General features: G+C 40.6%; 3 protein-coding genes and 1 long non-coding RNA gene across 6 annotated transcripts in view; 3 read left to right on the top strand and 1 right to left on the bottom strand.

The window, feature by feature from the left end:
* Nucleotides 1-60,274, top strand: part of Dlic (dynein light intermediate chain) — an 83,512-nt gene extending 23,238 nt beyond the window's left edge. Inside the window, exons 5-11 of one of the 2 annotated variants that reach the window (XM_080278051.1) lie at nt 2,335-2,507; nt 3,990-4,219; nt 5,879-5,993; nt 13,222-13,434; nt 34,452-34,575; nt 48,437-48,476; nt 58,754-58,860. In XM_080278051.1, coding sequence (XP_080134177.1) covers nt 2,335-2,507; nt 3,990-4,219; nt 5,879-5,993; nt 13,222-13,434; nt 34,452-34,575; nt 48,437-48,474 — 893 coding nt within the window. In that variant the 3' untranslated portion in view covers nt 48,475-48,476; nt 58,754-58,860. Of the gene's footprint in view, nt 1-2,334; nt 2,508-3,989; nt 4,220-5,878; nt 5,994-13,221; nt 13,435-34,451; nt 34,576-48,436; nt 48,477-58,753 lie in introns of both variants that reach the window. The other variant, XM_080278050.1, reaches the window with a different exon arrangement.
* Nucleotides 60,275-70,550: 10,276 nt separating this feature from the next.
* On the top strand, nt 70,551-84,982 carry LOC145407031 (uncharacterized). The gene is made up of 4 exons (XR_013898668.1): nt 70,551-70,652; nt 76,978-77,138; nt 77,382-77,584; nt 84,822-84,982. It is a non-coding gene; the product is annotated as an uncharacterized LOC145407031 (long non-coding RNA).
* Nucleotides 82,477-116,859, bottom strand: SdhA (succinate dehydrogenase, subunit A (flavoprotein)). 2 transcript variants are annotated; one of them, XR_013898667.1, is made up of 15 exons: nt 116,728-116,859; nt 113,343-113,435; nt 109,612-109,806; nt 104,540-104,663; nt 102,308-102,401; nt 101,557-101,730; nt 99,037-99,194; nt 97,799-98,004; nt 88,971-89,129; nt 87,290-87,487; nt 86,762-86,953; nt 86,273-86,416; nt 84,995-85,108; nt 83,551-84,510; nt 82,477-83,519 (listed from the first exon to the last, which is right to left on the bottom strand). XR_013898667.1 is itself a non-coding variant. In XM_080278049.1 (14 exons), exons 1-14 carry the CDS (start codon nt 116,785-116,787, stop codon nt 84,424-84,426), a joined length of 1,998 nt encoding a protein of 665 aa, XP_080134175.1. In that variant the 5' UTR covers nt 116,788-116,859; the 3' UTR covers nt 82,477-84,423. The 2 variants fall into 2 exon arrangements, 1 of the variants encoding a protein (XP_080134175.1); XM_080278049.1 differs by having other exon boundaries at nt 82,477-84,510.
* A 15,865-nt stretch (nt 116,860-132,724) lies between these two features.
* The window catches only part of LOC145407243 (uncharacterized), a 30,408-nt gene continuing 28,132 nt past the window's right edge, over nt 132,725-135,000 (top strand). The window contains exons 1-2 of the mRNA XM_080278277.1: nt 132,725-132,913; nt 134,475-134,606. Of these exons, the coding sequence (XP_080134403.1) occupies nt 132,725-132,913; nt 134,475-134,606 (321 nt within the window). The remainder of the gene's footprint in view (nt 132,914-134,474; nt 134,607-135,000) is intronic.

Genomic DNA, 135,000 nt, shown 5'->3' with positions numbered 1-135,000 from the left:
TGCCCCATATAAAGAGACATGAGTTGGAGGAGTACTGGCTCGTGGATGACATTACTACTATCCCAATATTCGGGAAGTATATGTCACGGGATCGGTTCCGACAGCTGCTTGGATACCTGCACTTCGCTGACAATGCAAACCCGTCCCAAACTGACCCTTTGTGGAAAGTGAGGGATTTTCTCAACAGGATTAGGGATCGATTTATGCGATTTTTCCGGCCTATGCAGAAAGTCGTCATAGACGAATCCCTGGTATTGTTCAGAGGACGTCTCAAATTCATGCAGTACATCCCCAGCAAAAGCCACCGCTTTGGGATAAAGTTCTTTGTGCTGTGTGACTGTGAGACGGGGTATATCCTGGATTTTGTCATCTACTCTGCTAGCACAATGGATGTGAACAGGAAAGACCCCCTTGGCTTCTCTGGCTCTGTTGTAAAAGTGCTGATGGAGAGGTATTTTGGTGGTAATCATGTGCTGTACACAGACAATTACTACACAGCACTGAAACTCTCCAAATACCTTGCTGAACACGGCATTGGCACTGTTGGCACTGTACGGAGCTATAGGAAAGAGTGGCCTAGTTTCCCCGAAGCATCATCATCATCCAGGGGAGATGTTCACCTGAAGAAGTCAGACAAGCTTCTTGCGATCAGGTGGCATGACAAGAAGGTCGTGAATATGATCAGCACCATCCACAAGGGGGAATTGCAGAGTACTGGGAAGGTCAGCTACAGGACAGGAGAGCCAATCATGAAGCCTGATGCAGTCATTGATTACAATGTCAATATGAGACTTGTTGATAAGTCTGATATGATGATTGGCGAAATCGACTGTCTCAGGAGAAACACCCGATGGTACAGGAAGGCTTGCCTGCACATGCTCGATATGTGCATGCTCAACGCCTTCATTCTCTACAAGACACAAGTCGGGGGCATAAGGCAACCATCACTGAGACAGTTTTCCAAGACTGTCGTGCAGCAGCTACTTGCACGATTTGGTCAGGTGACAGCATTGATCCCGAGGCGACACTCTGACACACAACCTGACCGTCTTGAGTGCCGCAATTACATGAGCCGGCACCAGCTTTTGAAATTGCCTCTTACAGCAGGCGGCAGGTTGTCACAGGGCCACTGCAGAGTATGTTCTACCACCACACGGAGGCCTAGGACAAGAAAAATGAGCACACACCAGTGCCTGGAATGCCAAGTCGCTCTACTGTATGTGTAACTCCGTGCTTTGCCGAGTACCACTCTCTGAGTAAATACTGAAAGTGACAGTGATATATAGTGATGCGACAGTGACGTGCTTTGCCAATAATTGTATAATGGATAATTTAGTAATAAGGGATATTTTGCAAAAAAAAAAAAAAAGGAAATATTGGCCAGTATAATAAAAAAAAAGGAAATATTGGCCAGTATAATAAAAAAAAAGGAAATATTGGCCAGTATAATAAGTGATATTGTAATAAGAGAATCTGCGGCACTTGTGGAATTCTGCGGCACTTATGTAATTCTGTGATGCGCCAGTGACGCAATATAGTAATAAGTGCAGTGTAAATATAATGTATATTGCCCAGATTATATGTAAAATAATATTAGAAGTTAGAAAGAATGAAAAGATCGCATGAAACGTCAGTGAGCGGGTGCCGCCGCAGTGAAGTGAGGCGCAGCCGCAGTGAAGAGCGGGCGCAGCCGCAGGGAAGTGCCTTTTACCTACCTCAGTGAACACAGAGTGGGTGTTTATCGTATGTACAGTGTTCATATATGTTTATATTACTATTATGAGAGAGTGGTTGGCATTTGGTACTGGTGTGTGGGGCGCAAAATAGTTATTTCACACCCCTCACTTCTAACGGCTCTCCCCGTCCTGTGAAAGTCAACAAAGTCATGAAACCTACATCAATGGAAAGCTGAAGGTTAGTACTTTCTAATGGTACCTTATTTTTTTCTCTAGCTTTATTCTGTGCAGAGTTATTAAGGTTTAAAGGTTTGTTTACATTTGGCTGAAACCCCCACGGGAGAGGACAGTCAGACCAAAACAATACCCGCGGTTAAAGGGTTAATCTGGTAGGCCTGTTCCATATGCCCCACGTTACAGGCAAGAAGTGTCCGGTGGGCCCCGAGTTGTCCTGTAGTCCACGTGGTTTTTCCCATGCAACTTATGGTATCTGACATGTACATTGGTTTGTCTAAGGGTTCTCAGAGTGTTCATTAGATCCAGTATCCGGTCTACCAGGGTATGGTAAAGTGAGGGTTTACTGTATTTTGTTAGTTTCTTTTTTTCACTAATAGTTGTTTATATTTTTGATGTTTCATCTTTCACATATGTTATTCAGTGACACGATGGTGGCAAGACTATGTAGAGCCAGGTGATGAACTTGAAGCAGGGTCACCAATGAAGAGGTCATCTCGGAACCTAGAGGGCGGCGATGATGACCCAGTTTTGCCGCTACCAGAGAATGTACTCACCAGGAACCTTGGCCTCCATGTTATTGTTGTTGTCACTAAGGTAGGCAGTATGTCATTCAGTAGCTTTGGCCATTACACTTTTAGTACTTCTGTGGCAAATCCCAGTACAGGGGTTCTCAAGGGCAAATATGACCATTTGATTCAGTTGACTTGTTACCCATTATACATAGATATGACTGTAGCCTATTGTGCTAAGCATGCTGTTGATAGTTCTTCCACTTTTGTAATTTTTTTTTTCATTCCCTGTTTCAGGATCATACCTTACCCTGTTTTTAGATCTTTAGGTGAGAAAAAGGGTCAGGATGATGAGGACACTGGTGATAAGTGAGTGGATGTGTGACCTACGTCACCGGTTACTCTTTGGGTAGCTTCTGCAAACACCTTTTTTATTTTTATTTTTTTTCCCAACCTTATTAATACCATAGCTCCTTGGTTTCTGTTAATTCACGTAAGAGAAAGCATTGTTGTCATTCATTTAGCAGACTTGTATAAGACTGAGGGCAGGAGGGAGTGAGCACTCACATTTTTTGTCTGTTTATAGAACCTTGTCAGCTCCATCTCAGACCATATATAGTTGGTGTAGCAATATGTTTACTGTATCAAGCATTATCATGGGTGATTTTCACATAATGGACACTTCCTGTTCCTGGGTTATGCAAGGGATGCATTCTGGAAGACTTTGCAAAAGGGAAAAATTGTGAAAGTTGGATATACGGTGGTATATATGCAGACATGGGGTTTCTTATGAAGTGAGTTGGAATTGATTGGGAGGATAGGTAAACTGGAAATGAAAAAAAATTGTAAATTAACCAATTTGGAATTGCCTTGGTGAATTTATGTGTATTAATGTTACATTGAATAAATAACTTTTTTTTTTTTTTTTTAAGTGGTCAGGGACTAAATCCTGTTTTTACAATCTTTGGTCAGCATGCTTAAATTTCATAAAAGTTATCTAATTCTGCTTTGTGATTTTTCCAAAAGTTTTTGTTTATTTGCATTTGTAATATCTTGAATTTGTTCCCTTATTTTGAAATATCCATACTAGATTCAGTGTTGTATATATGGAAGAAATGAGAGCCATGCTTACAGGGTTTGGTGATTAGATGATTTTTGCCTTATTAATATCTCTCTCTCTCTCTCTCATAATTTTCTATCTTACTCTTTACTTTTTGGTAGTGTGTTCCTTCAGTGCCTTAATATACCTTAATTTTGGCACCTGGTGGTTTAGTGCGTAATTGCAGCATTCCAATTGGATTGAGCTGGTGAAGGTTTATATCCAAGGGATGGTTGGGGTTTATTGCTGACGTAATGCCACTCGGATGAGAGAGGCTGGTCACTCTTATGTTAAATGTGAGGACCAACTTGCCTAGCCCCAGGCTTCTACGCTTCTCATGGGGCAGTGTAGGATTGGATGATGGATGGATGGATGGATGATTTTACTTAGTTAAGAGGCTGAGGTTAAGAGATTGATTTTGCTTCTTTCTAGAACTACTTAAACTAATAAACCTCTGTTTCCTTCCAGACTGATTATATGTCAACGTTAGAAAAAGACTTCGATTATAAAGAAGAGCACTTTGACTTCATCCAGCAGTCAATACGAAAGTTCTGCCTCCAGTATGGTGCAGCACTCTTTTACACTTCAGTAAAGGAGGACAAGAACTGTGACCTCTTGTACAAGTACCTAGTCCATAGAATTTACAACTTCCCCTTTAGAACGCCAGCTTTGGTTGTGGAAAAGGATGCTGTCTTTATGTGAGTTACTGTTTAAATTTACTGTAAATATTTCACCACTGCAATAAGATATGTTTTCAGGGATTGAAGAGTGAGAGAGAGAAATTTTCCTGCCATTACTGTTCCACAGTTCGTACAATCAGCAGACGTATAATGCAGGAGTTTAGTTGGCAACATGCTGAGCATTATGGAAAATCTCTTGGAAGTCAGAGGCTGTGGGGAGAAAGGAATTTGTGTGGCATCTTCCTTATTGTCATCGTTAATAACCCCCCTAAGTCTGCCATAACCTTCCCTTTGGTGGCTTTATAGTGCCAAACATTCAAAAGGAAGCATAACAATACATGTGGAGAAGCATGCTTAAGGTAATTAAAGTGAACTGTAATGGAAGATGGGATTGGTGCAGGGGAGTAGGGGGTGTGCAGTGGACCTGTGAGCAGTCACATCCTGCATGTTTGGAAGGATGGACATGTGTAGTGGCTGGAAACGCCTTATTTGGGCATATTTGGGCCCTGTTACATGTTGTGCACCTTGTTAAATTATCTTGAACCTGACATTCGGCTAAATTTCCTGTATGCAGATAGTGCTATGGCAGTGTTTGTTATGAGTGGACTTACTGTGCTTCACACTTAAGGGATGTCTGTCACTTTCCTTCCTGACACGTCATATAAAAGAGGATCACCCATTGCCTGAGGGGTATATCAAATATGCACTTCTCCATACATACTTGTTCCACTGTTTTAATCATTTTGTCAGTTCTGTCATGTCGTTATACCTTCTAGTATATATTTGAGATAGGATCCAAAAGGTAAGGGTTACTCAGTCTGCACCTAATGTGGAGGGAGTAAATGGCCAGTAATAATTCTTCCTCAGTCTCAGATGTAGCTGTTCTTCTTGAAACACATCGAAGAAGTAATGAACTGGTTGGAAGAACTTTGCATGAATGAGTTTATGATAAGGCTTCCCTATTTTTACCCAGTAACATGATGGTTATTGGCTTGACCATAGTAGATAGGCAGTGTGAAGTACAGTACATAAGTATAGATGGTTATGCCTGTAGTATGAGGTGGAGTCAGGATCTGGGGTGCTTGAATGGTGAGGGAAGGAGAGTGTGACCATTGGACAGTTTGTTGATTGTCCTTCCTCAGTCAATTTTTTTTTATGCTCTCTGGACCGTATCTAACCCCGTCTATGGGTGAGAAACGATGTAGCGATGATGGTGATGATGATGATGCTGTAAGCAGTGTAAAAGAGGTATATGTGTTAATCTTAGCTTGGACTTTGATTTAGTGTACATGTGATGGAGTTCTGCATCAGAGTGAAAATTTGTATGGATACAGTAGTTACCAAGGTTAGATCTACGCTTCATTCTTGTGTACTTCCTTCCTGATTGGTGGTAGCTAAGCACCAATGTCTGTATCTGAGCTTTTCTCTCATCACTTCTGATGGCTTGCTCCCTGCTGGACTATGTGATAGGGGATGGCTATGATGGCTTGCTCCCTGCTGGGCTGTGTGATAGGGGATGGCTGTGACAGAATTGCCACCAGGCTACTCTATCATCACATGCCCTTCTTACTCTCTTAGACACATTTATCATTCAGGTTTATACTAATGTCTTTGATGTACTCAGAAATTAGGTTGTGATGATTGATGGTGAAGATTAAGCCATTGTTTATATTGCAGCCCAGCAGGATGGGATAATGACAAGAAGATTGCCATCCTTTATGAGAACATGCACACCATGAGCCCAGATGACTACTACACTGATGTTATCGTCAAACCACCAGTTGCCCGCAAGGTCAGGAATGGTTGCTTGGTCATCAGCTTACTGGGTTCTTTAGCAAACTTGCATGCCTTTAACCCTGTCACTGCTATGTATGCACTTAGAATCAGTCAGGCTCACAGCACACAGTTTTGTTCAGCCAAGGAAAATGGTAATAGTTATCCTAAAAAGTTAAAAACACTCACAATTTACCCTTCAGTTGCTGTGAACATGATCAGACTAACAAGATAGTTTTATTCAGCTGAAAGTAGCTGTTTGTTGGATTGTAGGCCTAGATATTGGCAAGCTGCACTCTTACCCTCTCCCTTCCATGCACCTTTTAGTTAAAGTTGGATTATTTAACTCCAAAATCAGTTCAAAACTTCTCATGTAGTTTGTTTTTTAATGTTTTTGGAAAGGTATGTGGAAGAACTTAGGGAGAAGTTACAACAGATATAAGAATGTGTGGTGTATGTTGGACAGGGTCATTTACTAAGTGTGTAGATCATATTTACAGTAAAGTAAATAGTGGAAAGGTATGTAAAATGGATTAATAGATGCTTATGATATTTGTTGATCTAGAAAATCATATGACAGGGAGAACTGGAGAGGTTATGGAAGTTGTGGTTAGATAACTTGCATGTTATTTTTAAAGTACAGTAAACTCCTGATTATCAGGTGTAATAGAGCCAAAGGCCTGATGGATACTGTCAAAATGCTAGATTATGCAAAAGTCCCCCATAGGGGCCCCTAAATCCCCAGCCCTATAACACTCATCCAGTGTCTAACCCATACAAAACGCTTTAAAACATCAAAAAATAGCTAACTGACGTTCCTAATTATAAAATACAGTAATCCCGCATATTTCGCGGTAGTTACGTTCTTGCAACCCCCGCGAAAAGTCAATTCCGCGAATACTCTATTAACAATTGAAAACTTGCACTTGTGTCCACCATGCTGCCCATCACACAGTCCATGTCCATACTGACTGCGAGACAATTCGCCGTCGGACAATTCCCCGTCAAAACATGGACGATTCCCTTCAGAACAATTCGCACCCTGGACGATTCCCTGCCATTTTATAAATATACTAATCAATACTTTCATCAATATACTTATTATTAATTAATCAATACTTTAATAACTATATTTCAGGGGGATCCAGCAAAGTCTATGTTCAGTAGCGTAGGTTCTGGATATTATTTATTAGTTGCACCTTTAGTCAATAATTAACTTGTTTCTTCCTCGTTGTAGTCGCCTTTGAATTATATTCTAGTGTCACCCATAGCTATCTTCATTAATGAAGGCGAATTGTTTTGTGTTTGTTGTGACTGCGAATTGTCCCGAAACCTCCATACTCATCCCGAAATACCTTCTTACAAGATTGAAAGCACATACTCCATTATGAAGGAAAAACGTAAACACCGTACTGTAATACACAATTATCTACACATTTATTAACAAAACAGTACAAAATAAAAAGATGCATTAACTGGTGATAGCAAACACTCGCACGGTCGTTTCTTAGCTTGTCCAGTAACACAATTTTCTCTGCTAAGGTCATAACTTGATCGTTTTGTCACTCTGGAGTTCTTACTAATTGTATTATTAGCCTTTGGTGAGGCTGGCTTACGTCCTGGGGCCATGTGGAAAGCAAGTGGGAGGCAAGAGGCTCATATCATAGTGTGGTTACAACCACAACAGCCACTTACGGCAGGCAGGCGTTGACTGAAGAATGCGGGGCAGGGAGCAGTGTTGCCATATCCAAACAACGAAATTATGCTAGGGCAATGAAAAAATTATGCTAGATTGAGCATATTTGTTCCAAATAAAAAATGAATTATGCTAACTTGAAGCTAAATGATAAAATTCTATACATATTCGTGCAACATATTAATTATGTATTTTTACTATGAAAATATTAAAATGAACCTACATACAGTAAGAGGATAAATATCGGTATCTACCCATACTGCTTTTTCCCACGAAACTTACGTTTTTCTGATGGATTTTGATGTGATTCGTTCGATTTTGAGCATCATTTCCGTCGGAAATAACCAGATTTTGAGATATGACCCCCCCCCCATCCCCCTGAAATAATGAGGGATCTTTGGGGAATCGGGGGTTATAGGGAGGGGGGGAAACACAGAAAATGGTCATTTCCGACTGAAATGAAGCTGAAAATCGAATGAATCATACCAAAATCCATCGGAAAAACCTAGGTTTCATGGGTAAAGTACAAAGCTCAAACTTATCCTAACCTAACCGAACCTAACCTAAAACCTAACCTAACCTAACCTAATCCAACCTAACCTAACCTAACCTAATCCAACCCAACCAAGCCCAAACTGAAAGTAACCAACTATTCAAACATCTTACCTTATTCGTCTCTCTCTCTCTCTGATTTGTAGCTTTTATAAAATTATTCTAAAAATATTCCATTCCATTCTAAATTATGCTAGAATGATTCTAAAACTTCTAATATGCTAAAAAATATTCCAGACTCGAAAATTTGATCAAAATTATGCTAAAACAATAAAATTATGCTAGATATGGTAACACTGGCAGAGGGGCCACGGGAAAGGGACAGAGGGTGGCGTGAGTTTACCGCGCTACAATTGGAAGCTGCGGGAATTTCAATTTTTTTTTTTTCTGTATATTCAAGGATATTTTTGTTGAACTTATTAATGCTAAGAAAATCCGCGAGAGGGCAAAACCGTAGACAAAAAATCCGCAAAAAATGCGGGATTACTGTACTGTACTGTATTGTTAAGTACACTAATTTTATGTACAAAAGCAATTTTAGGTTGACGATGGGGATAATATCAGAGTCCCCCCAGCCGGGAGACCTGTTTTCTTTCACCCTGCAGTACTGTATAAACACATGCATTGTAAAACCCTTACCAAACACTGTAAATCATCAAGAAACAGCTAAAAGACGTTCCTAATATTGAAATCCTGTAATGTACTATGAAGTACTGTACACTATAATTTTCTGTTCAGAAACATTCTCCTCCTAACGCACCGCCACCACCCTGTGAGCTGCAAGGCCCACCATCTGTCAACCCTCCCTTTCATATTAAAGTACAGTATAACCCCATTCTTTCTGTCTATTTCTTAATTTTATTTCATTGTGATTATGGCTGGATGTTTGATGACAACAGCTGTCTCATGCCAGATAATAATGTACTTTTAGCCAGATGAAAGGGTCCTTCATACCAGATAATGTCAAAGATTTTATGCTTACTGCCGGATATCATTTTAATTCAGCTATTGGTTGAAAGGAGCCTGATTGATTACTTGCCTTTAGAGAGGTCGGTGCTGGGAATGGTTGCTGATCTGAGGGCCTTGAGAGGATGTTGTGGAGATCTGTCAGATCATGTGGTTGTAGTAAGCAAGATCAAGCTGAGAGGAGCAGTCAGGGAGAAAGACTGAAAGTCGAGAAGCTGAGGATCAAAGAAATGGCAGATGAATACAGGACTTAAGTGGGAGAGGAGTTGGAATCAATGAATTACAATGAAATGGATCTGGACAGCCTGTGGAGTGCATGTAGGCATTGCTTAGTTAGGAATGCTAAAGCAGTGTGTGGTGTGGCAAGAGTAACAAAGAAGAAAGGTACAGAATGGTGGGATGAAGAGGTTAAAAGAGGAGTGGAGGAAAAGAGGAAGAAGTGGCTAAAGTGGTTACAGGACAGGGGTTCAGTAGAAATAAGACCTGAATATATTGAGAGCAAGAAGCATGTAAAGAGACTTGAGAGGAGGAAAAAAGAGGAAGTATATGATGATCTAGGAAGAGAAATGAATGCAAATCATAATGAAAATAGGAAGTTATTCTGGAAAGAGGTGTGGAAATGTAGAATTGACAGCAAAAGAAATGTGAAAGTGTGAAGGATGTAAGTGGTAGATTACTGACCCATGAGGATGAAGTACGGTAAGGACTAGATGGAAAGAATATTTTGAAAGCCTGGTGGATGGGAATAGAGAGAGAAGAGCTGCTGTAAACATGATTGGTTTCCGGGGTGTACAGAGAAGGAATGCAGTGCCAGGAGACGTGACACTCGCACAGGTGAAGAGCGCTGTGAAGCGGCTAAAAAATGGGAAAGCAGGTGGGGTTGATGAGATGTTGCCTATGCAGAGATGATTTAAGTGTAGTGGAGAGAGCGGAATGAAGTGCTTGTTGGAGATATGTAATAATGCATGGATGGGTGAAATTGTGCCAGCAGAGTGGAAAAAGGCAGTGACTGTGCCTCTGTACAAAAATAAAGGTTAGGGAATTGAGTGCAAGAATTATCGTGGCATAAATCTGTTGAGTGTTGCAGGGAAGGTATATGGAAGAATTATTATAGAGAAGGTAAGAGAGATACCAGAATTCCTAATGAGTGATGAACAGGGTGGCTTTAGGAGTGGCAGAGGCTGTATGGATCAAATATTTGCAGTGAGACAGATAATGGAAAAGGCGTGTGAAAAGGACCATTAGGTGTTTATGGCATTTATGGATCTGGAAAAAGCTTATGACAAAGTAGACAGAGAAGGATTGTTTAAAGTTTTGCTCATGTGCAGAGTAGAAGGTAATCTGCTAGGTGCTGTCAAGAGATTTTATAATGGTAGTGAGGCATGTGTAAGGGTAAATGGGCATCTAAGTGAATCATTCACAATCAGTGTGGGCATGCCACAAGGTTGTGTGATGTCTCCATGGTTGTTCAATATGTATATGGATGGGGTGATGAGAGAAGTAAAAACGCGAGTAATGGAGAGAGGGATGGCGCTGGTAATGAATGGTGATGGATGGAATATCTCAAATATGTTGTATGCTGATGAAGCAGTGCTACTTGTGAATACCAAACAAGAACTTGGTAGACTCGAGCAATTTTGCTGATATCTTAGTGTCGTGCCTTGAGAGTAAATGTTGAAAAGAGTAAAATAATGGTAATCAAGAGAGAAGGTGACTCCCAGTCTGATGTTAGTGAATGGAGAAAGACTGGAATTGGTGAGAGAGTTCAAATACCTGGGTACAGTGATAGAAAAGAGTGGAAAATGTGCAAAAGAAGTGGAAAGTAGAGTGTCACAAGGAAGGAAAGTAGCTGGTGCTATGAAGGCCTTGATAAGCAACAGAGGCTTGAGTGTTCCAGTTGTGCGATGCTTACATGAAGGAGTGTTAGTGCCAACTTTAATATATGGGTCTGAGACTATGGTGTGGCATGAAAATGAAAAGTCAGGAGTGAGAGCAGTGGAGATGGGATTGCTGAGGAATGTGTGTGGAGTACAGAGGGTGGATAGGATACGAAATAATGTGATTTGTGAAAGATGCGAAGTTAGGAAGTCTGTGGACACCAGAATCGAAGAGCGTATACTGAGATGGTATGGTTATACTGTATGGAAAGAATGGAATACAATAGAGTGGTGAAAAAGGTATCTCTGAGCAAATTTGAAGGAGGGAGATGAGGTAGGCCAAGGAGAAAGTGGAAGGATTTGGTGGAAGAGTGTGAGAGGAAGAGAGTAATGGAAGTTGGTGAGGCCAGGAGACTGACAAGTGTTCGAGTTGGCAGGATGAATGTTTTGAGAAGTGCCTGATCAGGGATTTGGCACCTTTTAAGCATGACAGCGTTTGGATTGACTGTATCGGATACATTTATGTGAAGCTACAGAACATAGTGAACGTGTTTTGGCATATCAGATAGAGCCAGGATTCTGGGTGCTTGAATGATGAGTGAATGGAAGCATGGCCCATTGGATTAGGCTGTTTGGACATTGCTACTCCGCACCCTGTCTTAGAGTGGGAAAGGAGATACGGATGATGATGATGATTTAATTATTTATTTATTTTATTATGTGGTGTCTGAGGAGTATGTGTGGAGTGACGCGTATGGATCGGGTGCGAAATGATGAAGTGCGAAGGAGAACTGGAGTTGTTCGGGAGATGGCTGGTAGAGTTGAGCAGAGGGTGTTGCGACGGTTTGGGCATGTGGAGAGAATGGATAATGAGCGATTGGTGAAAAAGATAACTAGATCTGATGTGAGAGGTGTAAGGCTGAGAGGAAGACCACGAATAGGATGGATGGACAGTGTGAAGAGAGCGCTGGATGTGAGAGGGATGTCTGTTGAGCAAGGAAGAGTGGCTGTGCGTGACAGAAATAAATGGAGAGAAATTGTGAATGAATAAGTGATGACGCAGCCCTGAGGGGATATTCTCCCGCATTTGGTCTGATCAGCTAGTCAGGTCAGGTGCGGGTAAGGGGATGGGTCTGTTATGATGTGGCAGGGGTAAACCAGTTCTGCTGTCGGGCCCTGCTGCAGATGTCACTGATTGCATTGCGCAGTTGACCCTTGTGCGGTGTGGTGCGGTGAAGATCTGTCCGTTCTCCCCTTTGGGGCTAAGATGCGAATGAATGTGTTTGAATGGATGAGTAAATGGGGAGTGGGTCGTCCTGTCTCAGCTACCTTCCTTTCCTTGGGGGAAACAGCCTAGGTATATAGATAGATAGATATTTTTCTTAACATCAGTAATAAAGTATATGTAAGGATATTCATCCATATCAGCATGCTCATTTCTGTGTTCCAGTTTGCATTTATCGTTTTCTCTAATAGGAGACATCTAATTGTCATACAGCATAAAACACTTCCCACTCACGTTCTGTAGAGAGTACATTTGGCATGAGAGTAAAGGCCCTTCATGGGAAGGAGAGACGGCAATTCCTTGAACTTTCTCCATCCACTTCCCATTTTAACAGTGGGGCTAGCCTGTATTTCTCATTCCGCGCTAATGATGTCCTCCAGATAGCAAAAGTCCTTGCATTTTAAGTGACAGTGTTCCCAGTTGACCTTTTCCATTCTGATTTCTACAGCCCCTGATGGAGTCCTACGTTTTGCACACTGAGAATTTTCAACATCCTGCAGTTTACCTCTGACACCAATGAATCTTTTGAGGGCCTAGTTTTTACAGATTGTGCACAGACAAGAATTCTTTCCACTTTTTCATACCACACAGAAACACACACTTTGTTCCGTAACATTTTTTCCTCACATCTACTGACTATGACCTTTGTTTTGCCAGTATTTAAACTTTCAGATCCTTTACTTCAGTCACATTTTCCCACCTCTTAAATTTTCTCTTCATCCTCATGCTGTCGACAGCCAAAATTGGTGTATCTTGACAATAGACAGCATATCCACATTTGGGTATACCGGTAGTTCTTTCATTTGCACTATTCATGACACTGAAATCAGGATGTATACACAAAGTATATTTTATGTGTGTGATTTCCCAGACAGTGGCACGAGAAGCAGAGGTGATAGCAGAGGAGGAGCAGTCATTCCTAGCACGGCATCTGACGCAACTGCAGGCGGGCGGCACTGGTGCTCCCCATACACCTCAGGGCAGGCAAGAATCACCCCTCAGGCAGTCTCCAGCAGTGCAGAAAACAAGTGACCGTCGGGTCTCAACTGGCGGCCAACCTAACCAGATTGGTTCACCGAAGAAAGTAAGTTCCCTTCTTTGTCATATATATATTTAGCACAGCTTTATCCCTTTTGCTATTGTTGACACCATTTGATTTTAGTTTCTTGCAGTAATTTTGGGCAGTCAAAGGATTTTTTAAAATTCTAACTAATCCCTTTTCAGATCTAGATGCACTTAGGAATATTGTTTTGGACTGAAACAGTTATATGCAGTATATACAGTGTACTATATATATATATATATCTATATATATATATATATATATATATATATATATATATATATATATGTATAATTAAAAACAAATTGTTGGAGTCATTGGATGAAAAACTATGGTAACATATGCTTTCTCTGCAGTGGACACATAGCTATATATTTTATTCCAGCTATCAGCTGATGGTACAGACAGTCCTAATCATAAGTATAATGGATGGATTCGAAAATATTATACACATAACTGTTACGGTAGATTGGGGTAACTTGGCAAAATTTCTTTGTTTTACTGACGTCTTAACAGCTAAGGAGAATGTTATACGGATGACTCATAACAAGGACATAGTGTATTGTTCAGCTGAGAAGAGTCGGAGAGGTCATTTGGTTAATATTTCTTGATGCAGTGTTGTTACTTTTTGTGGAAGGAAATGAAGATAAAGGTTATTGGTTCTTTGTACTGAAGTAAAGTAATTAATATTTAACCACATTTTATTATTTTGAAAATTACTGCCCATCAGTTAGAGGACATATTTCAGAATTTTATTTTGCTACCTCAAGAGCATTGTATTCAGCTCAGGTTAGACCTCTTGTCATGAATGGGTTAATAAAGACTATGTCTGATCTCTCTTGTTCAGAAATCTTTACAGTATGGAGTAAAGTCATTTAGAGAAGAAGAAAAAAAAAGAAGATAAAAAGTATGTCACTGAATAGAGAAGGTTGAAATAATTTGTGTAGTGCTCACTAGAAGAAGCAAAATGTGACCCGTACTGTTTGCAGAGTAACATAAGATTGTTTCATTTATTCATTCATTCATCATCAAATCCAGTGTTGCCCCATGAAGAGTGTAGGAGCCCGGGGCTAGGCAAGTTGGTCCTGACATTTAAAATAAGAGTGACCAGCCTTACTCATCCCTGAGTGCAATGCGTGAGCAATAAACTCACCACCCCTTGGATATAAACCTGCACATTCTCAGTCCGATTGGAGTGCCTTAATTGCCCAGTAAACCACCTGGTGCCATAATCTCATTCTTAAGTGGCATTACATGAGCAGTAAACCCCAAGCACCCTTTGGATTTAATCTTGCACAGGCTCAGTCTGATTGGAGTGTCTTAATTGCCCACTAAACCATTAGGTGCCATAATTTGGTTATATGGGAGGAGGCATGGTAGGCCAAGGAGAAGGTGGAGAGATGTGGTGGAAGAGTGTGTAAGGAAGAGAGGTTTGGAAGTCGGTGAGGCCAGGGGACTGACGAGATCGAGCTGGCTGGATGAATATTGTGAGGAGAAGCTCATGATCGGATATGGCACCCCTTTTTAACGTGACAGCGTCCAAATTGACTCCATCGGATACGTTTATGTGAAGCTACAGAACGTGGTGAAGGTTTTGGCATATCAGATACACGTGTGAATGGAAGTATGGCCCGTTGGATTGGGCAATTTTGGGCTGTCTGGATGTTGCTACTCCTCACTCTGCCCTAGGGTGGGAAAGGAGGTCTGGATGATGATGATGATAATGGTTACCAGCCAGCACAGTAAATGGTTTCCCGGTGTACAGGAATCTTTTTGGCTTGTCACTTAGTGTAGAGTCGCCCGTAGACAGAAGGAAGAGGAAAGAATGAAGGAAAGAAAGACAAAAGAGGAAGGAAGGAAGAGAGGAAAGGGCAGACACCCTAGAGCAGCACTACAACTTGAGATTGTACATACGTACATACGTACATTTTAGATTGTACCTCAGTGAAAAATATTGTGAATAGATAGTCATAATATATAAGTAAGAAAGAGAACTTATAGGCAGATCTTATGGTAGTATTGTTTTGGGTGGCAGTGGGTAGTGTTTTTCCACGTAGACAGAGAAGGATTGTGAAAGGTTTCGCTCATATACCGGTATGGTGTTGATGGTAAGCTGCTAGGCGCCGTCAAGTGTTTTTATGATGGCAGTGCGGCATGTGTAAGGGTAAATGGGCATCTAAGTACTGTAAATGGTTCATGATCGGTGTGGGTGTTCGACAAGGTTATGCGATGTGCCCATGGTTGTTCAATATATGTATGGATGGGGTGATGAGAGAAGCAGAAACACGAGTAATGGAGAGAGGAATGATGTTGGTAATGAATGGTGATGGATGAAGTATCTCAAATTTGTTGTATGTTGATTATGCAAATACTGGACAAGAACTTGATAGACTAGTGCAGGGTTTTGCTGATGTCTCTGTGCGTCATGCTTTGAGAGTAAATGTAAAAAAGAGTAAAGTGATGGTTATTGAGAGAAAAGGTGATTCCCAGTGTGATATTACATTGAATGGAGAGAGACTTGAATTGATGAGAGGGATCAAATACCTGGGTACAGTGATAGAAGAGAGAGGAAAATGTGCAAGAGAAGTGGAAAGTGGAGTGACACATGGAAAGGAGCTGGCACTGTGAAGAGCTTGATAAGAAACAGAGGCTTGAATGTTGCAGCTACATGAGACTTACATGAAGGAGTATTAGAGCCAACTTTAACATACAGATGTGAGTCTATGGTGTGGCATGAAAATGAAAAATCAAGAGTGAGAGTGGTGGAGGTGGGACTGCTGAAGAATGTTTGTGAAGTACAGAGAGTGGATATGATACAAAATAATGTGTTTCATGAAAGATGTGGAGTGTGGAAGTCTGTGGACACCAGAATCGAGGAGAGTGTACTGAGATGGTACGGTCATGTGGAATAATGGATAGAGTGGTGAAAAAGGTATATCTGAGCGACTTTGAAAGAGGGAGTAGGTGAGGTAGGCCAAGGAGAAGGTGGAGAGATATGGTGGAAGAGTGTGTGAGGAAGAGAGGTATGGAAGTCGGTGAGGCTAGGGGACTGACAAGAGGTTGAGCTGCCTGGATGATGATGTGAGAAGAAGTGCGTGATCAGGGATTTGGCACCCCTTTTTAACGTGACAGCATTCGGATTGACTCTGTCAGATACGTTTAAGTGAACCTACAGAATGTGGTGAATGCTTTTGGCGTAGCAGGTAGAGCCAGGATTCTGGGGACTTGAATAATGAGTGAATGGAAGCACGGCCCATTGGATTGGGCAAACTTGGGCTGTCTGGTTGTTTGCTACTCCTCATTGTACCCTTGGGTGGGAAAGGAGGTCTGGATAATGATGATGATGATGAAATCTGATAATTTTTTGCACTTATTTCCAATGGTGAGATGCTTCTTTTTTAATATGTCAGCCTAAGAAGCTATCTGGGAGGCATAGTTTTTGTCAGACATAGTGCTTTATTGACTTGGTAAGTTTGAAAATTTGTCAAGTCTCAGGTTTAAACCATGTAATAACCACTTAAGGTGAGTGATGGTTGGCCACCATCGGCTTTGGGAGTGAGAACGGTGTGAGTGAGATGTGGCTACAACCTTGGTTACTAGCAGTGGAATCATTGCTCTTAAGCAGGAAACTCGGCCATATGTAAAGGGTCAGAATCCAATCTGAGACTCACACATAGTAGCAAATCTTATTACACATCTTAATTTTTTTTATATTTCCAAGAGCTTTCAGCAGCTGCTGGGAAGTAATTAGCTAGTTTTAGCATTTGGTGTAGCTCCAAGTCCATAGAAAATGTCATCTGTACCATGATCAACTTCAGTATGGTGATTCCTTTAAAAGGAAGTTTGGCAGTATTTTACTGATTGATCAGTTGATTAACCTTTTCTCTCTGATGAGGTATTTCCTATTTTATTTTTGGCACTTTCATATGATTTTGTCCAGTTAGAAGAGACCTGGAACTTGAGTTGTTATGTACAGTATAGCCCTCAATAAGTCCTTCACTGGTAGTATCCTCTTTTATGGGTAAGTCATATTTGAGATAGCAAGAATGAAATTAAATGTTGCCCTCTTGCTGAAGGAGCTAATAATAAGTTTATAAGGCTGAAAGTTGCAAGGTTAAATACCTGTAATATTCAAATTATGTTACAATTAAATCCACCTTTGTTCACATTTGCTTCTAGTTTTAAATGTTTCAGTTATAAGATGCATACTAATTGGTTTCTTGTTTCTCTATCCCATAATGACATTTATTCCATGTGTACAAAGTCATTGTTAATCATTTATAGTGGAAGTTTGTTCAAACATAGCACTGTACATATCAGTAGAGCAGACCAGAACACTCTATAGCAAGCTGTAGTTTATCTCAAGTCATTTATAACATAGGTAAATCCCTGTATTTACTGAAAATTTAGATTCCAGTAATTTGGCTAGATACTGCACTGAAATTTTTATAATGACCGCTGATTTTTTGGTAAATGAATAATTTTAAGAGTAGATAGATATTTATTGAACCAACCTTATGTTTGTATATATTTATCTTCAAATTGGTAATTCAGTATGTGTTAAAGTTATTGGGTGTTAGGTTATAAGCTCTCAGTACGTTGGTGCCATTTGTGGCCACATTGGTATGGTTTTGAACCATATATTGATCATATAAATGCAAACTGAGCTCTGATTTAATGGAAGGTCAAGTATAGATCATATATTTTTTTACTCCCGCTTTTAAGATATGGAGGCCGCCTTCTGTAAGTGTGCTATTTGTGTTCTGCTATGTCGCTCGGCTCGGCTTTCTGTTTTTTGTCTGTGTTCATCATTTTACCCATTTGTTAACCCTTTCAGTAGTGAGGTATTTCATAATTGCCATAAAGTTGAACATTACAGAACTTTGCTAGGAAGTACTGAACATTGCAAGGTAGTTTATATGTAGTACATGTATACCGGTACTTTATATATCCTGAAATAATCTTGAAATTTCGTATCTGTATCGAAGAAAAATGCATTTAGGTAATACAACAGTTATATGTTGAGAGATATGACAACAGTAATGATAGGTATGCTGTTGTGGTTTCCTTTTCACTTTTCAAGATCGACCCTACCTCATTTAATAGTTGAAAATATGGTTAGCATTGTGGTGATGAAACCAGATGTTCAGTATTACCCTTTAATTCTGTAATAGCCTCATGTTATGTTATGTTCATTGTTTCTGTCTGTCATGTGGCACTATATGTATAGATGTCCATGAGTAGGCATAAATATAAATCTTAATGCACATTGTAATAACATTATATCATTTCCATCTAAAATCACTCCATTACTTCTGGTGAAAATCATTCCCCTTACTTCCTGGTGCAGTGTAATTTTTTATCCAGTAAATTTGTTTTTTGTGTATACTGTAGTGCAGTTTAACCCTTTCATGGTGACCGGCGTTGTACAATGTTTTTCCGTAGCCTGGCTGCCGGCATCGATGCAACGTAACTTGCAGAAAACTGCAAAAAATTTTGGGAAAGGAATGGAGGTTTGGGAGATGTTATCACAGACCTACTGTAGCCCCTAAATCACTCAAACAGCCAGTACTTCTTGTGAATCAGTCATGAGTGGATTTCAGTCTTTTGCTTACCTCAAGTGTTAGTGTAAGTAAGAATAAGAAGCAGGAAAGTCAAGAAAAGAAAGTGCTTTAACCAGTATCTTTCTCCTCTCTTTCCTAAACCACCCAAAGTAAAAAACAACAACAACAACAACTCCATATAGGAATAAACATTATAGACAAAAAAGAGGGAAGACATTCATGATTATGATATTTTTACAAGAGGTACATATTATGCTATGTACTGAATATGTTCATTTTACATATTTCTTGTTTTGCACAAACATTTCAGCAACATATGAGGTGTTCTCATGGTGAAGATCCATCCATCCATCCATCATCCAATCCTACGTTGCCCCACAAGGTGCGTAGGAGCCTGGGGCTAGGCAAGCTGGTCCTGACATTTAAGATGAGAGTGACCAGCCTCACTCATCCCTGAGTAGCATTACATGAGCAATAACCCCAACCATCCCTTGGATATAAACCTTCACTGGGTTAGTCCAATTGGAGCACCATAATTACCCACTAAACCATCAGGCACCAAAATTTGATTATATGGTTTTTTGACAATATTATGTACTGACTTTGTTTGTATTACACTTATTTAGTAATTTCATACCATTTCAGCACCATTGAAATTTTGGGGGGGTTGAAAAAAAATTCTTTGTCACCAGTATCATCTGCGTAAAGTTCCTCAACTTTCATGCTCCATTGCACGGCTCAGGAAGCTCATGGTCTAGGAAGCTCAAAATTACACTGCCAGGTGCGTCTGATGTTCCCTTTCAATTTGGCAAGGAGAAAAAGAAATCAATTTTCGAAACTTGAAAAATCGGCCACATGGTCAGCCTATGGGTCCTGACAAAGTCTGCAGGCACAGCCATGGAAGGGTTAATAATGCAGTAGTGCAAATACTGTATACATGTAAATGGAGAAACATATGCATAACAGTTGCTACTGCAGGTGCCTGAAGTTTGTTATACTGTATTTAGTCTACTGAAATGGTTAAATTGCTCTTTTCTAAATGGCATAGTTAATTGATAATTTTTTTCTCCCCTTTTCCTTCAGCATATCTAAGATTCAGGATGCCTTTTTTTTTTTAGTTTATTTATTTATTTTTTTTAATATATATAGATGTCCAAATAATTTTAGAGGGTAACTTTAATTGAAAACTGGCATGAATTTTAATGTTGCCTCTTGTACTGGACAACCCTGCCTTTTGGTTTGTGATGCACCCAGCTGAGTTTGTGAGTGATTCAGTAGTTTTGTTAAGCAAGATAAGACTTACTTTTAAACTGTATGCAATTTGGCTACTAATTAGCACATTTTGCACTACTATTTGCATAGGATAATGGCAACCCTTGCACTTTTGCCTGTGTTACATGTAGTCTCATACCTCTCATGGCATGGGAGTAGGCAGGGGGGTGTTTTATCTGGGATTTCCCCTCTCTTCTGAGTCATCATATCCTAGTGAAGTCAATGAACCTTGCTCTGGATCTTCCCATCCCATATAGATGTGAGAAATTATGTTGTGATGGTGATGCTGATAATGATTAAGATGATGGGTAATAATGGTTTTCATTATATGGTTGGAGACAGCACCCTCCATTTACTGCAGAAGCCATGTAGCTCCTACAGCACATGAAGAAGGTGATCATTTTCCTCCTCCTATGATTCATATGTTAACCCTTTGAGGTGTAGAGATTTCCATAAGCTAAAGAAAATCACTCACCACTTGGATATTGAGAGAGATCAAAGATACACGATCTAGATTTTTTAACCTATTGCAGAAATAGGAATAAGGTTATAATGACATTTGGCTGCTCGATAATACTGTGTATAAGTATCTTTGAATGACCGACCTTGGTGATACTGTATTTGCTTTACGTGGATGAACGGAAGATCATATTCTCTTAAAATTCCCCAAAATTTATAACACATTTGCATCATTTGTAGTTGACCTCTTTAAGTTATGGTGAGTTTGGTGTATCTACAGCCAAAGTAAAGAAATCCGGTATGTTATTGAACCAAAGCTTTATGTTGACAGTAGTATCATTTCAGCACTTGAAATATCATTAAAGTATCTGTACACAGTTTATTTTGACTGTTTATGCTTCAAGCAGGTAACTTGATACTACTGTTATTACCTTCCTTTGCTGATGGTGTATTCTACCATTCCTTAGTGCATCTTGCTGGCTTTAATAATAATTTCAAATAAACTACAGTAGATCAGTTATTATTGGCAATGCCCCCTCCCTTAAATAGCATTACTTCAACTTCATAATGTCGGCTACTTTACTGCATTAAATGCTTGTTAGTCAGCATAAATAAATCATTTAAGTTATAGATCATATGTAAGCCAATTTTTAGCTCTTAGGCCACAAAATAATTATACGTGCTACTCTTTTACTCTTTCACAGATTTTCGTAGTGACCTGTATACCACTCTCATAGAAGCTCTCTTTTGTGTGACAATTTTGCCCTTTTGAAGAAAAATGTTGTATTTACTGCATTCTTTATCGTTCATATACTGTACATCTGCAGCGTACCTATGCAGACAGGTACATTCTTGAAAGACACATCTTGGTTAACCCTAATTAGTAACTTTTCATATCTTTATCATCATCATCATCATCGTCATATGGACCTCCTTTCCTGCCCTAGGGCAGGGTGAGGAGTAGCAACATCCAGACAGCCTAAGTTTGCCCAGTTCATTGGGGCATGCTTCCATTCGCTCATCATTCAAGCCCACGGAATCCTTGCTCCATCAGATAAGCCAAAAAAATACCTATATGTTAGAGTCAATCAGAATGCTGTCACCTGAAAAAGGGGCGTCAAATCCCTGGTTATGCGCTTCTCTGCACAATATTCATCCAGCCAGCTTGGTCTCTTGTCAGTCCCTTAGCCTCACCAACTTCCATACCTCTCCTCCTCACACATTCACCCACCATATCCCTCCACCTTCTTCTTGGCCTGCCTTGCCTCCTTCCTCCTTCAGATTCACTCAGATATACCTTTTTTCACCTCTCGATTGTTATCCATTCTCTCCGCATGACCAAGCAATCTCAGTACACTCTCTTCGATTCTGGTGTCCACAGATCTCCTCACTCCAAATCACATTATTCTGTATCCTATCCACACTATGTACTCCACATACATTCCTCAGCAGTCCCAACTCTACTGCTCTCACCCTTGACTTCTCATTTTGGTACCACACCGTAGTCTCACATCCGTATGTTAAAGTTGGCACTAACATTCATGTAAACTTCGTGCTGCCGCAACACTCAAGCCTCTCTGTGTTTTATCAAGGCTGTCGTAGCACCAACCACTTTCCTTCCTTGTGCCACTCTACTTTCCACTTCTTTTGCACATTTTCCGCTCTTTTCTAGCACTGTACCCAGGTATTTGAACTCTCACCAATTCCAGTTGTTCTCCATTCACTGTAACATCACACTGGGAGTCACCCTCTTTCTCAATAACCATCATTTTACTCTTTTCTACTTTTACTCGTAAAGCACGATGCTCACAGACATCTACAAAACTCTGCACTAGTCTACCAAGCTCTTGTCTGATGTTTGCAAGTAGCACTGCTTCATCAGCATACAACAATTTTGAGATATTCCATCCATCACCATTCATTACCAATATCATCCCTCTCTCCATTACTCGTGTTTTTACGTCTCTCATTACCCCATCCATATATGTATATTGAACAACCATGGAGACATCACACAACCTTGTGGCATGCCCACACTGATCGTGAATGGTTCACTTAGATTCCTATTTATCCTTACACATGCCTCACTGCCATCATAAAAACTCTTGACGGCACCTGGCAGCTTACCATCTACACCAGGTTTCTGACAGAGATGGAGCTCTTCCTGGATTGTGCGGAAATAATCGCTAAATCAGCGGCAAAAAAGGAGACCAGCCTATTTTGATTATGTAAATGAGTGCATGAGTGGTGGTGCTGTCAGTCAATAGTAAAAAAAAAACGCAGGTTTCGGTCAAAGAGTACAAGATACGGTGGAAATTGAAAGATTCCATGTGGTTGCACAGTGGCGGAGGGCGATGGATCTTGTTTACATATGGTGAAATAGAATTTGAGGGCTTCTCTGAAGACGATGTGGGAATTGGAAGTACTATGTTGACCCAAACAAGAGTAGCTGGAGTAGAGAAAACAGTGGAGAGGAATGTCAAGTGAGTGGATGATGATCGCCATCACCTACCATTAAAGGACTTTCAAAATATTCTTTCCATCTGGTCTGTACTTCATCTCCATGGGATAATAATCTACCACTTGCATCCGTCACGCTTTCACATTTCTTTCCACTGTCACTTCTACATTCCTGCACTTCTTTGCAGAATAACTTCCTATTTTCATTATGATTTGCGTTCATTTTTCTTCCTAGATCATCATTTACCTTCTTTTTCCTCTTCACTAGTCTCTCTACGTGCTTCTTAGATATTCATTTCTTATATCAGCTGAACCCCTGTGCTGTATCCACTCTATCCACTTCTTCCTCTTTTCCTCCACTGCTCTCTTCACCTCTTGTGTGTATCATACGTAGAAACATAAATCCATTCATCCATCATCCAATCCTATGTTGCCTCCTGAGAACCGTAGGAGCCTGGGGCTAGGCAAGTTGGTCCTGACATTTAAGATGAGAGTGACCAGCCTCACTCTTCCCTGAGTGGCATTACGTAAACCCCAGTCACCCCTTGGATATAAACCTACACAGGCTTCATCCGATTGGAGTGCCTCAATTACCCACTAAACTGCCAGGTTACCACCCAGCATATTAAAACCTTTTGGCTTGTCACTCAGTGTAGAGTCACCCGTAGGCAGAAAGAAGTGGAAAGAATGGAGGAAAGAAAGACAGAAGAGGGAGTGTAAAGTCACCCGTAGGCAGAAAGAAGAGGAAAGAATGAAGGAAAGAAAGACAGAAGAGGAAGGAAAGAAAACAGGAAAGGGCAGACACCTAAATCAGCACTACATTGAGTGAGTTGATGGTGAACGCCCCCACATACAAACCGTCAGTAAATGTTTATACAGTAAACCCTCTGTATAGCAAACTAATTAGAGAGAACATTAATCAGAAAGTTTATTATATCCAGTGTTTGAGCCATCTTAATTTACAAGTGCAAGTTCATTGTATACGTACTCTAGTTTGTCAGGCAAATTATGTGCAGTAAAGTTTTGTATTATTCTGCCTTTGAAACCAAGGTCATGTGTCACGGGGTTTTTATAACAACACGGTAATTTTGAAAAATAAATGGTTAAATGTTATTTAAATTGTTATTATTCAATAATATTGAAGAGCAGAGACAATGATTGTCTTGCTACATCAAGCAACGATTACTTTACGCTGACTTGCAAAGATTCTCTAAGAACGAGAATTTATAAACTTTCTCAACAGTACACAGCAGAGATTAATTACTCACAATTGCTGAATTACTGTACTGTTAGCCTCTGGAGAAAGTTACTTCACCCCTGACAATAACTAATACTAATAATAATAATCAGGTCCTTGCTGATGCATTAACTCCTAGGTGGCACAACGGATTTTAAGTTAATACAACAAGACTGGTCTAAGTACCAGTTATGAAAGCAAACGTTTATGCAAGCTAGGAGCTGTATGGGAAATAAGCTTAATTATGGAGAAATGAAACAAGAGTTTACTTACATTAAGCTCAAGAAAGGAACTGTTAAATTTATTAATCACAAAAAATAAATTTAACGTTACAATTCAAATCAATTAAATGAGACGCACTCGCTCACTCACACAGAAGCTAAATACTTACGCCTAGGAAAAACACCTTAACTAAGCTCTTAAAACTAGGAAATACACAAAAGAAATACCAGTCGATGAATGCTATGTATCACTACTAAGGTGGGAGTACTGGGATTACTGTACTAGTGGAGCTTGGGGTGCTAGCTGACCTCTCCAACTTGTTGAGCACAGAACCTTTCTCCGTCACAGCAAACACAAGACTGAATTCAAATAATGCCTAAGCAGGACGCACAGGCCACCGGAAGAAGGCGTGGCTAACGGTTGAATGAGCAGGGGCGAACAATAAAAAAAACAATAGTATCGCTCAGTACAGCACTTAGTGATGTGCATTAAATCGGCCACTCCTGAAAACGGCGACGAATGTTTTGAAAAGTATACTCCGAAATGGAGAGAGAAACGGTTAGCTGAGCGATACACAGTGAGTTTTCCACTAATAGTTCGTGGCTTCTCACAAAACGGAAATGTCGCGAATTGATTTGTGACATCATGTTTGACTTGTATGTATGGGGTGACTGGGATTTACCACTGAAAATTGCTCACGACACTTGTTTATCAACCCTAGTCTGTCTGGCTGAGCAGACCCATCGACCTAAGGCAAGGAACCATCCCTGAAGGGTCATCCCATGCGGCTGACAACACCTTCTGTTACAAGGCATGGGGAAAAGTGTGGGGGTTTGGTTCTTGGATGGATGCGACTTTTGTAGCATTCCACTCAGCGAGGGCACCATAGCTGGCTTCATGCCATCCCGTTATATGGTTACCAACCAGCATTTTAAATGGTTTCCTTGGTTACAAGGAACCATTAGGCTTGTCATTGAGAGTAGTGCTGCCAGAAGTGGAAAAAAAGGTAATAAATAGTAACAGGAAGGAAAGGGAAGAATAGAGAAAGAAGGGCAGACAGTGAGCTAGAATAATTAAGGTGAAGGAAGAAGTAGGCATGCTACATGAAGTGAAGTGGATGATGGTTGCTGCCACCAGCCACCATCACAACACCTGTAAATAGTAAAAGATGTGTATGGTAAATCCTTTTCGGAATTCCAAAGCTTTTAGATAGGGCAGGTGAGCTAAACATGTTACTCTTGCTTTTTTGGGTGGGGGGGGGGGTGAATCCTGTAGAGATAAATTTATTCAGATGAATATTAAAAAGATGTTTCTCTTCACTTGTGAGATTATGTTTCTACTGTGACTGTACTCGTACAGTATGGTGAGTGCCAGTGTATTTATTATACTGTAATACATACACAGTATATTGTATTATAGAGGACATTAGAGGAAAGAAGTAATTAAGAAGAAAGAAGCCAAAAGAGTGAATGGAGGAATCCCATTAACATCTGTGAGGGAAAATTATACTGAGGAGAGTTTTGTCTTGGGCATGCTGAATTCCTGTGCTTTAATGACAGTAAGGTGGTAGTTGTGAGGAAGCAGATGTATTTGCGAGTATGAAGGACCAGAATAGTGGAGGACACAGTAGAAGTGAGAGGGAGAGAGAGAGTAATTTTTGGCTTTAAACAAGAATTTGCATTGTCATTGAGATGAGGTAAGGAGAGTTGTGTGTTTTATTTTCTTTCCATTTTGATATTGGCCTTACGAAATATGCGTACATTTTGTTCTCTCTTTTACTCTTTGCTTTTTCTCCCTTTTTGTTTTTATGGTTTTAGCACATTAGTAAACATTATTTTTGTTCCTTTAATCCTCTGCTTTAATCTTCTCTTTGTTGCCATGGTTTTAGCATAGAGAAATATATTGCTTTTAATTTTTCCATTAATCCACTTAGGGTAGGTGGGGTTTCCCTCACTTAAATAACTTGGCATTAGTCAGAATGGAAGCTCTATCAGTGTATGTAAGTGGGTTAATGTATACTGTACTGCATATACTGTACTGAAACTTTCTGTGGGTTCAGTACACTACTATATAATTCAAGCCAAGACATCACATGGTTGGTTGGTTTGCTGCATCCCATGTATGTATGTATTGAACTGTTTTTGGTATTGTAAGGAGATTGTTAGGTTGGCTCAGAGTTCATAAAGCCAAAATTAGGTTTGTTACAATGAGGATTTACTGTAATTTTTGAGAGAGACTGGAAATGGTGAGAGTTCAAATACCTGGGTTCAGTGATAGAAAAGAGTGGAAAATGTGCAAAAGAAATGGAAAGTAGAGTGACACATGGAAGGAAAGTGGCTGGTGCTATGAAGGCCTTGATAAAAAACAGGCTTGAGTGTTGCAGCTGTACGAGGCTTACATGAAGGTGTGTTAGTACCAACTTTAACATACGGATGTGAGACTGTGGTGAGGCATCAATATGAGAAGTCAGGAGTAAGAGCAGTGGAGATAGGACTGCTGAGGAATGTATGTGGAGTACAGGTTATGGAATACTGTACATGATTCATGAAAGATTCGGAGTGAGGAAGTATATGGACACCAGAATTGAAGAGAGTGTACTGAGATGGTTTGGTTGTGTGGAAAGAATGGATGACAGTAGAGTGATGAAAAAGGTATATCTGAACGAATTTGAAGGAGGGAGGAGGGCAGGTGGGCCAAGAAGAAGGTGGAGGGATATGGTGGATGAGTGTGTAAGGAAGAGAGGTATGGAAGTTGGTGAGGCTAAGGGACTAACAAGAGACCGAGCTGGCTGGATGAATTTTGTGTGGAGAAGCACATAACGTGATATCATTCAGATCAGGGTTGGAAAAAGTCCGATTTTTTTTTAAATAAAAAAATTCATTGCCATTCATTGCCAGACGCCATGTATCCCAAACGGGGTGGCCAAGGGCTTAGAGTTAATTGTTTTACAGGGAGGGGCACTAATCCTCCACCAACCCCACTTGACACGTAGGGAGATATAAAAAAAATAATAATTTTTATTTAAATTGGATGTGTAATGGATGCAAGAGCGTATAGAGGTTGGGGGAGTGGACTTTCTGACCACTACTTGGTGGTGGCCAGAATTAGGATTCAAGTAAGATGGAGGAATAGAAGAAGGGAAAGACGAGGAAAGAGTAGTTGCAAGGAGAGTGGAAAGGTTACAAGAGCATGAGAAAAAGGCAGAGTATAAGAGAGAAGTGGAGGAACGATTGGGCAAATATGAAATGGAGCAGATGGGAGACGTGGAAGGTGTGTGTAGGATATTTACCGAAGAAATATGTGCAGCATGTGATGTGGTGTGTGGAAGGAAGAGAAGACGGAGGGGGGTGCAAGGATCAGCGTGGTAGACTGAAGAGGTGACAGGCTGTGGCACAGAAGAAGAAAGCATACAATGAATGGATGGGAAATAGGGACGTGGAAGAAGTTGAGACGCGGAAGAGAGAGTTATATGTAGAAAGAGAGAGGTGAAAAGATTAGTAAGAGAGAGTAAGAAGAGAGTGGATGAGGAATTTGGAAGGAATTTGAGTGTAAAGTGGAGGGACTGTAAGAAAATATTCTGGAAAGAGGTGAAAAGAGTAAGACAGGGTGGAAGTGAAGTTAGCAGGGGAGTGAAAGATAAGAATGGTAGATTACTAGTGGAGAAGGGAGAAAAAGTGAGCAGATGGAGAGAACACTTTAAGGAATTGTTGAACATAGAGTTTGGAAGTAATGCGAGTATAAGTGGCTGGGGAATGGCTGGGAGAAGGAGGGAGGTGAGATGACAGGAAGAAATCAGTAGGATAGAAGTTGTGGAAGCAATGAAGAAAGTTTAATCGGGGAAAGCCCCAGGAATTGATGGAGTGTGTGGTGAAATGCTGAAGCATGGGGGAGAGATAGTAGTAGAATGGATGTGGAAGATGTGCAGATTGGCCTGGGAGGAAGGTAGAGTCCTGGAGGATTGGAAGTCAGGTATAATTATTCCCTTGTACACATGAAAAGGGGAAAAAGAAGTGTGTGGTAATCATAGGGGCATTTGTCTTCTTAGTATAATAGGAAAAGTGTATGGTAGGATACTTATTGACAGAGTTAGAGAGAGAACAGAGAAATTAGTTGGAGAAGAACAGGGAGGCTTTAGGAAGGGAAGAGGTTGTGTAGATCAGATATTCATTCTTAGATCTTTTGTGGAAAAGTTTCTAGAGAAGGGAAGAAGTTGTATGCGGCTTTCATGGATTTGGAGAAAGCATATGACAGGGTGGATAGACAAGGATTGTGGAAAGTGTTAAGAATATATGGAGTAGATGGGAAGTTGTTGAATGCTGTGAAGAGTATGTACGATGGTGCGAAGGCTGCAGTGCGTGTGGATGGTGAAGTAAGTGAATTTTTCTCTTTGAAAGTTGGGTTGAAACAGGGATGTGTCATGTCTCCATTGTTGTTCAATCTGTACATGGATGGGGTAATAAAAGAGGTACAAGGTAGGGTAGTGGATGTTGGAGTGGCCCTGGTGAGAGAGGATAGTGTTTGGAAACTCCCTGTACTGTTGTTTGCAGATGATACTGTGTTGTTGAGTGAAGACGAAGGGGAGCTGCAAGGCTTGGTGGATGAGTTTGGGAGAGTGTGTAAGAAACAGTATCTAAAGGTGAATGTAGGGAAGAGTAAAGTGATGGTCTTTGAGAGAGGTGAAGTCAGTGAATGTACTGTACAGTGAGGTTGGATGGTGAGGAATTGGAAAATGTGAGTACGTTTAAGTACTTGGGTAGTGTGATGAGTAAGGATGGAGGGTTGGAGGGTGAAGTGCTTGAAAGGGTACAGCAAGGAAGAAAGGTTGCCGGTTCTTTGAAAGCAGTGATAAGAAACAGGGAAGTGAGCATGGAAGTGAAAAAGTTACTACATGACAGTATTGTGATACCAACTCTAACGTATGGAAGTGAAGCTTGAACGTTGTTGGAAGGACACAAGTCAAGAGTGAGAGCAGTGGAAATGAGTTATTTAAGAGGAGCCTGTGGAGTCACATGGAGAGACAGGCTGACGAATGTGGATATAAAGGAGCGTTGTGGTGTGGATGTGGATGCGATAGGAAGCGTTATGAGGAACACACTGAGGTGGTTTGGCCATGTGGAGGGTGAAAGACTGACGAAGAGAGTGTATGTGAGTGAGGTGGAGGGGGGAAGAGGGAGGGGGAGGCCGAGGATGAGATGGAGGGATGGGGTGGAGAGGTATATGAGAGAGGGGGATGTGAGTCGGGAGCAGGGCAGTGAAATGGCGGGGGACAGGGCGACTTGGAGGCGATTTGTTTGTGGCCACCCCAAACGGGATTGAGGCGTCTGGCAATAGATAGATAGATAGATTTTTTTCTATTAAAATCAGATTTATTTTTAATGTGATTTTTTTTTTTTTTTTTTTTTTCTTTTCTTTTTTTTCCCCCAACCCTGTTTGTGCCTTTGGGGATTCTGTCAAAAGAATACTATACTGGGCCCTTTTTGCTCCCACTTGCTGCAGTGCATCCATTAGGCATGATTATATATCACTGTTCAAATAAACAGACTTATAAAATTGAAAATAATAATGTGAATGGGAAGTGGGAGTAAGGCAGTGCACCACAGGCTAGCACTTCTTGATAGGGGGGAGGTTATTCACACTGAGGGTTGGAAAAAAATAGCATATCTATCTATCTATATATCTGTCTATTATATCTGTAGTATTTTATTTAAATCAGATTTTTTATTTTAAATTGTTTTACTTAACTGGATTTTTAAAAATCATTTTTTTTTTTTTCCACCTTTATTACAATTTTTTTTTTTTTTTTTTTTTTTTTTTTTTTTTTTTTTACTAAGTCTTTATCTTTGTTAAATGAAATCATATTTTGGTATCATACATTTATTACCCAGAAGTTGCTATACAACATGAAAAAAACCTGCTGTATTAAAGGCTTTCCCATCCGGAGCATTTATTGTTATTATCAAAGAGCCATCGTTCCTCTGTTTTTTAATATATTCCTTGTAACAAAAGGCAATCACTGGTGCCTGACTTGATGAAGATCAGTAAAGGAAGAGTACAGGCCAAGCAGACTTGATGCATTTGTACAATACACATCCATCAAAGTCACTTCTTCATTTTTACTGTATTTATATAAAAAAATCCATTTTGATTTAAATAATGATTTTTTCACTGATTTAAATTGATTTAAGTCACATGATTTAAATCATTTAATTTAAATCATAACAACCCTGATTCAGATTGACTCTACCAGATAGGTATATGTGAAGCTACAGAATATCGTGAAATTTTTTTGTCCTATCTGATGGGGCCAGGATTTCGTGGGCTTGAAAGATGAATGAATGGAAGCATGGCCCATTGAATTGGGCAAACTTGGCTGTCTGGATGTTGCTACTCCTCACCCTGCCCTAGGGTGGGAAAGGAGGTCCAGATGATGATGATGATGGTATATTCTTGTTACTGTGTAGTAAGAAGTTAGATGTCATTAAAGGTATGGCTGTTAGTATTGGAAATAGAAGAAAAGGTGTTTTAATTTGGGTTTTCTATCCCTGTGTTGATTTTTATTTTCATAATTTTACTGAGCATTAGAAAATTTCACACCACCATACCTCACACTCCCATGCTACACACAGCATCACTACATACACATTACACTGTCACACCACACTCTGCTTCATTGCATGCACACCCCACACTACCACATCGGTGGTAGGAGTTGGCTACCGTCTTCCACTCGTTTGATCTGCTGCCTACCTCATCATTCCCTTTCTCACTCTGTCACTGTGTCTACCTTCTTCTCACTTTCCTTCCTATCACTTTTATATATATATATATATATATATAAATATGTGGGGGGGCTCACCATCCACTCGATGTCATGCTGCTTTGGGTGTCTGCACTTTCCTCTCTTCCATCCTTCCTCATCTGTCTTTCTTTCCTTCATTTGTTCCTCATCCTTCTGCCTATAGGTGACTTTACACTTCCTCTTCAGTCTTTCTTTTCCTTCATTCTTTCCTCTTCCTTCTGCGTATTGGTGACTCTACACTGAGTGACAAGCGAAATGGTTTCCTGTACACCGGGAAACCATTTCCAATGCTGGGTGGTAACGATATAACCAGATTAAGGTGCCTAGTGGTATAGTGGGTAATTAAGGCGCTCCAGTCGGATTGAGCCTGTGTAGGTTTATATCCAAAGGGTGGTTGGGGTTTACTGCTTACATAATGCCACTCATGGATGAGTGAGGTTTGTGTCTCTCATCTTAAATGTCAGAACCAACTTGCCTAGCCTCAGGCTTCTACACTCCTCATGGGGCAACATAGGATTGGATAATCAATGGATGGATGGATTTCTTCATTCCACTTCAGGTGGCTCTGTGCTGAAGTGACAAGCCTATTGGCTTCTTGTAAGCCAGGAAACCATTTACGGTGCTGGGTGGTGGCCATATAACCAAATTATGGGGTAAAGTGGAACCTACCATGATGCCCCTGTTAACTGGGTGGAAAAATGCATATGTGGCATCACCCAGGAACCAAACCCCCATACTTTACCCCTCGCCTTACTGTGGCGATGCATTGTCAGCCACAAGGGAACATTGGTTCACTGTATGAGACTGCCCTGCAGGGGCAGTTGCTTGCTTGTGGTTGGTATGTATGTCTGCACAGCCAGGCAGACTGGAGTTGATCAACAACAAAAACAATTCATAACTCTGCCCCACACTGCCATATCACACACTACTGCACTGCACTCTACATACTATTACATGACAGTTCTTACTGCCGCAACACATACTGCCACAGTTAACCATCCATCCATTCATCCATCATCCAGTCCTACGTTGCCCCATGAGGAACGTAGGAGCCCGGGGCTAGGCAAGTTGGTCCTGACATTTGAGAGTGACCAGCCTCACTCATCCCTGAGTCACATTACGTGAGCAATGAACACAAACTACCCATCCATCCATCATCCAATCCTACTTCGCCCCATGAGGAGCATAGGAGCCCGTGGCTAGGCCAGATGGTCCTGACATTTAAGATGAGAGTGACCAGCCTCACTCATCCCAGAATGACATCACATGAGCAGTAATCCCCAATCATCCCTTGGATATAAATCTTCACCAGCTCAATCCAATTGCAGCGCGTTAATTGCCTATTAAACTAACAGGCGCCATAATTTGGTTATATGGTTACCACCCAGCGTAGTAAATGGTTTCCTGGTGTACAGAAAACCATTTGGCTTGTCACTCAGTGTAGAGTCACCCACAGGCAGAAGGAAGAGGAAAGAATGAAGGAACGAAAGACAGAAGAGGGAGTGTAAAGTCACCCGTAGGCAGAAGGAAGAGGAAAGAATGAAGGAAAGAAAGACAGAAGAGGATGGAAGGAAAGAAGGATGGAGGAGAGGAAAGGGCAGCCTTGGATATAAATCTTCACTGGCCTAATCCAATTGGAGCGCCATAATTACCCACTAGACCATCAGGTGCCAAAATTTGGTTATGTGGTTACCACTGAGCATGGTAAATGGTTTCCTGGTGTACAGGAAACTGTTTGGCTTGTCACTTAGTGTAGAGTCACCCACAGGCAGAATGAAGAGAAATGAATGAAGGAAAGAAAGACAGAAGACACATCATACAGTGCCTCACCACACACTGTCGCATTATGCATTTACCTCAGTCACACTTCATTTCATATCACACATCACCGCATCACACTGCCACATCTTATTATAATACCTTGCACACATACACATCTCACATTGTCGTATTTAACCAAATATTGGGGTGATGTGGAACCTGCAGTAATGCCGCTGTTAACTGGATGGAGAGATGCAAATGTTGTGTCAGTCTGGGAACGAAACTTCCTCACTCATCCCTGTTCCGTGCTTTGACAAGGTGCTATCTACCACAAGGAAACGTTGGTTCACTGCATGGGATGGTCCTTCAAGGGCAGTTTCTTTCATGCCATTGGCAGTCTGTTTGACTATATAGATTGGAGTTATGGAACTTGACAACAACAGTGTCTCACCATATGCTCACCTCAGCACACCTTATGCTTTTCTAACATCCTGTATAATTTTGTAAATCGTTAAGTTTCAGAAGGCTCCAACATGCTTGCATGCGTCGGCCTTGGTCACCTTGTGGCAGCCCTCCATGCTGCTCGATCGCTGGTAGCCTCCCTGTTTAGTTCCTTATCCCTGAGGTCATACTGACCTCGTTCTAGGTCTTTTTCTTTCTACCCAGCCCCCAACATTAACATATCTCACTTTCTGCACCCAGTTATCATCCCCCATCCTTTCCACATGCCAAACCATCTCAGTTTACCTCTTCTTATCACAGCACCAATACACTTCAATCCCATCCTACCTCTCACCTCTTCCATTGTAAACCTAACCTCCCTCAGGCCTTGCACTCAGGGACGCACTGCACATCCATGTAATCATTGCCATTTCTATACGTTTGAGCCTGTGAATATCTTCTTCCTTTACTGCCCAGGTCTCACTACCATACAGCATTACACTCCTAATGCATGCTGCATACAAAGAGCCCTTAGCATGGAGGGAGAGCCCTCAGCTCCCTGAACTTCAAAAATTAAATGAAACAAAATGAAATTATGGGTTTATAAATCAAATGTCTGGGGAGTCTATTGTAATACCACCATCACCCACCACAACTCGAAGTACCTTTGCCAACTTCATCTGTGATTTGTAGTCTACTCCAGCTTCTCCTCTGTTGTAAACCCATTGCTATTTTTTTTCTTAGTTGTAATTTCGTTTGTTAATATCTTAACCTGTTATAAGTCTCCTTTGCTGACCACTTCCTGTACTGCCTTGCTGTGCAGATTGAGAGTGGGAAGGCTGGCGTAACTGCACCCAGTGAAGGAGTGTTGGCCAACTTCTTCAACTCACTACTGAGCAAGAAGACAGGAACCAACTCGCCATCACCTGGGGCCATCAAAACCAACGGTAAGTAAGCACTTCATGAATTTTTCTAAGGTACAGGTATTAAGTGTGACCTTGTTTTACTCTTACAGTGCCCTGAACTTCTCAGATGGAAGAATTATATTCACATATCAGGTGATAGATTTGGCCCAACTTAACCCAGTATGCAACATATCTATTTGTTGGTATGATTCTTCCATTAGTTATTATCCTTTTAGCTGAGTTGATTGTGGGTACCTTGGTTTATATGTGCCCCTATCCTCCCTTGTTTTCATTTAGGCTTTGGTTTGGATATGTGGAGAGGATGGGGGATGATAATTGGGTGAGGAAGGTGAGAAGTGTTAATATTGGGGGTGGGGTTAGGAGGGGTAGACCGAGAAAGACATGGGACGAGGTCATTAACCCTTTAACCGCGGGCTTGATTTGCTTTTTCTTGCGGCACCCGCGGGCATATTCATGCTCCGACAGACTCTCTAAAAATATTTGCCAAAAATCAGTTATTAGTCCTAGAATATTAAAATCACAAATGCTTATGGCACATACCTTCAGCTTTCTCCTGGGGTGTTTGTTGAGCCTTCGTCGAGTACCATAGGACTTGTGGAGACCTCTGAAGTTGGGTAACGAAGTCTCCACTTTACACTTCCCGACAACCCGTAATATGATTACCACAGCGTGATATTATCACTAGAAACACTGTTCTGTGATTCTCAAATAGTTTGGAATCCATATTAAAAAAAAAAAAAAAAACTGTGAGAGCAATGAAAATTACGAGGGCGTATGACCTTCACACTTGCGCTAGTTCGCCACTGGTGTTGTCATTTATTATTCATAAAAACACTCGCAGTTTATATTTCTATTGCTATATAACACTTATATATATCTACAGTCTTTATCCATAAGTTTCCTTCAGTAATAGTAGTTTATTGTCACTGTAGGCATTCGATTTCTTTCCGTAAAAATATGTAGCATTCACTTTCTCATCCTGTATACTAGCATTGAGAGTGAATGTCACTTTCACCTTCACTCTCATAACTCTTATTATTCATACATGCTAGAGTGAATCTTTCACTTTCATTACTCTTAATATATGTACTCGTATTCTTATAATACTACTCATTTACATTTCTATTTATGTTCTCTATTTTATTTACATTATTTACATTTCTATTTTATTTACACTGTGTTATGCACTGTCACTTGAAGTAACTTATAAAACTATTTTCCACTGTTCACTTATATTTACATTCATTGCTTTCACTTGCTGTTTACACATTATTTACACATTATTTACAATTCCACTTGCACTGTTTTACTCAACAGAAAGATCGTAGTCACTCTCTTTCAATTGGCAGCCCTTTACCTCTTTCCACACGAGGTTTAGTAGGAGGTAAAGGTCACAGGGCCCTTTGCATGGGGCTAAAAAGCGGCAGGAAGTTAGCAGGAGCAAACAGACGTACCTTCACCTTGGAAGATGACAGTGAACTGATAGGGGTGGGCCGGGGTGGCCTACCTAGGGAAATGCATTACTGCCAACGTCAGCCTCTTGACAGCTGCTAATATATATAGCAGTGAAATGATTGGCAGGAAATCTAGACAATACATTATAAATTAGGTAGTTCCAGGTGAATGTAAATATCACTTAGGCTTCTCCCTTCCCTCCTTATACAGTACAAGTCCCATTATTCGGCATTTATGGGACCAGGATGATGCCGAGAAATTAGATTTGCCGAATAATCAAAAACCTACCCACTCAGTACATTAAATATATTGGTGAACACTGTCATCACCACTTATGGTACGGTATTACAACTGTGTTTTGAGAGAGTACTGTATACTGTACAATACTGCAATCAATACAGTACTATACCTGAATCTGAAATATATATATATATAAATTAGTGAACATATACAAGGGTAATGACACAGTAGGCCTACAAGTCAGATAACACTTCCTGGATGGCCGAAATGATACGTAATATTACCTACCAGCTTAGAACATCACTTGTATTGGTAAAGTCATCACCACTTATATTATTACAAATATGTTTGGAGTGAGTACTGTATACAGTACTTTTTCCAAGCAAAATAAAATAGTCGGAAAATTGCATAAAATAAAGTAAAGGGATCTGAATTGGTAAGGTCTTTCTGATGAAAGTTATAACTTACATTTAGCACTCACTCTTTTGTTCGTTTTTTTGTTTACATGTGAAAGGAGAGTACTGATGGAAACAGTAATGTATTCCATGAACCCCTTAATAACCTCCGACATTGAACAACCTTGTACAGTACCGATGTCGAGTTAGTGAGCTATGAAAAAACTGTGAACAATTATGGGAATGGAACGAAGGTCACTGGTATGTTTACACGACTCTACACTACGATTCCAAGCAGTCAGGGGGTCAGTTAATCTCAGATATTTTCGCCCATTTGGTGAATGCACCGTAACTTTATCAATTCTCCAGTCAGTCATAGAGAATCATAGCATGGGTTTAGGAAGCTAAATAACACATTTCTAGGTGCGCCAGACGATTATCTTCACATCTTATAAGAAAATGGAAGAAATTAAATCCCTCTCTGAGTACGTAAAGTTCTTCCATTCTTCTGAAATAAATTTATTTTTCTTAAAGATGGGAAAATAATCGTCTGGCTCAGCTAGCAATGTGTTATTTAGCTTCTTAAACCCACACTATGATTCGCTATGAGTCACGGAAAGATTGATAAAGTTACAGTGTATTTACCAAATGGGCGAAAACATCTGAGATTAACTGACCGCCTAACTGCTTGGAATCGTAGCGTAGTCATGTAAACATACCAGTGACCTTCGTTCCCTCCCCATAATTGTTCAGTTTTCTTTATAGCTCACACTAACTTAACATCACTGACATCGGTACTGTAAAAGGTTGTTCAGTGCCGGAGGTTATTAAGGGGTTAATGGGATATATTACTGTTTGCATCAGTGCTCTCTCTTTCACATAAAGCACAAAAACAAACAAAAGAATGAGCACTAAATGTACGTTTAACTTTCATCAGAGAGACCTTAGCAATTCATATTCCTCCAGTTTATTTTTAAGTATTTTTCTGACTTTAAGTTAGGTTAGGTTTGGTTAAATTATTAGGTACAGTTAAACTGGGTTAGGTTAGGTTCAGCTAAACAGGACAGTCCCACCATTATGCTGAGGAATAAAAATACTAGAGCTGTCACAGCCGTACAGCTAAAAACAACGGGGAAACTGATTTAACAAGCAACATTTATTTATGGGTAATGCATTACAGTGTCAGTGGTTCATGGGCTACTCAATTACCGGTAAGTGTCATTTTCATCAAGACATCAAGAATGAAAGAATTTCAAGAATTAGCGTGGGGGCTTGGAATGTAACCCTCGCTAATTTGGTGGGGGTGGTTACTGTAGTGTATGATACTGTGCAATATTGTAATCAATACAGTACTATACCTGAATCTGAATAAAAATATAGAAACTAGTGAACATACAGAAGTGTAATGAAACATTAGGCCTACAAGCCACAGATAACACTTCCTAGACTGCCGAGATGATTCCGGACATCTGCCGAGCAATCAGTGATTTTCGTAAATGGGACTATTTCTCAAAACTGCCGAAATGTTGGATCTACCGAACAATCAGCTGCCGAATAATAGGACTTTTACTGTATATACTATTAATACGAGAATAGATTATACGGCATATTTCAAGGGGAAATAAACAGGGAAAATTAGCAAACGAGTGCACATGAGGTGTTGTCAGGTGATAATTAGCCAATTCCAGGTGTATGGCACTCTCACTTACCTTATTTCTTTTTGGTATATATTATTTGGTATAAGAATAGGGCATAGGGCTTATTTCAATGGATGAAATCAGTGGAAAATTCCAGGGAAGATTTACTTAGCGTAGCACGGCCGGGCAGGCGAGAGGAGAGGGTAATGGAGGGAAGGAAGGGAGGGGAGTCAAGAACGGGGAGAAATGGCTAAATTGTCAACAATGGATGGGAGTACAGATGAGATTAGGAGTGCTGACTAGTGTTGGACATTGGCAGTACTGATAGATGATACAAGCTACCACTTGAAAGCCTGGGCGAATTCAAAATAACACAGAATCGCAAAAGTGATGCCCCGCGGTATGATCCCTTGCTCCCAAGCGTCACGAAAGTGATGCCCCGCGGTTAAGGGGTTAAGTGTGACCTCAGGGTTAAGGGACTGAACAAGGAGACTGCAATGGATCGTGCAGCATGGAGAGCCGCCATTAGGTGACCAAGGCCGACGCATGCAAGCATGTTGGAGCCTTTAAAAATGAAACGAAATGAAATGTATGCTTGTTTGAGTAGGCTGTGGTATTTTGGGCAGACATGTGTATACCAATTATGTATATATAACCTGCTGGTTGGGTTGTATTATGCAAGGTGATAATCTTCTGTTGTAGTGATTGAAGTACAATAAATGGAGAGAAAATGAGTTCTGATGAGTTACTTACCAAACGTAAAATACAAATAAGTTATGGTAGTGTCGAAATGAGTCTTCTCTGCTTAAAAAGATGTGTGGTTGTTTGTGGTTGATGAGTATCCACAATCATTAACTTTAAATTTTGTACAGATTAGTTGAATCCACAGTTGGAAACCCAAGAATGTGTATGTAATTTTTACCTCAATGTTTTAAAGGATTTAAAGATACTGTATTTTAGATTTTTTTATAAAATGTGAAAGGCAAAGACAAGAACACATCTAGAGACTTTTGCTTATCTCCCTATGCGGCTTAGGGTTCCCCTATGAGCTGAATAAAACTGTTTGACAGTAGTCATAATAAAATACTGTACCAAAATGGAAGAGTACATGAGGGAAAGGAGGGTCTGGAATGGCAGGGTAAGATAGAGCAGAGTGGTGTAGATGAGTTTGGATGCATATTTTGTCACAACTCAACCTCTGAATAAACTGTGGAATTAGATGTCTGGTTGTGGATGTTGGAATCAAAATGTCATTCATATGTCACTTCTAGGGTCCACTACAGGTTCAGACCTGGTTCATGAAGGGTGAGTGATAGAATTAACTATTGTCCATGCTGGTGAAGTATGAATGGAGAAGGTGTGTCTGTAGGAAGAGGGATCCATGTGTAAGTCAAAGTGTTGTAATGGCTACGTACAGTGTGTGTGTGCTGGAGTTTATATATACCACTGGTAAAGCCAACAGGGTGCAAAAAATGCAAGCATATGAACGGCTTATTACCAGCACGCACTTTAAAAAACCTCCATGGTCTAGGTTTAGACCCTAGATTCGGGACACATGGATATTTCAGTATATATATATATATATATACAGTATATGTATATATATATATATATATATATGTTTATATATATATATATATATATATATATATATATATATATATATATATAATATTTAGGTCAGATTTTTACCAAAAAGCGGAGGGTTGACCTTCACAAAGACAATATTTTTGAGAGGGTAAGACCCATTTAGCCACAATGAAAGTCACAAGTTCATTTGAAAGGTGCTAAAAGTTTATCAGTTGAGGTAATAGTCCTGGTTGGGTACCTTTACAATGATGGCCTCTTTTCTTTTCGGCATTGTGTTTGCTGCCACTGGACAATTATATTTATTACATTCTCCATTAAGTCTTTCTGAATAAATATACTTACTGTATATTACTCTGCTCATCCAGAGGGTCTACTGTATTTCATATTGTTGTATTGTTTTTAAAAGCTCTATCATGCCTGCATGTGTTGGCCTTGGTCACCTAATGGCAGCTCTCCACTGTGGTCAGTCTCTGGCAGCCTCCCTTTTCAGTTTCTTATTCCTGAGGTCACACTGTGACCTCGTCCTAGGTCTTTTTTTGGTCTGACTCTTGCAACCCTACCCTCGACATTCACATTTCTCACCCTCTGCACCCAGTTGACATTTTCCATCCTCTCACCATGCCCAAACCATCTCAGTCTACCCCTCCTCATCACAACACAAATACATTTCAGTCCCATCCATCCTCCTAACTCTGAACTCAGTCTTAGCCCCCCCTCCCCCCAGGGATTGAATTCAAAGACATACTACACATCCATTTAATCATTTTTATTCCTGTACATTTAAGCCTATTAATTTCCTCCTTCATTGCTGCCCAGGTCTCATTGCTATACAGCATTACATTCATAACCAACCATTTTTGTCAAAATGAATAGTTCATTGCATATGTATATGGGCTGATAATGTTTTAATGTTAATTGTGGTAGAAAGCTACCGAGGCAAAAGTGCCTTGATAAATCAGAATGGCCAGAACTCCAATTGTTGTCTTAATAAGGTTACACTGTAGGTCCGTATATGAAAACACCTTTAGCAGCCACCAGCACATCTCAGATTAGCCAACACCCACTGGTGTATCACAGTTTGTAGCCACTTTATTATAATAAGAAGGTTGCCTTTGGTTGTACATTTCCGTGCTCAGTGGCAGGTGGAAGAGGCCATGCCTGTTGATATTCAAACTTCTAGATCCTACCATGCAGTAGACTCAACTCCCCTCCCCCCTGCATATACTATCTATCTATCTATCTATCTATTGCCAGACGCCTCAATCCCGTTTGGGGTGGCCACAAACAAATCGCCTCCAAGTCGCCCTGTCCCCCGCCATTTCACTACCCTGCTCCCAACTCACACCCCCCTCTCTCATATACCTCTCCACCCCATCCCTCCATCTCATCCTCGGTCTCCCCCTCCCTCTTCCACCCTCCACCTCACTCACATACACTCTCTTCGTCAGTCTTTCACCCTCCATCCTCTCCACATGGCCAAACCACCTCAGTGTGTTCCTCACAACGCTTCCTATCACATCCACATCAACACCACAACGCTCCTTTATATCCTCATTCGTCAGCCTGTCTCTCCACGTGACTCCACAAGCTCCTCTTAAATAACTCATTTCCACTGCTCTCACTCTTGACTTGTGTCCTTCCAACAACGTCCAAGCTTCACTTCCGTACGTTAGAGTTGGTATCACAATACTGTCATGTAGTAACTTTTTACTTCCATGCTCACTTCCCTGTTTTCTATCACTGCTTTCAAGGAACCAGCAACCTTTCTTCCCTGCTGTACCCTTTCAAGCACTTCACCCTCCAAACCTCCATCCTTACTCATCACACTACCCAAATACTTAAACGTACTCACATTTTCCAATTCCTCACCATCCAACCTCGCTATACATTCACTGACTTCACCTCTCTCAAAGACCATCACTTTACTCTTCCCTACATTCACCTTTAGGTTCCGTTTCTTACACACTCTCTCAAACTCATCCACCAAGCCTTGCAGCTCCCCTTCATCTTCACTCAACAACACAGTATCATCTGCAAACAACAGTACAGGGAGTTTCCAAACACTATCCTCTCTCACCAGGGCCACTCCAACATCCACTACCCTACCTTGTACCTCTTTTATTACCCCATCCATGTACAGATTGAACAACCATGGAGACATGACACATCCCTGTTTCAAACCAACTTTCAAAGAGAAAAATTCACTTAGTTCACCATCCACACGCACTGCAGCCTTAGCACCATCATACATACTCTTCACAGCATTGAACAACTTCCCATCTACTCCATATATTCTTAACACTTTCCACAATCCTTGTCTATCCACCCTGTCATATGCTTTCTCCAAATCCATGAAAGCCGCATACAACTTCTTTCCCTTCTCTAGAAACTTTTCCACTAAAGATCTAAGAATGAATATCTGATCTACACAACCTCTTCCCTTCCTAAAGCCTCCCTGTTCTTCTCCAACTAATTTCTCTGTTCTTTCTCTAACTCTGTCTATAAGTATCCTACCATACACTTTTCCTATTATACTAAGAAGACAAATGCCCCTATGATTACCACACACTTCTTTTTCCCCTTTTCCTTTGTACAAGGGAATAATTATACCTGACTTCCAATCCTCCGGGACTCTACCTTCCTCCCAGGCCAATCTGCACATCTTCCACATCCATTCTACTACTATCTCTCCCCCATGCTTCAGCATCTCACCACACACTCCATCAATTCCTGGGGCTTTCCCCGATTTAACTTTCTTCATTGCTTCCACAACCTCTATCCTACTGATTTCTACCTGTCTTCTCACCTCCCTCCTTCTCCCAGCCATTCCCCAGCCACTTATACTCGCATTACTTCCATCCTCTACGTTCAACCATTCCTCAAAGTGTTCTCTCCATCTGCTCACTTTTTCTCCCTTCTCCACTAGTAATCTACCATGTTTATCTTTCACTCCCCTGCTAACTTCACTTCCACCCTGTCTTACTCTTTTCACTTCTCTCCAGAACATTTTCTTACAGTCCCTCCACTTTACACTCAAATTCCTTCCAAATTCCTCATCCACTCTCTTCTTACTCTCTCTTACTAATCTTTTCACCTCTCTCTTCCTTTCCACATATAACTCTCTCTTCTGCCTCTCAACTTCTTCCACGCCCCTATTTCTCATCCATTCATTGTATGCTTTCTTCTTTTGTGCCACAGCCTGTTTCACCTCTTCAGTCCACCACGCTGTTCCTTGCACCCCCCTCCGTCTTCTCTTCCTTCCACACACCACATCACATGCTGCACATATTTCTTCTGTAAATATCTTACACACACCTTCCACGTCTCCCATCTGCTCCAATTCATATTTGCCCAATCGTTCCTCCACTTCTCTCTTATACTCTCTTATACTCTTATACTCTGTGCATATACACAGACACAAAATACCCCATGTGGACACTTTGATAGGGGACTATATCACCTTTGGTTTGGCAGCTTTACATACACAGTTGGATGTGATGAAGGCTCAAACAGTTGGGTATTAAGATTCTTGGTTCCCTATCCATCATCCACCCCACAACTTCCATCTAATTGATACTACATCTGGAACAACTGAAACGCCTTTCGTTGTGCAGCTGTACACACAGGTTAGGTCTACGGTAGAGGTTCAACCTGTTTATTTTAAAGGCTGAATATGCTACACTGTCCTGCAGAGTAGCCACTGGGGGATGCAATGGCCTTTGACTGATGGGAAACTTTGCATTTATTTAATTCATGCTTCCTTCAGACAGTTCAATTCAGTTTGGGAAGGACCTGTTGTTGTGAAAGGGCTAAGTTTGATTTTCAGTTGAAGCACAGTAATCATTTTGACCCATTTTATAATGGCCAGATAGTTTCGTAGTGGCATAGATGTGATGTTTTGTGTCACAGTGACAGTACAGTAGTAATAATAGATGTTATTAGGACCCAGTGTTCATCTGGGTGGGAACCCGAATGGACTGCAGGAATCTCCCACTATAGTTGTATGCTCGGAAATCTTTTGTTTAGTTTTTGATGAAGAGCTGTCTTGAATGGTGAGGGTGAATTACAAGAGGTAAATGTGTTGTGGTGTGGTGGGGGGCTGCAGTGCAGTGACAGCATAGTGGATTGTTATGGGGTTTATTTTGTGTTGGTACTGAAGCAGGGCAGGGCGATGACTACATTGTAGTCTGGCTGAGTGAACTAATATCTGTCAGAGAATAGCATTTTCTGGTGATGATTCATGAAGAATGATGTTCAGCTGCAGGTTTTGGGTGGACATGATTTGTGTGTGTGTGTGTGTGTGTTTATGAAATATACTGTTAGGTGAAGGAGGAGAGATGTTCTTTCGGCATTGTGTTTAGTGTAGGGAAGTTGTTCATTTCTTGTACCTTTTTTGGCAGGCTATGCTTCGGCCAAGGTGGTTTAGAAAACTCACAAATGTAACTGAGATAAGTTTTAACATTTTAAGAGCAGAGAGGTTTACTGTATGATGAACTTAATTATTTTATAGCAGTTGGAGTGAAATGTATGCTTGTAGAACTGGGATCCACTTTTAATAACCCAGTTAAGTTCCAGCAGAATGGTCTGTTTCTCTCTCTCTCTCTCTCTCTCTCTCTCGGTCTTGTTTATTTCTGGTTCTGTTGACATTGTAGGTTAAATTTAGTAAAACTGGTTCCAGTAATCTGCTTCAGTTGGCTTCAGGCCAGTTTTTGAAGAAAGAAGGGAGAAGGGACAGGTCAGTGAAATTGCTTTATTGACTTGTTGGAAAAATACAAAATTAGTCTCCCTGGTTCAGTTCTGGTCCAGTGGACTAATTCCATCATATTTCATGTTGGTAATCGATTTTTGTCCCAGATCTTCTATATGGTTCATATTACTGAAAGGGTAAAGGAGGTTTGTAATAGGAGAGTGTCTGAAATGGGAAGATTAAACAATGTTGCTACTCTTGAAGTGGTAGGAGTGTGGATGAAAAAGTGAAGCGTGCTTTATCAGGATGACATCTGGTATGGAGTAGTTGGAGAGTTGATTATGTTAAGTCTTCCACAAGATCCGTATGCAAGTTGGTGATTATGTCAGCTTGTACTGTAGTTTTGGTAGCTGACAGTTTTTCCAGCATGACATAGGTATGTGATCAGCTAATATACTAATTCAGTAAACTGTATTACTGTACACATGCATATTATTTTTTTTATTTTTTATTTTTTAGTTTATTTTTTTAATCAAAGGTTAGTTGTTAATAAATCAGATTGTTTTGTGAGGGGATGCCCATCATCCATTTACTCAGTGTGAGGTGACTCTACCCAAAGTGACAAGCTTAATGGTTTCCTGTAACTTAGGAAACTGTTTCCTACATTGGTTACTAACCATAACTATGACAACATTATATGCCAGGTGGTTGAGCAGGTTACGGTACCCAAACCAAATGTAGCCCATAAAGAGTTTAAGTACAAGATGGGGTTTGTTCCTCATATAATGCCACTAAGGAGCAAGTAAATGCATTCTGACCCTAAATGGTTGAACTGAGGAGCCTAGCCATGTACTCATACTTGTGATGAGGTCATGTTGTAATGGTGTGTAATAGATTTTTGGAGGATTTACCATAGGTTGAGATAAAATACAGGTATAATCTGCTTTCTGTATTAGGAGCGTTAGGTGGGGGAGGGGGATATAATAGCTTAGAGTAAGAATAGTGGACTGCTGACTGCAAAGTTTTGAGATCAGAAGTTAACTGTTGCAGAGAACAGCCTGAGTTGGACCTTGTCAGAATTATCACAGCTTAGAAGAAGGTCAACAAGCATCATTGAAACAGCTTTGTTATTACCATAATACCACCCTTGAAGAGACATGCATAATACTATAGGTCGGGGGTTCCAAACCTACATTCGGCAGTACTTGCTGAATTATGTCCTTCTGATAATGCATGCATACAAAACAGACAAGAGCTCTGCAGCTTTTATAAGGACAATAAAACTCCCATTTTTACACCAATAGTTGGGTTATTGATCGTAACTGAATCATAGTCTTTGTTTCATCGACCAATAAAACAATAATGAGATGCAGTTCATTAGTTAGTACCTCTACTGGTTAAAATTCGAATATCATTGTCCACAAAACAAATAGAGTGGATAATATGTACTTGATTTATGGAAAGAGGCTGGATAGATTTTGCTGATGGGTCGCTTGTTGGGTTCTGTAGGCTTAGGCAGTGGGTTTAGTATTCATGTCGAAATTATGGAAAGTGATTTTTTTCCTTTTTTTTTTATTATTTTTTTTTAATGCAAGGATGAAGGAGCCAAAGGCCAGGGGCTTGCAAACTGCTCCCTCCAAGAAAAAAACAAAAACATGCTTGAAAACAGGCTTAAACTGAATCTATAGTTGGTCACATGATGAAATATGATCTTCATTGTTGTGTGCGGTACAGGAAGTCTTTGCTGCAACTTTGTAAGGCTAAGGTGTTAGAATCCCAAAAAATAAGGGTGTACAGTATTTTGTCATGAATTACTGACATCCAAGATTCTATTAAGCTTTTTCACAATGAATAAAAATTCTTAGTGCCCAGTATGAGTCATCTTGAGTCTAGACAGCAGCAGGACTGTCTCCATCATTTTGGCTTGAGAATCACTTTACCATAACTTGCTATTACTGTATTATTATTATTTTATTTATTTATTTATATTTTAATCTGGATTTGTCATTATCCATAGAGATTTTATTCAAAATTAACTTCTAGTAGCTGTTGTTTAATGGGTTAGAGGGCATGCTGTAGATTGAAAATGTGGAGCATTTGAGCCCACTCAGAGGCTGTTGGTTGACCCTAGGAAGGGTGTCCAGTTGCAAAAGTCTGCATGCTTCAGCTAAATTTCTCAACCCCTTGAATCAGAGGATGCATTATATAGTTTATTCTTACTACCTCCTGGTGATTTTACTCAACTTTAGAATGATGTCCAACTGTAAAGGGGTTCTCAAAGGCAATCATGTTACCCCTTATGTTTGAAAAGTTGCCTTTTAACTGAATAAAATCATGCAGAAGTTAGCAAGAGGAAAATACTTGGACATTACCTGGATTCTAGATGATAATATGGGCAGTGACCTAATCTTTCAAAGGAATGTGTGGCTGAAAACTTCGTAAGTCCTTTCAGTGTTGTCGATACATTCAGGTCTCTTGTTCAGGCTAAAACCTATCTATCTCTTGCCAGACACCTTAATCCTGTAAGGGGTGGCCACAAACAAATCGCCTCCATGTTGCCCTGTCTCCTGCCATTTCACTGCTGTGCTCCCAGGGCACCCATCACCCACTCACTTAGTGTAGTGGTACTCTGTTTTTAGGGTAGCTCTGCATTGAGTGGCAAGCCAAATGATTTCCTGTAAATTTTATTCATTGGATGTGGAGGAAGTCCTGTCTGTTAGCGGGATCAAATATTCCTTTATTAGGTATTTTTCTGTTGTGGATACCTTCAGGTATATTTTTGAGGCTAAAATGCTAAACCTCCAACAGTAAAAGATCCTGTTTGTTGCACATAGATATTTTCTTTTGGCCTAACATTGGCCATTATTTTTCTCTTAGCCTCATCAGTCTGATGACAGAGTTTTCATTTGTATTCTTGCTATCAGCATGGAGGAGATGTTAAATGGATGGGATTGGATAAGCCTTCAGTAACCCCCTCACATTTAGATATCCCAAGTTGAATGAAATTAGTGGAAGTTTGTTTAAGATGATAAAGATGTCTTCTAGTGAAAGGGTTAAATGTAATCCTGGTTCTGAGCATTAAAGTTTTTAAACTCTTCAGTCTGGTGATATATGTTATTGATTTATTCATGCTGCCTTCAGATGATTTTGTTTATCTTTAGGGAGATCATTGTAGTGAAAGTAACTAAAGCTTATATTTACCCCTCTGAAAATTTGCACCCAGGCTGAATAAATCACTCTGAAATAGCAAAAATGATACTGTCATGGGATTAAAGTGGTTAAAATGAGAAATGCTATGATGATGGGGTGTAATTTGGTTTGTGGTTTAGACTTTTTGAAGTAGCATTGATAGGTTTTGATGTCTGCCTGAAAGAGTTTAACTGTTGATATTTGATATTTAGTAAAACATAGTTTACTCTTTCAATTGTTAATTTGTATACATTTGCTTTATCTCTTATGTATGCAGATATCTCACATTGTATGTGTTTCACTGATAGTTATATTTTGTGTGGTCACATCTTTATTTAACCTCGTGACTATTATGAAACTGTGTTGGTTTTACTGTTTCTGCCTCAGATAAGAGTCTTCAGCTTAGAAACAACCTCCCATTGTGAGTGGCTTGAACACAGTGTTACTGTAGTTAGTTTACTGAAGGGGTTTCTCATAAGCTGCATAAATTTGTGTAGGGATTGTGAGAATATACAATAATGTATCATAAATCTCATAATAGTACCTTTGAGGTTAATTTATCAATTATCAAGTTACAGCTTAAAATACTTGGTGAACAAAGTCAGATTCATGTTGTCAATGACCTTTCTTTTCATTTGGTAATGTTTCAATTTCCGTTTTAACTTTCACCAACAATTGCATGACTGAAGTGTATGGAGACGATCCTACTTGGGCAACCCTGCACTAAAGGTGGGAAACAGCTTCTTTGGTATAGGTAGAGGACCATTAGTCACAATTGTTGTTATTCTTTACAGTTTTAAGTCACATTATATTAACGCACATTTTCAGCTGGTGACACTCCCCTGTCCTCCTCTTCCACCACAACTTGTATGCCCCTCTTTGACCCCCCCCCCCCAATTCCCCATGAACTTTGATGTAATGCTTTCACCTTTTGCTGCTTCCATAGTTAACGTTGTTGCATTTCTCTTACCTGAGAACTAAATTTATGCCAATGTTATAGGTATGCTTATGCTGATTTGAAAAATGTATTTAAAATTATTGCCAAGTATTTTTATGTCTTTGACGAGAAATTCATTGCTTTTTTATTGGTTAGGAAGAAGATTAGAAAATGAATACAGTTTTTATATTTCATTGCTGTTTTGCATAAGTAATGGAGCTGTAGCCACAGTTAATGTCTCCAGACTACTTACAGAGCTATCAGTTTTGTCATCCCTCACTCCTCCTCGCTGTTCTTCATCTCCAGCCTAAATAACACTGCATCTTTGTAACTGTCATATGTGTATGTGTCCTGTTCAGCAATTGGTTTATTAAACATTTTAGTTGTTGGTGTACAGAAGGATCACAATCAGGTTCTGTTCCACTCACCTTTGAACAAACATAGCTACACAAACATTTATTATAAAGTAGTTGTAGTCTCCTCTAAATGTTGATGATTAATTTCAGTTGAGTACAAATATTGCAGGTGTAATAATTTTGTTTTTTGTATTTACAGTGCAATGCAGTGTAAATCTGTGCTTATTGTTTCACGATTAAAGCAAATACATTGTGTGTGTGTGTGTGTAATTCACTGGGTCGGTCAGGATCACTTGATGGTCGTGATCGTCAGCTTTTACCCTCCCGGAAGGGAGCTGAGAGCTCATATAGTCCGATCTAAGGGCAAGGCTGTGACCTTCACACACGCACACACCCGTCCCCTTGCTCAAGGGGGACAGCAACCACCCACTTCGTCAATGAAACTTTTCGCAACCTGAGCGAGGCACGAACTCCCGTCCGCCAGTTGGCAAGCGGGAACGTTACCACTGCACCAGCGAGCGGTGTGTGTGTGTGTGTGTGTGTGTGTTCTTACCTAATTGTTCATTAACAGGAATGAGTCAAGTTCATACTGTCCTGTGTATTAAACCACTTTTATCATACATATCTTGAAATTTATTAATTGTTTTGGCACACACTATTTCATTCAGTAGCACATTCCACTGATCAGTTGCTCTATTTGGGAAACTGAATATTGTTACGTCTTTATCACCTCTCTCTTTATGTAGTTTTTTGTAGTCTCCTCTTGCTGATGCTTCCCCATAGGTTATATACTCATTTATGTCTACTTTCTCATCCCTGAGATGCATTTATGTTTCATAATCATGTCTCCTCTTTTCCTTCTCTCATGTAGTGTTGGTAGATGCAGTTTTTCTAGTCTTTCTTCAGAGCTTAGATCCCTTAAGCTTGGCACCCATCTTGTAGTGGCCCATTGTACTTTTCAGTCTTATCTATGTGTTTTTTGAGATGAGGATTCTAGACTACTGATGCATGCTCCAGGGTTGGTCTGATGAATGATGTTCTTATCATTCTCAGCATGTCTTCGTTTATGTATGTGAATGCTGTTCCCATATTAGCAAGCAGTGTATATATGTTCCATACCTTCTCATTAATGTGGTCATCCGGAGATAGTCTGTTATTGATAATCACTCTTAGGTCCTTCTCCTTTTCTGGTATGTGCAGGGTTGAACCTCCTGACTTATAATCCCAGTCAAGTTTTCTTCCACTTTTACCAAACTTAACTACATGACACATGTCCACATTGAATTACATTTTGCCATTTATTGATCCATTCATGAAGTTTATTTAATTCTTCTTGTAGCTCTCAGTAAGAATCTATGTTAGTAATTCTTTGTATTTTTCCATCAGCAGCAAACATATTTAGATAGCTTTCATTTCCAGTATTTCTGTCTGTGTCATTTATATATATACTAATAACATAATTGGTGGCAGCACTGAGCCCTGTGGAACTGTACTAGTTGCTTCCCTCCATGATGAGTAATTACCCCATAGTACTGTTCACATTTCCCTTTTTCTGAGAAAATCCTGCATCCAGCAGTACAGGTTGCTTTGGATTCCTCCTTGATGGCACAGTTTCCTTAAAAGTCTTTGGTGCAGTACTCTGTCAAATGCTTTCATGAAATCTAGACATATGCTGTCCATCCATCCTCATTTCTGTAATGTTTCTGTAACTCTGTCATAGTAGCTTAATAGATTAGTAACACATGATTTTCCCTTTCTGAAACTGAACTGCCTTTCTGTTATCACATTGTGTACTTCTAGATGGTTTACCCAAACCTTTCTTATCAGCTTTTCCAGTATCTTACAACACTGGTCAGTGATACTGTGTGTGTGTATGTGTGGGTGTGGGTGGGTGGGCAAGCATGGGCATGTGTGCAAGTGCATGTGTGTGTGTGTGGGGGGGGGGGGCAGGAATGAGCATGGGTATGTGTGCAACTGTGTGTGTGTGTGTGTGTGAAGTATTTAGAATAATGCAATACAGTATTTATGTATTTATCAAGTATCTGATGTTCAGGCAGTCTACTCTTGTTATTTTCAGTAGCACAGGTGGTTGTCATTACCAGCATTATCATAATAATAATAACTCAACGTCCTTGTATAGAGAAAACACCAGGTGTAGAACAGGGGCCCAGTTTACTCTGCATGTGGTGGTTTCTCCATACATACTGTCACATCTAATGCTGGATTCACAGTCAGCTCTACCTCCCACTAAGAAATGGGATAAAGAGGATCCAGAAAAAGGAAGGAGAAAGCACAGAAGTAGAACAAAACTATCAGTAGAATGTCCAGTGAAATTGGTTAGATAATCAATCACTTACCATTCATGTCTTTAAAATCTTGAGCATCTTGAAGAGCACCCAAACATGGGCTGTTTTTGTATTCATCCCTAACCTTTTGGGCCTGAATCAAGAGCATCTACTGATTTCACAGTCACTCCGAATAGCTTTTGGGAGCTTACTAACATGGGGGCATCTGCCTGTGTTGATGTGGTAGGGTTGGTAGTTACGGGCTGCCAAAACATGGATACAGTAAACTGTAGGCCAGAAAAGACATCTCACACAGCATTCTGTGTACATTGAGAATGATTAGAAATTCCAATGTAATGAATGTTGTAGTTTGACTGGAAACCATTCTCTCTCTCTTTCTGTCAACAAAGAGAGAGAAAGAACCATTTAGTATTTACAGGAACTCACTGAACTGAATACAGGATGGAGGTCCAAAACCCTTAAAATGGCACTGGTGGTAACATAAATTTCACTTGGATTATTGTCGTTGTATTGTTTATAAAGGCCCCAACTTGCTCACATGCATCATTCTTGGTCACCTAATGGCAGCTCTACACGCTGCTTGATCTGTGGCAGCCTCCCGATTCAGTCCTTTATCCCTGACGGACATCACGCTTTACAACCTTGTCCCAGGTCTTTTTTTGGTCTGCCTTTCACAGCTCTACCCCTGATATTTACACTTCTTGCTTTGTGCACCCATTTGTCATCCTCCAACCTCTCCACATGCCTAAACCATCTCAATTTGCCCTTCCTCATCACAGCACCAATTCATGCCAGTCCCATCCTTCCTCTTAACACTTCAGCCATAAACCTAGCCCCCCCAGGCCTTGCATCCAAGGACGCAGTATACATTCATCTAATTATTGCCGTTTCTGTACGTTTGAGCCTATGAATATCCTCTTCCTTTACTGTCCAGGCCTTGCTGCCATACAGCATTGCACTCCTAACATGTGCTGCATATAAAGATCCCTTTGCGTGGAGGGAAAGCCTTCTTAATGTCAGGAGAGGCAACAGGTCTCCGAACTTCCTCCAACCACTCCTCGCCCTAGTCACAGAGCCAGCTCCAACCCCACATGTAGCACATAACATGTCCAATAAATAAAAAAAACTCTCTCACACACACAAGGACTCACCAGCATGATCAGTCCTTTCAAGTGCGACAATCTCCATGTGGCTTTCCTCAACACACTGCTCACATGAAATAAGCATTATCACGCAGTCTGCTAGTAATACCACTACATCTCTTATGCACCCAGTTATCACAAATACTTCACGAGATGGAGTTACTTCCCACGCCATTGTAGCAAATCACACATAGGCACTCTCCCTCTGTTCTAACAGTACTGCTACCAGTCCTAGGTATCATCACTTTCATTTTTATCCAGATTTACCCTCAAACCCTTGTGTACCCATTTCTTCTCTTCACTTCCTTAATCTTTCCTCCACCTCCCTTTCATTCTCTGCAATCATCACCAAGTCATCAGCATACATCTCCTGTGGAAGTCCATTTGTGAAGCTGCATGAGAGCTTCAAGCACCGTGACAGACAATAGGGGCTGAAGACTGACCCCTGATGCATGCCAGTATTGACAGAAAATGCTTATCACACAAATCTCCATTCGGTCTTACCTGGGTGCAAGCACCCACACACATACATACACTTTAACCAGTCACTCTTCAATCTCAAGCTTTCTCATTGCCCACTTCACCACCTCCTAAAGGAAGGACTTTTCCAAATCAACAGAAACAAAGTACAGATCCTTTTTCTTTCCAGTATATTTTTCCTGAAGCTGGTGGACAAGGAATATGGCATCTGTGATCCCTTTGCCTTGCATAAACCCAAACTCATCATTGTTCACTCTTTCTGTAGGCATACTTTCTAGGACTCATCAATACCTGTATTATCTGGTCCAAACTTTTCCAGGGCACCACCCTCCCCCTTGTACACATTTACAATCACACTCTTCATCCAGTCGTCTGGGACAACACAGTCATATATACTGTAATCATATTTATTGAATCAATAACTTACCTCACTTCTATATCTCCTGAGGCCTTTAGCATTTCAGCAGTCAACCCAGACACACTTACTGTCCTTTCCAACTGCATCCTGTCTTCTCTTGCTCACAGTAGCTGCCTCAAAGGCCAAAGGCCAAACAGTGGATCAGCTGACAAACCATCCCTGTTCCAGTCAGACTCCTCATTCAGTAGCCAGTTATAATGCTCTTGCCAGTTGTCTTTAATATCCTCACCGTCCGCTGTGATCATTCTTTCATCTTTCTTCACACATTGGTCACCCAGGATATCGCTGTTTTTCCTCCTCGTCTGATTTGCCATCTTAAACACCACATTGTTCCTTTCAGCAATATTTAGGTTATTGAGTAAAAGTTTCTGTGACTCAGATTTTGACATGAATACCTCCTATTTAGTCCTACGCTTGGCAGCCAAGCCTTCCTCTCTGTTTTCACCCCATGGGAAAGTCTTCTTTTCACTGTAACTGCAGCTTCTACACCCTCATCCCCCCACCATGTTACCTTATGTCTTGGAGGGCCCCTTGTCCATCCACACACTGAATGAGTAACTTTCAGGAGCTTGTTTTCAGGAGTTCTGTATTGTTCATTTAAACTTCTGTCAACAGCTCCATGTTTAGCCACGACTCTACTCTTGTCGTTATAAAAGGCATCCCTCACTGCTTGGTTTTTCACCTTCTTTGTTTTCCTCCTAGGTGGATAGGTCCTTTTCCTCATGAACTGCTCCATAAGGACCATGTCACATATCAGTAACTTGTGTTTGCTGCACACACTTTCTGCACCCAGTAACTTAACATCCCTCACCAACCTCCTAGCAGTCCTTCTGACCAGGAAATAGTCAATCTGGCTACTATTTCCACAAGACTCATATGTAAGCAGCCTACTCTCTCTTCTTCCAAAATGAATATTGCGCACAGTCGTATTCATTGCCTCACCCAAATTTGAGTATCCTTTCCTTGTGACATAGACACATCTCCCATGTTCCCTTTCATATCCTTGAGCTAATTCACCCACATGGCCATTTAACTCCCCTCCCAAAACTGCATTCGTATCATATTGGCTATGAAATTAGACAGTATCTTTGTGGTAGGTTATGGTGAAGAAATGAGTGGTTCCTGGTTACAAAATGGGTTGACAGTGTGGTGATGAAATAGGATGGTAACAAAAGCTGTATCCACTGTACATTGTAACAGAATCAAGCAACAAATACTGTGATTGTCACTAGTTCCTGTGTCCATATTATGAGGGAACTGTATGGACAGGTAGGAGGGTGCTGTTGATGTCTAGCCTCAGGCAAGATTAGTCCATTGCATTTTGTAGAGATCTGATGTGGTTTCTTTGCTGGTGTAGTTTGTGAGTGATATTTGGATAAGGGTATGTGTGTGGTGTGTGAATACCTAAAGTGTGGACATATGTTTGGTGTGTGTACTTTCAATGTGTGGTGTGTGAATGTGTGTTAATATTGATGTATTTAACTGAAAATTATATTTGTGTAAACTTTCTTTTCTAAGCAGTACTTGTTGAAACAGTGCGTGCAAGTGAAAATTTGGTAATCCTTGATTAAGTTAACTGAAGGCATATTTAACCATGCTTTAATAAATATAACAGAAATAAGTCTTTTCACAGTATCAGGACATGTTTGTAGCCTGCACTTAAACAATTTTGTCATTTTGAATATACTGTAACTTATTACAGATGAATTATAAAGTTGAGTGAACATTAATTTGCTTTTCTCTCTCATTTTAATATTTGACAACCTTGAAGTTTGTCAAGTAAAGTCAGTTTGTTTTGTGAATCATTACGAACTGTTCCCTTGCAACATGTCTCATATATGAATTTCCTCAGCTTATTTAATTGCTTCCTTTTTTTCTATGTCTCACTCTCGGATGGAAGTGCATTGCATTTATGAGGTATTATTAGGTAAAGTTGGTTGAGGACTGGATGTGTCCTGATGTAAGCCTAACTAGGTGAACTCAGTCATCTCTGTTTAACCCATTAACTCCCAGAGTTCCTGTGAGAGGAACTTTGCTGGAAGGGCACCATGTGTACCGCCCTCCGCATATCGGCTTTTAGTTGCAAATCTCATAGGTCCCTACCCCGAGGTTCCCTTCTTTATTAAATTTTGATAATGTCCAGCTCTGTCCTATATTTAGGATGCTGGGCACAAATGGGTCAAGGACACCTCTGATGGGTGGATTGTCAGGAGGTGGGGGGAAGGGGGGTTGTTGTTGTATGGTGTTGTTATTGAGGTGTTGTATTGCCCTGTGCATGAAGTGGGTATGTAGGTGTTTCTTCACTGCTAGTGTTGAAATGTCAGGAAGTGGGATATTGTTGTAGAGGGTTTGAGAATGTTTGTGTGGTGGTTGTTTTATGAGCTTAGGTGTGGTGTGTGTGTCTTTGTCATATACTGACAGGGGTGTTGTGTATGGAACAGGCTGCTGTATTGAATTGTGTGCCCATATGTCAAGGTATTCTCTGACAGGAAGAACTTTTAGAAAGAGTAAACAAGCTATGGGAGTGGTTTTGGTACAGCCACTGGTGATGCATTGGGAGTATGATTTGAAAGGTGTTGAAATGGGCATTAGATAGGATGGGAGCCCATGGTGAGGAGGAATAGATCACTTATCCGATATATTGTTTGTAGAGTAAGGAGGTTCCTTGTTGTTGTCCAAAGCCTGGCCCTGGAGTTGCCCTGAGTGCATTGAGTTTGGGATGCATCACCTTGTGATGTCTTGTGCAGTCTAAGAAAAACTATCATTACCTTTCAGAGCTATGCACTACGACACAGTGACGAGGTGTTGTGGAATGATGGGACAAGAAAGTTTGTACCGCAAACCCGTCAATGTCGGTTATGTGAGACACAGATATTAGAATTTGTGCTAGAGGTAATAAAAGCTCATTAGATCATTTGGCCTCTGTGCATAGAGACAATATGTTTTATTATCCAGCACCGAATTCATTAAATGAATATTTAACAGAATGGTGTAGAGTCAGCAACACACATGCAGACGGGCATTGAGTAGGTGCACCCATGCCAGACGTATGATAGTAAGTCGGCTGATACAAGCCAAATTAGTAAATTTCAGTGTTATAATGATATGTATTGCTTCCTGTTTATAATAAATGTTGAGTAGAAGGAAAATAATAGTATGTGTTCAGTCTCATTGCTCTAATACTTTGTATACTCACCCCCTGCTTGCAAAACAGCCTTTTGACATCAACGCATGGACGCCACTAATTAAGCCACACCCTATCCATATTAACTTTGAAGCATTTAACCACCCATCTAAAGCAGACAAATGAACTCGTGCACCCCTGCTAGACTATTTAAAAAAAAAAAAAAAGTCGATGCCTATAGATTTAATACCCTTCAAAATAATTTATTTGTTGTATTCTGTAGATAATAAGTGTTGAATAGTAGGAAAATAATAAACGTACGAGTTTCATTATTAATTCCTGGAAGGGCGCTCAGGATGATGCAGACGTCCTATATATTTCCCCACCATATGGCTCATTCTTGCTCATTATTCCAACTCTTGTAATGGGATTGTGATATGGCAACACTAGATAGGGAAGGGGCGAACAGCAAGGACCCAACCACATAGCCCAGCTAACGTTTGTTTCGCATTGAACATTCGTGAGGATAACGATAGTTTTTCTTTTGACTGTACATTGTTTTTGAGGATAAGTCTGGTGTCATATGTCATTCCAAAGATCTTAGTGGAGGATCTATGTGGTATACATACTTTGTTGTGTGATGTGGGGGACTACCTGTGTTCAAGTTGATGGCTGGTGATGAGTGTGATGGTAGATTTGACTGGGGTGACCTTCAGCCCGTTGTCCTTGACCCAAGTTCGCAGTGTGTTGAGGAACTCCTGTTGCAGTGTGGAGGCTGTCTTCAATGTGGTGTGTGGTTATTATGGTGATGCCATCTGCATATGAGGCAATGTTTGTGGGAGATTGGGGTGTGGGAATATCAGGCATGTATATGTTGATGAGTTTGGATGAGAGAACAGCTCTGTGGAACTCCATTAGGAAATTTCGTGTTTGTGATGACTTCCTCTGAGTGTAACATGTGCTTGTCTACTGGACAAATAATTGGCAAACCAGCATTTGGTTTGTTCTCTACGTTTGTGTTGTATATCTTGGTGATTTGTTTGTGCTTGAGGATAGCATAGAAGGTTTTAATAATGTTTGTTGGTGTGAGAAGTGTACACAGAATGGGTGGCAGAGTTGATGCCATCTGATGCTTGTTGTGTGAAATTGGTCAGTAAGGTATTTGCATTGTACAGTGCTCTGAGTCCATGTTGTGAAGGAACAAAGGGGGACATGTGGAGTGACTTTGTTCAGAAAATGGCATTCACTTATTTTGGATGGTGTGCTATTTGGTGTTATAGATCTGTGTGGATCAGGGAGTATTGTGTCTTTAGTTTCAGTCTAATGATGATTGTTCCATGTTTTCAAATACAGTACTGGGAATGCAACAGTATCCATGTGAGTAGTAGTGGGGTAGTAAGGGAAAAAAAAATAGTGCAGGCCATTCTTAATGCACAAGAAGGTCAGTAGTAGTGCATTTATATTTTTTCATGTATAATTAGATTTACATTTGAAAATGCTGATTTTTCAAGCATTTACTGTACTGGTGTGTGAATTCCAGGCCTACATGCAATTGTTTGACTGATTACCAAGAGTGTAGTTACATATTACTTTTGCAGTAGTGCTGTACCTTTTATGATCTCTGGTAGGGAACTTCATAGTTGAGGTTTGGAAGTTGAAAGGTAGATTCTTCAGCTAATTCCTTATATTGTTACATGTATACACTGCTACTAAAATATCATGTCTTTGCTGTAGATGTGTACTATTTGCCTAACCCATACAAACAGTTATTATTATAAGTGAGGAATGTGTTCAAGCATTTCACAGTTTTTTTTTTTTTTTTTTTTTTTTTTTTTTTTTTTTTTTAATACAATTGGTACTGTTAACTAAAGGAAGCAAGTAGATCAGCAATGGAATTTTAATAAACAGATTGCTGTATTATATGTAGATTACAATATTAAAAAAAAAGGGGGGGGGGAAGGCAGGGTATAATGAGGATATACTGTGTACTTTACTCTAGGCTAATTTGTCATCATGGTACAACTGTGTTGATTTATAGCTCTCTCTCTCTCTCTCATTTTTTTTTTTTTATGGATCTTAACCACTTCATTGTTACAGAAAATTTGGCTTGGATGATGAAAATTTGGCTTGGATGATGACAATTATGGTACAGCTTTGTGTTTAAGATAGGTAAATGAACAGATCATCTTGATAAGTACTGTACAACCTGGTGTTCAAGATAGGTGAATGAATTGATTCCCCAGACAAAGCTGCGATGCGCTCGGATGCGGCTGCTGAGTTGGATCGTCTAACAAGAGCTAAGAAACCATCTGCACCAGTCACAGTGAACAATGCAGAAACAAATAATTCCTCCGAGTGTTGACGGACAGCGGTGGCCGCACCCGAGGGCCGGCCAGACACACTACATGATGGGGTGGTAGCATGGGAGGCAGCAGAGCGGAATGCTGCTTAGTGCCCCTCACACCTGATGCTTTTGGTCCTGTAACGTACAGCCTCGGGGCCTCACCTGTGTTATGGGTAAACTTTTCATTCCTGTATCATATAGCCTCAGTTAATATCCTCAAGAGTACCATCCCAATGTATACAGCTAATTAGGAGCTACAGTGATGTACATGTACATTACTGCACTCGCCAAGGATGTGATCCAGCGACATCTCCCCAGTTAATGCTGTGAAGCTCTCAACTTGTGGCTGATTGGAGGTAACTTAGGGGAGTGTGGTATAGCAGCTACAGGTACCAGTCAAGTATTTCTGGCACTGCATCACCCAGGCTGTGCTTGGAGGCCTTTGGGGTACACTTTCAACACTTAGCTCAGTTAAACCCCCTCTCCAGTCAAGTAACTTCGGTAAGTCTCATACCTGATTTTATCCCTCCCCATGATTTTTTTTTATTTTTAAATACAAATTATCATGACAATTTTATTCAACTTTTCTTGATTAAGACTCACTCTCCTGTGCAACTGAAGCAGAGATATGATAAATGACTGTTATTGTGATGAGCTTGCAAAAACAGTTTAGTAAATAATGCTCATTTTCCTGAAGTTTGGTTATTTGTTGGTGCTAATGTTTAAAAGTGAGTCCCCTAGGGTTCCAGGATTGGGTGGGGTTGAGTGGGGGGGCAGAGGCAGGGGGAGTTGTCATGTACCATATTTTCTTATTTATTTGTTAATTTTATACACACACTTGCTTCCAAGCTGTTATAATCCCTTTGGCTCGCATTGACACCTGTGATGCTCGCAACGTAGTAATTATTTTTTGCTGTGTTGGGAGACCTTTCTCATGCTCAGGTGAAGTTGGGAGTATTTGGTGTTTGGAATCAACCCTGCCATTCTGATTGTAGATTTAATTGATGGGTCAGTGTGACAAATCAACACTCGCAAGCACTGAATTGTAGTGAAACTATTGTGGGTCTAGAACCAAAATGGCTTCTGTTTAGCTTCCAATACCATAGGCTTCCCAAAAAGGATTATCACTGGTATAACTTATGAGAATGGCTGACCAGATGCTTTTATTATGATAAGGTCTTTCAGCTCTTTGCCCCAAGTGTGGTCAGGTACAGGAAAAGATGACCTGCTGTGACATGAGTTGAGGAAACAGTTCACAGTGAATGGTGTCTGTGTTGTTGTCAGTGCAGACTCCATTGAGATTTTCTGCCTTGTGAACAGTAAAGTATTTCATTTAGCACTAGTATGTGAAATGTGACAATGCTGTATCATTCTATTGCCTTTTTTTTTTCTTTTTTTTCTTTTTTTTTTTCCTCCCCCCCAATATCAGGCTAGTTGAAGCTTCTTATAAGCACTTAAATTTGACACCAGATCATTGTGTGAGAATTGAGTGATTGGATGGAAGATGTGTGATGTAAGGGATATTGAAGGAATGGCAGGAGGAATAAATGCAGGGAGAGGTAGATAAGAGAGAGAAGAAAGGCAGTGGCAGCACAGTAAAGGGGTGGCATTGGTGAGATGCAGGAGGCTTTCTGTGTGTAAGGTCACACATTGCCTGAGGTTGTGTATAAAGGGATGACTGATTATGGGTGCCTGTGCATCCCAGTATAGTAGTTCTTTTAACCTAAATGCCAAAGCTTATTGATGAAATTATTTCTGTAAATATTTTCTTGCCTATAAGTAACAATATTTCCATGTAAGTTTCTGCCTTTATTATTAAAGTCTGTTGAGTGATGTCCTAAGTGTGTGTGCTTGGGCTGGTGGCCAGAACACCGTTAATCCACATGATGGAGAAGAAGACTTCAGGAATTGTCTGTAGCAGCTTCAGTGAGTGGGCTCTTATGGTTTTTGATAGAGGGCTGCACATAGCCTTTTGCTAGGGGCTACAGGTCAGGATAAAAAGAGTACTGTTTTGGAGATGTGGTGTGTAAATGTTGCAATTTTGCTGATTATAAAAACATATCAGTATATCCTTGCTTTGTATTCGCCTTGTGCACATGTCTCACACCAAGGGTATGCTTTAATCAGTTTTGGAACTCAGTTATTACCTTTTATTGTTACATAAATTTGGTTTGTGAGCTGTCAGCAATGATAGTGATAATATTAGGATGTTATTTTTGCAACCCTGTGTATTATAATCACTATGGCAGTAAAGGTGTATACAGTTCCCCAAACAAAAGGCTATGCTCAGCCGTTAGTATTCATTATTGGGAAAAATCAAGAGTTAATGTTGGTCTTGTTTCTGTTAATAGAGTTCTAGTGTTTTGTATTCCTTGATGCCTTTAGCCATAGTTAAATTAATTGGGAAATGGATATTAATATTTTTAGCTGGGAATTTGTGAGTTTAAGCTGAACACATAACTTCATGAACATGTTTTTGGTGCAACTCACCAGTGGGGCAGCCTATTAGGATTTTGGCCAACAAGTGGGACCACAGGAACCAGTGTCCTTGCTAGTACACTGTATGAAGGTGAGCCAATTCTGCTGTTTGAAAGTTGGATAACTCTTAATTTGACAGGACTTATACTGCATACTGTACTTTGGTGTATGCTTTTAGGTTTGGTTAAACCACCAGTTTGCATGTGGTTTAATTTGACTTATAAATTATTTGGTGGAGTGTACAGTATAGGCTCCAGCAAGCACAGTGGATCTTGACTCAGATGTTTTTCTAACAGTTACACTGCAAGGATTTTATTAGGATCCAAACTGCTGCTTGTATGGTCAGTCTTTAACTTGCTAGTTCCTGAACAGATTAAGAAACACTGTGAACAACTCTGAACTAAACTGAATGAAGGATGGTATGGGTTAGATTGATAGTATATAGTAACAGGCTAGGTAGGTAGTTAGGTAGGTTACTCACTGATAGAAATACAGCAAGGTCTTGAGTTTTTCTACTGTACTGTATCAGTTCTGCTGGTGATGTGAAAGTTATTACTGTATTTAGTACACTAAAAATTATATGTCAGATGATGGTTTAGTGAAGAGTTGACATGAAGTGTTTGTTTTAGTCTTGGAACAACCTGTTCAAAATGCAACATCATGGGACCTTTAACCCGTCTGTATTGGCAGCAGTACTTCAGCTATCGGTGTGGTAGTGAAACAATGTGAAAGCTGTTTTGCATGCAATATTATAGGAACATTGCAGCTTAACATAGTTTGGTGAGTGGCAGTTGAATTACAAAATGGAGATCCATTTACCTTCCCTGTCAGTGATATTGAAGGAAGTATCAGTATTTTATTGAAAAGGAGGTGTACCTGCCGATTATCAGGCATGTTTTAATCTCTGCTGATTAGAACAAAGGCTTGATGAATTGGAGGATCAGAAAAAGTGAATCAGCACCAGATCAACCATTGTATCCCAAAGGCCATGGGATGTACTGTATTCTCATTAGTTAAGGAGGTTTCTTAGCACCTCTTCCTTACCAGTTTAGTTTTGAATATTGCACATTAATGTTCACTTGTATATTATTTTTTATAAGCCTTTCAGTATCTAAAGGGAATAAATAACAGACAAGAAAATAATCAAGAAATGATAGGCAAAATATATTGCTAAAAAAAGAGGTACTTGAAAACCTCCTTAGGTGAAAAGAATACAAACCCACAGGTCTTCAGAATATTAAGGGTCTCTTTGTCGTGGAAATTGGTATTTTGTTTTCCCTAACTTCATATGTGAATAGTACTGAAGAAAAAAAAAAAGAGCTATTTAGTATGTTTACAGTTATGGTGACTTGGATACTAGTGGGTTAATGTGATAAAATATTCAACTGTGGGATGCAAATTGACACTACAGATGTTTCTGTTTGTATTTATTGTCTGTTGTATGAGTTTAGTACTGTATTATGTTTTGCTCTCAGAAGGAACATCTTAAATATGCAATGTGGTTAGCAAGTGATCAGGTGTAATGTATTTTAATTTCAGATTTTTTTCTTTTCTGTAATGCATCATTGGCTTCCATTTTGTACATCTCGCATAAAAGCTTAACAGAAAATCTTCTTAAACACACATTTGTGATTCACTGAGTTATGCTGTGTATCAAAACTAAAGCCGTAGAATTTCTTTTGTATTATATATAAAAGTACTTTCTCATTTCGCCATAATAGAAACTTGTATAAATATGGAAACATAAAATTTGTGATAACTTGTTTTGTTTATCAGTTATCCCTTTTATTGAAATTTTTTCATGTATTTTTCAGAGTTGATAAAGAAATGGATTTCAGTCATTTACTTGTTTCCACAAATCTGCCATGCATGAATTTGCTATACACAGTGACCCAAAATGTGGCCCCAATCCATCGTTAGCATGTTTTGTTTTTTTTTACCCATCGTGGATTTCTGAGCTTGACTGGAAATTCCTGAGGTCTTCAGAACCTTCAAAGCTTGACCAATTTTTCTGATTTTTGCCATATACAGTAGACCCTTGCTATGATGAACCTCAGTATAACAGATTTGGGGTTTAACAAATGCCTCGGAGTCCACCGAACTTTCATCGGCTATAATGAACATTGGTCATTAAATGGGGTGCAGTGGGTCACAATACATGTGTTTCCTACCCTTTTTACTCCAACCTGGCCTGAAATTACCTTCTCCCCAATGCGAATACAGAGCTGTTATGACAGATTATAGTACTACTGTACTAGCCATAAAGAGCTATGACAAGGATGTGAAATAGGGTGCAAAAAGGGCAAAATTATGGGTCAAGTTAGTGTAAAATGGGTATAGTTTTCATTTTTAGTGCTAGAAGGTGGTATTGTACTCATTTTTCATACATGTGCTTGGATTTCCACCCGAGGAGAGACCCTTGGATATAACAAAGTTTCGGCTTTAATGAACCTGGTTTCCTCCTAATTAGTTCGTTATAGCAAGGGTCTGCTGTATCTCTGATTTGTGTAAATATTTATTACTGGCACCTGTTTTCAAGCAGTATATTAGTAAATAGCCAAAACATCAGCAATACCAGTTTTTAAGCAGTATACAATAATAGTAAATGGACAAAAAATGCCTGCAGTACGTTAACAATTCTGGTAAGATACCTTTGTGTGACAGATAAATGAGAGAGAGGGAGGAAGTGAAAGGAAGCCTAGGAGTCAGAGTGTTTACACCTCGTGGATGTGTAAATAGACTGCTGTCAAGCTGATAGGGAGTGACTGAGAAACTCACTGTGCCTCTATTATGTTTATTCAGTTCCTCTTAGTCTTACTTTTAACTGTAACAGGAGCAGCAATGAAAAGATTAAGGAAAGAAAGAAGACAGGAAAGTGAGAGAGAAATAATAAGGAAGAGGAAAGGAAAGGATGAAGGGGAAAGAGAGGAAGTAAAGAAACAGAAGGGTTGTGGGGTGGGTGCTGTGGGTGGTTGGGCTGGTGGGTGCATGGGCAGGCATGGTGGGGTGGGAGTGTTTGTGCACTGGTGGGTGGGTTGGGTCGATGCATTGGTGGGTGAATTGGATGAGTGGCCAATATGGGTGGGTGAACATCAGGGCTGGATTGACAGGAGGGACATCAAGGGCAAGTTTCCAGGGCCTCCACCACTTGGAGGGGTGGGAGACTACACCAACCATGTACTGTTGTGAAAGACACCAGAGGCAGATCCAGTGGAGGTCCAAAGGAAGCTATGGCAATTTTTTCCTTAGATCTACTTGGTCCTATTCATTGTCAGTAGTTATTGACATCATATTGTCAATATTTTGATTATCAACAAGGACCACCTCACACTTTCAATGATCTGGACAAACGTCTCAGACAGTACTACCAATTTACATGTTTTTGCCAGTGTTTCAAGCTTGTTTCCATGGGTGGTCATTTATTTTAACTCAGTGATGGCAGCAAAAATCTTGATGTTTCCATACTTACTACCACCAGATGATCTCATTCAGCCCAGGTGACTTCTTCCCATCTGAGGGTTAAGATTGATGGAACTATTCATACCGTTTGTATCATTAAATAAAGGCTCCAACATGCTTTATTGCATCGGCCTTGGTCACCTAATGGCGGCTGTCCATGTTGCTTGATCTCTGTCCTGAGGTCACATTCTATAACCTTGTCCCAAGTCTACGGTATTTTGATCTGCCTCTCCCAACCCAATCCCCAATGTTCAACTTACCTACTGCACCCAATTGTCATCCTCCCTCCTCTCAATATTCCCAAACCATCTCAATCTACCCTTCATCATTACAACACCAATACACTCCAGTCACAGTCACTCGGAGACCATGAATGAGACATGAATGGAGTTGTAGCACATTTTCGCTTGGTATTCTTGGGGCTACCCTTTTTTCTTGTTTCTGTACCTTTGCCATTAATAGACTTGGTCATGGTGTAAGTATATTGATGATGGTGATGATAATGATGATCATGAAAATGTAATGATGATGATGCTAGGATATTAATGGTGGTGATGATATTTCTGTGATGATTACTGATTAGCTCACAACATAGTATGATCACAGAACTGTACTAGAGTTGTCCAGACCATGATAGGGTTAATGATGGCAGTTATGACATCCTGAGTGTCACTTTTTTGTTAGGGCAGCAGACCCACTGCTGTTATCAGCAGTTAGAAGATGTGCATGCCATGACTGCAGTTTAGGTTACGGTTTGAATCTTCATTGACAATAGTGAGTTTCTGCTGTATTAAATATTGCACTGATTATTATCAGAAACATTTTAAAACTCGTCAGTCCAGTTTCCACCAATATCAGCACTCACAGGAACAATATTAATGTTAATATTTGAATGCTGTCAGTTACTAGTGACTGTATGAGGGCAGCTTATACTACTCGGACATTAGGCAAGGTTGCCAATTTAGTGTATTTTTCTTATGCTAGATGTGGACAGTCATTTCAAGTCAATGGTAATTTTTCTTGTCTGCCCACAAGAAGTCTGTTTATAATCTGGTATTTGTTTGTTTATGAAAGATTTCGTGATATTTTAGAGATTTTGTACTTTGCCCTGGTGATTTTCTGGGTATTTCTTTATTTACTAACAATCAACCACATGTCTTTCACAGGTTGCTTGAATGAAGAAAAAGACAGATTCTGGGATGATATATGTGGTTGGTGGTATGGAGGATGATGAGATTGTAGTTTTGGGAGGGGATTTAAATGGTCATATAGATGCAGCAGCTCAAGGATATGAAGGGGTGCACAAAGGGAGTGCTATGGTATGAAGAATGCGGAAGGAGAAAGGTTGCTGGAGTTGGGGAAGCAATGAACATGATTATGTGCAACACACTTTTTAGGAAAAGAGTAGGTTAATTACATATGGCTCTGGGGGCAATAGTAGCCAGATTGACTATTTCCTGGTCAGGAGGTCTAATAAGAGGTTAGTGAAGTACAGTATGTTAAAGTTATATGGAGCAAAGAGTGTGTGCAGCAAAACAAATAACCGATATGTGAAGTGGTACTAAAGGAGTGGGTAATAAAGAAAAGAACCTATGTGCCTAGGAGGAAAATATGGAAGATGAAAAACCAAGCAATAAAATGTGCCTTTATAATAAGATAAATAGAATGGTGGCTGCAAAGAAATCTGTAGACAGAAGTGTTAATGAACAGTACAGAGCTCTCAAGAACAATCTCTTGAGAGTGGCTGATTCTGTGTGTGGATGTTCAAGGGGCATACAAAGACACAAGGTAACATGGTGAGGGTGTAGAAGCTGCATGTAGGAGAAAAAAAGAATTTTCCAGGAATGGATAACAAGTGGTAACAGAGAAGACTATTTGACCACCAAACATTGGGCCAGAAAGGAGTTATACAGGGCAAAATCTGAGTCCCAAAGATCTTTACTGGATAGAGTCAATAGTGCTGAAAGCAAGAATATGGTACCTAAGGTGGCAAAACAGGTGAAGAGAGAAAACAGGGATTTCACAAGTGAGCAGTGTGTGAAGAATGATGAAGGAAAGGTAATATATTGAACAGTGAGGATATTAGACAGATGCTTGGAGTGAGCGTTATAGCCGGTCATTGAGTGTCCGCTTGAGTGGTATAGGTTCGGATCTAGCTGATTCAGTGTTTGCCATTGACATTTGATCGAAAAAGCTACCATGAGCTAGGCAATCGGCAGGGTGCAGTTAGAGAAAGTGGAGGGTATGTCTGGATTGATTGCTGAAATGTTGAAGGCCTCAGGAGATAATACAAGAGTGGATTTTGTTACAAATGTGATAAATCTGAATATATACAGTATGTGTACTAGATAACTGGCTGAAGAGTGTGACTATAGATGTGTACAGTATAAGGGGAAGGGCGATGCCTTGGGGGAGGGAAAAAAAAAAAAGGTATAAAACTTCTGGACCAGATATTTAAAGTAACGGAGAGTCCTGGAAGGTACAATAAGGGAAATAGTCAATGATGATGAGATGCAATTTGGATTACGCAACAAATCCAGCAGATTCGGGAAAAGTACAGATATAGGAAAGAAGAGGGAGCCTCCTTTAACGTAGGCTACGAACTACGTGACTTTAGTATTTATATAATTGTCTAATTAATGAACGACCGATAAACGCCGAATGATGTAAGTGTGGAAGGTGTGTGTAGGATATTTACAGAAGAAATATGTGCAGCATGTGATGTGGTGTGTGGAAGGAAGAGAAGACGGAGGGGGGTGCAAGGAACAGCGTGGTGGACTGAAGAGGTGAGACAGGCTGTGGCACAAAAGAAGAAAGCATACAATGAATGGATGAGAAATAGGGGCGCAGAAGAAGTTGAGAGGCGGAAGAGAGAGTTATATGTAGAAAGAAAGAGAGGTGAAAAGATTAGTAAGAGAGAGTAAGAAGAGAGTGGATGAGGAATTTGGAAAGAATTTGAGTGTAAAGTGGAGGGACTGTAAGAAAATGTTCTGGAAAGAGGTGAAAAGAGTAAGACAGGGTGGAAGTGAAGTTAGCAGGGGAGTGAAAGATAAAAATGGTAGATTACTAGTGGAGAAGGGAGAAAAAGTGAGCAGATGGAGAGAACACTTTAAGGAATTGTTGAACATAGAGGATGGAAGTAATGCGAGTATAAGTGGATGGGGAATGGCTGGGAGAAGGAGGGAGGTGAGATGACAGGAAGAAATCAGTAGGATAGAAGTTGTGGAAGCAATGAAGAAAGTTAAATCGGGGAAAGCCCCAGGAATTGATGGAGTGTGTGGTGAAATGCTGAAGCATGGGGGAGAGATAGTAGTAGAATGGATGTGGAAGATGTGCAGATTGGCCTGGGAGGAAGGTAGAGTCCCGGAGGATTGGAAGGCAGGTATAATTATTCCCTTGTACAAAGGAAAAGGGGATAAAGAAGTGTGTGGTAATCATAGGGGCATTTGTCTTCTTAGTATAATAGGAAAAGTGTATGGTAGGATACTTATTGACAGAGTTAGAGAGAGAACAGAGAAATTAGTTGGAGAAGAAGAGGGAGGCTTTAGGAAGGGAAGAGGTTGTGTAGATCAGATATTCATTCTTAGATCTTTAGTGGAAAAGTTTCTAGAGAAGGAAGAGAAGTTGTATGCGGCTTTCATGGATTTGGAGAAAGCATATGACAGGGTGGATAGACAAGGATTGTGGAAAGTGTTAAGAATATATGGAGTAGATGGGAAGTTGTTGAATGCTGTGAAGAGTATGTACAATGGTGCGAAGGCTGCAGTGCGTGTGGATGGTGAACTAAGTGAATTTTTCTCTTTGAAAGTTGGGTTGAAACTGGGATGTGTCATGTCTCCATGGTTGTTCAATCTGTACGTGGATGGGGTAATAAAAGAGGTACAAGGTAGGGTAGTGGATGTTGGAGTGGCCCTGGTGAGAGAGGATAGTGTTTGGAAACTATCTGTGTTGTTGAGTGAAGATGAAGGGGAGCTGCAAGGCTTGGTGGATGAGTTTTGGAGAGTGTGTAAGAAACGGAATCTAAAGGTGAATGTAGGGAAGAGTAAAGTGATGGTCTTTGAGAGAGGTGAAGTCAGTGAATGAATGTACAGCGAGGTTGGATGGTGAGGAATTGGAAAATGTGAGTACGTTTAAGTACTTGGGTAGTGTGATGAGTAAGGATGGAGGTTTGGAGGGTGAAGTGCTTGAAAGGGTACAGCAGGGAAGAAAGGTTACTGGTTCTTTGAAAGCAGTGATAAGGAACAGGGAAGTGAGCATGGAAGTGAAAAAGTTACTACATGACAGTATTGTGATACCAACTCTAACGTATGGAAGTGAAGCTTGGACGTTGTTGGAAGGACACAAGTCAAGAGTGAGAGCAGTGGAAATGAGTTATTTAAGAGGAGCCTGTGGAGTCGCATGGAGAGACAGGCTGACGAATGAGGATATAAAGGAGCGTTGTGGTGTGGATGTGTATGTGATAGGAAGCGTTATGAGGAACACACTGAGGTGGTTTGGCCATGTGGAGAGGATGGAGGGTGAAAGACTGACGAAGAGAGTGTATGTGAGTGAGGTGGAAGGGGGAAGAGGGAGGGGGAGGCCGAGGATGAGATGAAGGGATGGGGTGGAGAGGTATATGAGAGGGGGGTGTGAGTTGGGAGCAGGGCAGTGAAATGGCGGGGGACAGGGCGACTTGGAGGCGATTTTTTTGTGGCCACCCCAAACGGGATTGAGGCGTCTGGCAATAGATAGATAGATGTAAGTGTGGAATATTTACTTTTTCTTGGGGGGGGGGGGAGGCTGAAAGCGGATAAACAATGGTCCAACCCCGCAGAGGTGAAGTGGAAACATTTCGTAATCGGCTTTGTCCTTTATTTTAAAACAAATCCCAATATTGGTTTTGAAAGTTTTGTTGGTATTCAGACATATTCCTATGCACCACGGTGGGATTGGAGAAGAGATTCCGTCCTTTCTTTTAGACAGGTGTATGTGATCGTCTTTTTAGTGGAAGTATAGATACGGTGCCGAAAATAAACAGTAAGACGGCAATAATGTGTATTATTTGCGCCATAATGCTAGGGCATTTCACGTGGATACACAGTGGATGGTTGCTTTTTCATACTGTGGAAGACGCAGACACCGTTACATAAAGGTAGGTCATGTATTGTGACATGTGACTCAGAGAATGTCTGGAAGTAAGCTGCATCCCGCAATCCTTAGGCCGGCATCAGTAATCATTATATTTAAATTTGTTAGTACGAGATGAACGCATTTATTTGAGCGCACTGCATCAGAGAAATCTTGTTCCGGTAAGATGAGTAAAATTTGACATCAGATAAATGTTTAAGAAATAAAGATACCCGTAGGGCCAAAGGCCATTCCATTTTTCCCCCATGGCAGGATGTTCTGAGAAAGCGCTGATTCAAAATCCACACTGCAGTGTACCAGCGATGACCTTCATACAAAGACCTCTGGCCGATGCTCAGAAGTTCACCAAGATGGGCCGTGCAGTGGAGGATTTTATCACCGCCTCTTTAAGGCATGGCAGTGCTTGTGCATTTCTTGTTGAGTAAGGAGTTTCTTTTTCTGCTCTTTTTTTTTTTTTTTTTTTTTTTCTACATACAGTAGTTCTAGCTACTGGGCATCACCCTCTATAACCCCATTATTGTAGAATTTTAATTCCCTAAAGGATACATTTCTACTTTCAGGCAGACAGTTTTGTGAATAGAAGGGTTTTCCAATTAGTTTTTGTGGTTTGTTTGATTTTGACTCATTTCTTTCAGAATTGCCTGTTTTTCCAGCCTCCATCATCCCTCAATTGAATATGGGAACCCATACAGAGAAAAGAAACATTTTCACTGGAAAATGATGGTTAATATCAAGTGAGTTGCATAACAGATCAGGAAACCCATGTTTTATCCAAACCTAACCACATTTAACTTAACTTAAGTGCATGCCTTTACTCTTCAGCCCCCCCCCCCAAAGCATTAATTTAGCCTCATCTAACCTAGTCAGACTGCATGAAAGAAAAATGAGACAATGAAGTTGGCAATTTTAAGCATTAATCTAACTTCATCCAGCTAAGGAAATGGTAAAGAAGGTTGTTGCTCTTGATGAGAGGAACCCATAGAAAACAAAAAACTATAGCTATACCCTGTGTTTGCCAGTTAGTAAAAGAAGCATACCTTCATTATAGAGTCACTACCGGTATAGTGTACAGTCATTTGCTTATGAGATCTTTTTCTTCCGTACATGATTACAACACAAAATTCATTAAATGATCGGTTTTCAAAATTGCATCGCAGTCATAAAATGAGGAGGTGCTGTTACCAACAAAGCATCACAGGATTAGCAAGTGAATATTTAATAATGAAAGTAGTAGAACTAAATTAGATTCAGGATAAGGTGTATATTGATTTTATTTCATTAAAACAAAGAAACAGTTTGCACAAAACTGTGTGCTTAGTGAGTTATGGTATTCTTGCCATCAGACTAGGAGAGTTCATTGTCTAACCAAGTCTGTCTATCTATCTATCTATTGCCAGACGCCTTAATCCCGCACAGGGTGGCCACAAACAAATTGCCTCCACGTTGCTCTGTCCCCTGCCATTTCACTGCCCTGCCCCCAACTCACACACCCCTCTCTCATATACCTCTCCACTCCATCCCTCCATCTCATCCTTAGCCTCCACCTCCCTTTCTCCCCTTCCACCTCACTCACATACACTTTCCTTGTCAGTCTCTCACCCTCCATCCTCTCCATATGGCCAGACCACCTTAGTGTGTTCCTCTTAACGCTTCCTATCACATCCACACCACAATGCTCCTTTATATCCTCATTTGCCAGCCTGTCTCTCCATGTGACTCCACAGGCTCCTTTTAAATAACTCATTTCCACTGCTCTCACTCTTGACTTGTGTCCTTTCAACGACGTCCAAGCTTCGCTTCCATACATTAGAGTTGGTATCACAGTACTGTCATGTAGTAACTTTTTCATTTCCATGCTCACTTCCCTGTTTCTTATCACTGCTTGCAAGGAACCAGTAACCTTTCTTCCTTGTTGTACCCTTTCAAGCACTTCACCCTCCAAACTTCCATCCTTACTCATCACACTCCCCAAGTACTTAAACGTACTCACATTTTCCATTTCCTCACCATCCAACCTCGATGTACATTCACTGACTACACCTCTCTCAAAGACCATCACTTTACTCTTCCCCACATTCACCTTTAGATTCCGTTTCTTACACACTCTCCCAAACTCATCCACCAAGCCTTGCAGCTCCCCTCTGTCTTCACTTAACAACACAGTGTCATCTGCAAACAACAGTACAGGGAGTTTCCAAACACTCCCCTCTCTCACTAGGGCCACTCCAACATCCACTGCCCTACCTTGTATCTCTTTTATTACCCCATCCATGTACAGATTGAACAACCATGGAGACATGACACATCCCTGTTTCAACCCAACCTTCAAAGAGAAAAATTCACTCAGTTCACCATCCACACGCACTGCAGCTGTAGCACCATCCTACATACTCTTCACAGCATTCCTTTTATTCATCAATGATCTTCTAAGCTGTACATCTAACCCTATCCAATTCGTACGCTGATGACTCCACCCTTCACCTTTCCATTCGGTTCCCGCAACGCCCATCTCAACAGTTACTTCAAGAAACAAGGGATGAGGCTATGGCACACCTAATGTCTGACTTGGCTCATATCTCTGACTGGGGTAAAATAATATGGTTGTCTTTAATGCATCTAAGACTCAGTTCTTACACCTATCAACCCGACAAAATCTTCCACAGGTATACCCACTAATGTTTAATAATATTCAGCTTAATCTTGCATCATCCTTGAACATGCTTGGGGTTTCATTTACTCGGGACTTATCTTGGAAAGATCATATTACATCTCTTGTAAAATCTGCTTCCAAGAGATTGGGTGTGCTAAGCCGACTCCGCTTTTCTTTACCCCTGCACAATTGTTGACTCTATACAGGGGTTTTATCCGCCCCTGTGTGGAGTACAACTCTCATGTGTGGGGAGGCTCCCCACATACAGCTCTTCTCAATAGGGTGGAGTCAAAGGCTTTTCGTCTCATTAACTCTCCTCCTCTTACTGACTCCCTTCAACCTCTGTCTCTTCGCCGCACTGTTGCATCTTTATCTCTTTTCTATCGCTACTTTAATGGTCACTGCTCCTCTGAACTGTCTGCTTGCATTCCTCCACCTCTACGACGGGCGCGTAGCACCCGTCTGGCTGCAAACTTTCATCCCTTTTCTGTCCAACTCTCTAATGCAAGAGTTAACCGTTACTCCCAGTCTTTCATTTATGCAACAGGTCAGCTCTGGAACTGTCTCCCTCTGTCTGTATTTTCTGCTGCCTATGATCTCCACTCTTTCAAACGTAGTGTGTCCAGGCATCTCAAAATGATCGGATCTTGAATTTGGCTCTCTATTGTATTTTGTTTTTCTCTTGGAGGGAACTGTTATTGCGGGCTCATGGCCTTTGGTTCCTTCTTCCTCGCATTAAAAAAAAAAAAAAATAAAATAAAAATAAATAAATAAATTCAACAACTTCCCATCTACTCCATATATTCTTATACTTTCCACAATCCTTGTCAATCCACCCTGTCATATGCTTTCTCCAAATCCATGAAGGCCGCATACAACGTCTTTCCCTTCTCTAGAAACTTTTCCACTAAAGATCTAAGAATGAATATCTGATCTACACAACCTCTTCCCTTCCTAAAGCCTCCCCTTTCCTCTCCAACTAATTCCTCTGTTATTTCCCTAACTCTGTCAATAAGTATCCTACCATACACTTTTCCTGTTACACTAAGAAGACAAATGCCCCTATGATTACCACACACTTCTTTTTCCCCTTTTCATGTGTACAAGGGAATAATTATACCTGACTTCCAGTCCTCCGGGACTCTACCTTCCTCCCAGGCCAATCTGCACATCTTCCACATCCATTCTACTACTATCTCTACCCCATGCTTCAGCATTTCACCACACACTCCATCAATTCCTGGGGCTTTCCCCAGTTTGACTTTCTTCATTACTTCCACAACTTCTATCCTACTGATTTCTTCCTGTTGTCTCACTTCCCTCCTTCGCCCAGCCTCTTATACCCGCATTACAATAATCCCTCTAATATCCGAACGCCCAATATCCGAACATCCCCACTAACTGGACATAATCGTCCTGGGATCCAATATTCCCAAAATGGGCCAAAAACCGCAAAAAAATTAGAAAAAAATCTGAATTTTTTTTTCCACCCGTAATTTGAAATTGCTGCCTGGCACCGAACAGCTGTTACACCATGGTCCCTTCACCCCTTCCTTCTTCCCCCCTCGCCCCTCCCCTGTCAGGGTTGCCATTTGGTATTTTTCATTACCAAGTGTGGGACAATTTGGTAATGAAAAATTCGTTTGGTAATGAATCAGAATATTGCATTACCAAATGGATTTTTCACATGTATGAGGATACACAGGATGGAGATAGTGGATTGTTTGCTCTCTCTGATTAATCTGCTACCCTACATAGCATGAAAATAATCAACATGGTGTTAATTATAAGGAGAGTGATTACATGTATTTCCACTTGTATATATAATTAGTGAAGAATAAATGCTAGCTTTACGAATTTGGTAATGAAAAGTTAAATTTGGTAATGAAAGTTGAGGAGATTGGTAATGTGGCTGTTGCGATCTGGCAACTCTGTTACCCCGCCATCATCAACAGTCACAGCCTAACTCTGATCAAGAGCAGATGCTCATAGCAGTGCAAGCCACAGGTGCTTGTTTTTTGTGAATAAACTGCAATACCTCACCACTAGAACACACAGGAATTTACAGTGTTGTGCAGTGTTAAGAATTTAGAGTGCAGAGGATTAACTGTGGACTGCAAACTGGCGGTTCAAACCAGTCCAGGAGCCAGGGACTTGTAAGTACCCAGAATGTTTAATATTGTATAAACTCACCTCTAAAACCGCATTTTATGGTTCTTTTGCATTTATTTCAGTCTTTTATGTCCCTTATTGGTGTGATTTGGGTCTTAAATAGGTGCAATGCATGTCCAGAGGGAGTTGTATAGGTGTTTCTCTGAGTTAGGGTCCATAAGTACAAGTCCATAAGCTGGGGCCCAATATCCGGACAGGACCACTATCTGGACCTGCCTATGGCTCTATTACGTCGGATATTGGAGGGATTACTTTTCCATTCTCTATGTTCAACAATTCCTTAAAGTGTTCCCTCCATCTGCTCACTTTTTCTCCCTTCTCCACAAGTAATTTACCATTTTTATCTTTCACTCACCTACTGACTTCACTGCCACCCTGTCTTACTCTCTTCACCTCTTTCCAGACCATTTTCGTACAGTCCCTCCACTTTACACTCAGATTCCTTCCAAATTTCTCATCCACTCTCTTCGTACTCTCTTAATAATCTTTTCCTCTCTCTCTTCCTTTCCACATATAACTCTCTCTTCTGCCTCTCAACTTCTTTCATGCCCGTATTTTTCATCCATTCATTGTATGCTTCCTTCTTTTGTGCCACAGCCTGTCTCACCTCTTCATTCCACCATGCTGTTCCTTGCACCCCCTTCCTTCTTCTCTTCACCTCACATACCACATCACATGCTACACATATTTCTTCTGTGAATATCTTGCACACCTCCCACATCCCCCATCTGCTCCAATTCATATCTACCCAATCGTTTCTCCATGTCTTTCATATATTCTGCCTGTTTCTCATCCTCTTGTAACCTTCCCACTCTCCTTGCAACTACTTCTTCCTCCTGTCCTTCTCTTCTTCTATTTCTCCATCTTACTTGGATCTTGATTCTGGCTGCCACCAAGTAGTGGTCAGAAAGTCTACTCCCCTAACCTCTATAAGCTCTTGCATCCATTACACATCTTCGCATCCTTTCATCGACACACACATAATCAGTCATTGCCTTCCTTTCATTCAGTTCACCACCCACCCTTCTCATCACTTGCCATGTATACCTGTGGATCATTTTGTGCCTGAAGAGGGTATTGGGTATCACCAACCCCATCCCGGCACAAATGTCCACTAACGCACTGCCATTCTCATCTGTCTCAGAAGGCACACCCCACTCACCAACTATTCCATCCACCTTCACTTTCCCTACTTTACCATTCATACCACCAATCAAAAACACCCTTTCATTCCTTCCAAACTTTTCCATGGACACTTCCACATTTGTCCAGAACTCTTTTCTCACTCTGCTTGCACGATCTTGCGTTGGTGCATACACGCACACAATCGCCCACATTTGTATTCCAACTTTCAATCTTACCCACACAATTCTTGAGCCAACTGATCCATACTTTCTTTTGTTCTTCTTCCATCTTTTACTCACAACAATACACACTCCTTTTGCCTTCTCATTCTCACCTACTCCTGCACATATACCCCATCCATACTCCCATTCTCTCACACTCTCTGAGTCTCTCCTCTCCATTTAGTTTCACACTGAGGTGGTTTGGCCATGTGGAGAGGATGGAGGGTGAAAGACTGACGAAGAGAGTGTATGTGAGTGAGGTGGAGGGGGAAAGAGGGAGGGGGAGGCCGAGGATGAGATGGAGGGATGGGGTGGAGAGGTATATGAGAGAGGGGGGTGTGAGTTGGGAGCAGGGGAGTGAAATGGCGGGGGACAGGGCGACTTGGAGGCGATTTGTTTGTGGCCACCCCATAAGGGATTGAGGCGTCTGGCAATAGATAGATAGATAGATAGATATTCCACATACATCCACTTTTGCACGCTCAAGCACCTGGACAATCTCTCTCTCTCTTTTACCTCATCATTCGCACCCCTTACATTCCATGTTGCAATCTGTACCATGTCCTTTGTCCGGTCCTTGGTCGTCATCTTTTGGTCAGTCCTTGTCCGAGGCTTCTTGTTCGTCTTTTTAGTTATACTGTACCTGTATACAGTAGCTGTTTTCCGGGGAGGGGCACTCATCCGCCAACCCTTTTAGTCACCTCATATGACAAGCAGGGATAGTGGGGGAGTATTCTTGAAAACCCTCCTACCCCCAGGGGGTAAATAGTACCATAATGTTAGTTTTACTTTTTTTTTTTTTTTTTTTTTTTTTTTTTGCATAATATGTGAACAGTAACTCTAGATATATGGACACATGGCATTTTTTCCTTAGAGCGATCCTTCTCACAGGCTAATATCCAAAAGCATCAACCCAGGAAGGAAGGCACCAAGAAGAAGGCTGCAAATCTTGGCTGAACCATGTCAGTCATTTTTGTCGGGCAATACTGAATGGGGGAAGAGCCGTTGCTATGACACTTGCATGAGGGAACCTTCGTGGATGGAGTAAGAAGGTGAGTGAAGTTTACACCCTGCAGCATTTACCCTGAGTGAGTGAATGGGAATTGCAATGCATGATGAATGAAAATAGTGCTGATAGTGACTTTTGTATTTTCCATTTTGTGGATCATAACTGGTCCATGGATAATAGTGAGAATAGAATTGAAGGTGATGGTGATAATACTGATAATGATTTTTGTTAGCAAATGGAGGAGTGGATCCCTATCCTGATCTTGCCATCTTGTTCCAACTTCAAGATACGCTGGGATTTGATGGAATGTGCTGACAGCCAACGCTGGGCTTTGATGGAATGTGCTGACAGCCAATACATCAGAGTGGAAGAAAACAGGATTATGCAGTGGACTAGCGTGGGCTGCTGCTGATGATGGTGGATGTAATTGCAAGAAATCTATCAGCACTTGAACCATCTGCATGCATTCATCTCGCTGTAATGTTGAAGGTAAACCATATTTTTCATATGCTGTGTAGATATAGGCTTGGTCAGTCATCCACACTCTAAGAATTTTTATACATAGTGTATGTCACTCTAGCAAGGGCCCATATGGTACATCAGTTTAGCACCCTAAGAATTTTCAGACATAAGGTTCCTCACTAGTTTTGCAAAGGCCCATATGATCCCACATGTCTACTGTTTCTGTATATGTTACAAGGACCATATGATCCCACATGTCTACTGTTTCTGTATGTGTTAGAATTAAGGTAATTTTTCTTGGTGGCACAGGAGTTTTTGTAGCATCTCTTCTTTAGTGATTTACTGTTTGCTTACTATGATAACTTTTTTCATGTATGCTGTTTACATGCGTTTTACGTAATACTGTATCAGCATAGTCTGCATCAATATCTTTATCGCTCTTTTCCTGCCCTTGGATGGGGGGGTTAAGGTAGGTTGTAGAGAGTCAGAAAAAAAATGAAGGAGAAAATAACTGTCCAATTGAATGGACCTCACTCACAGTTCAAGCCTTTGACTTCAGTAACATCAATTAACATATGGTAGTAGTATTTGCAACCCCAGGCTCATTTGAATATGAACCCTTTCTCAGCAGTACCATCCATTTGGGGATATGGAGGAAAATGAGGAGTGTTTGTTTAACCAGGCAAGGGAGCCTGTTGGATATTGAGATGTAATCTGATCTAAGAATGACACCATGTTTTGCACCTAAAGAATTCCTGTATTGGGGTTGGCCTTGGTACAGCTGATATTCTCAGTGTACTGGAAGCTAAACCAAGAGCCAAAATTAGCTAATTACTGTACTTCCCAACAACAGCTGGAAGCTGTTGGGGAAAAAACAGAAACTTGAGATATGTAATATGGTTTGTAACAATCTGAGAGTCTCTCCTTGGATTTTGACTCTTATGTACAGTCACTTGGTTAAAATATCATTATCATATGCAGAATAAATAACTAAGAAAGAGATTCTGTGAAATCTCCAAAGGCACTTAGGATGTGACCCTGAGTAGCATAGGTGCTAGGGTCATATTAAAACTGAGTGTACGAAAGTGTGAACAAGCTCATAGTGTTTGACAATTACTTCTGAAGCATGAGACGATGATTAAAAGTCTGACTATTCTGTATTGTTGCTGACAACACTCTAATGTTGGGTTCAGGCTGATCACATCTGACAGTAGTGTCCCCAAAATGTGATGATACAACATGTCTGACCTTTCTGTATCATTGCTGACTGCATTCTGTAAGGTGGAATGCAGGATGATCACATCTAGCAACTAGAAAGCATTCAGAAAGTGCATATCTCGCCAATGTCAGTATAATTCATGGTTTACCACATAGACCAACCTTCATGCAGCCTTATTGTGGGAGGTGATTAATTCATTGGTCGTAGTCTACCCTGTTAAACAGTCAAAATGAAAGCATACCTCCACTGACACCAGTAAAATTTATAATTTACTCCTTCATCTGGGTCCACCTAAAAATCTAAGCAACTTCTTGATCCAGTGCCCACACATCCAGCGGATATTAATGAAATCCGATAACAGCTTTTTGAGATAACAGTATCATGTCTAAAAACAAACTTGGACGAATACATACCCTTCTCCAACTTTGTTGGCAAAAGTAATTGCTGGTGTTCCATAAATGACCATAAGTAATTAGGGACTTACACCATCATACACTCAATTTTAGAGTGGTCAGTCCAGCTTTTGACAGTAAAATGAATTCCCAGACTCCCAGTTATTAGCTTTTTATTTTCATTGAGCTAGGGGGGAAAAAAATACTTAAAAACTTTACAGGGTGATCAAAAGAAGTTACTGTAAATTTTTGGACCTCCCACCCCCATCCGGTGTATTTGATGCAAAGTAAGCCACCTTAGCATACTTTGCCTTACCCTACCTTTCTCTGTCTCACCCTAGCTTCCATACCCAACTCTACTTTGCCTGACTCTGATCTACCTACCTTACCTTACCCTGTCTGACTGACCTACCCAGCCCAACCTTACCTTGCCCATACTCTACCCTCCCTTACCATACCTTAACTTGCCCAAATCCTAACCTTACCTTACTATACCCTACCTTACCTTACCCAACCCTACCCTACCTTACCCAACCCTACCCTACCTTACCTTACCTTACCTTACCCTGCCCTACCCTACCCTACCCTACCCTACCCTGCCCTGTCCTGCCTTACCCTACCCTACCCTACCGTATCCTTCACTACTATACCTGACCACATCTTACCCTACCTCACCTCATGTTACCAAACTGTATTATATAATGTGCTACCCTGTCTAACATATCTTACCCTGTCTGACTGTCACTACCATATCTTACCACATCCAACCTTGCCTTACCTTACCCTACCCTGTCTTGTCTTACCTTACCATACCATACTTTACCATACCATACCCTGCATAACATACCCTACCCTATCTAACCTTCCTTACCATATCTTACCCAGCCAACATTGCCTTACCTTACCTTACCCTACCCTACCCTACCCTACCCTGCCTACCCTACCCTATCCTATCTTACCTTACCTTACCTTACATTTCCTTACTTTACTCAGAGCTCATGTAAGTGATAAGATTCTTGATCACCCAGTTTTATGAGTTTTTCATGAGATTTAGTGAAACAGAAGTTTGACCAGAATTTTTAGAGGTTAGATAGATTTCATTTGACTAGTATTATTTGAGGTTAGAATTCATTTGAAATTTTTTTAGAGGTTGGATAGATTTCATTTGACTAGAATTTTTAGAGATTAGATAGATTTCATTTGATTAGAATTTTTAGAGTTTAGACAAAATTCTTTGTTTTACATTTTCTGTGTTCATTTATTGTATGCATTCGTGCATTTCTTATTTATATTTGTACGTATAATGAGGTTGCATGGAATAAACTGCATACAGTATGTGCATGTCATCAGTATGCTGTTAATTAGTAAAGTCAAGTTATATACATTCGCTTGAAAATGTGGAACTTGTATGAGTGAGCAAGCTTCTTAATGTCTGTACTTTAGCTAAAATAATTGTGCCATCCTACTTGCCTAATATTATTGCACACCTTGAAATTATGGCGAACACCATCAAACTTGCCTAATGTTAATGCATCTTTGAAATTTTTTAGAAACCGCTGTTCCACTTGCCTAAAATTAATGCACACTTTAATATTTTGAAGAGTGCCATCTCACTTGCCTGATGTTAACGCATACACTGACATTTTGAGGAAAACCACTTAGTGATACCCATAACTTTTCAACAAGTTTTCAGACGTTGTGTGTAGATGTGCAGTATCTTAATAATTTCTGAGACAACTTAGTTTGGTGCTCAGTTCGGCACATTTTGGCCTTTTTACAGCAGTATTATGGTGCATATTGAGAAAGCTAAGCTTACTAACATGTATTACTTTTTCATAAGCTTTTCCAGCAGTGTGCATATATCCACTGTAATGTAACAGTTTCAGAGACAACACAGTTTTGGTGGTTTGATTTCTTTTTTTCAGCCATGTGGTGGCAGATTTTGAGAAAACTGACGTGTAACACCTGTTACCTCATAAGCTTTCCATTGATTTGAATAGATCCACTTATGCTTTTCTAGTTTCCCAGATAAAAGTTAATTTGCTGTGCTCTACCACCCAACTACATGTCTAATAGTGTTCCCACTGGCTTGCTTTGCTCAGTCACTCGGTCATATTGCTAAAGGAAATATGCTAAGAAATCTCCTACTGCCACCAGATTATGATCTTTCATATGCAGTCGGTTCCATGTAGCCACATATCTTTGCATAATGGGAGTGCTCGCAAAATAACTTGTGATAACTTTTCTCTTGCAACTATACTCTTTTCACATTAATATGGCCTAAAATTGTCTTCCATCTATCAAAGACTATCATGAATGTTGGATTTTAACATCAGATTAACACTAGAATATGGTTCTAGTGATGTGGAAGGGATTCCCTCCCCCCCCCCCACTGAGCTGTAACTATAGATTAACACTAAAATCAGGTATCAAGAAATAGGCGTCCACACCACATGTGGGATAGGCCTGAGTGAGCAGAGTTGTATTTTGGGCCATTTTAGGCTACATTTGACTTTTTGGAAATTAATGATACCACTGGAAGACAATTCTTATGACATTTTCAAAGTATGATATCCCATGATTGTTGTACTAGCTGAGAAAAAATAAATTTTCATTGCTTTGTTCATGCCTAGTGAAAATGTTCAGCATTTTTTGGCTGTATTTTGCTCTTTTGGGGTAAAAGTTTGGTACCAGTGGAGGACATTTGTTATGACAATTTCAGAATGGTACAACCTGTCACAACTGGTTCCATAGCTGAGAAGAAAAGGAAATTTTGGTGGTTGTCAAGTACACCATCAGTTTTAAGGAATCATCCTTACATAAGTACTGATATTGTTTACACTGAGTGATACATTTTGGATGTGGAGAATTACAGTACCCATGTTCAGTTCTGCAGCCAGCTCAATACAAAAAGTTTCATCTTTATATTCTAAACTGTGGAGGTTCTTGGTAACCCAAGCCATACAGTTGGTATACGTAAGCCCTTTATATTTACCAGCATACTATTAGGCTCAGGAGCTAACAAGGTGCCTACACATGGTGGTCTGTGCATCCACCATGGTGCAGCAGCAGCATTCACTCAACAGTCAAACCTCTTTATATTTCCCTGCGCCTCGCCATGGGGAAGGATACTGGTATGACCCCAAGTGAGATGCTGTCTACCATGAGGGGGCATCAATTCCATACATGGTGTATATACTGAACTGTATTTGTAGGATAGCCCCACAGAAGCAGTTGCTTACCTGTGCTGAACAGGTCTGCTTGACCAGACAGACAAAGGTTAAGCAACAAGGTTGAAATATCCTTACTTGTCAACAAGTTTTATTTTCTTGCACAATGTCTTAGACATGGGTACACAAAGCCAAATCATTACTTCTGCCTTTCAACTCTGGTCAACAATATAATGGTGTGGCACACGGTACTGCAAGACAGGAGTAACTTTATACATATTCATAATATTGAGAAAAAATACTTGTCTTCTACAATACAACTGGAACATACCCTTTCCCTACTCTCAATCTCTGGTACTGGTACCGGCAGTAGTTTCTTCCTGCTTTCCTAATACCTGTAATATGTAGTTTTGATCTGTACAGGACAAACTACTGCATAAGGAAGGCTATGTAAATCTTTTTACCCCAACAAATAAATTCAGCTTATACAGTGAATCTGGAACATTCTTGTGTCAAGGAATTTCCTAAACACTTCTTCCTTAACAATTTACTATTTCCTTGCAGGTAATTTATACACCATCCATCAAAATGTCATTAAAGCCTTCATTACCATTACAGAGATATAGCATACAAGATAAGAGGTATAATATGCAAAACTGGGAAACTCTACTCAAGACAACACAGCCATTACAAACCACCCAAATAAAACTAGTTCTCAAACACATGAAATTAAGTGAGAGAACACTGTAATAAAAGGCTGCAAAACCTGCTCTTTAACACTACATTTCATGCTACCTTTCCTTCAAAAAGACAAAATCATCAACTGTACAGTAATCCTTAATTTAAATAATCTTGAAATATAATTTAATGGTAGCACAGGGGGCAGGATATTTTCAGTCAATATAAATAATTAAGTATCCCAGGTCATTAAAAGTCTATACTGAGGTGATAATACACACCTATACATTACAGGCATGTGACAGACCGACTCAACCAATGACATTCTACAACAGATCAAGACAAAACAGCCTCCACCAAAGCCAATAAATTCCAGATGTAAATTTCAAGTCCCCATACAACTCTCATGGCCTCTAATTAATTTCATATATTACCCACAACCTACTATGCATTAACCCCCTCAATCTGATGATGCATTTATATTTTCAATTAATTTTTGCTGCCTCCAGATGATATTGTTAACTTTAGAGATGCCTCCAGATGATATTGTTAACTTTAGAGAAACTATCTGTCATGAAGGGTTTACAAATGGTCTCCATAACTTCTTCAGAGCCTACTTTCTCTCCCTATGTTGAACTGAGTCATCTGATGGTAGCAAATAATAATATTAAAAATCAGTCATCTGAGTGAAGGAGTTAATGAAATTTTCTTGACAAATTATTTAGGTATTTTTGTCCAGAGCCTCATCTCAGGAGAAAAGACAGCTAATAAAATGTATCATGGGAATATCAGTCATAACTACGAAACAGACAAATACACAGCTACAAGGAGATGAAAAAATAAAAGTGCACTATATACAGTATCTACACACAGAGGGGCTGATCATGTTAACTTGCTAAAGGCATCAGCAATAAATTATAATCTCTTGTGATAACAGCTGACTCACTGGATACATGTCACTAGATGACAAGTTGTTGCTATTTCCCTGCACATACAAAATCTGATTTTTTCCTGTTTATATCACCCTACTGAGAATAAATGTAGTCTAACACAATTCAATGTAGCATATACGAAATCTGTGAATGGTAAATGGTTTTATACTACCTCTACCACTCATTCATTACTACATTAGAGGTCTTTTCTAATCCAAATGGAATTGTCAAGAAGTTGGAAAAAAAAAAAAAAAAAAATCACTGCATTAATGTGGTTGAAAAACCAGAAAACCACTTTTCATCTTACTTACTGTCTGTGGCTATTCAAGTGGTTGATGCTTCTTACTATATATAATCAGATCCCACTTCTAGTTTCCAGGATATCTGTGTCATCCAAATTACAAGTAAACGCAAATGAAGTACATTTACATTGTGTGCAGTTGTGCGATGTTGATCCATGGTACAGTGTGGGTATTTAGTATGACCTGATGGCTGGAGGAACGGTGGCACACTCAGCATCATCCAGAGTATGGTCGATCACAGGCCGGTACTCCAGGTCAGTCTGAGATGCAGAATAATGTGGTTGGTATTGGTTATCAAGTGTGTTAAGGTGCTCCAACCAGACATGGCCCATAATGGTTTACATCTGAGAGATGGTTGGAGTTGGAGTTTACTTTTAATACCACTCAGGGATAAGCAACTTGTCACTCTCTCCACATGTGTACTGAGTGAGTTGCTCAGTCCCAGGCACCTACTACACCCATGATGAGGCAGTAAAGGAATGGATGATACATAAAAATTCAGACAGCCACAATCCACACTACTGGGCAATTTGCTTACAATTTCTCTTATTTGTGTGATTTCCTTTCCCAGATCCAGCATGCCTCAAGAATTACCACAGCCCATGAATAAGCACCTCAATCACAATCCTTCAATATGCTCTCAACAAAAGATCTTTGGGAGCATTTGGCAAAAATGACTAAGTTCACCAGTCAACTGGGTTTATGTCCAGATGAACTTGGAGCCAGAACAAACACAAGACTGACCTTGCCAGTGGCGATGTCAACAGTGGAGAGTGTGTGCTTGCGCCAGTGTTTCTCCATGGGTAGCGGAGTCTGACCCTCCAGGGGCTTGTTATAGTCGTACTCATCGATACGGTCCTGCACAACACGCCAATCCAATCAGTTAATATTTTTATTGGTACTGACATACAACAGAATGATAGTTCATACAGAATGCAGATGTAAAACATTTGTGAACTAGCTAAAATGATGAAAGAAGCCAAGTGCCCTAAACAACACAAGAACTGTGCTATGTAAGAAAGACTAACAATAAGGATACCTGACAATGAAAACGACGGGTGATAAAGAGCTCAACAAAATCTGGCTGTGCAGACAGCATTCATGGTATGACCAAGTCCTCAAAAAATAAACTACCAATTTCACAGAATACAATCTTACTCAATATCCCTTGTTAAATATTGAAAATGACCTAGATGCAATTCAAGCAAAAATTTGGCCATGCAGAAAGCATTCATGGTATGACCCAGTCCACAGAAAAATATACTGTAAACCAGTGAAGGCTTATATCCAAGGGGTGGTTGGGGTTTATTGCTCACGTAATGCCACTCAGGGATGAGTGAGGCTGGCCACTCTCATCTTAAATGTCAGGACCAACTTGCCTAGCCCCGGGCTCCTATACTCCTCATGGGACAACGTAGGATTGGATGATGATGATGGATGAACAGTATCCCAATTTCAAAGAATACTATCTTACTCAATATACCTTATTACAGTGTTTCCCCATGAGGAGCATAGGAGCCCAGGGCTAGGCAAGTTGGTCCTGACATTTATGATGACAGTGACCAGCCTCACTCATCCCTGAGTGGAATTACATAAACAATAAACCTCAACCACCCCTTACATATAACCTTACACTGGCTCAATTCAATTAGAGTGCCTTAATTGCCAAGTGAAAGCCCATATTACGAGTTCCTGTATGTAGCTGATAGTAAATATCTCTATCTTCTAGTTTCTAGTTATAGTCCTTTGAAAATCCATGACCTTGATTTTGAATTTTGAGGGTCACTCAATTACCTCCAATATAATCACTTTCTTTTGGGACCAGTGCCAACATATCCTAAGAGTTGCATGTAATTTCATTCAGCCATTTTTCCATACTGTTGCTAACAAACAAACAACCAAAAACAATATCTTGCCGGTCTAGCCCTGTGACTTCTGTGCTTCTAATGAAGCAATAAAGGATTGGAGGATGGACTGACAGGTAGAGACTTATTCATATTTTCTATTCTGGGATGTACCAACCTTGAAGTCTTCACGAGCATGGGCACCTCTGGATTCCTTGCGGGCCTCAGCAGATACAATAGTCTGAACTGCATTGGCCATAAGGTTCTGCAGCTCCAGGGTTTCAACCAGGTCAGTGTTCCATACCATTCCTCTATCAGACAGCTGTGGGAGAAGTAGTGGCTAGCTGCTGTCATGAGAAGCAACAGAAAAACCAAAACAGAAAAAAATGCGGAAGGTTAAGAACAGGGAGAAAAAGGGCACTTTCTTGCCAGGTATATGGTGGAAAATAAGTAACTGGATGGAATAATGAAGTTGTGAGTGCAGCAATTATGAACCAATGGGTCTTGCTGACACATGGTCTTTCCATTCTACTGTCAACATCCCAAAATGCCTCAATATACCACTCTGCTGTGCTGTCATTTTTTTTTTTTACTCTAAATTGCAGTGTACATTCTAAAAATGCAAAACAAGCAAACTTTCAAATGACATAAGACATAATCCCCAAACCTTTATGTCGTCCATTTTAGCCCATAGTGAAGCCATCTTGTCGCAGCCCTCCTTGAGCACATCACCGGTCCTGAACACGGCTGCGTGGGTCTGCATGGTCTTCTGCATGTTGAGGCGGATTTCAGCTGTGCTGACATTACCTTTGGCAAACCTAAGCTTGTCGATATTGGCCACGGAGGCCTCTCCTGCATTCTGTGGACAAGGTGGAGGATTAATTTGTACTATCAGTGGGTACTGTCAGGAACAGTTCACACTCATGGTTTCATTAATACTTAGTCAACACACACACAAAAATTGCGATTCCTTCAGTGCCTTACATTTTAAGGAGGGCAGAACTTTGAGGTACTCTACAGTATTGTATGCCATCTTTCAAGACTTATTAAAATAACAACCAAATTTTTGACTGGGTTAGCATCATTAGCAATAAACTCTAACAATCTCCTCCATGTAAACCCTTTTTTTGGCCACATCTGGCTAAAAAGCCCTGACCCACTTGGCACTGCATCTTTAAAAAGTAAAAAAACTCACAGGAGAAAGCTCGCCAATAGCATCCCCTGGCTTGTTCTCAGCAGCGATGGCATGAGCGCATGCACGGCCAAACACCACCAGGTCAAGGAGAGAGTTGGCACCTAGTCGATTGGCCCCGTGGACTGAGGCACATCCAGCTTCTCCTGCTGCATACAAGCCTGGAACAACCTTGTCTTCCACACCGTCACATGTGATCACCTGATGACAAACATCATCATTATTCCCTCCTAAAGATGGGGTGTGGTCAAATCCAAAAACAAGGTACATTTAAAGACTATAGAAGTGGGTGAACTATCAACTGCATGACCTGTAAAATGAGCCATACAATTATTCAGACCCTGGAATCAAGGCTTCTTATTACATGCCTAACAAGTTGTACATATTTTTAAAGGTTTTTCTTTATATATGCAGTCCACATACAACTGCAAGATATCATTTCATTAACTATCAAGCTGAAAAAGGGATTACTAAGGCCTTGTCATGTGCTTCCCTGTACATACTTCATCCAGCCAAATAGATCCCTCATCCATTTCAAATAAAAATCAAACAGCCCTGAATGGTCTTCTGAAGTCTTGGGTTCAAAGACTACACTAACACTGTCTTGAGCATAAAGGGGTAGCTAAGTGACCATCCTACGTCACTACTGGCATCCAAAACCCTCCAGCCACTTCTCAGGACCTGGACTCAGAATAAACCATCTATTCTGCCAATTCACCTTTCAGTTAGTATCCCCTTATCTTTATGTCCTGTTCCCACCATATCCTGTTATTTCTATTAATCCATACCTCTTTATACAGTATCTATCTTTTAAGGTCATTTTCCAATTCCTTTTATATTCATTTCATCATCTTGTGTTGCTCCATTAGGATCGTACAAGCCCAGGGCTAGGCAAATTGGTCCTGACATTTAAGATGAGTGTGGCCAGCCTCACTCATCCCTGAGTGGCATTAAGTGAGCAACAAACTGCAACCACCCCTTGGATATATACCTGCACTGGCTCAATCTTACTAGAGCACCTTAATTACCCACTAAACCACCAGGCACCATAATTTGGTTATATGGTTACCACCAAGCATAGTAAATGGTTTCCTGGTATACAGGAAACCACTTGGCTTGTCACTTAGTGCACAGTCACCCACAGACAGATGGAAAGAAAGACAAGAGGAAGGAAGGAAGAGAAGAAAGGGCAAACACCTAGAGAAGAACTACACTGAGTGAGTGGATAGTGAGCGTCCCCACCTACCGCAAACACCACTTTTTTCCCATCCAAAATGATCAAACATGGGATGTGGCAGTAATATGATGCAAGTGGTGATTATTCATTAATTACCTCCACCAAGGAGGTTGTTTTATCTTGAGTTTGTTTGTCTGTCTGTCTGGGTGCTGTTGAAATGAATGTTTTCACTTACGTTGTTTCAGATTCAATTATCTGTTTGTAATGAAATAAAAAATGATGGTTATTTGTGCTAGTAACTTCTCAACCAAGAACCAGAAGCACATGAACCACTTAAATACTGTCTTACTTTAGAAAAATTTTGTTGTCATGCACCTCCTACATTTGTGATGAGTGCCTTCTGTTCTCAGTACTGGTATCTTCTTTAAGAAAGTGGACCATTTCAGTCAGTCTAAATATTACCCTTTATTCTCTCCTAAGCCAACTCCTACTTTGTCTGAGACTGACCTGTCCCTTGTAGTTTGTGGGAACACCACCCATGTTGTAATGTACAGTGGGCAGGACAGGGATGGGCTCTCGGGTCACATCCACACCAGCAAAGATCATTGCTGTCTCTGATATGCCTGGCAGCCTCTGGGCCAGCTGCTCTTGTGGTAGATGGTGAAGCTGAGAAAAAAATACAAAGTAAATAAAATATAATAATAAACTGCATTTATAATATTCTTACATCTGTAAGACATCACTGCCCATGCTAAATTTCCCACATACACATTTGATGCATGGGGGGGGGGGGATACCCAATGTATGGATGGACAAGGGACCCACGACGACATAGAACAACATGGTAGTGGGATGAAGGTGCAGAAGTCACAGTTAAGGAGAAGACTTTTCCACGAATGGCAAAGAGGCGGAACAGAAAGGAATAATTGGCTGCCAACATAGGGCCAGAAAGGAGGTTTACAGGGCAAAATTTGTCTAAGGGACTTTACTGGATAGCCTTAATATTACTGAAAGGAAAAGTGTGGTATCTAAGGTGGCAAAACAGATGATGAGAAAACAAGGATATCATAGGTAAGCAGTGTGTGAGAATGATGAAGAAGCAGTAGTGGACAGTGATGATACTATAGAGATGTTTGGAGAAAGCATTATAACCAGATGATGAATGAGGAGTTTGACTGGATCAGGGAAGGGTTTGAGTCAGTGATGGATCCAGTGTTTGGCCCTTGGCCTTTGACTGATGCTGCTCCTGTGGATATGGCAATTGGCAGGATGCAGTTAGGGAAGGCAGTATGTGTGTGCCTGGGTTGACTGCTGAAATGGTGAAGGCCTCAGGAGATATAGGTGTAGGTTTAGTTACTGATTTGATAAATCTGATTATATATGAATGTGTTCCAGATGACTGGATGAAGACTCTACTGAGTACAAGGGGAAGAGTGAAGACATGGAAAGAGAAATTATAAAGGCATATAATCTTTTGGACCAGATAATGAAGGTAATGGGGAAAGTCCTGGGGGGTATAATATGGGAAAGTGTGAATAGCGATGAGATGCAGTTTCGGTTTATGGCAGGCAAAGGAACCACTCATGCAATATTCATTGTCTGACAGCTTCAGGAAAAATATATAGGAAGAAGAGGGACCTGCACTTTGTTTTTGCTGATTTTGGGACGGCATTTGACAGAGTTCCTAGGGAAGCGGTGAAGTGGGCAATGTGAAAGCTTCAGATCGAGAAGTGGATGGTTAATGTGGTTAAGGCAATGTTCGAGGGTGCTCACACCCAAGTGAGAGTGAATGGAGATTTGAGTAATGAGTTTTTCATTAATGATGGTGTGCATCAGGGGTCAGTCTTGAACCCCTTTTAGTTTAACATGGTGCTTGAAGCTCATTCACGTGACTTCAGAAACAGACTCCCACGGGAGATGTTGTATGCTGATGACTTGCTGTTACTTGCAGAGCATGAGAGGGAGGCAATGGAAATATTTAGGAAGTAAAGAGATGAAATAGGGTACAATGGTTTGAGAGTAAATGGAGATAAAACAGAAGTGATGGTATCTAGGGATGGTGGCAGTACTTTCAATGCAGAGGGGGGGTGGCCAACAGCAGTTTGCCAGAAGGATGTGGGATGTAACTCCATCTTGTGCAATGTTTGTGTTGAGTGGGTGCATAATATATGTGGTGGTATTGAAGCAGGCTGCTAAATAATGCTGATTCAGGTGTGTGGTGTCAGGAATGGCATATAGAGATTTGAGGGGCATGAAAAGGATTGTTCTTGCCGGAGAGTCTCTTCAGTATATGGAGGAGCTTTGTTATCTGTGGGACATGTTATGTGATAGAGGTGGGGCTGGAGCTCTATGGCTAGGGTAAGGAGTGGGTGGAAGAAGTTCAGGGAGCTGCTGTCTCTCCTGACACCGAGAGGGCTTTTCCTCCACGCTATGGGGTTATAATACAAAGCATGTGTCGTGTAAGTGCTGTTGAGTACTGAGACCTGGACAGAAAAGGATTCATAAGCTCAAATGTACAGAGATGATAATGACTAGACAGATGTGTAGTGAGTCTTTGAATGAGAGGCATGGGGGGGCTTAGGATTAAGACTGATGAGCTGAGAGGAAGAATGGGACCTGAATGTCTTAGTGCTGAGATGAGGAGGGGCAGATTGAGATGGTCTGGGGATACTGAGAGGATGGAAGATGACAACTGGGTGCAGAAGGTGTGAGATGTGAAAGCTGAGGGTAGGGCTGGAAAAAAAAAAAAAAAAAAAAAACCTGGGCCAAGGTCATTGAGTATGATCTTAGGGATAAGGGATTGAATAGGGACGCTGTCACAGATCGAGCAGTGGTGGAAGCCACCATTAGGTGACCAAGGCTGACACATGCAAGCATACTGCAGCCTTTATAAATGAAAGAAAACAAAACACTGGACACATCATGTCTCCAGCCTCCATGTAAAACATTCTTCCTCTTCTGTGTCACAGGATGTAGCCCTAGCCAAAAAACTTATGGTGTGATACATATTACAAATTGGGTGAATAAAAAAAATACTGGTCCTATTAAAATAAAAAAACGGTTCAGCCATAACCCCTTCACTCTTATGACTATTTTATTCATGGTACCTCAAGATGATTTTACTGAACTTACATAAGGCCACCCTGAATGAAATGGCTAATGAAGGATGACCCTAATTCAATCAGTTAGAAGTCTAACCTACTGGAAACACGAATAAAATTTTCAGGACAACAAAATAAACATCTCTGAAGTGTGGGGAGGCTCACCACATACATTCTTCTTAACCGGGTGGAACCAGAGGATTTTCATCAACGCCCCTCCTATTCTTGACTACCTCCAGCCTCTTTTTTTCTTTCTTCTGCAAGGATGCATTTTTATTTCCCAGCTATCACTAGTTCAAAGGACACTGATCTCCTGAACTGTCTACTTGCATTTCTTCATGATGATGATGGGCACCCAGCACCTGTCTGGCAGCACATTCTCACCCATCTTTCATGCAAGAACTACTAATACTTTCAGTCATTCTGTATGCAAGAATAACTTACAGGCATCCGACTTTTGGTTCTTTCTTTTTTTATATTAAAAAGAAATCTTCGGCTGAATGTATACAGCTTCCTGCCATTGCTGGACATGTAAGGCAATTACTGTATTATATTATTTATATATACAGTGTCCAATGCATGTTCTGGTCCAACCCAGTCAATCAAATTTATGGGTTTCATCTCTCCATCTTATTTTCTACTTACCTCTTCCTCTAACTGAATCTCTGGGTCACCACTGTGTTAATCTATAGTAGTTGTCCACCAGCTATCTACAGGTATACCTTAATATACGATACCCCTAGATGCGATACCCCCGCTTAATGATGAGGGTAGAAATACCACCATACCCCACCTAACGATGGCCGATCCCCGGTTTAACGATGGGTTTTGATTTTTTTAAAAACAATTTTGATCCATCCATCCAACATCCAATTCTACATTGCCCCATGAGAAGTGTAGAAGCCCGGGGCTAGGCAATTTGGTCCTGACATTTAAGATGAGACTAAAATTGTGTGTTTAGGTTGATTTATAAACTGTTTTTAAACTTAGATTAATGTGTTTTAGCTACAGGTGGGATGAACATTAAACATCATCATTTTGCGGTGTATCAAGCCTGATTTTTTCCAGACCTATATTTGACGATTTTAAGATTTTATTTGCTGGTTTTAGTGAGCAATTATTTACAGGTGTTAGGCACAGGTTAGCTTCTTTTACAGCTGTTAAGCCATTTAGATTGGCTTCAAACCTGTTTTTGGACTCATTTGAGTGGGTTTAGGACTTGGTTGGAGGGAAACACATGGCTCAAAAACGCATCCCTATACTTTACACGTTAAATCTACCCTAAGATACGATACCCAGCCTAATGATGGGTTTTTACTTGACCAACTGCATCGTTAAACTGGGGTATACCTGTATTTAAGACAAAACACGGCCTGCCCATCATTTCTGCTTTTCAACTGTAATTATCACCATTTACTACTGCATGATCCCCCTGTTTCTTAACTACGATTAACATCTCTCCCACTAAGGGGCACGCGAGGCTGATCACCCTTGCCTTGACTACTGGGATTGATTAGCCCTGGGCTCTTATGTTCCTGATGGGGTAAGAGGGGACTGGAGGATGGATGAATGGATGAATTAGCATATTTTACTTATGTACAGTAAAATCTCGATAAGTCAACCCTGCAGAAGACTGATTTCTGTTAAGTCGACCCTGACTGAAGTGTGAAGTAGTGTTTATTCATACTGTAGGGTTACATTTTAGTTCATGATATTCTAAGTGTTACATTTTAGTATAACTGATTGTAATGTGACGATAATAAGTGCTGAACTTTAACCCCTTAAGTCCTAATCGTATCAACTGATGCAATTTGAGTTTTATGCCAAAATGCCTAATTGCATCAATTGAGCAGGGCCTGTAAAAAACTGGAGCGCTTGCTCCACCCCGCTTATGACGTACATGGCTTCAGGCCAATAAAAGCTCGTCCCTGATGTGGCATGAGAGGGGATCGGACCGACCAGGGCGGTGGGGGGGCTCCCCCCCCCTTGACCGCTTCCATGCCACCCTCTACTCCACTCCCTCACTCCCTCCTTGTCCCCCATCACTCTCCCACCCCTCCACACACCTGCATCTCTCCTCTCACCACCACCTGCGTCCCTTCCCACCCTCTCTTGCCCCTCCTCCCTCCCTACTAGCCTCGTCTCCCCCCCAAACCCCACCCCATCCCTCCCTCCTTGTCCCTCACTACCCTTCCAACCCCCTACAGACCCCCAAGAGTTATCAGGCCTGATGTACGTACCTGTTTCATATTATTTCTACTTTTTCCCAAATTTACATATAATTACACCTCACTCTGTTCATTTCTTACGTCGTACCTACCAGTTTCTGTACGTACGTAGTTAGAGAATGCTATATGTTGTACTGCATACGACATCTTTTTATTTCATTTTTTCATTCTCCTTACCTGCCCAGATTAGAACCGCTGATTAGTCTCTGTCACCGATGTGGTAAGTGTAATGATAAGTGTGATAAATAAGTGCAATGATAAGTTATGACTGTAAAAGGAGATATTGGAAACAAATTATTGTTTTTTTTTTTCTCTCTCGCTTTCAAATGCAGGCATGTACAGCATTATTCAACTTTATTTTGATGTCCTTGATGGTTATAAACATTTATATATGTCTGTGTTAGTTTTCGAAAGACTATGAGGCCTTGTAAGGCTACTCCCCGCACCTGTTTCATCTCCCCACACCTAAAAATACACCTGTTTTCATGGCTGGTGTGATAAATTCCACTGAAATGGAGAGTTTCCACAAGAGAATTTGGTTGTTGCCAAAACTGTAATGATAAGTGTGATGAAGTGTGAAGATAATGTGATAACTGTGATGGTAAGTGTGATAAATGTGTAATGATAAGTTAGGACTGTAACAAGAGAAATCGGAAACAAATTATTGTTTTTTTTTTCCTTTCTTATGTATGCATCTATAGCATTATTCAACTTTATTTTGATGTCCTTGATGGTTATAAACACTTATATGTGTCTGTGTTAGTTTTGGAATGATTATGAGGCCTTGTAGGGCTACTCCCCACACCTGTTTTATCTCCCCACACCTACATACATACCTGTTTTTATGGCTGGTATGACAAATTCCATTGAAATGGAGGGTTTCCAGAGGAGAATTTGGTTGTTGCCAAAATTTTTCTCCCCAAGTACCATCAGGGCCTTGTAGACCTACTCCCCCCACTAGTTATCTCCCCACACCAACATACACACCTGTTTTCATGGTAGATGTTACAGAACACATTGAAGTGCTTTCTTTTCATGTGAAAATCCAGTTACTTCCAACCCCCATACCTACAGGCCTACTCTCCACAGTCTAGTAATCTCCCCACACCTACATACACCTGTTTTCATGGTTGGTGTGACAAAACAATTTGAAATAACCTGTTTCAATAAGAAAAATATGTAGTTATCAAAATTTTCATGTTTTCGATTGTTTTTGAGGGATAACTATCATAAACTATTTTTTTAACTTTGACGTGCGATTGTGCGGTAACCATTAGGCCTCGGGGGTACGGATTATGTTGTCAGGTGTGTAAATTCTTCCTCTTTAGCCAAACATGATCAATTTACCCCTGGTGAAAACTGCCAAAACACTCCTGAATTGCAGTTGTGGGAGGTACCCTGCCTGAAACAATTGCGGTCTTTAGGGGATAAGTAATTAAGTGATTGCTGCACCCCTCCACCTATGCAACCTCCTATCCTATGACATGCACAGAATTGTTTTTATTGTTTAGGTGTGGGGCTCACCATCCACTCACTCAATGTAGTGCTGCTTTGGGTGTCTGCCCTTTCCTCTCTGCCTTCCTTCCTCTTCTGTCTATCTTTCATTTATTCTCTCCTTTCTGCCTACAGGTGACTTTATACTCCCTCTTCTGTCTTTTTTTCCTTCATTCTTTTCTCTTCCTTCTAACTATGGGTGGCTCTACATTGAGTGACATGCCAAATGGTTTCCTGTACACCAGGAAACCATTTACTATGCTGCATGGTAACCATATACCGTGACCAATTATGGCGCGTGATGGAAAGAGCATTTTGAGACAGTTCTTAATAGACCAATACCACCAGAAGAGGATATACCGTCTGCTCAGGAAGATTTAAATATAGAAACAGGAGAGTTGAGGCTTGCAGAAGTGGAGAAAGCAGTAAAACAGTTAAAGAATAACGAGGCACCAGGGGAGGATGGTTTATTTCCGGAAATGTTTAAAGTGGAGGGGGATAGATTAATAATGATCTTGACCAAGCTATTCAATAAGATATGGGTGACGGGGTTACTACCATCAGTTTGGAAGAATGGTGTAATTGTTAAAATTCCGAAGAAGGGAGACCTGAGTGCATGTGGTAATTGGAGGGGAATCTCTTTGTCACCGATAGCTTTGAAAGTTTTCAGTAGAGTGTTGTTAAATAGGTTGGAGCCAGTGGTTGAGGGTATTCTGAGGGATGAACAGGCTGGTTTTAGAAAGGGACGTGGTTGCAATGATCATATCTTTATAGTTAGGCATTTGATGCAGCAAGTTAATGAAATGAGAGTACCATTAAGTCTTTGTTTTGTTGATTTTGAAAAGGCTTTTGATAGTGTTTCGAGAGAGACTATGGGGAAGATCATGAGACATTATGGAATACCAGAGGAGTTTGTGAGGGTCATTATGAACATGCATGGGGACACATTTTGTAAAGTGATGGTTGATGGTTGTCTGAGTGATTCGTTTGAAGTCAAGTCCGGAGTAATTCAAGGTGGTGTTCTATCGCCTTTATTATTTATATTGGTCATTGATTACATTATGAAACGTGTTGGAACAGAAACCGGTGCAGGTATACTTTGGGGAGAGAACAGGAAACTTTTGGATTTAGATTATGCAGATGATATAGTTTTGATTTGTGATGGGCCAGAGGAGATGCAGAGAGTGTTGGACTGTTTGGTGAGTGAAGGTCGCAAGGTGGGTTTGGTTATTAATTGTGGAAAAACTGAAATAATCAATATGAATATGGAAAATGCGCAGGAATGTGTAATTGGAGGTATGGTTGTAAAGCAAGTTGATAGGTTTAAATATTTAGGTACTTATTTAGCCAAGGATGGTTCTTTGAACTTTGAATTCGAGGAAAGGTTAAAGAAGGCTAATCAGGCAATGGGAATGCTTAAAAATATTTGGAATAATAACAATTTTTCTGTTCATACAAAAATCAAACTTTATAAGGTAATGGTTAGGAGTATCTTAATTTATGGACACGAGTCTTGGTACAGCACAGTGACTATGGAAAATAAATTCTTGGTGTTTGAAAATAAAGCACTTAGAAGAATATTAGGAGTTAAGTGGTGGGAAAGGATACCAAATAGTAGAATTAGAGAAATAACGGGAGTGCAGCCGATCGATGAATATGTTAGATTCTCACGATGGAAGTGGCTAGGACATGTGTATAGGAGACAGGGAATAGTACGAGGTACACCAGGGTGGGTGGCACTTGGTAGGAGAGGTAGAGGAAGGCCAAAAGAGACGTGGGTGAGGACAATGAGACGGGAAGCTGGAGATGAGTGTTGGGGAGATCTTGAGGAGTTAGCACAAGATAGGATGTGGTGGTGTGAGTTCATCGAGGCCCTATGCATCCCCGAGGGTGCCACAGGAAATGATTGATTGATTGATTGATGGTTAGTGAGTAATTAAGGCGCTCCAATCGGATTAAGCCGGTGCTGGCTTATATCCATGGGATGATTGGGGTTTATAGATCACGTAATGACACTCAGGGATGAGTGAGGCTGGTCATTCTCACCTTAAATGTCAGGACCAACTTGCCTAGCCCCAGGCTCTTATGCTCCTAATGAGGCAACATGGGGTTGGATGATGGATGGATGGATGGCTTAATTTTATTGCATTATAAATGCTTCTTTAGTTTAGCATTAATAAACAAGTGGTCATACACAATTTGCGACTACTGAGGGAGGTAATATAGTTTTTTTTTTTGCAATTATTTCTGGTTTGTCAGAAAATCTGTTAAGTTAAACTACCCTAGAGCCCCATATAGTTTGACTTATGAAGGGTTTACTGTATGTTCCTAATGCTCCTTAACTGTGATAAGCATCTTTACTTCTGTATATTCCAACTGCTTCTTAATTGTGATCAGCATCTTTCACTTCTACATGTCCCAATCACAATTATTAACATAAACAACAAAAAACTGTGAGATTGTCCTCCCCCTGATTCGAGTAAGAATGTCGGAAAACAAAGTATCAACATACCTGGAGGAACACATGATCCTTCTCTGGTCCACAACCACGACCTTCCCTGATTTCAATGGTCATGGAGCGAGACACAACATCACGGGACGCAAGGTCCTTGGCAACAGGAGCATAACGTTCCATGAAGCGCTCTCCCTCGCTGTTGACCAGGTAGCCTCCCTCACCACGGCAACCCTCAGTCATCAAGCATCCAGCACCATAGATACCTGCAGGTTATAATGTAAGTGTGATTGGGTTTTACCAGATGTGCAGCTGTAGGCATTATTAATGCATCACAGGGATAGGGGAAATAGACATAAATGAGTATATAACCTATGGGAAGGAATCAGCAAGAGGACATCACAAAAACCTGCATAAAAACAAAGGTGATAAAGTCTTAAGGAAATTCAGTTTCCCAAACAAGGCAACTGATCAGTGGAATGCACTAATGAATGAGTGTGCCAAAACTATTAATAAATTCAAGGATTGTATGATAAAAATGGTTTAATACACAGGACAGTAAGAGCTTGACTCATTCCTGTAAAGATTCAATTAGGTAAGAACACAACACCCCCCCATCTGTTGTGAATGTTTGTTTATACCTATGCTTGTAGTCTCTCTCATTCTTTCTTGTAACATGTACTCTTTTAAGTTTTATTTTTTTATGTACCTCATTACAACTATATACTGATTACTGTCAACCTTTAGCTAGACAAGGAGATACTGTACTGTATTGTGTGTGTGTGTGTGTGTGTACTCACGCGAGCGTGCATGTGTGCGTATGTGTGTTCCTAACATATCTCGAAGAGTTGTGGACGAATTTTCACCAAACTTTCACAAAACAGGAACTCTGTGGATGTGCAGAAGCCTATTACTTTTGGTGAGGATTTGATCATAGACAACCGAATGCCAGTTGCCGTATATTTTTTTAATATGAATTGGCTTTTTGCAAAACACGGTGACCGAATTCCATAGGGTTTTGCAAATTTTCTTCAAATTGTTTTGCTAATTTTCTTCAAACTGTGACTTGTACCTTATCCAACACCATATTTTGGAGGGCAATTAGCATTCGGCTCCCAAATGCTTTTGTTTTATTTGGACAGGCACTTACAAGGGGCCTACACATGGTGGAACTGAGCACCCTGGGTGCAGCAGCTGCAGTGTCCACTCAGAACCCAAACGTCCTCATAATATTGACAGGTCTGCTCAGCCAGAAAGACCAGGGTTAAGCAATGGCAATCATTATCCTCATGACTTACCTGTGGGATGGAACTGTACAAACTCCATATCCTGACAAGGCAAACCAGCACGGGTTACCATGGCACTCCCATCTCCAGTGGAAGTGTGGGCTGAGGTGCAAGAGAAGTATGCTCGTCCATATCCACCGGTGGCTAATACTGTGTTCTTGGACCGGAACCTGGGTGTGTGTATCACTTGTCAGTTATATGGAGCCAAACACTGAGCAGTTATGGCAATTTTAATCACTAAGCACATTTCAATCATTGTCATCATCCAGACACTTTGTCCCACTTCGACCCATAAAACAAAACATAACTAGAAAGCGCTCAGAAAGTGCATACCTCCGCCAATGTCCTAAAACAAAATTAAACTAGAAAACGCTCAGATAGTGCAAACCTCTCTCAATGCCACTGCCATTTAAAAGGATCCAGATTCAGATCTGTGGATGCAGATCCACCCCAAAATTTAAACAATTCTTTCTTGGTCCATGACTCACCTTTCTACAAAATTTTATTGAAATTCACAGAGAACCTTTGGAGATATCGTGCAAGATAGTTTGGATTCTGACCTGACACAAAATTTTAAAATTTTTTCCTTGGCCCATGGCCCACCCTTTCACAAAATTTCATCAAAATCCCTTCATAACTTTTTGAGTAACCCTGCTAACAGACAGACAGACTGACAAACAAACCAACTCAAGGTAAAATATAACCTCCTTGCCAGAGGTAATAAATGAATAATCACCACTTGCATCACACTACTGCCACATCCCATGTCTGATCATTTTGGATGGGAGAAAAGTGGTGTTTGTTGTAGGTGGGGGCACTTGCCATCCACTCACTTGATGTAGTGCTGCTTTAGGTGTCTGCCCTTTCCTCTCTTCCTTCCTTCCGCTTCTGTCTGTCTTTCCTTCATTCTTTCCACTTCCTTCTGTCTATGGGTGACTCTACACTGACTGACAAGCCAAATGGTTTCCTGTACACCAGGAAGCCATTTACTATGCTGGATGGTCACCAAATGACCAAATTATGGTGCATGGTGGTTTAGTGAGTAATTAAGGCACTCCAATTGAACTGAGCTGGTAAACGTTTATATCCAAAGGGTGGTTGGGGTTTACTGCTCATGTAATGCCTCTCAGGGATGAGTGAAGCTGGTCACTCTCATCTTAAATGTCAGGACCAACTTGCCTAGCCCTGGGCTCCTACGCTCCTCACGGGACAACACAGGATTGGATGATGGATGGATGAAAAGAGTTATAAGCAAAAAATTAAGGCAACAGCCTTAGATTACTGAGGCAAAGGTGATCATTTCAACTCTCCAGCTATATCTCAGGCTCACAGTTACAGTGGGATTCAAGCAATCTAGCAAGAAGATTCATTGTATGCCTCTCCCACTTAAGCAATCTTTCAAACATTACCATTCCACTATGAGGAGTCTTGCCTAAGCTCTGTAACACTGACTGCCAGCTGCAAGAGCCTAACACTCTCTCTCCATAAACTCTCTCAATCTATCCTATCTCGAGTCTTCACTGTATCCATGAATGCAACGTATAGCTCTATATTCTTTCAACAAAATTCTTAGGTATTAACCTCCTTGACCTGATTAAGAGATCTCCTACCCTTTGTAAACCCACCCTGTTCTTCCCCTATGGTACATTATCTTCTGTTAGGCTTTGCACCCACTCAGTTCCCAACCATAAACCTTCCCTGGTTTGCTCAACAGATTATCTTACAATTCTTACAGATTTTCACTTTTCCTTGCAACCCTTCCTTTTGTACAGAGGAATTATCAGAGAGTTTTTTCCGTATCCTTGTCCATTCCTCAGATGTAATGCATGTTTGCACACTCAGTGCATTATGTCAACTTTCTCTCTGCTACCATTCCTCGACATTTTTCTACCAATGGTATAATCCTTTCGCCTCTGATATCTCCCCTTTACTAGCTGGTTCCTATACAACAGGTTTACTATCATCCTGACAGCTTTATTCTAGGAAGTTGTTCTCAGGCTTTCCATTATCTCCTACTACCTAAGTGTTGAAATGTTCTCTTCTCTCAAGTATATCACATTTACCCTCTAACACACTGACCCAAACTCTCCTCTACCTCACTACCCCTCTTCCCACACTGCTTTCTATTATTTCTTTCCCACACTGCCTTCTATTATTTCTTTTCAACATGTTCAGCAATTAAATGCAACAATGCCTTTCTGAGAGGCATGACCACTGTGTCAAGGTTTTCATTCATTCATCTACAAAGGCTTTAACATGCATGCAATGGCCCCATTTACCCAGTGGCAGCCTTTCACATCATGTGACTCCCCAACAGCCCCTCCACCAGTCCCTCATCTCTGAAGTCACACTGTATGTATGGTTAATAAGGTATACAACAATATAGGCAACTCTTTCTCCACAACATACAATCCATCACTCCTCACTTGTTACAAGTAATCAGCATAATAAAAAAGATACTGTACAGAATGCATTACCCATGTTACTAGAATAATCTTTTTCCACACCATCTAGTCCAACATCACTCCTCACCTGTGAATTGAGCCGTCCTCTAGGCATAGTGCGATGACACCCCGACATTCCCCATCCTCCATTAAAAGGTCAAGGGCAAAGTACTCAATGAAGTAGTTGCAGTCGTACTTGAGGGACTGACCATACAGCGTGTGCAGCAAGGAATGGCCCGTTCGGTCAGCCACACAGCAGCACCTGGACAGTTTAGTGATCAATCAAAATGATGCCTCTTTAACCATCACCCTAGGACTGCCTATGATACTCTGAAGATTTCCATGGACTGGAAGCTTTAAGTGTAAAGGCATAACTTCGGGAAGTGACAGATGAGGGAATTCTAAGCAAAAAATGTTACAGCATATGGACATCTATCCAAATCTCAACCGCTTCAGAGCTACTACATATGACATTATGAGCATAAATGGTCTCACGTATGACATTATGGGCATAAATGGTCTCACGTATGACATTATGGGCATAAATGGTCTCCTCCCTATTTTGCCTATAACGTCATTAGTAACTGTATTTCCATAATGGCTGAGATTTGGACACATGTTCATTTAACTTATTTTTGCTGAGAATTTGCTCATCTATCAATTCCCAAAGTCATGCCCTTTTCTCCTGGGACACACCCTATATATATATGTGTGTGTGTGTGTGTGTGTGTGTGTGTGTGTGTGTGTGTGTGTGTGTGTGTGTGTGTGAGATTCTAGAAAACAAATCCATCTTATTCCAATAATTTCTTGCCAAAGTTTACAAAAATCACTTGACTAACCTATGAGCCTGGCCACCCTTGCCAAAGTTGTAGCTCTGACCTCCAAATGCTCGCTGGTATATCTTGCCATCAGGGGTGCGGCTGAATGGCATTCCTGCAATAATCATGACACTTGAAACAAGTACAGCAGAAAATAAGGCCCAATGGTACACAGTGGCAACCATTCATTTACACCTTGAAATAGTCTGGTCTTCTAGTATTCCGCCCCTCAATCCTCCGAAATAATACATATAATTCTGGCAAACTACCACAATTTATTTAATTATACATACTTAAACATATACACCCACTGGTGGCTTAGTGATATGCAATGGTCTGAATTTTCCAGAGATAAATGGAGGAATTACCCTTGTAGCTTGGTGGTAGGTAGTGGTGATCATCACCCACTCATATGACATAGTGCTGCCTACTTATTCCTTCACTTTTATCATTCTTTATCCATGTCTGCCATCCTCTATTCCAAATTCTTCCATCCTTCCTTTCACTTTTTATTACTCTTCTTTCTACTTCACGAAACCATTTACAAAGCTGGATGGTAACCATATGGCAAATTAATGGGGTGATGTGGAGCTTACTATGGTGCCCCTCCTAAATGGATGGAGAGACTCAAATGCAGCATCCATCAGGAACCAAACCTCCACACTCTTCCCCACACTTCGCTATGGTGAGGTGCTGTCAACCATAAAGGAACATTGGTTCACTGCATGGGACAGTTGCCTGCCTGAAGTTGATGGGTTTACTCAGCCATACAGACCAGGATTACTCAAGAACAACAACAACCCTTGTAGCTGCTATGTTACCAGGAGTATAGATTCTGGAATAATACAGTGTACTTTCAAGTCCCAGTGACCCCAACATAGTAATATAAAACTGGATGTACCAAATGTACCAAAACTTATGCCCCAATTCAATGCATTCTACACTCACTGTCACATCACACTTTGAGATATCTGCTCCTTCTGTAACCATCACTTTATCTGTATCTACTTTCAGACTATACTACTCACAAAAATTCACTTAACTATGAACCAGTCCGCAAAGACCCTGTCCACTATAAGCAAGAACACATCACTTGCATACGTCAGTTTTGAAATACCCCACACTGCATCATCACCATCACCAACCCTTTCCACAACTCTAGTTCTGACCTCTCTAAAACCTCAATTATATATCAAACTGAACAACAATAGGGAGAACACACACTTGTCTTCTCACTCCAGCCATTTGCTTAGATCCACCTATAATACTCTTACAAATGCTACAGAACCATCTTAATATGAATAAAAAATATTTTCATCCATACCATACTCAAACAGAACCTTCCATAATTCTTCTCTATTTAACCTCTTATAAACTCTTCCATCATTATCATCATCTAATCCTGTGTTGCCCCATGAGAAGCATAGCAGCCTGCGGCTAGGCAAGTTGGTCCTGACATTTAAGATTAGAGCGACCAGCCTCACTCATCCCTGAGTGGCATTACATGAGCAATAAACCCCAATCACCCCTTAAATATAAACCTACACAGGCTCAATCCAGTTGGAGCGCCTTAATTACCCACTAAACAACCAGGCTCCAAAGTTTGGTTATATGGCTGCCACCCAGCATAGTAGATGGTTTCCTGGTGTACCAGAAACCAATTGGCTTGTCACTCAGTGCAGAGTCACCTGAAGACAGAAGAGGAAAGAAAGAAGGAAAGAAGGACAGAAAACGCAGGAAGGAAGGGCAGTCACCCGACAGCAGCACTACATCAAGTGAGTGGATGGTGAGTGCTCCTACCTACCACATTCCACATCCAGAAATTCATAAATACCCTACAGACCTGCTCACATGCTTTTTCCACTGTATTGCTCTACGTATTTTTTTTCTACAAATTTCCTACCACCATTGAATCCATTCTCCTCATCACTACCCAATCTGATATACTGCTTACATTTTCTGTACTTAATATTTCCATATAGGCCTACATGAACTGTTCCTGCAACACTTTGCAGATACATAATACTAAGACACGTTTTATTTCATGAATGGAAAACTAAAAGTACGCACCCACATCCTCGTAAAAACACATGCAAAGTGAATTCTGACTTCAACACATTTTAATTAATAATCATACAATTTACGTTAAAAAAAAAAATAAGTAAATAAATGGGCATTAACTTAGCAAATTAAGAACAAAAAAATTTAAATGAGGACAAATCGTATTTTGCTTTAGTACAAGACTAAACCTACCATAATTCTCCAGCTCTATGACAGCTTTGGGAGCCTCCCTGGTCATGTAGTGGATGGCATCTTGGTCACCCAGCCAGTCAGACCCCTTCACTGTATCATACATGTGCCACACCCAGTTGTCAGGCTGGAGGAAAAGTCACCATGTCACACATTTTAATCATCATCATAATCCCCAGATTGAACAACCATGTCTCCATGGCTGTTCAATCTGTACATGGAAGGGGTAATAAAAGGGGTACAAGGTAGGGTAGTGGATGTTGGAGTGGCCCTGGTGAGAGAGGATAGTGTTTGGAAACTCCCTGTACTGTTGTTTGCAGATGATACTGTGTTGTTGAGTGAAGACGAAGGGGAGCTGCAAGGCTTGGTGGATGAGTTTGGGAGAGTGTGTAAGAAATGGAATCTAAAGGTGAATGTAGGAAAGAGTAAAGTGATGGTCTTTTGAGAGAGGTGAAATCAGTGAATGTACAGTGAGGTTGGATGGTGAGGAATTGGAAAATGTGAGTATGTTTAAGTACTTGGGTAGTGTGATGAGTAAGGATGGAGGTTTGGAGGGTGAAGTGCTTGAAAGGGTACAGCAGGGAAGAAAGGTTGCTGGTTCTTTGAAAGCAGTGATAAGAAACAGGGAAGTGAGCATGGAAGTGAAAAAGTTACTACATGACAGTATTGTGATACCAACTCTAACGTATGGAAGTGAAGCTTGGACGTTGTTTGAAGGACACAAGTCAAGAGTGAGAGCAGTGGAAATGAGTTATTTAAGAGGAGCCTGTGGAGTCACATGGAGAGACAGGCTGACGAATGAGGATATATAGAAGCGTTGTGGTGAGGATGAGCATGTGGCAGGAAGCGTTATGAGGAACACACTGAGGTGGTTTGGCCATGTGGAGAGGATGGAGGGTGAAAGACTGACGAAGAGAGTGTATGTGAGTGAGGTGGAGGGGGGAAGAGGGAGGGGGAGGCTGAGGATGAAATGGAGGGATGAGGTGAAGAGGTATATGAGAGAGGGGGATGTGAGTTGGGAGCAGGGCAGTGAAATGGCAGGGGACAGGGCGACTTGGAGGCGATTTGTTTGTGGCCACCCCAAATGGGACTGAGGTGTCTGGCAACAGATTGATAGATAGATAGATAATCCTTTTCCCACTTGTATGGTGTGGATGGGATAAAGACACACAAAAGGGAAAGCAAAAAGTATAGAGGAATTGTCCAGTGTTCCCAAGAGAAATAGGTCACATTATCCATCCCCTTATCATTTAAGCCCAAAATTCTTAGCTCCACCTTACAAGAAAAATGATAAACAAAAACTTGTGTACTGTAACATTTTTAACACCTATACAGCAATTCCTTTCTTTTATTCTAACATCAAACTATTTTATGGTTTAAGAGATTCCCCTCAGAGGGATAATGAAGGCTGTATGTTACCCCTTCAGTTTCCAGTCTCACCAAAGCTAAATCAAATTACCTGGAGATATAAAAAAAAACAACACAAAAACATCACTGTGACAAGGTTAATCTCTACAGTACAATGATGATTTTATAAATCATTTGAGTTACCACCTGACAATTTCCTACATTTGGGGGAAAAAGACCTGGTTGTGAATGGGTTAATGGAGACTTTCTGACCCATTCACTAAAAGATTTTTTGACAGCTTACCAGAAATGAGAAAAACACTGTATGAATAATGTACATCATCATAATCAACATCTTAACCTTTTTCAAGCTGGAGGGGGGCAAATATAAATTTAATTAATCCCAACTCAACCAGATATCTTCCCTAACTTGAAATTAATCATCTGCAGGTATTCTATCTATCTATCTATTGCCAGAAGGCTCAATCCTGTTTGGGGTGGCCACAAACAAATCGCCTCCAAGTCGCCCTGTCCCCCGCCATTTCACTGCCCTGCTCCCAACTCACACCCCCCTCTCTCATATACCTCTCCACCCCATCCCTCCATCTCATCCTCGGCCTCCCCCTCCCTCTTCCCCCCTCCACCTCACTCACATACACTCTCTTCGTCAGTCTTTCACCCTCCATCCTCTCCACATGGCCAAACCACCTCAGTGTGTTCCTCATAACACTTCCCATCACATCCACATCCACACCACAACGCTCCTTTATATCCTCATTCGTCAGCCTGTCTCTCCATGTAACTCCACAGGCTCCTCTTAAATAACTCATTTCCACTGCTCTCACTCTTGACCTATGTCCTTCCAACAACGTCCAAGCTTCACTTCCGTACGTTAGAGTTGGTATCACAATACTGTCATGTAGTAACTTTTTCACTTCCATGCTCACTTCCCTGTTTCTTATCACTGCTTTCAAAGAACCAGTAACCTTTCTTCCCTGCTGTACCCTTTCAAGCACTTCACCCTCCAAACCTCCATCCTTACTCATCACACTACCCAAGTACTTAAACGTACTCACATTTTCCAATTCCTCACCATCCAACCTCGCTGTCCATTCACTGACTTCACCTCTCTCAAAGACCATCACTTTACTCTTCGCTTCATTCACCTTTAGATTCCGTTTCTTACACACTCTCCCAAACTCATCCACCCAGCCTTGCAGCTCTCCTTCGTCTTCACTCAACAACACAGTATCATCTGCAAACAACAGTACAGGGAGTTTCCAAACACTATCCTCTCTCACCAGGGCCACTCCAACATCCACTACCCTACCTTGTACCTCTTTTATTACCCCATCCATGTACAGACTGAACAACCATGGAGACATGACACATCCCTGTTTCAACCCAACCTTCAAAGAGAAAAATTCACTTAGTTCACCATCCACACGCACTGCAGCCTTTGCACCATCGTACATACTCTTCACAGCATTCAACAACTTCCCATCTACTCCATATATTCTTAACACTTTCCACTGCAGGTATTAAAAAGAAAAAATCCTTTGGTTGAGGGGATTAATGGAAGTGATTATAATGAGTACGAAAAATGCAAATTCTATTATCATCATGTATTAATCAAGAGCATATTTTAATTCTCATCCTAACCCAGTTTCCCATCACTACGAAGGGTTGGGTAGAATCCTGAAGAGGAAATGGCAAATATGAAATGAGGAGTTATCCACAGTGTCTACAGCTGTCCATTTTAACTAGGTTGAGATTCTCATTCTCTTGCAGCTCATTTCTTAGTTTAGTGGCATTTTATGATAATACTACAGTTCTACATCTGCTCCATAACATTTCTTTGTCATCAGCATCATGTTCTGCTGTTGTTTTTGTTATAGCTCAGCATTCAAAATGGTGAGCAGGCAACAATATGCCAAGTTAAACTGCGCAGTGCTGTGACATGTGCCATATACTCAACCACTCAATATTCAAAATTAAACCTTGCATACTATATACTAATGGAACATCATCAGCAACACAAATAATGGACAAAAACTTATCGCCACAACAAATGGGCTTCCTACAACAAGATCAATACTCTAGTAATGCTAAGAATACAATACAAAAATACATCATACCATATACCTTACTTTAGCCTGAAGCCATAATCCCAAAAGAGGTGGCCGTTTGTCTGAGTTAGTTGTTTTACAGGGAGGAGCACTAACCCTCCACCGACTCACTTGTTGACACTTAGGGAACAACACATGGGTTGGTTATATGGTTACCACCCAGTGTTGTAAATGGTTTCCTCATTTAATAATTTCAGCTCTTTTCTAAGTACTGTACACTCAATCCTCGTAAATCGCGTGTTTATAAATCACGGCTAAGTGGCTGTCAGACTGCCGGCACTCTTAAATTGCTGTTAAGTCACGAAAATCGTGGACCTAGGCACCGAAGTGGGCCTTTTCCGAGGAGAATCGTAAACCCCTGCATTCAAATTGAAAATCGCGACCCAACAACCAATCACCCAGCGTCCCTGGTGGCATATGTGCATACTAATGCCGCCATGTTGTTATTGTTCTTGTCCCGCCAGTCCGCACACTACAGACCGTCGCCGTGGAGTATGAAAGTTACCTGCCTTTTTTGTGCAACTTCCCCCCGCCTCCTACCTGCCATGGCCCCTCCCAACCTCCAAATGAAGCACTCTAAGCAGTATGGCATCAAGAAGCTGCCTCAGTTGTTGTACAGTCAACGTTTGGAGCTCATTCGTCGTATTGAGAGGGGAGAGGTTTTCAAAGCTGGCGAAAGAGTTCGGGAAGAACAAGAGCTGAGAGGTTCTAAGTTCTTCCCAACACCACTCCACTCCATTCACTTAAGCAATATTGTCATGGGATTAAGGTGAGATCCCTTAACATTACTTATTTCTATTAAATACATGCACTGAATATTCCTAAATTTGTATGTTTGTGTTTGATGGTGCCTAGACAGGAGTAGGTAGGGTGCTGTGGGAGCAAGTTGGCCAAAGTCCAGACCCAAATTCATTTTTCACATAAGAGTTATTATTTATAAACCACGGAATTTATAAATCAGGGCAGTGGTCCAGACCCAAATTGCCACGATTTACGAGGATTGAGTGTACAGTACAATTTTAAGTGCAATTTTTCACTGAACTGTTGCTTGAGTATGAAATAAAAATGGTGTAAGGGTTACCCAATCATTAACTAATTCTATAACATGACAAAGAGCAGCCACTTTCAAACAATGAACATCAGCATGGTTACAAAACACTCTATATGAAGAGAACAATGTATACATTAACATATAACTTTCTTCTACATCACTGACCTCAGCAAACACTGCTAACTCAATCAGTTAATGGGCAATTCCATACACCATATTCCCTAATCTAATTCCAGAGATTTTAGGGACAGGCATCACAACTCTCATCCAGCTCTTATGGTTGAAAGAAAACTACAACCTCCTACAACTGAAACTAAAGTTCCAATAATACTTAAATCCCTTATGCGTTAAAATGACATAATTTACTTGACTGACAGGAGACCCCTCATGGCGAATAACTTAGAAATAACCTCGAAGGAGTGTCATATTTTAAAATTTATTTGTTATTGGTACACCCAGGTAATTTTTTTTCTGCTTAAGAAATACCAGCACTACTCAGTTAAGATGTAATGCAAATACATAAAGAGATAAAAAAAAAGTGTGCAGACCTCCATGTTGCCAAGAGCTGCATTGATGCCGCCCTGTGCTGCAACAGTATGCGATCGTGTGGGGAAGAGCTTGCTGATCACTGCTGTCCTGAACCCTTCCTGCACTAAGCCAAATGCAGCCCTCAGTCCTGCACCACCAGCTCCCACAACCACCGCATCATATGTGTGATCCACAACTGGGTAATCACGAGACAGCTGCAAACATGCAACATGCAATACAGAAATGTCCTCTTATATGAGAATTCAGTGTTACGAGGTTAACAAATACAGCATAGGACACTTTTTGGTCTGATATTTGATGTTACGAGCATCAGTCAAGAATCTGAGAATCCGCTACGAGGTACAAGGAAAATTTAAAATGCACCTCAGCAGCTTTCACCACTGCATTCTCTTAGGCCTTAAAGAGACACTAAGCCAGCCCTGGTGGTGGTGAAGTGACATATGGGCAGTTCAACCCTAATGAGCAGGAACAATGCTAAATTTGTATATTGTACAGCAGAGCTGTGACTGCAGACAAAGGAAAGTAACAATCTTACAAAAAACACAAGCATTTAATTTCTCTCATTCTTATTTAATAACATAGTATCACTAAACTGCACGGGAAAAATGAAAAGGATACATTTAGGTATCCGATTTGCAGATGGTTGTGTCTGTTTACAAACTGTGCATTGTGCTTTTGATATCTGCTGCTAAGGTTCCATGATCCAAGCCTACCTCGGTGACCCACATCTTATACCACCCTACCTCAGCCTCACTGCTAAATTGATTATTGTTGTGTCTGGAAGTATTTTCTTTTTTCTCACTCACTTCATCCCACAACTCTGAGCACGTGGTTCCAAACTTAGTTACAGTGTCTATGCACCATGAAAGTGCTCCTTCTTGCAGTGAAAGTGCTAAGAACACAAGAAAAACATTTACTCCTGTGGAAAATGTAAAATAATGGACAAAGTAGCTCATGAAATGGAAGTACAGTATAACACAATTAGAGGAAAGTCACATTCGTACAGTCAAAAAATGAGTTGGCTGTGTTTATGACGTAGATAGGCCCATTACTGGAAAGTTAATAATGAGGGGGCAGTAAAATTCATGAGTTTTCACATTTAGTGCACTGTGTGGGAAAAGGATTTTGTGACTGGTTTTGTTATGAGCTGATGGACACGGGGTTAGAAAAACTCAACTCTCATGCCATGTCCCAAGTATGCATGTAGACATAAGTTAGGTAAGATAATTTTGTGAGCTCAGTTCTTAAAAATTATGTTATCATACAAATTTACACTGTTTGACTGAAGTGTTTATTATTCAAGGTTACTGCACTCATGTTAATCATGGAAGTTGTACACAGTTACTAGCTAGAGAATGAATCTCCTGAGCTAGGACCAACAGATCCTTGTAGAGACTGCTACCTCTCTCACCAGAAATATGCTATCCTGGTGTAGGTTTAAAATGCCAACCCCACAGTCTTGAAGTGCAAGTGCCACCACCGAGCTACTCTGGCCCCAGTTATTAGCCTGAATTCAGAGTTTATGGACATAACTGCAATTCCAATGGCATTCCTTTGGATCTTTATGTTTCCATTACTGCAGATATGCATTATCATAATTATGTTTATATTGTATGTGTTTTAAATATAACTTTCATTCTTACTTAAAGCTGCCTTCCATAGCATTATAGGTGCACGCTGGCAACAGTTAAACAGGAACTCCCCCTTTCCCCACAGGTTATGTACTCTGTTACATGAGCATTCATTTAATAAGCAGATTTCAGTGAATGTAACTACCTGTAACATCGGGACCCCCCTGCATTACCTCAAAATCTGAAAGGGATATATTCTTAACACATGTATACCCCCGTTTAACAATGCAACTGGTTAAGTAAAAACCCAATGCTAGGCAGGGTATCGAATATCAAGGTAGATTTAACATGTAAAGTATAGGGATGCATTTCTGAGCCTTGGGTTTCCCCCCCAAACAGGTCCTAAAAGAGTCCAAAAACATGTTTCTATCTCACCCAAACCCAAAAATATCTTTTAAAAAAGCTAAACTAAGCTTAAAAGCAGTTTATAACTCACCTAAACCCAAAAATAGAATCTGAAAACTGTCAAATATGGAAAAAATCAAACTTAGTAAAGTGTACCCCAAAATGACAATGTTCACCCCAATTATGATTAAACACATTAATATAAGTATAAAAACCATTTATAAATCAACCTACACACAAATTTGTCTAAAATATCATCAAAATCAGTAAAAAAAAAAAATTAAACCCACCGTTAAACTGGGGAATGGCCACCTTTAAGCGGGGTACGGTGGTAATACTGCACTGTATTTCTACTCCTATTGCTAAGCCGAGGTATCACATCTAGGGATATCGCATATTGGGGTATACCTGCCCTCATGACTGTCCTTCTCCCTCTTCCTTTTTCTCCCATCTTTCCTGCCACTGTTTTTTACTCTTCTTTGCATTTTAGGTGGCTTAACACTCTATGACAAGCCATATGGTTGCCTGTAACTCAGGAAACCATTTATAATGCTGGGTGGTACCATAACCATATAATTAAATAACAGGGCTGACATGGAGCCTACCATTATTAACTGGGTGGAGAGACAAATGCGACATCCACCTATGAACCAAACCTCCACACTACTCCCCACACCTCGCTGTGACAAGGAGCTGTCAGCCGCACGGGAGCATCCATTCACCGCACAGGAGGGCCCTGCAACTGCGGGTGCTTGTCTGCGGTTGATAGGTCTGCTTATCAGACAGACTGAAGTAGTAAAACAACAACCTTCATAATACTGTACAAATTTTCACATGGGTTGTTTTAGTTGCTGATTTACTCCAATCTGTCCGGCCGAGCACACCCATAAACCTCAGACAAGCAACTGCTCCCCCAGGGCCATCCCATGCACTGAACTGATATTCCCCTGTGGTAGACAGTGCCTCAGCACAGCAAGGCACATGGAAAAGTGTGGGGGCTTGGTTCTGAGGAAGACACTGCATTTGAACCTCTTCATCCATTATCAGGGGCACCATAATAGGCTTCACAATGACCCATATTTGGTTATAGTGTATCTACCCAGTGTCTTCTAGGTTGCAGGAAACCATTACACTTGTCACTTGGTGTACAGCCACTTAAAGTGGATACAAGAGTTGTGACAGGGAGGATGGGCGAAACAGCAAGAGAGGAGGGTAAATACAGAAAATCAATGATAAAGGTGAAGGATGAAGTAGGTAGCACAATATCAAATGAGTGGGTGATTGGTACCACCACTTACCGTACCACCTTTCGACACGGGTATGTCGAATTAACGGTAAATAGCTCTATTTGTTTAGTGATAATGGAATCAATTCCAGGATATTAAGTTCCATGCTGTTAAATTGCTAAGTTTTAGCTTCACCACAAGTACAGTAGTTTTTAGTATGACAATGTGAAAAAGTATATTTTTCTATCAAAACATACACCAATTATTAACAAATTATGTTACTTACTATAATGATAATATTACAACATGGAGATTTATGAGGACTAGAATATTAAAACATGGAGATTTATGAGGACTAGAATATTAAAACATGGAGATTTATGAAGGACTATACCATACTACATTTTTGTTATAAACAAGAAAAAAAGAAAATCTAGTATATCTCTAGTTTTCCTACCACCTGCCATCAAAATGTACCAGCAACTCAAGATATGATCCAATTATGTTAATCTTAAATTCTGGGTGTACCTGGTCGGTAGAGACTTGTGCACTAGCCTTCCTGCCATCCATGCTGAAATGCAAGTTGCGAACACCAGCCACAGGGCGACATAATGCTGAGGCCTGGAAACGAATAATAATTATTTCATGTCAAAATGTATTTTAAGCTTCATACAAACTAGACTCACTTGGCACCTAACCAAAATGGCCATAACATTATAAAGCTTTCCTCTTACAGTATACCATACTGTGTAATACTGTACTGGAATGTATGACTGATGCTCTTAAAACTAAAAATTACAAATCACATTACCATATACTGTATTTACCATGTATGATTAATGATGTATTTTGCTCTGTGGATTAATCCACAGGAGGACCTGACACATTCCCATAACAGGGCCTTGGCTGTTCTTGTCACCTTTCATGAATGAATCCAAAATGATGCACACACACAGTTAGGAGATGCATGAATTGATGTAACTGATATCTCTTCAGTTTTCCTTTTGATTTAATATAAAAACACCAGCAAAAACTGTAAAAAATAAAACTGCAGTTGGTCACAATGTACCTGGTGATTCGGTGCTCCATGCAAGCCTTCCAGGTCACTGTTGATGTACAATGGTTAACTAAAGGCTGATCTTGCAGATGGGTGGCATGACAGTACTGGTACGCCAATGACTATAGAAATGTTAATTATTCTCCCTGTGGCCCAAAGACTGTTAACTCCTACAAGTCACTAAATATATAGTGCATAGTTATGTTCTGCTGGCAAAAATGGTAGGGCCATTAATTTTTTTGCAGTTACTGTTTGCATCCTCTGCCTTGTAGGTTTTTTCCAAGCCAGTTCCTGGGTCTTAAGCTAGATAAGTGTGCAACAGAAACTGCAACCCTGCAATCATATACAGTATTAACAAAACACAGGAATACTCAAAGATTGTCACTTGTCACATGGCCTTGAAGTCCAGTCCCATTTTCTGCATCTCTTCTGGCAGCAGACAATGAGTACAGATATTCATGAAGACAGCATGGAAGTCCCACTTGCAACATACAGACATCAGCACTAATAACACTGGCACCTGCTTTGCTGTGTTCCCTTTGCACACAAAAGCAAGCACACTTGCATGATCAGCATCGACTGTCAGACTCCTGCACAACTAGGTACTGTAGTTCCAGCTGATAATCGGCACCAAACACAAGGGGTTGTTGGTTTGATATTTTGATATTATCATGAAGGTACCATAAGCTTGCACACATACTTCAGGAATCTTAAATTGTGGATTGACTGGTTCTGCAGATATGATGACTGGCAACCAAGACAAGGCAGAGAATGACGGTAATGGTTCTTGTTCATCCTTCAATCTGTCCCTTTGCACACAGCTGATGATCAAAGATAAGGAGACGGACTCTCTGGCTGCTACCGTACTAGCCTACTTGATTTTTGCTTGGACTCCGGTGGTAGTGATATCTGTTTGGTGGAAGTGATCCTCTGTCTTCCTCCATTCTAACAACAATATCATCAAACTTATCTCAACCTAACCTATCCCTTATGTAACTGTATTTTCCCTGTTTATTGATGGATTCTCTGCACACTCAAAAACACACTTCTGTACACCTTTACAAAGTCATTTAATCAAGTCAAAGGTATGTATAATATGAATATAAATAGATATATATATATACCGGTACATATGTGTGTGTGTGTGTGTGTGTGTGTGTGTGTGTGTGTGTGTGTGTGTGTACTGTATATACAGCAAGCGCTCACATACCATGGGAATATCGTATCCTGCAGGTCCCACTTTATGAGATTTCCGCGTTATAAGGCAGTAAGTTTATATGTTACAGGGCTTCAAGGTAGCCTACCTAAGCCAGCTCCAAGGGGCAATTTTCAGGCTTTTTTTCCAGGACAGTTACCTACCTAATAAAGACTTCAATACATACAGACACTGAAGGATCCCTAACCTTGACTGGAATAGGTTGTGGGCTTGCTGAGGGGAGGTGGGGTGGGGTTCTGTGGCCAAAAAATTGACAAAGATCACACAAAGCACGTGTGCAGCCAAAGCGAGAGGAAAGGGTAGGTTCAATTGGGGCAGAAATGCTAAGTGGACCATGACAACACCCTGCGCAGACACATGATAGCAAAACATCATTGGCTGATGCAACCTGTACTATGATTATCACTGGCCGTGCTGTTTGTTCCTACCGTGTTATGATATTAGTTTGCTGTTACAATTATCTGTATCATAATTTGGGGCCTCTGGCCACATTATGTCTATTGTCGCCACATAGTATTGTAAAAAAAAAAAAAAAGTGGGCAGCTTCCTCTGCCCGTGTAATGTCATCATTTTCATGTCTGGTTAGTACTTGGATGGGTGACTGCCTGGGAACACCAAATGCTGTTGGCATCCCTACGTGTCAAGTGGGGTTGGTGGAGAATTAGTGCCTCTCCCTGTAAAACAATTAACTCTAAGCCCTTGGCCACCCCGTTTGGGATACATGGCATCTGGCAATGAATGAATGAATGAATGACTATATTTGGACATAAAAATTGCCTCGTAAGTTTCGCACTATAGGTTCGCGCTTTATACATACGTGCAAATATATATATATATACTGTATATATATATATATATATATATATATATATATATATATATATACTGTATATATATATATATATATATATATATATATATATATATATATATATATATACTGTATATATATATATATATACTGTATATATATATATATATATATATATATATATATATATATATATATATAACGGTATATATATATATATATCACAAGAGGTCCTATGTCTCCTTGAAAATAACCTGATGGTATTAGCACAAGCTACTTTTTACATAATAATTTCATTTTTAACATAATATTTTCATTTTTATGTAAATAAATGTACAGCAGAATTCACTGTTCAAGTAACTTTATCTTAATAACTCAACTCATATGAACAATTTCATGGTATAGTTATGAGGGATCCACTACTGGACAAGGCTGTCACATACATATAATAAATTGTTGGCCACAAATGTTCATGAAAACTCAGTGAAACGGTACGTATCTCCAGTACCGGTAACTCTTCATTTAACCTTCAAAATTCTCCACTTCTTCCACCTGGAATTTCCACTAGCCTAATCACTGTTACTCGCAACTTCCTACCCGGTGATATTTTTCTTGCCGGTCAAAGCATCATACATTCAATTAAAATACTATAATGGCCTATACCATCTAACATATACGACGCATGAATGAAGAAACAAATATGTGTAAAACTGTAAAAATCCAAAATTATTCAAGTTACGTAAACTGCCAGCTGATCGTCTCCGGCTGATTTCGTCAATTTCTGTTTGTCAATTAAATACGTCCTATGACCATAACAACAGATATTTACCAAGTAGGACGGAAGGTGCTTGGCAGCGAAGGTGGTCGAGGCTTTCAGATGCAACGCCATGCTGATAAACTTCGCTAAAGGACGAGACACCCCCACTCAAACTTAGCTCAGTACTACCTCTGCCTCTGCGTCTTTTGCCGTATATGTATTGACTGTCTCTCCTTTGGTACTGATTATTTTATTTAATATTAACTAGATTTCTAGGAGAAATCTTTATTTTTAGTATTACAAAAGATTTTGGTGGTTCTAGCTTTACATAAAAGTGGAAACTTTGTGTATATATCAAACATCGAAGCAGAAAAAAGAAAAATACAGATGTCGAGATTGTGGCAACGTTCATGTTATGAAAGCTGCGAGGCTGCGCCGTCTACTTTTCTGGTTATGCAAACTGTTGTGGAATCAACACATTTACAGAGTTGTGATGAATAAATGTCCAATTACACATCATCACTTTGTACAGAGTGCTACAATTAATTGAAAGATGAAAAAATTACTCGATAGAGCAAAGAGAAATCGCTAAAGGTGCAGTCTTGTGTAGGCTATGTAACCATAAATTTCATAACAGTCCTAATAATAAACTTGCTATTACCCGAGCTGTTTAACAATAAGGGAAATTGCTATAGATTGATCTCAAATACAATTATTCCAAAGTAGAACAACCTAACATTAGGGTAGGTCCATAAAATCGTAAAAAAAAAAAAAAATCCCAATTATCACATTCCGTGCCCTTTTACTTAACCGGTATGACCTGTCAACAGTGGCGTCACCAGGGGGGGGCTAGGGGGCGTAGCCCCCCCAAAATTGCAGCCCCCCAAAATAATAATAATAAAAAAAATCACCAGCTTACATAGTATGCTTGCAGCTCGGCATTGGCCCACCTAGCTTTCCCCCAACTCCCTACCGCCAATCCACTTTTATTCGTGCATCCATATTAGTTTAATACAATATTATTTATAGCTATATAATGTGATAAGTTATTCACAATTTACGTAAACCTATGGCTCAAATCATAATAGTTACAATATATTAGTTTCCCATATACTTTTTCCAAGCTTGGTTTTCTTTGAAATATATTTATTGCACAAAGAATGCAAGATTTTATTAAATTTATCAAACTTATTATATATTTACAATATATAATATGGTATATATTAATCACGGAGCTTTAAAATTGGATTATGCAGTCTAAAATATCTGATCTATGCAATTTTTCACAAATTCGAATGTTCAGAATATCGGAAGTCGGAATGTTTGCTTACATTGAGAAGTGTCTGTGAACTGTGGCTAAATCCTGTGTTGTTTTCGGCCTTATTTGAATGTATTGGTTTCAGTGGCTGTATAGACGTTACTAAGTCCCGGTATATTGCTAGCCACCTCACTTTACCTGTTCATTTTTGTTTTTACGGATATGAGATCTAGCCTATACCTTATACAAAGAGTCAGCAGTACTTAGTTGGTTCAGTCGACACTCGACTGTCAGCACTGAATGTCATTTCCCTTTTATAGGCTATTCTACAATAATACATTTGCAGATATCAGCCATCAGCCACTCAGGTGATGAAAAGGTCATCTAAAAATCCTCAGGGACAGGGTGACATAAGGAAATTCTTTCGCACCTGCACCTCCAAAGATGACTCAGATGAGTGCCAAGAAGTGGCTGTTATTGGGAATGAGGTGCCAGAAGCAACCCCAGATAACCCCAAAGCTGAACCCATTCAGACGTGTAAGTAGCCCTATATCAAACTTTTTCAGTAGTCATTTGATGAAGCTTAGGCCAGGATTTTTTTAATTGATTTATTTTTAAATTGGCTAGGCCTAGGCTATTTCTCAGTGTTGCAAATATATTGTCCTAAACGTACAGAGTGGGAAAGTGAATGGCTTTGTTTTCCTATCATAGTCCCGGTAATGGAAGATAAATCTTGGCAATTATATCTATATACATTGAGCTTCTTTGAATTATCAAATTCAATATGGTAAGACTAAGAAACCGTTATGATACCACACAATACTAGCAGTTTAAGAAAAACTTATCTGCAAAAAAGCTTTATACAGTTACCTTGTACACATTATATCATAAGGTTTACTGATACCTAGTATTAGGCCCATCAATATTCATGTGTCCTATAAGTTTCTTATTAATAGCCTGTGAGACCTTATTTTACTTTTTCTTCATCTACAGGCCTCAAAAATTCCCCTAAAACTGCTCAATTTCCGAAAAAATTTTCCGGGGGGGCTTACAGCGCCCCCCCGTACCCCCCAGCTGCATAGGCTCGCTTCGCTCGCCCCCCCCCTTCTACCTACACCAGGGCTACAGCTCCCCCAAAATCTGACTCCTGGTGACGCCACTGCCTGTCAACCCGAGGACGCATTTTTTTTTTTTTAATTCTTGGTGCTGCCACACTATTTCATTTATTGTAATAAGGATTTCTATTAGTGAAGATTAATGAAGGTTATATCTAACCCTCCGATCGAAGTTTTAAAGGTGAATCAAATAATTTGGAATTACACACGGGCCAGGCTCAAGCTGTCTCACGTGGTGCAGAATTAACGGCTGTTGAAGGCTCAGTCACTGGCCTTCAAATTGACAAATCTCAGGCAACTCTTAGGGGGTAGGGGGAGGGCTCCCACTCCCACTGTTGATAGATAAAAATGAGGAGGGAGAAATATTCAGGATGTGGAGCTGACGCAACGCAAGTAAAGTAATCTGAACTGCTGAAGATGAGAGCCCAATTTACTCCAAAATGGAGAAGGTGTGATGTTACTCTGACTGTACCAATTATCCTAAAGCGAGAGGCACTGGGAAAAACTTATACAATCGTGAGGAACTTCGGGTACATGAACTACGCTCGATCGGGGGATACAAATATTCTCCTTTAAATTGGACCGTGCGCCTGTGTATATTTGTCAGTGCTTGCATCTGTCCCGTTTTCATGCGATAGTACCGTCTCTCAGTTAAAGAGCAGTATTAAAGACCCTGGATCTTCTACCCACTAGGCCTACAAGCTGTCAGGTATTGCAACTACTGTATACGTGCTCAGACTGCACAGCGACGTCCCACCTGCACTTTGACCCTGGCCTCTGACCTTGATTTTGGATAAATATGCATTAAAAAAAAGATATCACTTCCTAGATTTACAAAAAATGGATGTGCCAAGTTTGACTCAAGTCGGTTCAGGCATTCATTTAATATCTTATTAACATACAGTATATATATGGACACATAAAAACGGACTTGATCACAATAGTTTCGTCTTTAGCGTCACTGAGAAACTATTAGATATAACTCCAACAGCCTTACTATATAGACTAGAAACATTTTGTACACTCTAGATGGTGAATTCAGCAATACAAAAGAGCACAGTATTTAACAGTGTGTGTGGAGACCAAAAATATTATTGATCATCGTAAAGGTAGGTGTTCACTCGACTTTCTGTTTTAGATGCAAGACGTTTTGACATACAAAAACAGTTCAAAGAGTTGTTAGCAGTGGGTAGTGTCATCCTTACGAAATGATCCTACCTTTTATATGCAGGAGAGAAAACTAATGCTGTTTAGAGACTGTTGCTCTTTAGACTGCATCGTATTTCGGGCTAGATACAGGAATGGATGGCCACATGAAGCAAACTACACATGTGTCCCAGTGATATACTAAAGAGAGTAAGTGTGCCTAGATGGGAGTGCTCTTCAAGACCCTTCAATGTATGTACTGTAAAGCTAAATGTGAACGTGTGATTAGGAGTTCCGGTGTTCAGCACAAAAAATCGAGGATTGATCTATCATAGAATTAGACTGTCACTTCGATTAGGCTGGACAGTGCCTACAAGCTCGGGCCAATGTACTGTTTACTTATATATACATACATATATATATATATATATATATATATATATATATATATATATATATATATATATATATATATATATATATATATATATATATATATATATATATATAGTGTAGTGTGTGTGTGTGTTATTTACGCAAACTTTATCAGTATTAAAAACTATGGGTAACATAAAAGAATAAAAAACCATAACATTCAAAATAAACCGCCAACGAAATGTTGCCAGAAATCTTCCCAGTCTGACGTGATTGCGGGGCTCTGTGCCAGCAGCATTCACAAAGTCGGGTGTCACTCGTAACTACAGGTATACTCCTTTCACCTAAGTCACTAAGTATATTAGTAGACTTAGCCTTTCACCTTAACCTGACACAGATTACATCCTTCTACAGCTTATTTCACGAAGCTACATCATCATCACGTCTTTTTTCATAGTTTACTATCTCAAGATGATTATCATACTTAAAGTCTGATATACTCTGCACCCCTTCATTACCAGACTGCTCTCCTTCCCTGAATAAAATCGGCAGGAAGCAGAAAGACTCCAATAAAAGTGTCGTGGAGTGTGACAGTGCTGTGAGTCACCCTCCACTCAAGGTGAAGGTCGAGGAGAACTGAAATATATATACCTTACTCAGCGATACACTCCCCCTTCCCTGTCCCCTTCCCTCCCCTTCCCTCACCCTCCTCTTCCCTCGCTTTCTCCTCCACTCCTCTCCCCTCTCATCCTTTCACCATATCCCCTGTCCTGTTCTCTTCCCCTCCATACTGATCTTTCCTATCCCCCCTCCCCTCTCCCACTCCTCGTCCCCTCCTCTCCCTACCCTTCCTGTTACTCTTCCCCTCCTCTCATCTCTCTCCTTACCCTCTTTTTTTTTTTTTCTTCTGACCACCTAACAGTACAATCTGGGACCTGGACATAACATCAGCTATCGCAGGTCGTATTCTAGGGGAAGGTTGAGGCTTAGCAAAAATCAGCTGTTTGCCCTAATGTCCCTCTTGTTTTCAGAAGGCTATACTAAGCTTCCTTCTTCAGTCTTTTTTCTTTTCTCTTTCCTTCCTTCTTTCTTTAACCTTCTTCTCTCACCCTCCATTCCTATCCCTACTGTTCTTTCTACTCTTGTCTTTTCTCTTCTCTCTCTATCAGTCAATCAGTCTGTCTGTCTGTTACTATCTGACTATCTATCCCTTTCACTTCTTACCCTTATCCCTCACTCTCCTCACTCTTCCTTGTCTATACTCTCTTCACCTCTCCCTTTGCCCTTCCCTCTCCCTAGCTCTCTTCACTCCTCTCCTTCTTCCCATTCTATTACTTTCCTTCCTCCTCCCCTTCCTTCACTTTCCTCACCCGTTCCTTTTCCTTCCCTCTCCCATTCACCCCTCATTCCTCCGCTCTTCCCTCTCTCTCTCTCCTTCCTTCTGACGCCCTCCTCTCTCCTCACAGTCTCCCCTTCTCCCTCTCCCATACTCTCCTCCTACACTCTCTCTCCCCTCTAACTTCACTCTCTTTTTCCCTCCTTCTCCCAAACTGTCTTCACTCTATTCTACAAACAATATATCAGGTTGGTGATGTCCCAAGCCTCCTCGGATGGGTTCCCGGCCTATCTAGCGCCTACCATAACACCGTGCAGACCATACAGAAAAGGCTGTACGCATCATCGCCAGCAGCACCAATACAATTCCCACGGCTCACACTTTGAAACTAAAATCCTCCCTGTCAGAGAATACTTTGAGATGCAAGACACACAGTTCTACGCGGCAGCCTATGCCGACACACAGTGTATGACACATAGTCACGCAACGCAGCTAGGCACATAAAGCAATCACCACACAAACATTACCAGACCCTCATCAACAACATGCCACCTCCAGACATAACAACACTAGCAGTGAAGAAACACACATATTTCACGCGCAGGGCAATAAAACACCTTGATCAGAACACTATATCAAAAGCCCCAGCCCCTACCCTCCGCCCAGCTACAAGGCACACCGAGACTGAGCAACAGCAAAAAAAAAAAAAAAAAAGCAACTAGAAAGCATTCAGAAAAAGCACACATCCGCCAAAGCCAATAAAATTTATAATTTACCGCCGATATTCCTCTTTCTTACCAGACGAATACTTTTACGTTCTCACATAATCAATTAATTCTACGGCCTTACTTTGCCCAGTCTCAGAGAGTACAGTACGTACTTCCACCACCAACAAAAACATTTATGATTCATTCCTGCATCTGGATCAGGATTCACCTCAAAATCTAATTAAATCTTCCTTAACTCATTGACCACCTAGCCACATATTTCATCAAAATTCGGTAACAAATTTTTGAATTATCTTGTACACAAGCCGTCAAACAGATTCGGGTTATTAAATAACCCCGTCCAGCTTCGTTGGCGGAGGTAACAACAATAACCCCTTCTCCCTTTCGCTGTTCCTTGCCTCCTTCTCCCCACCTCTCTCTCTCTCTCTCTCTCTCTCTCTCTCTCTCTCTCTCTCTCTCTCTCTCTCCTTCCCTTTCACTCTCTTCTTCCATTCCTCCGCCTATCCATCCCCCATCCCTCCACTCCTCCCCCATCAGTGCGGAAATCACAGACCATTTCATTTTTTTGCCTCAGAATCCCTGAACCGTCAAATGTCCCGAGAAACACCGGAATGCGGACCTCACTCCTACCGTGTTAACCCCTTCACTACGATGACCCTCTGGCCCATTAGATTCTTGCTGTTTAAAGACGATTTCACTTAGCTTAGGGAACAGGTGGGGCAGTGACGGGGATAATTGAGGCAACAGCTAACCCCTCCAGGCCCCCCAAAATCTAGCTTAAGGTGAAGGAAATCGCCTGGAGATAGGAAGAAAGCGATTCTAAAAAGTGCGCCGCTGGATTGAAGGGATTAGCCACTTTCATCTAAGGACGTATTTTTTATCTGTTTGTCTATCTCTCTATCTCTCTATCTATCTATCTGTCTATCCATCTATCTATATTTATTTATCTTTATTTTTTCATATATTTATTTATCTATTTATCTCTTTGTTTACCTACTTCCTGCAACCGCAGGAAGTGCAAGGGAGATTTCAAACTTAAAGGGATTAGATGCAGCCTTCATTAATCCCCACGCTACCTGGGGATTTCCTAAGCTGAATAAAATCGTCTGACGACAGCAAGAGGGACTATAAAACACGTCATCGGATTGAAGGGCTTAACCACTTCTCTTTAATCTCACATTTTCTTCTTGTAATCTCCAGACGACTTTATTCACTTTACTCACTTTATTCCTGCTCTCTCCAGACGATTTTATTCAGCTTGGGAGAGACTTTTCGAACTCACTCTCTCTCTCTCTCTCTCTCTCTCTCTCTCTCTCTCTCTCTCTCTCTCTCTCTCTCTCTCTCGTGGTGACAGTAGTAATGGTGGGGATTGTTATAATGGCAGACATACTGATTAAGTGTGGTGGTGGTGGTAGTTTTGATGATGATATTGGTGGTGATGGTGGTGGTGGTAGTTTTGATAATGATGATGATGATGATATTGGTGGTGGTGGTGGTGGTAGTTTTGATGATGATGACGATGATGATGATGATGATGATGGCGACGTAGATGATGGTGGTGGTGGTGGTGGTGGTAATTAAGGAAGCATATGGAACACACTGCCTCCTTTACTAATTTCCTGTAAGTCTGAATCGTGGGAACAGAGAGAGAGAGACAGACAGACAGTGGCGGAGAAGGAGCGCAACCCAAGTGCATCTTCGTACAAATTTCCTCCATTCACTTCCATTCTTCGTCATTTCTCTCATTTCCACAACTTCCATCTTCACTAGTTAGCACCCAGGCTCCTATGACCCTCTCTCAGCTGAATAAAATCGTCTGGCGTTCTCTGGAATAGACTGGTAGAGTTATCCCGAACTTGCAGTGGTTAATACACATTCACGTAGTTGACATACCATACCTAACTACTTTCTTCTTGGCTATCCACACATACCCCTACCTTCAGACTCACTCACACTCAACTCACTCGCGCAGACACTCACACTCACACTCACTCACTCACATTTAGCCATTTCCCCATCTTGCATGCCTACAGTATACAACCATTTTCTCACTACATGACCAGACTATCACAACACACACTCCCTAACACCATCTTTCACAAATCTGTCTGTCTGTCTGCCTCTCTCTCGCTTTCTTCCTTTCTCTCTCTCTCTCTCTCTCTCTCTCTCTCTCTCTCTCTCTCTTACCAAGTCCTGTCCAGCCAACGCGACCCACAATCATCCTTTATCTCAGCACGATAACGTAACTTAAATATCACTCTTACTACCACCAAGCGCTTCTAGTTAGACGAGGAGTGACAATGGGTGGGAGGGACTGGTAGCAAACTTCCTTATGGTTTTCTTGCTATTTCCATTTTTTTTTTTTCTTCAAGGTTAGGAAAGTGCTGATGCCGAAAAGGGATTAGTGATAACATGCACTAGCCCTCTGGTTCGAAAAATCTCCCTTAAGCTGAATAAAATCGTCTAGAATAAGCCAAGAAAAATTAGAAATCCCATCGGAAGGAAGAGGTTAACGCGTTTTTCTTTGAGTAATCTCCCATAAAAGAAATTAAATCGTCTGGTGGCATAGACGAATAGCAAGAATAACATACAAAATAAGTCATCGATTTGAAGAGTATGTTCTAGGGCCAGATTCAGTAACAGACTTACACACACATACACACACACATATATATATATATATATATATATATATATATATATATATATATATATATATGTGTGTGTGTGTGTGTGTGTGTGTACAGAGAGAGAGAGAGAGAGAGAGAGAGATGGAGGGGGTTTTACACTCTGCTAGCATTATTCTTGCGGGGGAAAAAACAGTAATAATTCCACCTAATCCAAGTTACTTTATTCGCTCCGTGAATAATAATAATAATAATAATAATAATAATAAAGTAGATGATAAGTAACAGTGATAAAATAACGATACTTGCAGCCTCAAAGGTAAGGTTCTCAGCAAAAATATGTGAGCGTGCGTTGTGGCCCTGCGGACTGTGAAACGCGGCGTGTAATAATACCGAAATATTTACTACAGGAAGTATTATCCCTTTCACTGCGAGGGCGAGTTTTAACTATTCTTGCAACCACCAGACGATTTCCTTCAATTTAAGATACAGCTATACTAGACTTCTTTCACCTTAACTTGGTCCAAAATTTTCGCTTTTTTGCAGCTTATTTCACGTAGCTCAGTGGCAAAATAGGACAATACTATGGCTATACATTTTTCCACAGCATTTCGTCATGACTTGCATCATTTTCTAGTTTTAAAGTTTTGTTACACCTCATATTTCGGCCAAGTAAGAGTAAAGGGAGTATTATTCAGAAGATGTTGGTAGTAGCCGTAGCCCCAGGTTCAGGTGAAACGTGAACCCCATGGACTGCTAGCTTGAGGTGATTTATTTCCTGTAGCTCACCATCTTCCTTTCGGGGGACAGAGAAGTAGCTGAGGGACGTTTATATAACCAGGCAGTTAAGGGCCCTGGTTATATTGGTGCCACCACATGAAGGCGTCCCTTTCTAGTACCGATGAAAAGGTAATGATAAGTTCAAAACGCCTCCAAAGTTGAGTCATAACATCTCAAAGTAGTAAAGATAATCTGCCTTCAAGGGAACAGTCTCTTCACTACGAGGACAATTTTATTTATTTATTTATTTATTTATTTGCTTATTCATTTATTTATTTATCTATGTTTTGTTCTTGCTACCACCAGAAGATGTGATTCAGTTCAAGATGGGTATACCAGACGGAATAAACTAAATGAAGATAGCTCCTCTAGGGGGCATTCCAGTGGCAGGTAATATCTTTAGTTGCTGGTCAGAATAAATGTAACTTCGTCTCCCGGAGGTTCAAGATAACCTTCATTAACCCCTTCACAACACTAGTGACATCTACTGTACTTTTTTTTTTTTTAATCACTGGACGATTATTAAAAAAAAAAAAAAAAAAAAAAAAAGGTCCAGTAATAATAGGGCTGAAGTCTGTAAGAATTTCAAATATTGTTCTCGACGCACCATGAAAAGTATGATTAAGAAAGAAAGAAGGAAGGAAGAAAAGATGGAATGGAAAATTAAATACAAAGAAATATTTAGCTACAGTTGTATTTTTCTCTCTTTTCTTTTTGCCCTTTATTTTCTAGAATCATGCAGGTTACGATGTGGATATCCGTTTTCCATAACATGGCTGGCTCATTACTTTTTGGTGCGTCATCCACATTCTTTCTCTAACCCCTTGGATTACAGAACATCATTTCATGTTTATTCTTGCTACCTTCTGACGATATTATTCATCTAAGTGCACACACACACACACACACACACACACACACACACATCTATCTATCTATCTGTACGGTATATATATATATATATATATATATATATATATATATATATATATATATATATATATACTGCAGCCAAAAATATACTATTTTTACTATAATGTGGCCTAAAATTTCCATCCCTCCACCGTGAATACTCAGTTATGGTAAGAAATTTCTCACTACAATATGATGCCAGACACAAAGAAGTGCATTGGTAAGGATGTAGCGCCGTGTCATCATCTTCTACAACCAAGTGAATTTACCGGCAACACGGACAAAAATTTGAGCCAATATAAGGTGAAAGGGCAATAACAACTTCCCGAGACCTTCCTCCTAATTAGAATAGTTTTGAGTATAATTACAAAAAAAGGTCATCATAGGGAAGCGGTTAAAATTACGTATAACGCACTAAAATAATGTATATGCCAGTTTTCCGAGTCATTTCTTTAGTGTGTAGTTAGTTTATATTATTATTATTATTACAACTACTACTACTACTACTACTACTACTGGCCTCTTCACTGCGATGACGCCTCTTCCGTTACAATACCTGTTACCATCACACAAATTTATTTAGTTCAGAAAAACCCCTCGAGGACAGTAAATTAATGAAGGCTATATCTAACCCCTCCAGCTCAAAAAGGCTCTCCTAAACTGTACAAAATCGTCTGGGGATACCAAGAAAATACTAAAAATAAATAAATAAATAAATAAAGTTAATCCTTTCATGGTGGAGTCAAATATAGTGTTAACATGATCCCGTCATGTGATTCTATTCCGCTAAAGGTGAGATGTAGGAACCCGGGTTACTGGGTTACTCTTTCATGACTGGGGCTAATCTTGGGGATCTGTTCCATCTACCGCCAGACGATTTGATGCAGCTACGACTAAAGCTTCTGGCCTTTGGTTCCTCCTTCCTTGCATAAAAAAAAAAAAAGTCAAAAGAGCCTGGGTGCCAATACTAACCGTTAATAGCAATATTTTTTTTTTCTACTCCCACACGAGGAACTATAAATTTTCATCCCTTAACCCCCTGAATCCGATTACTTTTTTTTTATTTTTTTTTTTTAAGATCTTACCATTACCTAACGATTTTACTCAGCTCTGGGAAGACTTTTTAAAACTGGAGGGGTTTGAAGCGGGTTCCAATAACATCGACACACCCGTCCTTCCCTCCGTAAGCTGAATAAAATCGTCTGGTATAATCGAGAATACAATAAAGGTCGTAATCGTAGAGAAAGAAGTAATTATTGAACGTCGAGGGAAACTATTTTTTTTTTTTTTTCATGATCAGATGAGGGACTAAACATTTTTCCGTGGCTGAGAATGATTAATAATTTTTTTAATCTGGTGACGTCTTTTACTGGTTTATTCCTGCCATCTCTAGACGATTGTATTCAGTTTAAGAGATTCCCCTCGTTGCAAAGGGGTTGATAAAGACTCTCTCTCTCTCTCTCTCTCTCTCTCTCTCTCTCTCTCTCTCTATTTCAGAATGTTCTAAGCCAAATAAAATTGTTTGGAGATAACAAGGAATAAAGAAGAAAAATCATAAACACGTCCTCGCACTGAAGGGACTAAAGTTGAATTTCAAAACACAGAAAACATCATCATCATTCCTTTATTTCTATGTGGGAAGAAATAAAATCATCTGCAGATCACGAGAGAGAGAGAGAGAGAGAGAGAGAGACGTCCTCAGGTTAAAGTGAATAACACTGCATTTCGGAACACATACATCATCATCATCATCATCATCATTCCCCTATTTATTTCTGGGAAGGAGGACGATATATATAATTCCTTCTGGCAAATATATGATCAGTCTCATCCCCCGGACGTCCTTGGCATTCCAGAATAAACTCAAAAATATTCGTAAAAAACAAAATCTTCAATAATTGTTCTGCGCATCCTTCCTTGGCGGGGCCTCGTTCCCTCTTCCTGTCACCCTTGTTCTTAGCCCCCCCCCCTCTCTCTCTCTCTCCCTCTCTCTCCCTCTCTCTCTCTCTCTCTCTCTCTCTCTCTCTCAAAGCTTCACAGAAAACATACCCATAGGAATATTCGCACTCTTATATTTCTTTCCGGCTAACTCAAGACAAATTTACTACTGTTTGCTTGGGAAGAAGGTGTTAAGATTGTACTAGATTATTTCTTGATAGTCCTCAGCGCTGCTTAACAAAGATCGCCACCTTAGATATGAATGGAACTGTGTGGGTTACGAAACACTGAATATACATAGGGGGGTATGTCACTGAGGATTATTGTTGTAAGCAGTTTAGGAACTTTGGTGCTGAGCGTATTAGTAATGTTAGGTTCCCAGTCTTTGGTTCTGTCTTTATGCACACACACACACACACACACACACACACACACACACACACACACTTCATATTTATTGATATTTATATTTATATTTATATACTGTCATTCCCCCCCCCTTTTTTTTTTCTCTCGTTCTCTTCCTTCTCCATCCTAACTTCCTCTCTTCTTCATCCCCTCCATCTGTCATCTTCTTCTCCTTCCCCTCCCGCTCTGCACTGTCTTCTTTTCTGTCCCCCTCCCCTTTCCTCCTCCATCTCCCCTCCTCCTTTAACTCCCAATTTGGTGTCTTTTCTCCCCTCTTCCTCCTCCCCAGCTGCCCTCTCTCTCTATCCTCTCCACTGTACTCTCTTTTCATTCTTCATTTTTTATTTTTCCTTTTCCCATTTCTCCTTTGCTGCCTCCTCCTGTTTCTCCATCCTCTCCCCTCCTCTTCGACCGTCCTTGCACCGTGCAGTTCAAGGCTGAGGGACCCACCACTCCTATAAAAGGCATCCACCCCTCCCACTGGCCCTCAGTGTCGCCTGTGCATCCATCGAGGGGGGGTTACGTTGGCAGCTGACGAGGAGGACGGAAGAATTAGGTTGACCTCATATCCTCACTAAGTTCAGTCTTACCGTAACCTGTAGCCATCTCACCCCAATTTAACCAAAGCTTCAGCAATCACCCCCCCTCTCTACCTAACTACCTAATCTAACCAAACGTAGCGTAATGTAAACTAATTTTCATATAGCCCACATTAACCTAACTCATTCCAGTCTAATTATCATAACTTATCTAGCTTCACCTAGCCTGGTCATCTCTCCCTAAGCCAACTCATCCTAAAACCAAGCCAACTTTATTTGTAACTTCTCTTAATCCACCGTAACTCCAATAAGCTGACTACAAAGTGTTAATTTAACCTGACAGAAGATCTGTAACCAATATTCTGCTCGGTTGATGGCTGAGTGTAGTCATACCTGTGGGTCAGCTTAACTAGTAATCATTTCTTCTTCACACCTGAAGCTTACCACTTTTTATGCAATCACGACTTAGTAATTATGTTTTGGGAGTGCCTTGATTCTGTTAGTTAATAATAATGATAATAATAATAATAATAATAATAATAATAACTACATTACCTTAACCAGTCCTTACCCATTCTAACCTCACTCTGACTTAGCACTTACCCAATATAATATTTTCTTAATCTCACCTTAATCCAGTCATAATATACTTATATTATACTTAAGCCAAATTAACCCACCCTACCCTAATCAAAGCCAACTAAATCTAACCAAAGCCACTCTAACCAAACCGAAACTAACCAAGCCTAACCCAGCAAGATCCAGCCAAAGTCAGTCGAACCCACCCTAACCTAACTAAGCTTAATCTATCCTGACCAAATCCATTTTAAACCAAACCTATTCTAACCTAATCTAACCTAGCCAAAGCCAATTTCTATCCACGCTAATCTATCCTAACCTACCCTAACCAAAGCCAATCTAACCAAGTCTATGCTGGCTGAATCTCAAGGCCAATCAAACTTACCCTAATCTAACGCAAGCCGATCAAATCTGGTAACCTAACCCTAGCCAACTTTTACTTAACCTATGCGAACCTAACCCAACTTAACCTACACTAATCTAACCAAGCCCAAGCTAACGTCACCTAACCCAATGAAAGACAATCTAAGCTATTCTAACCCAATCCAACCCAACCTATCCTAGCCAAGCGTGATCAAACCCAACCTAACCTAACCTAACTTAATTTCTCGCCTAACTATACCTAAGTGATCTAAATCCTAACATCTTCCCCACTGCTGACACCACTCCCATAATGCTCAAGTTAGTTCAGTTTGTTTTAGTTTACCCGTTTGCATCTTCTCAGTCTATTCATTTTCTTTTATTTAGGAGCTACTGTACATTCATTCTACCCCGGCTTGCTTCATTTCAGGGTAGTGTAATTGTTTCAGTTTAGCTCAGCCCACTCCAGTTTACTTCAGTTTTAGGACACTTATATTAGTTTCTTTCTGTCTTCCAGTCTACTTCAGTTTAGTTTCAGTCCTTAATTTTGCTTCAGTTTACCCGCTTACAATCTATTTCATTAACAAATCCTATCTATTTACCGATCTAGCTGCCTGTAAACTTCCCGGTAATCCACTAAACTACCTGTTCTTAGCTATTCTCCATTATTATCAACTACCTACCTACCTACCTACCTACATACATACATGATTTTCTACCTACGCACCAACTAACTTCTCTGCCTACTTACCTACCTACACCTGGATCTCTGCTTACTTGCCTACCTACCACTGTCTCTACCTACCAGCCTCCTTACATACCTGCTTCTTACCTACCCACCTACCGACCATATCTCTACCTACATACACATTCTGTTACCTACCTACCAACATCTCTACTTATCCACTTATCAACGTGCAGTACCAACCATGACCTTCATAAAAAGCCTACTTACTACCCTACTTACCAACCTACCTACTTCTCTACCTACTCACCTACTTATTATACTTCTCTGCCTACTTACAGGAAGTCAAAATGAGGGTGTCAGTAGGCATGGAAGTACTTGTGGTGGTGCTGCTGACTGTCTGTAGAATGGGTAAGTATCCCCTATTAACCACTCCAAGACACCCTCCCTCATAGTACACCTGTCACTTCCTCATGTACTTATTACCCCCTCATGTTCGCCTATCACTCCCATATATATATATATACATATACATATATATATATATACATATACATATATATATATATATATATATATATATATATATATATATATATATATATATATATATATATATATATATATATATATATATATATACTGTAAGGAAGTGTTTGGAAAGTGTTATTTTTCCTTGCAATGATTTGATAATGGGTTACATGGTAGATGTGGTGTGAATGTGGTGGTAGTTTGGCGGCTGTGTGGTGTCGCTGTGGTGGTGGTGGCCGCGTGGCTGTGTTGTGGTAGTGTTGGTAGTGTGGCAGCGATAATGGGTTGTTGTTAGAGGTGTGGTTTTTCTGGTTTAGGTGGGATCAATGTTGTGGTGATTCCAGTGTGGTGGTGGTATTCTTGTGATGGTGCTGTCAGTGTGTCAGTCCAGGGTGTCAGTGTGGTAGCTTAGTAATGGTGCCATTGAAATGGAGGTGTCCGTGAGATGGTGTTGATAGTGTGATGATAGTGGTGGTTGTCTTGTGGTAGTGTTAAAGTGGTTGTGAAGTGGTAGTGTCTGCAGGAAAAGGAGTGCGGTGAAGTGTGAGAGGGGAGGTGTGGTATGGTGGTGGTGGTGTCATCGATGTTGTGTAGTGGTAGTGTGGTAGAGTGGTGCAGGTTGTGTGCTCGTGGTGGCGGTGTTAATCTTAAGGTGTCAGTGCAATGGGAAAACAAAAACATGGCGGGGGAGGTGTGGTGTGGTTGTGGTGGTGGTGTCAGTGTCGTGGTGTGATGCTGGCGGTGTGGTTGTGATGGTGTCATTGTCGTGGTGTGTTGATGAAAGTGTGGTCGTGGTGTTGGCAGGGTGGGGGCAGCAGCAGTGTATAGTGGCAGGGGAGGTGCGGTGTGGTGCTCAGGACAAGTGTGTGCCTCTACGATACATCTGCGATAACGACCCGGACTGCAACGATAACTCAGACGAGGACCTTCAGCTCTGTCAGGTAAGGCATAACACCAACACATCAGCCTACCTAACACTATAATCTACCACTATAATTTACCAGACACCACAACGTACCTACAAATGATCCCTGCTGTACATTTTAAACTACCGTACACACCTACCACTACATCCAGACCAGCGACACCATATTACAACAGCCACTGACATCTACCACTGTACATGTACCACTGTAACACCTATAAAGTATACATAAAACTTGTACTGCACATCCACCACCTACGTCCCCTATATATATTTACTTGTTCAAAACTCTTCAACTGCTGTATAATATACTTTAGAAATTTGATGTGATAAATATATCAGTTTTCTTATTTGTACTCCGTTTGATCAACTATTTTACATGACTAAGCTGTAACAATAGATTTACAGTAGAATATTGTGCTAGTCACGAAGAAGTGCTAAGGAAAGGATGTACAGCCGAAGTACTGACCTTTTTCTAGCGCTAAGTATCCCAGCTAATATCAAACTATCTCCTACAGCTGAAGGAAATACCACCAGTTAAAAGTTATCATGATTATATCTCCATCTGATGACGTCTTTTTAAATATATTCTTAACACTGCCAGACGCTTTCATTTTATTATTTTTTTAGGAAGAGTGACATACCTGTACAGCCTTAATTATCCCTGCTTTACTAGATATTCTTCCTGAGGTGAATAAAGCCGTCTGCTAATAGCTTGATTAAAGTGAAAAAGATGTCATCGTAGTGAGGGGGTTAAGCATTGATGGGCATGACAGATGGTGGCGAAAAAGATGATGCTGGTTACGTATTGCATTTGTCGTCCTGGTATGACATCTAACAAGGATGGACAGTTGTCAGATACAGCTGACGTAGAAATCAGAAGTGTCCAAGGAGACATAAATTTTAATGTAAATCACCCTCTGAGACATCATCTGAAATACTGTAGAACAAAATCACGTTGTGTGTCACGAGTGAATGAATGTCAGGTAATTTTACAGCTGTCCATTCAGATTGCTAAACGCATTTCAGAGTGAAAAACTGGAGCATTCAGGACATCAAACGATGGAGTTTCTCTTATCCTGAATGACATCATCTGGTGGCAGCGAGGAGAAAGTATAAAAGAATGTGTGCTAAAGGATTCTGGATAGATTAATTTGGTGGCAATAAGAGTTAAAAAAAAAAAGGGGGAGTAGGGGTGGGAGGGGATGTACTGAAGGATTCATTGGAGACTGTTTTTAATCTTCTGCCTATGAGATGTTCCCCTAAAGATGATACGATGCAAATGTACCGAAAAGGCTGATGCTGTTAATGATGTAACGATGGTAATGGAGATGTAGTGATGTAATGATGAGGGTGATGAAGTGGGTTGGTGGTAGTGCAGTGATGTGGTTATAATGATGGTGTTACAGTAGCAACGGTGATGATGGTGGTGGTATCTTGATGATGGTGGTGATATTGTTGGGGTGGTGGTTATATAGTGATGTGATGATGATGGTGGTGGTTATGCAGTGATGTGATGATGATAGTGCTCCGGGAGTGCTATGTTACTAATGGCAGTGGTATGGGTGTTGGTGCAGGCGTGGAGGACGAGGTGTACGCGTGGTGAGATGCCGTGTGGGCGTGGTGGAGAGGAGAGCTGTGTCCCCATTACCGAGTACTGCAGCGACCCCCATCTGTGCGACAACGAAGTGGACCTACGTATCTGTCAGGTGAGAACTGTTACACCAGCAAGATGTCCCGTCACGTTAATCAACAGTGAGTGCAAAGTCCGATGGTATCTTACAGCACTGGAAACTTTTTGCTACGTTAGGTGGTAACTATGTAATGAAGCGAAAGCCTGGTGCTCTAGTAGTTTCCGATATTCAGACTGAACATAGCCTATAAAGAGTGCATCCAAGGGTGGTTAGGGTTAACTGCTCATATAATACCTCTCATGGAAAAGCAACGGGTTACTCTTGCCTTCAATGTCTAGAGTTATCAGCCTAGCCCTTAGCCCATACCCTCCTGATAGACCAGTATGGGACTGGATATAAAAACATAAAGAAGCACGAGAAAATCATAAACAGTACTGTATTGCTATATGAATTAACTGGGCATGATGGG

This window comes from Coenobita brevimanus, chromosome 72 (assembly GCF_032717465.1).
Source record: "Coenobita brevimanus isolate Jiangsu-jjx chromosome 72, ASM3271746v2, whole genome shotgun sequence".
Taxonomy (NCBI): Eukaryota; Metazoa; Arthropoda; class Malacostraca; order Decapoda; family Coenobitidae; genus Coenobita; species Coenobita brevimanus.
The sequence above is the reverse complement of the archived record's forward strand: the minus strand, read 5'-3'. Positions and strand labels throughout refer to the sequence as shown.

Coding starts and splice junctions, on each gene's coding strand:
- SdhA (XM_080278049.1), bottom strand. CDS start 116,787: ATGGCGTTGCATCTGAAAGCCTCGACCACCTTCGCTGCCAAGCACCTT. Junction 102,402..104,539: donor CATAGAGCTGGAGAATTATG/GTAGGTTTAGTC, acceptor TGATTATTGCAG/GAATGCCATTCAGCCGCACC. Junction 86,417..86,761: donor CTAAAATGGACGACATAAAG/GTTTGGGGATTA, acceptor CTTCTCCCACAG/CTGTCTGATAGAGGAATGGT.